We start from the raw sequence: 122,860 nt of genomic DNA, 5'->3' as shown, positions 1-122,860 counted from the left end.
CGCCTCCCAACAGTTTATTTTTGTACATCGATTTTAGATGGAACGTGGCCAGAGCGCTAAAGCATCATAAGTGTGCCGGTGTGTTGGTACCCCCTCAATGCTGCGCAATGTACCACCTGTGACGTTGACCTTCAATGGAGATGTCATTCCAGACTCAGGAGTAGTTAAAAACCTCGGTGTTCAACTTGACAGGTATCTAAATTTTGAGGCTCAGATTGACAATATGTCCCATAAGTGCGCCGGTATTCTGATAGCCCTAAGTCACGCACGTCACGTCATACCTAGACCTGTGTTAAAGAGCATCACAGAAGCTCTAGTGTTATCCATTGTGCGCTACTGCATGTCGGTGTATGGGTCTTGTACTAGCACACAGCTGCACCGTGTACAGAAGACAATCAACTTCTGCGCACGTGTCGTGACCGGGAAAAGGCGATGTGATCACATCTCGGGTGCCATATCGAGCCTCGGCTGGCTCACGGCCGAACAGTTGGTGGCTTACCATACCTTGTGTGCAGTCGAGCGGACGATGAAGTCAGGTCATCCGGACTTTCTTCTTAAGACCTTCGGACAGCGAGCCCACCAGCGGCATGATCATAACACCAGGCGAGCGGACTCGTTTACCCTTCCGGCCATTCGTGTGGAGGCCGGCAGGCGGCGACTCTGTTACCGCGGTGTGTCGCTGCTGAACGACAGCGGCATTGAGCCTGGCACTTTGTCTTTCCGGGCAGATGCCAGGCTGTTCGCTGGATCTCTCTGATTCACGATATCGGTTCTGGTGCGAGTGTATGCATGGTATGCGAATGTTTGTAGTCATTTCCGTGTGTCTGTTCCAACTTCCCATTGTATTACCATTCAGACGCGAGTAAGTGAAAAGCCATGTAATCGTGGATCTTATTCAAATAAATCTGTTCTGTTCATAATCATAGGCGGCGGCCGGCGGAACAGGCCGAGGGCACCGAGGCACCGTGCCCTCTTTGATTTTGGCATTTTAACATTAGCCCTATGGCCGTTGCATGGAAAGAATGAGACCAAAAGTCGGCAATGCCCCCTTAATTGAAGGTGTTCCGCCGCTACTGATGTTAATCTCAATTTCAATGTAACGAATCAATGACATGGAAAATGGCATTTTCTGCGACATTGACCTGAGGTCAAATTTATTAAGCTGACCTTGTTAGGCCAAGAAGACGAGAGAAACGCAGTGCCGGTAAAATCAACGTAATAAAAGGTTGGTATCAGCTTAAAATTTTTTTAAAGAAAAGACGACTTCCGAAGCAAGCCAATTGTTCAGTTTTTGCCCTTTGGAGGCTTAACCCTAGTTGACCTTAGCTCAAATCTGAGAACCTGAAAGATTTTCGAAAGAGCTATCGAATTCGCTTTTCCGCGGCGCTGTAGCTTCTTTGGTTCCCGAATTATGAACCAATTTGTGAAGTTGTCAAAATCGGGGGCCAAAATTCGTCATCATTTTACTTTTGGTGACCTCCAGTGACCTCAGCGATGACCTGATCAAAAATGACCTGTATGATTCTGAAGAAAAATAGCGGTCTATAGATTGATTTTACTGCGTCTTTCCAGCTTTGCTACATTCCAAGATAACCTGGTGTGGCCGAATACACCTCCCCCCCCCCCAAGTTGGCTGAGGGCCACCCGGGCGCGGGTTAATAACATGGCGCAACAGGTTTTGTTATCAACTTGTCCTTTTCACACATAGGCGACACTAGATATCACAGCCAACGCCTATCACCAAACTGGTGGTGGGCTTTGGCCAGCGATCGCCGATCGGGGCCAACACGGGCTCTTACTCGTCCACAATCAGCAAGAATGATGAACTACAGCTGCTCCAGACCGGCCACTTCAATCCAGCGTGTAATCTTCAGTCCACATCAGAACCACTAGTGAAACTCTACTGAGTGGGCCAACTGCACTGCATCTTTGACCTCCTTTGCAGCTCTGGCTTTTCAGAATTTGAACAGCCTTCTCTTTCCCACCCTTCTGTGCTGATGAATGATGATCCTTTGGAAACCTGGAAAAAGACAGTACAGACTCAGGGAGATGAAACTGTTTTGCTATGGGTCTGTTCCAGTCGCACTTCCTAACACATCTAAACTCCTCAAAGAGCAAGATAGAGGAGGTTGGAGCAGGGCCCTTCTTGGCTTTGTAGGGGCGAAAGCTGCCACTGGAACAGGGAAGCAATCTTGGAGGAGTTAAGAGGTGTTAGGAAGTGCGACTGGAACAGACCCTATGACAATGTCTGTGCATAGAGCAAGCAGATGGTAGAAGTGGTCAATTGGTGAGTGGAACAAATGCAAATGTCAGGAAAGCAGTCATATTTTGTGATAGACATGATGCAGATGTTGGCCAAGCTGACAAGGCAGATATAATTACCAGCTTGTTATACTAGTCTATAACTCATCATATTTTCATGTTTAACAGAGGGAATATAATGTAAAAAAAATTCTTAGCCAGATGAAAGTAGATAATATAAGTTCTATAGAAAAATGTTTATGTAAGTAATGTAGGATTTGTGGTCTTTAGAGGCTAGGTAAATGTGTTCCCTGTTCAACAATTCTTCAGCATTCAGACATTGATGTTAATGTACAATGTACCTACATGCATCAACATACCTGTTGTGAAGTGATTCTGGGCTGCTTTCCTGAGCAGTTGATGGCCACCACTGGAATCTTAAAAACACAGCTAATTTTTTTCCATTTTGTTAACTATGACTGAGGATCTTCTGTGCTGAAAGAGAGATAGACAATAGACATCAGCTGATAGACATTGTACAATGTACAACTCATTTGTGAAACAAGATCAATTCCATTTAGGGGTAGGTCGTAGGATAATGGTGACATGAATGAATTTCAGTTTTCACTTTTCACCAGTCCAGGTACCTGGTGACAAAATGAAATATTGTAGGAGGTATCAATGATAATGTTTCTGGTAGAAAATGCAGGCATTTTAGAATTCAGTTGAAGCTTTAGATGGAGGATTTTTGGAAAATATTTGCCACAAATAACATTGGAATCTCAGAAACAAAAATCAAATCTTACTTGATGTCAAAAACAAATCAAACTAGCAGCCCAAAACAAGTTATTGAAAATATAAACACAGGTAACGTTACAACAAAACTGAGTCAAAACACTCAAAACTAAGTGTTTCAATGAACGCAAGATTGATGTGTGTCACAGAAGCAGCTGTCCACTGTAAAGCAGAGTGGGCACAGCATGGTGAAAGCAGGAAGTGGTGCACAAAACTGAATTAAGAAGAGTGCCCGACTAACTGTATCTACATCCCTTTACATGTAGGTACTTACAAAATTTGAGCACAATCAGCCAAAACTTAACTGTGAAGGAGGCCATGCCCACTCGCACATGAGAGGTGTGCAAAAACATGCCTGTAATACCTTATGCCTAGATACGTAAAGATGAAAATGTGTTGTGTCTGTGTGCCTGGTTAGTGGCATGACGTGACATGACTATCATCATTACCTGACAGTACAATTATCATGATATTATCATTATTGCAATTGTAATAAATAATGATCAATTGAACTTTTCTTCTCACTTTATATAGCCAAAATACCTGAGATTTTTTAATATCAAGTTTGCGGGTACTCCAAAATCGTAACTTCTGCTTCCTCCAGTACTTTATAAGTTTGCGCAAGACTATTATCCATTAGATGTAGGGACGATCATGACCACTTGACTAAAACATGGTTCACTTGGTTCTTACAAGCCTGTTAACTCACTACACAAGGGGAGGGGGCACTGCAAAAGGGTGTGGAAATCGCCACATTTGTCTCATGATGTTTGATGCATAATAATCGGTATCAAAATATCGTCGTATTAGTATGCAAGGTCACCAAAGAATGAGCCAACGTTATTTATCAAATATCAAAGCAAATTGACAATATCTAGCACAACGAAACACATAATTCAACACCTAACGATGCCGGCCGAGTCCCCGATACCACCATAGCGACCGCTCAAGTCCAACTGGCCGGCAACTGGCCAATCAGGGAGCTTGTTTGTCATTTCTGGGTGGGATTAAAAAACATGCGAGGGGGCCATATGCAAGTTCGGGGTAACCTCCATCGGTTAGAGAGAATTCGAGATGATTTTGATGTTAGGTTCGAGTAGGCTCTAAAGTCCCCATAGGATCTTCAAAGATCAAATCTTAGGCTAGCGTTGAGTCTTCCGGCAAACAAGTTTAGTGGTAGATTCTTACTGGACCTATATCAATTAACTTTGCATAACTGGTTAAAATTTTAACGTCTCAGACTACCGCGAACTGGCACCCAGCACGTGCTTTTTTAGATAAGTTAATAAACTTCGCCATGCACTAAAACCATAAGTAATGGGTTTATTGAAGTCAGTGATCCTGCCAAATTTTTCTTATCAATTTTGAATCGAGCTACATTGAAAAACAAGTTTTTTGCATTTTTAACACATTTGGTTTTTTGTCCTTAATTTCATTATCATTATCAGTTATCTCTACCAAAGGCGCAAATAGTTTGCAGGGGCGTGCCATGCATGGGGGCAGAGGCATGCTCCGTGCACGGAGTCGTGCTGTGTCCTCAGACATCAACAATGGCATGCCCGGCACCGTCTAACGGGACGGCAGGACAGCGGGCCGGTTACCAAAAATGTCCATCTCGCTGTGATCGCTGCACAACTGCAAACGGGTTCCCGAGGGACCCTCTCAGGCGACGAAGGCCTCGAAGGAGGCACGTGATTTGTCCAAGACCTCTGAGGAAGGTAGCTTGGAGCGAATCAAGGTTATGGAAACCAGGTAGAACACTCCCGACGAGAAGTCGATACAGCGATGAAATTAGTAGCCGCGACTCCGGTGGCAAAACAACCTCAGGCTGCCATGGTAACGGGGCAAATGTTGCATGAGTGCTCATCTAATAACTCATTTTTCAGCAAATTACTTCAGGTAAAAAGGCAAAGACGCTTATTGGGCCAGTAGTAGAATGAATTGCAGTTTTCTTAAATGATCAAAGTTTTTATCAGACTGGCCCACATACCAAAACAAAGTACCATGAAAATAAAGTTTTAAACTGAACCCTCCGTGCTGCTATAAGTTACCTTTAACGCCCTGACCTCCAAAATCGTCACTGACATCAGCCTTTGAGCGTCGAGCATGGAGTTACGCTGATTGGTCCAATTACTGTGTTTATCGTTTAGGATGCTCACGGTGCTGGATAGCACTAGCGCGTGTCGCTATTTTTCGTAATGTTGAAAGGCCGAAACGCACCCCCTGGAGCGGATGGAGGTTCAATGTGAACTGGCAAGACGGCATCCACTTTGAGTGTGTTTTTATGATTTATTAAAATTTTAACCGGAATTCTCGAAAGTGTGGTCGCGGACCCTGGTGTCTGTGAAGCAGCAGCATATAGCAGCACCGAATAAATTGGGTAGTGAGTGGCATGATTTTAAACCAAAATGCATTGCTGGTACCTATAGCTAACGGTCCTGGCAATCCTGGGTCTAGCGTGGCCCTCCTGCCAGCTTCCAACCTACCTGAACAAAACCGTTTGTCGAATGGTCAACTGCTGAAAAATTCGTTGCCACTCAGTCACCAGTCGGATACCTTATTCAGTTACCCACGTTACGGGGCGACAAGGGGACATGGCCACGACTTTTTATGTTCCTTTCGTACTAAGCTAGCCGATCTCGCCTGAGACAACCACCAGTGGAGGTCCTGACACTTCTATGTGTGATTGCGTGGGATTTTTATCATGGCGACCGATACGACATATTTTTTTCAGTTTGGGGAATATCGCAATTCTTCTGATCAATAAAAGAAAAGGTAAAGGCCAGTAACAAGCCAAAACGGTAAAAAGCTTGGATCTTGGTTGCTGAAGCGCCAGATTCCGTCTAACGAATTATTTTTTTATAGTGCTGTCGCGTATTCTTTTGATATATCCACTATCCAGCTCACTGCTGTATTGTCCAGGAGCTATGGGATAGCCTGTCAGCTATTCATGCAAAAGCTGGGGTTCCCTTGCAAAGGATGACAACATACTGCAGCGTAAACACTTAGCAACATGCTGCAAGTAATAATAGACGACATATTTTCCTGAATGGCTATCGCTCAAATTCACTAACAACAGGCCCTTTCACAATTTCTATAACAAGGACAGACGAAGGTCCCTTCTGTTTCGACTACCACAAGCATGCGAGACTGAGTGCCTGTTGCACGAATAGAAAACTTCTATCAGTACCTGCTTTCGTTTTTTTTGCAGTTTTTTTACGTTTGGCGATAGGTCATACAGCCAATTACATTGAGGTAAGCCATCCGTAAGAGCATCGCCAGTTCAAGCAAACTCAAAACGAAGTACCTACTCTTACATGTTTGACAATGAGGGTGACGACTGAAGTCCTGCGCTTCAGAAGAAACACGTTCTTTCATGTGCAATATTCAGTTGATTATTTCTCTTTGCCCTTCCCCTCCTCTTTCTTCCCTCTCTCTCACTCTCTCTTTCTCTCTCTCTCTCACTCTTTCCCTCCCTCCATCCCTCCCTCCCCCCTCTCTCTCTATCTCCCTCCCTTCTCCCTATCCCTTCCCTCGAAAATATACATAGTACCTATACTGGTGCCGCACGGCACCACTACTTTTCTACAATATCACTTTTGTAATTTTGTTCTGCCTGTCGCATCTCAAGAGTTCAAGATTCCAAGTGGAGGAACAGCGTCAACAGCGAAGCCTACTGATCATCATGAAACGCATCGTGCCATTGACTTTCGTTGACGCTTCCCATAAATCAACAACTCACAATGATAAGAGGCTGTTTATGGTGGATCAAAGCTGCCGGTCGGCCCCTTCATTCCCACCAATGCGGCACTATTACCGCAGAATCCTGGTACCGTAAAGTGGGGCTATTTGAGACAGTGGGGCTATTTGAGACAGTATTTAAAATCGCTATAAAATGAAGATCGCTTGATTCTTTTGTGATGTTTTGCTTCAGTGAGGTGTGGAATCGAGCAGTAAATCGCCTAGCCAAAAATTGAGCATAAATTTCCAATGCTTTTTATTTTATAGCAATTTTAAATACTGTCTCAAATAGCCCCACTGTCTCAAATAGCCCCACTTTACGGTATATCTGTATCGCAGAATCCTGGTATATTTGTATTCCAGAATCCTGGTATATTTGTACTCCCATGGAATCCGGTGGCCGTGCCCAGTTCCGTCTCACGTTAGAATATCACAAACATCGTTCATCTTGTTCGGCGTGTGATTAACGAGCATGCGAACCAGCGGCGTTTATCAGGAAAAGGTCCGTCTTTGTCTGTCATCGGAAGCAGCATTCTGTCACTAATGGAGCTTCAAACGCTTCGATTCCCAACCGATCTGCTAGCTGAGTGAACAATGTGTTTCATCTAAATCACACCCATGTGCTTCAACATAAGATCTCATGAAGTAAATTTTACCTAAAGTGACTGCGAAGATGTTTAGCTGAGAATAATTGAAGATATGCTGCGCTTATATTTTACGATCTGTAAGTCAATTTCGATGGCTGACGCCACTTTCGCTTCTTATCAATTGCACATCTTCGACGCAATACAAACCACTAATTTATAACATTGTCACTGCACGGCATTGCACGCGCGAATAGCGGCATGATAACGTGTTACAAAATATGTCACCGCATACATGGGTGGAGCTTTTCCAGGAAAGTTGGTGGGGCAAAAAGTTGTCAAACCTACAATGTCCGATTGTTAAGTTAGATAAAATTCAACAATGAATCAATTCTTTTCATTACAGAGATAATATTTTGCATTACACAGACATTTCAAAGCTCCTCAATGCGAAAAACATAGGTTTGCTAAGCAGTAAAGTCCTGCAAATCGGCTTAAGTTGGTGGGGCAAAACGCTTATTGGTGGGGCAAAATGGCAAGTTGGTGGGGCAGGCGCCCCACCAAGTGAATAGGAAGCTCCACCCTTGACCGCATACTTCTCTTCAGTATACGTTACTGTCCAGTCTGCACAGTATGCCAGCTGCTCCACTCTGTCTGTAATGGGCTGAAGTGGCTACCCGATCAGAGTTTATCTCTTTATCTGCAGAGCGCTTGGCAATCTGGCCATCGCTTCATAGCAATGTGTGGCGGCCAACTGAAATTAAATGTGTAGGCGTCTCTAATTGGACGTGATCTGTTTCAATTTCACCAGCTGCATAGCGTGGCCTCAGGGCGCGAATTGATCATGAACAGATGTGCGCTGGGAAACGTTTCAATTCAGCACATCAGCGACATAACAACTAGTATGGCTGACGCCTGTTTTGCTGCTCATGCCATCTTACGGTCAGGAAAGAAACTATTTCATTGTTGTTGCTTTATACGGACAGATAACTTTCTCATTTTTGTTTCCCCAACACTGAGGTAGAATATTGTGGGACTGGAAACAGTTGTGCTGAGATGCTGCGCAAAAGGTCACCGCTCATCACTCAGAATCGCAGATTTTGGCATCCATTAGTCGCTGTAGCTGAGACACTAATCAGATGTAATCCCTACACCGTCTACTCATCCGGTACTTTTTTCCCAGTAGTAAGCCAAACAACATGATGTTGACTCTCCATCACACGTTTTCACCCGCTAAAATAAAAGTCACCATGATCTTCATCTTTCAGACCCTAGATCTTGAGTGTGTTTTGCTATCATCGTGTTACACTAAAGAGACGCATGGTTATAATGTAATGTAACCATCAACAATGGCTTGATAACTGTACCGACCCGTTATAGCGGCAAAGACCAGAATTCACGGCATTTAGCGGCGGCTTTTTCAAGGAACTTGTTTGTTACAAGCCTGAGCTTGGCAGATGGCCAACAAATCTATGAGGTGTGCCGGCCCGAAGCTAGTTGTTATATTTAGTTCTGGAGTAATTCTTATTATTAATATAGCATAGTAACAACACTAGTTAGTAGTTAATATGCGGTGCAAAAATGGTCACACTTTTTCAACACGATCCTTACCTGACATTTGACAATAGGGTTTCGTATACAGTAGCGGCGGAACACCTTCAATTAATGGGGGGGGGGGGGGCACTGCCGACTTTTGGTCCCATTCCTTCCATGGAACGCCCATAGGGCTTATGTTAAAATGCCAAAATCAAAGGGGGCATGGTGCCCCGGTGCCCTCCCCGTTCTGCCGCGGCCTATGGTTTCGTATGACAAACTTATATGAACATCAAAATTATTCGTTCACTGTCCTGACAATCCATGCATTTTTATTTGGATTTCGGTACTCATCCATTGATTCAGATCACTTGTACATAAATAAGAAAGCGGCTGAATATCATGAGAAACGGATTATTAAGCCCTCGGCGTTGAACGCTATCTCAAGTTGGGTCGTGAAATAAAAAAAAACATGCTAAATTTCGCATATGTTAACACAAGCAGGGGCGTTTTTTATTCTTCTAAAGACGCCAACTGCGAAAGAATTTGAGCCAAAAATAGCTCTTTACGTGTAAAGTAAAGCCGGATCTATAATAGCCGTTTTCACGACGGCCATCTGGTACACATCTGGTGCACATTTGGTGCAGATTATGTGCAGATTTGGTCAAATCAGGTTCAGTATGTCCCTTATCAGTAAGGGTTGCACTAATTGCTTATATGCCTGCTTTGTCATATTATCAGAGTGCAGAGAGTATCATCGATGAAACCACTGAAATAAATTCATAAGATAAAGATATTTGCTGTAAAAGAGATTAGGTGCAGATTTGGTCAAATTAGGTGCACTCGCCGGAGAGCCCGTCGTGAAAACGGCCAATATATAGTAACCTCCCCGGCTGCGAAGGATCTATAATAGCCATTCGTTGGTATATTGCTTGGTACTTGCTTTGTGGTATAGTGGCAGATGGTTGCATCTGAATTGCAATTAGTCAGTTCGAGCTGTGACCTGTGAAATGGTAGCCGTTGGGCTGGGGGATGGGGGGGTGGGGGGGGAGGGGAACCTACTATTCTACCTACCTACTATTCTTGCTTAAGTTGGCCCGTGGAATGTTTATGGTACTATGCCAGCTTTTGTGAAATTCTGTCGTGTCTCACTCTCATCGGGATCGTTTGCGGAACACGATCCTGCTGTTGAGCGACCAATCGATAGATCTTGCTCTGTTGGGCTTTTGGGGGATATTTGAGCTGACATGTCGTCAAAACCAATCAGTGTCTCTTCTATTCGATCCCACGGTCAGTAGTCGTTATCACTTTAAAGTTAGCTTTGATTTGCTTTAACCCGCGCCCTGCTGGGGGGGGTGTTTGAACACCCCCCTTGTGGTTTTTCGCGAATATCTCAAAAACGGCGGCGCGGAGCGCCGCCGTTTTTGGTACACCTTATCTCACATCAATTCTACACATGTTGTGAAAATTTCAGACCAAGGTCATTCAAGGTCAGGTCACCAGGTCACTTGAAGTGACCTCACCTCATAAAAAGTTTCGATGTCTGTCATAGCTACACCGAGTGACCGATCGCTTTGAAACTTTCAGCGATTGCTAAGAGCAATAGCATGTACAAAATGTATATCTCAAAATTTTGATATCGATGACCTAAGGTCAGGTCAATTTTGCGACCGCCCCATTATAAGTCAATGGGAGAAAATTGAAATGCGCCTCTTTTGGACAAAAGACATTATAAACACTCCCAAACACCGAATTACAAGTGGTTTAGACACACTGAACATGAAAATGGTGTCCGTGACCCTTGTTTATGCCCTGAGGTCATCTTAGGTCACGAATGGTATCTAACAGTTTTTCGCAAATAACTTTTGATAGAGGCATGCTAGAGCGATGAAAACGCCTTAGATGTGTTCAGCTCGACGATACGGATCGACTGATATGCAACATGACCATTTCCGGTCAGGTCATGACCTTGACCTGAGGTCAAATTTTCAAGTTGACCTTTCAAGGTCAATTTATAGTTCATTCGATGCGTCTTGACGAGAGGAACACAATGCCGGTAAAAGTAAGCTCGTACAAGGCTTGGGTCAAAAGTTATTGCAGAAAAACTGTTTCCGAAAAAATCGGCTATTTTTGCAATTTTTGCCCCCTGCAGGCAAAACCGTTGACGTTAGGTCAAATCTGAGAGAATTACTCAGAAAGGGCTTTAATAGGGCTATCGAATGCGCTTTTCCGCGGCGCTGTAGCTCTATTGGTTCTCGAGTTATGCGTTGGCTTCTTGGAAATTTTCGACATTCGACCTGGAAATCGGCGAAATTTTGCCTTCAATGACCTCTGGTGACCTGACCTTTGACCTGACCAAAAAATTGACCGAAGTGATTTCGTCATTATTTTTGACGCTCTTTCGAACGCCGCCTTCTGCGTATCGCTACGTGGCCCAGGAGCCGAGTTACAAGGGGGGGTGTTCAAACACCCCCCCCCCCCCAGCAGGGCGTGGAAATCCAGGACCCCCAGCCGGGCGCGGGTTAAGACTAAAATTTGCTTCTACATTTGCTTCAAGTGTTTTTCCACCTCAAAGAATTTCATTTAGAAAATTTGCAACCTTCAGTCTCAGTTCTTATGATCTTTACCATAATCTAGTGCAGAGGCGTACCGAGGCCTTTCAAAGGCCCTTAGAGGCCTTCGCTAGGCCCCAAGTCACATTCGTAAGACCGTCAGAGGTCGTCGTTCGTTCCCTCAGAGACCATCGTAGAGCGCTCAGAAGACTAGCATAGTCCTCTGGGGCCTGTCTGTGTTTGGGCCTTCAGAGACCGTTGTTGAGGCCCTGGCGGAGGCTAGCGTTGGCCCTTAGAGCCAACGTTGGGTCTTCGAGACTGTCGTGAGGCCCACAGCGGCCAGAGTCACCCACAACGGTCGTCCTGAGGGTCCCCAATGGCCATCGTCGGGTCCCAGAGGTAGTCGTTAGGGCCCTGTGAGACCACCGTGGGCCCCTAGAGGTCAACGTGGCCCTTTGGAGCCTTGGCGGTAGCCCTCAGAGGTTGAGGGCCCCTAGAGACCATCGTGGGGTCTAGAGATGTCAATCGGATACCAACTTTTTGGTATACCGATACCAAACCGATACCAACTTGGTATTTGGCATTTCAATCGTAATGTGTTTGGTATTTTGTTGGTATCATGAACCCTCACTAATGTAGGTATTAGAGGCTAAGAAATCGGTAAAAAGTTGGTATTGTCCTCATTTTCCCAAGTTGGTTTGGTTTCGGTATTTCCCCATGGTTTTGGTTGGTATTTGGTTTGGTATCGGTATTCCGATTTTCCGTAATTGACATCACTAGTGGGGTCCCTCAGAATCTAGCGTGGGCCCTTGAAGCCTGTGTTGAGTTCTAAAGGCCGTCGTGACTGTGAGGGCTCTCAAAGACCCTCGTGGAGTCCTCAGGGACCAAAATGGCATCTGGAGCCTGCGTGGGGGCCCTCAGCCATCGTCGTGAGGGTCCCATGTGATCCCATGTGACTGTGAGGACCCACAGACCTGAGTGGGGACTGGGGTACTCCTTACCGCATTTGACTTTCGATAGTCCTGCATTGACTTCCTTTTTCAGCTCACAAGTTTTCAAGAGGAAATGCCAGTATTCGATGATTCGATGGGTCCCTGTTTACGGATTTTAGGGGTGCAGAAAGATATGTTTGCACCCCCATGTGTTTGAATGAGGGTGCAGCTGCACTCCCTGCACCCCATCTTCCGCCGCCCTTGCAGTGTTGTAGTGACTGTGTCGATCTCGCGAGTATGACGAGGAAGACGCGCCAAACAGAACAGGTCACCGGTCGTTCTACGGTCGGCAGGATCAAAGATGCCGGCACCGGCGGCGGCTCGTTTGAAGTGCCAGGCCGATCCAGCCAGCCGAGAGAGGGGAGGGGACTGCGCGTGAGAGGGGGGGGGGGGCACGTGCTGTTGAGCTCGGTGTATAAGTCACGTGACGCTCGTTTGGACCGTGACGAGATGGGCGACCGAGGGCTGAGGGCGACATTCGGCTGGGTTAACGGGCTTTTCTCCATGGAGTGATTTTTATGTAACCACGAATGCATTTCGAGGGGCACCCGGGCCCAGGGGCTGGGAAAAAGGTTGGCATGGGTAAGACGGAAGAAATTGTTCTGAAACATCCGGTGAGTTTTATCTTTGCGGCTTATAAATTGACAAGTTTTTTTTTTCTAATGAACACCGGTCATGCTGATGCCTTTTCGATTGCCTTTCAGAATCGATTTCTTGAACCATTGCATACTGCCATCGGCTGTTAGCACTTAAGCAACAGGCCCAAAGCCCTGTTGCGTGCAAAAATCATTGATTAACTTGCCACTTACCGTGCCGCTGAATATAAGTTACATAAATATGTGGGATATGGTTGATGAAGTCCTGGTAGGGGCACCCTGTCTACCAGGTCAGCCGTGAGGGTTCGGCAAGATCCACTGTTTCCCTGATGAGTGTCACTGACGCCGCCTCTGGCAGTGTCTGGCCGACAGACAGTGTCGCGTCTCCTCGGGACGGGAGGGAGGGGCCCGAAATGAGCACTATCCAGTATCCACGTCATCGGCCGCCACGGCCGCCGTCTCTCAGTTGCACGTCTCAGTTCAGCCAACCGCCGGTGGCGGCAGCACCATCGCTTTTCAAATTGCGCCCTTGGATGGCAGCGGGCTGTCGACAGCGGCCCCCGTCACCCATGTAAACATGGTGGCCGTGGCTGCGGTGGCCGCTATGGGGCACCGTGTACCCCACCGCGGCTCATGGACCCTCCCGCGCCCCTCTCGTGCCCCCTCCTGAGCCCGCACTGCCATGTGTCCCCCTGTTGCAGGTCACGCTGTCTGGGGATCGACCGGGGCACCAGTGGACGCCGCCCCCGGCTGTCTGCATCTCCATGGCAACAGGCGGCCGCAGCAGGTGAGTGCGCTAGCGTGTCGACCGCCGCCGCCGCCGCCGCCGCCGCTCGCTCCGCGGGCCGCCGCCGCCGGCCGCGCCGCGACGTGCTGGGACGGTGTGTACGGCCCCATAAACCCGACAAGGACGGAGCTGAACTGGAATAGCTGGAGCGTGCGCGCCATGCGTAAGACAGATCTGTCATGTAAGATATAAATATTGACCTGACCCTGACATGACATGACCTGACCTATCTCGATCTGATCTAATCGTCAAAGCAATTTCCTTTACAGAACTCAATTATTAATATAATAAAATAATATAATAATAATAATGCCATATATTTCGCACCATCAGAGGTACATACATCACAGTCACAAGTACATCACATCCTACAACCACCATACACTCACCACCAGACAACCACATTCCGTAGTACCATAATTATTTACATTGTTCGGCTTCCGATCGTTCGCTGGTCATTCGCTAATCTTTAGGTCTCCGTCTCAATACAACACGCTTTAAATGAGCAGTGAATATGTTAACGATGCTCGCCTGGCTAGCAGAGGGCAAATCAAGTTCCATCAGCCCATATTCACGCCGAACCGCACGATGAACTCTGACCAGTGTTCCATTCTGACCGACGTCACTATCAAGCACAGTTTTGATAATCGTATTTTCACTCGATGTCAGTCGTCTATAGAATAAGAGTTGTCTACTTGCTACCAGCATTTGACGCGTCAACAACCTGTTAGCATGGCATAGTGGATAATTTCTGAATGATGTTGGCACTTGGCAACCTTAGTAACTTAGTAACTAATATGTATGAATTATTAATTAATATGTAAGCAGAAAACAATATATTTCGAACAAAAATATTGTTAGAAAACCCTAAAACAAGAAACACATCAGCTCTTCGTCGGTCGCAGACATTAGCGTCGCCACAGGGGGGCAAGCTTGCCCCCCCCCCCAACCTCGGACCGGGCACCCCCTGAGATCGATACAGATCCGATGAGATTTTGGAGTCGGGAAAAAAATGGGGGTACCTTTCTGAGAATGCCTGTGAGGTTAGACTCGGTTGCAGCAAGCAGTTCAAACCAGAGTCTGACTCGCAGTCGCCAAAGTCTTGAAGACTCCGATTCCAGACTCGGAAATGTCAATGCTGTGATTCATTCCATGTTCCTAGTTCGTTCTTTATTACATTTTACATAAGTTTTTTTTTCATAAGTTTTGGAGTGCTGATACAATTTTCGTTCAAAGCGTGAAACGAAATCTTCGGGGCCTTTCTCAACTCTCGTCAAATGTCTGCGACAGGCTCAAGTACAGTACAAGTGTTGCAGGGCTCATGAGCTTGCTTTAACCCTCAAGGGCTCCTAAGGAGCTCCACTGAGCCCTAAAGAAGCCTTCAGAGGGCCCAAACCGGCCTCTTAAAGTCCCACTGGTGTCCATGTTCTCTGAGGGCCCATACAGGGATATTTGAGCCTTCGAACATTTCTGAGAACCTGGCCTCTGATAGTTCAGCCAAACTTTTGAGGCGACAGACTTTGCTAACCCCAAGCCGGCATCTGAGGGGTCACAGCTCACGTGTCCCTCTGAGGTCCGCAACACATGTTAATTATGTCCCTACGTAGGGTCCTAAGGGATTCGACACAGACCCTCAGGGTTCACACTGCTATCCGAGGGCTCCAGGCTCACCCTGGGCCTAGTCTCTTAGCGCCCGCCGCCCACACTGGCTTCTGAGGGCCCCACCTTGGGCTCGGAAAGCCCTAAAGCACCACGTACACGTAAATATTTGAGGTGACCCACGCCGATCTCCGGAATCCTAAGCATGCTTCTGAGAGTCAGCACCGACCCTGAGTGGCCTAAAATGGTCTGGAAGTCCCAAACCTATCTCTAAGGGATCCCTTGCCGCTATGCCGTGCGTAGCTTTTGGTTCCGTTTAACAGTTTTTTGTTCGCGTTTGCAGCGCTTCCCTTCACACGAAAAACGAGAAACTTTTGTTCACACTCGAGTGAACAAAACACTTCCTCTCACTGGAGCAAAGATGAATTACTTCCGATTCATACTTCCGACATTCACTCTCCGCCGAATGCCCAACTTAGCTACGATCGGCGGCTGGGATAAGTCCTAAGCATTTCACGTAAAACCTCTGCATGCATGCGTGAATGGAGGTTTTAGCAGGGTGATCCGATTAAATGGAGCGTTTTTCACCTTTTTCTGGGCAATGATCATGAGCGTCGAGCGTCTGCACAGGGGCCCTCTGCAGTGCGTCGGCAATCGCAGCCACTATATACTATAATTCTACCAGTCGTTTTTGTCATGAAATTTCAAAACTTCGAATTTTTCTGTAAAAAAATTACATGTCATAGCTAGAAGGAAACCTTTGTCACCATCGGATCCTCTCACCATTGCGCGTCGAATGATATGTAAAACAAGTGAGTAAAGACTGGGGAAAGGCAAATTTTAACACAAAAGTTGATTTTGCCCCCCCCCCCCCCAACCGAAAATCTCTGGCGACGCCTATGGTCGCAGATTTAGGTATCACACACAGGGTGAACAAACAGCGACCTTATCTTATCTGAGATAAGAGACCTTATCCTACCTTTTTCTGCTACCTCATTGGCTACCTACGCTGAGCTAGTTTGACCTGACCTTGCAGTTTGACGAATATTTCGGCGATGCGTCACCATACCCTGGGAATTATTTGCATCCGCTTGTCTGTCGATTCCTTTCCTTCTATTTCTTTCTCTTTTTATTTCTCTTTTTCTCTTTCTTTTTTCCTGCATCGCTCCCTCTTTCCCTTCCTCTCTCTCCGGCTCTTTACTATCTATATACGTACTATGCATAATATGTTTATACGCATGGTTAACATGCATAGATCCCATTGTTTATGCTACTGATTTTGAAAATAGATTAAATGGGAGCAAACAGGTGGACGAATTAATCAAGCTTCAACGATAAACCTTATTAGATCTATGATAACAACAGGTCCTCACTGCTCATCTCATTTAGCTTACAAATAGACCTCATGCATGCTTTGGAGCACGTGATAGTTACTGTGCGCATTGTATACTGGTAAATACCAGTACAAACTAGATACCTTCCATCCATGCATTCATCAGCAGTTTTCTTTCCAAAGATGGCCTTGATTTAATGAGGTTTGTACAGTCGTGTACAGGTTGATGGTCCCCTACTCTTTATCCACCGGGTTCCTATGGCTCAGCATTGGCAGCAGCCGCCTGGTACCGGTAGGCTGTGCCGCATGACCCGAGAGTGAAGCGGCACAGCCTACCCACACTGTATGACACCGGCTCGGGTCGCCTGGTAGAGCGATTTGACCGGACGCTGCGTTACACCGGCTGGGGGGAGGGGGGGGGGGAAGGGTCAGGCCTGTCTATTTGGCTCGGCTCGGTGGATGAGGCGGGCTGGAGTGTGGTGTGGGGCGGGGGTGATGTGGGGAGGGAGTGAGCGGACCTGGGGCTGGGTGTGTGTGGTCACTTGTCGCATAGAACCGATCGTAATCCACCCTCCAAAAATTCGTTTTAGAGATATCCACAAAACCCAGGGGGGTTCGAACACCCATCTCCCAAGTGGGGTGCGGAAGGACAGATAAGGGTCCATACGGTCTCCTCATGCATTGCAGCAAAGAAAGAAAACAGACCTGTCACCAAATAATCTTTCTGAAAAGTGGACTAATTGCATAGCCTCGGACACAGAAATAAATACCCAGCACGCGAAGCGTCTCGAACCGGGCCTCCCACTACCGCCCCGGTCAGTTTGACAGTCTAGCACCCCTACGCTGAGCCACACCGGATGGTGGCCACGGCCGGGGCAAAGTCTGGCCGGGCGGGCGGCGGGGCCGGGAGGTCGGCAGCAAAGTCAATGAATGTTTTTGTGGTTTCGGGTGCCGGTCGCTCTAGCTTGGTGGAATGATGATGGATCATTGGCAAAACTTTCAACGTGGAGTCCCGGTTCGAGCCTCATCGGGGCTCCGGCTACTTTTCCGAGTTAGGATCTGGTTTGATTTTAGTGGTTGCGAGCCATTTTATATCTACATGTCGATTGTCGATTGATTGATTGATTGATTCATTCATTCGTTCATTTAATACATGTCGACATTTAGCATACGAATTGTCATCCAGGATCAATCCCATCAATCTACCATTTTCATAAGCGTATTGCCTAAATAACATGCATATGTGTGGCACAAGACCTATGGTTGCCTCGATACCATGCCAAATCACGTTTTGCACAATGCACAAGTAAATTAGGTATTCGCTGGGTCTTCCGTGCATTGTGCTTAGCAAAAACAGGAATGCAATGACGCAAGATGTGCAATGCAGCAAGTGACCACACACACCCGCCCAGCCCCCATGGTCCACCAACACGCCCCACACCACTCGCCAGCCCACGCCAACCACCGAGACGAGCCCCTCCCCCCGCGCTGGTCTGACGCGACAGCTGGTCTACAAAGCGCTCCACCCGGCGACCCGAGCCGATGTCAAACGGCGTGGGTAGACTGTGCCGCTTCACTCTCGGGTCATGCGACACAGCCTACCGGTACCAGGCGGCTGCTATCAATGCTGAGCCATAGGAACCCGGTGGATAAAGAGTGGGGGACCATCAACCTGTACACGACTGTACTAGTTTAAGAATAGCCCGTGGCAAATGATGATCCTGGCAGTAAGTAATAGAACAGACGATATGGCGATCGATGGTCTCGTAGCCTTTACACCTAACATATGCGAGCAATGAGGAATGAGGATGATGATCGTTTCTTTGCACGCTAATAGCGTTGCAAGATTATTCCCCTTTTTAGAAGCATCAGTGTTTTTAGGCTTGGTTATGCTGCATACGCAAAAAGGCTTGGTTTGGACTATGGCTTTGGTTATGCTGCATGCGCAAAATGATCCCCCAGTGCCGTTCCGCTAAGTTTGGATTTTTTAGGCTGTCCATTCTCCAGCTGCACCTTTCAGCTCTGGTAAAAATGTGCACTTCAGATGTAAAAATCACCCATGGTACCATGGGAGCTAATCGCAGTCCAATCACAAACGTCCTTGGTGACTTTGGGTTGCCTGAGGCTGGTTACCGAGCTGTTTTCCTGATAGGTACATTATTTTTCCTGATAGGTGATATTTGATGTATGAGATCAAATATCACCTATTCGAGTTCATCTTTGTTTCGCATGGTTAGAGAGCCCGGACCATCCGCACATATTTTTCAGTTTGCTCGTGCCCACTTGTTATAATTTCAAGAACAAATGTTGATTGATCGTGGTTTTCAAAGTGGTTTAGAAACTGTTCTCCAAAACAAGTCTCCGTCAGGCTTTTCGCTCCAATGAAGTTTTGATGGTGCATCTCATACCTAATCGGGCTGCACGTTCACTCCATCAGTCATTAGGAGATATTGCCTTTATCTGTGATGGATAATACATATATCACGTCACACGCCACTCTTCTCATGTCGTTATGGAAATGAATCAAGACAATCTGTCAAAGGGAGACAGTGCAAAAAGTAACGCTTAGTTATAGTTTAACCCGCGCACCGACGGGGGTCTGCGCCAACTTAGTACCGACGGGGGGGGGGGCGGATGACCGCCCCCCCCCTGAGATCTCGAGAACGAAGCAAGATAGCGACAAGCGGTAAACGGCATCGGATACGCACGGTCAAGATCTACAATTTTTACTAAGGTCATTTTCAGGTCAGGTCAAAGATGACGTCACAGGAGTAGAAAAAGTCAAAATGGCGGCGCTAAATATGGAGAGAGTTTTTCTCGAATAACTTTCGAATTAGTCAAGATAGGAACAAACTAAGGGCATCATCGTGATCCTCTCGTCAATCCGCATCGAATGATATATATGTTGACCTCGAAAGGTCAAGGTCAAAGGTTGACCTCAGGTCACGTGACCTCGAGGTCATCATGTATATCATTCGATGCGTCTTGACGAGCTGAACACAATGAGACCATCCACGCGGCTGTATCTTGTTCCTGTACGGAGTTATTGGCCAAAAACCTTTGGTGACCTTTGATGACGTCACATGACCTCACAGCTGCCCAACAGCAAAACAGACCTCAAGGTAGTGAAGGTTGATCGTATATGAAGTCATGTATGGTATATGGGGCCATTCCGACCCGTTTTAGTGGTAAAAACAGGGAGTTGATTTTTCCCCCATTGACTTATAATGGGGAGGTCGCGAAATTGACCTGACCTTAGGTCACCGATATCAAAATTCCGAGATATACAAATTGTAGCTACTAATGACCTAATAACATCCTGCGACTTTCAAAGGCCTCCGACATCTACTGTAGCTCTGGCACGGTGACAAAGTTGCAAAAAAGTGACTTGAGGTTGGGTCATTCAAAGTGACCTGGTGACCTGACCTTGAAAGGTAGGAGGTTCAAACTTGCACACCATGTGTAAAATTGATAAGGGAATAGTCATACCAAATTTCGCGGCGCTACGCGCCGCGGTTTTCCCGCTATTCGCGAAAAACCTCAGGGGGGCGGATATCCGCCCCCCCGTCGGTGCGCGGGTTAAATATATTAACTGTGCATTATCCAAACTTAGCCGTATGGAACGGACCTTTGATAAACGTTAATTCTATAGAATTAACGTTTTTCATAGGTCTGCTCCATATAAGTTCGGAAAGCTTGTTTCGGTCCACCCGGTAAAACCGGAAATTTTGCTTGAATATCAAACAGCTGTGGTCCTTTTCTTTCTTTCTTTCTTTCTTTCTTTCTTTCTTTCTTTCTTTCTTTCTTTGTTTTTTTTTTCTTTCTTTCCTTCTTTCTCTCTCTCTCTCTCTCCCTTTCTCTCTCTATCCCTCTATCTCTGTCCCTGTCTCTGTCTCTTTCTTTCCCGCTTTTTCTTTTTCTCTTTCTCTCCCCTCTCTCTCTCTCTCTCTCTCTCTCTCTCTCTCTCTCTCTCTCTCTCTCTCTCTCTCTCTCTCTTCTTTCTTTACCCCTCAACCGCCCGTGCCAAGCTATGTCTACCAGCAATGCATTCTTGGCTAATCCGCTAATCCACCGTCGAAAAAGTGGCGCCTCCCGTTCGGTTGTCGCCCGGGCGCGGCTCGCTAGTCGACCGTTGCAGTCGGTGCAGCTCTCAGCTGCTACTGCCATCTGTCGGGAAAGACGGCAAACTGCTTCTCAGGAAAGTGAGCGGGAGCGCCACGAAACAGAGCGAGTCGTACGGTCAGCCATCATAGAAAACACGTACCTTTCGGAAAACCTACCGTTTAACAGGCTGTAATTGTTTCAAGGTAATGAAAGCGAAGAAAGTGAGCACCTGCACGCGCTCGAATGGCCATGGGAATACGGAACGCTCAAATGCGGAAGTATTTTGGGATAATGAGAGGCATCATTTAGTTGGAAATATATAATGTAACTAGAATATGCCAGCAAACGCCGTAGTGTGCCTTTTCGAAGGCGTTCGATGGGCTCCTCCCCGCCTAATAGGCAAGAGGGACTATGAAGTGAGTAGCGAAAAAGAAGTTAGATCATTGACTACACTATTGTGAAGCGTTAGTTATTCAACGTCAATTTAATTTTGTATTCCTCTGATGGTTGGGGGTCGGTTTCTCTTGCCGGCCATTGTCTGAGTTTTCACTTATTGAGGGTGGTCGAGAGTCCCTTGGACGCCTCTCGGCTATTGCCCTCGACCGGAGCTTCCTTAAATTCTCAATCTCAACCGATATTAAATCGGTTGCATCAATACTGGATTTGAGAAACAAACTAGTTCATCGCTGAGGACTGCTGAAACTTGCTGGTGATACCTTAACCTGACTGAGTGCCCACCAGCTTCTAGCATAGTTTTATGCAATATACACACATACGCAAGGGAATGCAACGACCGAGCCAAACGCACCTGCAGTTAAGCAGCGATAAACAGTTTGCGTTAAGCGGGATCAGTTGCACACATGCTAGCGGTCCAGACAACGTCATTTATGCCAAACAAATTTTTGTCCAGTGTGCCTTATGATGTTAGACGGTCAAAATGAAGGCGGGTGCTTTTTATTCAGCGTAGTAGGTGCTTCTAAAAACCTCCGTAAAATTCTTATATATTATACATTATACTGTGCGTATATATATATATATATATATATAGAAATGCGACCGCAATATAGAAATGCGGTCATTTTTAATGAGACATGTATAGAACAAGGATTGCTTCCTAAGTATACTAATATATATATATATATATATATATATATATATATATATATATATATATATATATATATATATATATATATATATATATATATATATATATATATATATATATATATATATATATATATATATATATGTTGTTTACGGATAGGCTAAGATTTGATCGGTGGGCGCTTCGGGTACTTTTTATTGAGGGTATTTATAGTACGTTAAAAAGAACTCAGCATTATTCTGATAAAATCTGCCTCTTTCTGTTTTTCAGCAGCCCTTTTCAAGTGTAACGAACCATCCACCTTCATTCCTTTTTTGGACCATTAATTCTTCATTCACTTCACACAGGTGTGAAGGTCTTCACACCTTCATTCTTATTTTCATTTCCATGCTTCGGCTTGGTGCTCAAATTGATCCCACAACACAACGGCAGTCAGAATTCTCCAATTCATCAGCATGTTGTAGTAGCATATTCCTGTGGGATGATTGTTTGAGCGGCTGTGTGGCCTGTCCCACGGGGCCGTGGCTATCCTATGGGGACGTGCCTATCCCACAGGACAGCCTCAGCCCTCGGTCGGTGGGCGCTTCATCCCAATGATCGCGTTTTATGGCACTTGTGATCAGAATAACCTATTTGTATCATATAACTAGGTCAGCTTTCTAATTGTTTTGCTTATTCTTTGTTTTGTTTGGTCAAGGCTTTTTGGTCTAACGAGACCATTGCAGAGTCGGATGGATGATAGGAATTAGGGGGAGACATTGGTTTGGGCGACCACCCTAGTGAGTCGCCGGGACTGAGCCCGTCCAGAGGACAAGCCACCCAGCCCCCCCCCCCCGCCCAAGCACTTACTGCACCCGGCTACCGGGCCTGCTCCTAGCCCGCGCCCTGGTGGGGTCTGTTTATAACGCGACCTGGTGGGGGGGGGGGGGGGCTATTTTTTGCCCCCCCCTCGTATCTCCGAAACTACTGGACGGATCCGCAAAATTCACACGGCGTTCGAAAGGCCTGTCAAATTTGTCGAAGGAAACTAAATTTCATTGACCTCGGAGTCACCGATGACGTCACAGGTCAGGTCAAAGATGAAATGTTTCACCGTTCACGGGTCATCTAGGGAATGCGCTTTAACACCGAAGAAAACGCATTTCGTCGAGAATCAGCGATAGGGCGTCAGTTGCCTAGTACATATGTTGCTATAAGAGGTCACTGACATTACCAGGTCAGGTCACAGGTCAGGTCACCAAGGGTCACAGGTCAGGTCACATGAACCTAAGTTTAGGTACTAAGGTTGTGCGATGCATGTTTTATGGCCAATTTTTCATTTCCAACTCAATTGTGTTGGTTATAAGACTATCAGGTACGACTTAGGTCACTTTCTGGTGAAGGTCAGGTCAAGGTCAGGTCAAAAAAGGTCAAATTTCAAAGTTGATAGTTTTACATAAAATTGGTATTGATTCGATGCAGCTCGTCACGGGGAGTCTAATGGTGGTCTTTGTTTTGCGCTAAGGGGTCTAGAATTGCTAAAAATTGAGTTTGAAAATTTGACGTCATCAATTTTGAACAGTTTTTTCGCTATAACTTCGCCAAAAAAAGAGTTATCAATCTCAAATTTGGTATGTGGATAGAAGGTGGTAAGGATTATCACATATGTTCCGGTTTTTGCGAAATTCAAAAAACGTTTGGGATTTTTCGGCTATTATATTCAAAAAATATATTTTTTAATTTTTGGGCATCAAAATCCAAAAATTTCAAAAATCCGAGATAATAGTTTTGTAGCCCTGTTCATTCTACAGCTTTTATGTCTTTATCGTTTTTCTGTATTTGCAAAGCTATAGGCCTGACAGCTCTTCCCGCGAAACCCTTTTTTGGGTCGAAAACGGAAGAACATGACGTCACTCTGACGTCATTTCCGGCTAACCTATCATAGCCTTTGGAAAAATTGTTGGTCACAATGTGTAAAATTGATGTCCGGGAGGGTACTGAAAGTTTCGTGACGATCGGCGCAACGGTTCTGGAGATATACCGAAAAGTCTGGAGGGGGGGGGGGGCAAAAAATAGCCCCCCCCACCAGGGCGCGGGCTAGGGGAGCTTCCCGCATGAGATAGAGTTGCTCGTCCAGCCCAGAACAGGGGGCTGAGGTGTGAAGGAGAGGGATTTGGCTATCCTGAAGATGCCAACGACGGAACGGACTTCTGCTTGTTTCATGCATGCTCATATAGAAGCTCAACGTAATGTACCTAAATGGTTAGTCCAAGTCAGACAAACATTTGACAAAAGCTGTACCTATGCTGTATGTCAATATCTTGAAACCATGCATCAACTAGCCAATTCGCAGCGATTCGGCTCTCGCAGGCTGGGAACGATTGCTGCATTTTCGCGCTATCATTTGTTTGTTTTGTTGGGTTAGGCCCTTTCGGTCGACAAGACCATTGCAGAGCCGGAAGGATGATAGGAATTAGGGGGAGACATTGGTCTGGGCAGGCACCCTAGTGAGTCGCCGGGGCTGAGGCCGTCCAGAGGACAGGCCACCCAGCCCCAAGGCACTCACTGCACCCGGCTACGGGGTGCGCTCCCTCGGGAGCAGCGGTGCCGCTCCAAGGGAGCAGCCCGCATGAGATAAAGTTGCCTGTCCAGCCCGGAGGGGGGTTTTGGCGTGGAGGAGAAGGACTTCAGTATCCTGAGGATAGAAGCACGGATAGGTGTGCGCGCTATCATTGAGGGCTAACGCAACCTCATGACCGCTCGCGGAGTTGGCTTTGCGGAACAGCATACCTTCAGGCGCTTACTACTGGCGCCATCTATGAAAGGCAGTATAAGCTCACGCGGGTGTCGCCTTATGACATTTTCGAACTTCTTTTCTAAGTATAACTGCGTTAATGAAAGGAATGTGTGCGTTATTCTTGACCCTTTTACTGGTGGACTTACTCCATGGACAGTGGAGTACTCCAGGTCTATTACTGGTGGGGATGGGGCAGGGATTTTAGGCTCCCCACCATTTTTTCAGCTCTGTACGGAAAGACGGCTTGAGCCAGCGGCGCACATTTTTGTTATTTTTCTTAACATTTTTTATGCGATACTGTCCTAAACTTTTGAAATTGTATCACGCACAGAGGCGTTTCCAGAGTCAGCTTGGCGGAAGGATATTTTCGCCAAACTTCGGCCCTCAGTAATATTCGTCTCTGAAAGTCAATTTATTTTCTTACATCGATGGGGAGTTGTACCCCAGGTCACATTTATACTGTCATTAGTGCGCCACCTCACTTTCAACTGACTAAATTCGCAAAGGTGGATCCCATGTAAGGACAAGTAAGGAAAGGGCTGGGGAAGAAGTATTATTTTTGGATGTAGTGAATATAACTAACTACAGCAGAGGTTGCATTTTTTGCTGTTACGAAGACAAAACGGCACCTGTCATGCATGTATGATACTTTAATATCATGAAAACTGTGCGTAGATATGTGAATAATATAGGCGTTTTTTTATTATCTGAAACTGCCTTTGATTTGGGAAAACGGCAAAAACCGGACACATGGTGCTTACAAAAGTGACTCTTCTTTAAATATTCACTGTTTCCAAGCGTGGCCTATATCGTTCAACTTTTCTAAAATTTATGTCAATGATATCTTATTCTGTTTGTCAGAAGAGCCAGAATAAAAAAGGTTTTCACACGAGAATAAAAAAAGACGATTTTGGTGCTTATGCAAAATGGTATTTAACAGACTGCCACTCATTTTGTTAGGACTTCGAACTCCTTTTGCCTGCTGCACCCGGCAACATGCTTATCAAGAGACTTGTGCAGTACGAGAACAAGAACACTGTACATGAAAGATGGAGCACAGCAACAAGCTGAAACACAGTCACAAAGAAACTCGACGATCAGCAACGCTTGGTTTTCAGGCGACTCGATTTCCATACCTCGACGGCAACATCCTCTGCTCGGTTTTGTTCTCATCCACCTGAAGTGACGGCAGTGAAATGGGTGAACGGTTATGAAGTCACTATCCTCACTCATATGGTGCAAAATGCTCTCTGCACTGCTTGCCTTCTGGGTGTGCGTAATATGAGAGTGAATCACATTTTTTTTTTTGTACACAGTGGCAGCGTTTTTTTCGCTTTTGTTGGAAGACTCTCGCATGGCAATGGACTCGCGCATGGCAGCGATGTTGTCCTTATACAGGTGACTACCGTTGCTATTGTCTGTTTTGCATTGTGTTGTTGTTATTTAACCCGGCCGGGCCCGGGGGGTAATCCCAACCACCGCAGCCCGGGGGGGGGGCGTTTTTCGCCCCCCCTGTCTAACTCCGTAAATAAGGGATATACGGAAACAAAAGCGATACCAAACGAAAGGTCCTTACGAGACGATTCTAAAGCACCTAAAATTTTTTACCTCAGGTCAATTTTCAAGGTCAGAGGTCAAGGTCAAAGGCAAAAACCGGCACATGTGTAGTGATCTCAAAGTAAGCCTTCTGAGGACGGCAGGCGGCATCAAACCGGCAAAATTGGGTGTCAAACGAAAGAAGAGAATCTGAGGATTCCGAAAATGTGCTCAAAATTAAAGGTCAAGGTCAAGGTCACGCTCAAAATTGACCTCAAACTTGGCACTTTTTCGCACATCTTGCATGCTAACTTTCAAGATGTTTTAAAATGTTTTGAGGCTTATCAGTTCCCTATTTGTGGTTCCTCTTACGATACAAGGCTGCTCAAAGGTCAAGGTCACTGAAGAGTATCCCTGCTAGAGGCTATTTCACTAATTCAAGTTAGTAATAATAAATAAGACAATTTTGCCATCCGGAAGCTCTAAATGAAGGCTTAGAGGAAAATAGATGCCAGATTCGTGATCAGCGGGTACAAATCCATCATAAACGACCTTTCATGTGTCAAGGTCAACCAGAGGTCATTCGAGGTCACATGAGGTCAACATAAAACTTGACTTTTTCCGAACAAAATATATATCATTCGACGCGGCTTGACAAGGCGAATGCGATGGTACCACTGCCGTAGCTCTAGGAGCATTTTTGTCGAAGTTATTTGCGAAAAACCAAAACCACATTTCGGGGTCGTTGACCTGACCTCTGACCTCAGGTCACCAAAACTATTTTTCTATTTTTCTCTAGGTCAAACGCTACACAACCGTGCTCGTAATTTGTCTTTATCTCTAAAGCTCTATTTTTAGCAGCTATTTGAAGTTTGCGTCTGTGACGCCGAAGTTTGCCGTGCAGGGGTCTAGAAAAATGGACCTTGTGACGTCATCAAGGGGGCTAGGTCCAAATTTTTTACTTCAGAAGATGTCAAATTGATGGGAGAAAAGGTACTGAAAGTTTCGCTTTCCTATCCCTAAGCGTTCGGGAGCTATCGCAAATATTCGCCAGGGGGGGGGGGGCGAAAAACGCCCCCCCCCGGGCCCGCGAGGGTTAAAGGCTCCACAAAGCTCTTGATGAGCATGTTGCTGGGAAAAGCAAGTAAAAGGGTTCGAACAACAGCACCGGTGGAAAACTGACGCATCATTTTGCTTAGAAGCAAAAGCTTAGTTGAAGCTCATTTCAAAGCTCACCGATAATTCTTACTTTGACCTGACCTGTGACGACATCGGTGACCTCGAGGTCAGTGAATATAGTTTTGGCTCGACAGTTTTTCCGGGGCTATCAGACAGACGCCGTTTGAATTTTGACGATCGGCCCAGTAGTTTCGGAGTCAGGAGGGGGGCTTTGAATAGCCCCCCCCCCCCCCCAGTCGGACACGTTATTGTCAGACCCCAGTGGGGCGCGGGTTAAAATAAAGCAATACAATACACATGCATACGATAAGTTGTGATTTGGCCTGAAAAACCTGATAACTGACCAAATGTTGCAAGTAATTGCTAGCCTGCTTCCATTGTACCGTAACTGTGAGTTCAGTCACTGCATTGCTCTGAACGACATCTCTGTTAAAAAAATCAAAGCTGCTTATCAAATCACAGCCGACATAACATATATTGGAAGTATCTTGGGAAAGCCAGTGGTTCATCTTTAAATTCTTATGGCTGTTTGACGAAAGAAATGTTCTGTTCGAACAAACAGTGACAGATTTTGTTAGGCATGATAATAAAGAAAGATGTGTGATTTAAGAGGCAAAGGAGAGCTTTTGAGGGCCTTGCTGATGTTTGGGCATATCGGTGTGTTCATTATCATGTGTTTGAAGAAATATGAACGGTTTTACATAAGATTCGTTTGTATGAGTGAATCCAGCACGTTTATTGTATTACAATAAATATTAGTATTAATATTGCAGGCGCCACCACAGGAAGCAGCCTTTATCTATGTTTTCCAGTTTGTTACCAGATTAGAGATCAGCCCCCCTTTGTTATCATATTTTTGTCTGCTTTTCTTTCTCTTGTGTTTGCTACCAATGTTTCCGTAAGTATGCAATGAAATGTCAAGTATAACTCTACTCTTCATGTCAATCGCTTGATGCGCCCGGGAACATTTTTAATCGGGTAAGTACCGGGTTCGGACGGACGGCCTCGGCATTGTTTGGCTGTCCAGATTACCTTTGCTAGGTTGTCCACTGTGCCTATACCTACCGCCTCAGTTGCAGAGTGAAACAATACCACTGCGGGGCCGTGGACTGCAGTCGCACGTGTTAAATTGTCAACGATGTTATGTGTACTTGCATACCATGTTTGAAACCCAAACGAAAAAAAAAAACTATCTTTGTCATTCTTCAATGAATTTGTTATGTTAATATGCACTCGCAAAACCCAATAATAATTTCCTAAATTTTCGCCATCAATAACCAAACTATTTTAGAATTACGTCTGCGGAAAGAAACGATAGGGCGATAATTTGGCCGATCGCTGGCTCCCGGCCCTTCCTCGCTCCCTATAGTTCTGACTCGAACAAAGCACGGCGAGTGCTGAGCACTGCTTACCCCGGTCCAGTCGTTGCCGACACCCGACCGCCAGCTGAGCACAAGGAAAACGGATACGACTGACAACCGACTCAACAAAGGCTCAATGGTAAGGGCCAGGTGCGTTCGGTCATTTACAACGACAATAACACGAGTTAGTGATTGGGGCTGCTCTGCAAGCACTATCTAGGTACGGATGGTGTAACACAAAATGTGTGTACAATAAGTCCACGTCTAATGTAAAAAGAATGCAGCCCTGTCTCTGTTCAAGGCCCTATATCTGTTGTTAAACCAAACCTAGGTGTGGATCAAGGGCCGACGAGATGCGTGAGAGTCACTAAGAAGCCATCTCAACCCTCACACCTATAGGGGTGGACTCCCCATCCTTGGTTTTTCGTGAATAAGGAAACGTAAAAAGCGGCAAATCGCGGTGAAACGTTCAGTGCTCTCGGGTTCAGTGGCACAGCTGCAGGTTGTTACGAGAATCTACTGACCCCCGAAATGTGTCGAGGGCCTGCTGTGGTGAAAAAAAATAGGGTAAGCAATAAACATGTATTGGAAGAGGTGGCTAGTCGGATGGACCCGCTTCGAGAAAAGCCTAGAGGCTTAGGGGCACTGGGTGGGCGAGGCCCGTCTTTCAGGCCTTGGATCTAGGCACAGGACCCAGTCGGACGGGGCCCGGTTCTCTGAACTACAGAGGGCCCCGTCTGAAAGGGCTAGAGGGCTAGTTCAAAAAAAAAAAAAATAGTGAGAAACAGGGGCCCAAATCTGAAAAATCTATGGACGTGAAGTGGAGCGTTACTTAGTTCTTAGAAATGCTTTGACGAAGACTTCAAAAAGGGTCGTTTCTAAAAATATCATATTTTGGATTAATCAATCACAGGGACCGGGCTAACAGTTGGGTGGGATCTGATAATAAAAATTGGCGAGCTTCAGGGAGCAGGTCCCAGACCGATTAGGACGGCGCATGATTTTAGCAAATCTCCACGCCTAGACCTTCCACAAAAAGGTTATTCACACCATCTTGGTTCCCACTTATCATAAACTATGAAGAGTGATGGCCTGGGGCCGATTAAATAGTCCATTTTATAACAAATGTGTGTAACAGGAGCACCAGGTCTGGTTCCAACGCTGCACGATATTAACCCGCGCCCCAGTGGCGGTGTCAGACAACTTCGTCCTAGTGGGGGGGGAGGGGGGGGGGGGGGCAAATGTTACCAGTACCACCCACTTCTAACTCAAAAACTAAGAGGGCTAGAGAGACGCGGTAAAAAGAAGTCGATAGCTCTTGATGCGTACATTTGAATGTATTTCGTCATTTTTCATCTTAGAGCAATATTGGGGTCACCAGAAGTCATCAAAGGTCAAAATTTGCGAATTTTCATATTTTTTCAGAAAACATGCCATTATCTCAAGAACTATGAAAGCTAGAAAAACGCATAGAAAAGCAATCGATAGCTTTTGAACTCTTCTTTTGATTAGGTCATCATAAAAATGGCCTCAGGTCAACGGTTTAGCCTCCAGAGGGCAAAAACTCCAAAAATAGCTGTTTTTACGAAGTGTTTTTCGACAACTTTTGACTAAAAAAAGGCACGACATTTCTATTGCCAGAATCGTGTTCCTCTCGCCGAAACGCGTCGAATGAACTATAATTTGACCTTGAAAGGTCAACTTGAAAATTTGACCTTAGGTCAAGGTCATGACCTGACCGAAAAAGGTCATGTCGCATATCAGTCGATGCGTCTCGGCAAGACAAACACAATGAGGCCATCCCCAGCGTTCTATCTCTTTCCAATCGAGAGTTATTGGCAAAAATCTGTTTGTAGCCTCAAATGACCTCAGATGACCTTTCTTGAGGCTATCAGCAAAAAAAAAAAACACCTTAGTCGTCATGAGTGGTCCAAATCATTGTGATTCTAAAACATTTGGACTGTTCCTATGCATACACAGGGATCTAGAGGCATTTTCGTTTTCCTCCATTGACTTATAATGGAAAGGTCACGCCACTGGGTTGACCTTAGGTCACGTATATAACAAATCCGAAATATACAAATTATAGGCGCCCATCATGCAATCTACCAAGTTTAAAACCTCTCTGACAAACACTGCACGCTGGACATGATTGCAAACTTTTTTAGGTTTGGTCAGTTAACTTGACCTGGTGACCTGGCCTGACATGACCTGGGGTAAAAAATTTCACATGTTGTCCAAAATTGACATACAAAAAGCTATCCCAAGCGGCGCGGCGCTACGCGCCGCGGTTTTATTCACACGTAAAAAACGCGACAGGGTGGTAACATATGCCCCCCCCCCACACTGGGGCGAAGGAAAGAACGCCATTTATTTGCACCCTAGAAAAAAAATATGGCACTTAATAGCCGCTTCAGCCTAAAATGGCTGGATATTATGCCTATGCTAGAACTGTCCTTTTGTTCATACTTTCAGAAAATTAATTAAAAGGATCAAAAATATATTTCTGAACCTGAGCCCGATCTTTCCAATGCCGTAAATAGGATTTGGCAGCCCTGCAGGGCTGCCAAATCCTATTTACGTCAAATCCAAATCCTATTATAATCCAAATCGTAAACTCCGCCCATGGACTGATATCAAAGATATCCTTTTTATTTAGATCCAGCTAATCTTGTCTAATGATTTTGATGGTGCATGATTGTAAATGTTGCCTGAACGAATGAATAAGTGAACGTGGAATAATTCTCTCTCAATGTTACCAAATGCCGTGAATGCGCATTCGCGGCATTTGGTAAGATTGGGCCCAGGATCTTCTTCGGTGGAATAAAAAAAAAAACTAGGCAAAACTAAAATGGTTTGCAGCACTTATTTGGTGATAACTGATTACCAGCTCCAAGGGGAAAATGACCGATTTGGCTGTTTGTGGCACCAATCCTGAGGATTCGTCAGCTCTGAATCTAGACTCTGGCACTTAATAATGCGCAACAGCCTCTCAAATCTAGTAGAAAAGGAGATGGTAGCTATGTCGAATCAATTTTTAGTATAATATTCCATGAAATCTAGTCTCCATAGTTGCCAGTGCAGGTATGTTCCAAGACATCCCCGAATAAAAAGGTGAAAGGTCCCTAATGAAGCGCCTTGTGATGCCACTTTTGTAGTCCATGGCATATTTCGCTGACACTTCTTAGTCGCTCAATTATCGACCGCGCATTTCTTCGTACGCATTCCTTCGCCAACCTAACCCAAGGTAACCCAGCCCAGCCTACATAGGCGGCGGAACGGGGGGGCACCGGGGCACCGTGCCCCCCTTGAATTCTGCAAGGGGGGCACCAATAGCAAGGTGCCCCCCCTTAAATTTGATGTATTAGTACCAGGGGCGGATTCGGGAAAACTCCAAAGGGAGGGTCATGAATCGAAGTGGTGCCCCTACCTATACCCAAAATTAAAACCTCAACGGATTTCGGCCACTTAATTTTGGTGGTGCCCTATTTTCAGTTTTTTTTTTATTTTCTTTATTTTTGGTTAGTCATGTGATGACTGGTGCCCCTGCTAGGCCGCTGGTGCCCCTGGAAAGACTATGGTACAGTCCACAGCAGAAGTAATGTGGGGTTTCAGTCATGGGTATGTTCTGCTTCTGAAGCTTAGGAACGATTAACCAGACTACAATGAAACTTTGAATGTAGCTTATATGTATCTTCACCTTTGCAGCTGCAACTTTAGCTATTGACATCTTCTTTTCGATCACTCCGCATTAAACAATCGCCAGTCAAAGCCAACCGTTGAGATTGGTAAAACCCTACATTACTTTAGCGGTGGGCTGTACCTACCTACCCTGCCCCCTGACAAGCCTACGGTGGGCCCTGACATGACTTAGGTGCCCATGGGCCCTGACAGGCCCGTGGTGCCCCTGACAGGCCTGTGGTGTCCTTGCTAGGCCTGTGATGTCCCTGGGCCTTGGCAGGTCTGTGGTGCCCCTGGCGAGCCCGTGGTGCCCCTGTTAGAACGCAGGTGCCCTTGACAGGTTTGTGGTGCCCCTGACAATCCTAAAGTGCCAGCGACAGGCTTGTGGTGCCCTTGACAGGCCCATGGTGCCCTTGCGAGGCCGGTGGTTCCCCTGCGAAGCCGATAGTGCCCCTGGCAGGCCTCTGGTGCCACTGGCAGGCCTCTGGTGCCACTGGCAGGCCTCTGGTGCCACTGGCAGGTCTGTGGTGCCCCTGGAAGACCTGTAGTGCTTTTGCTAGGCCGATGGTGCTCCTGACAGGCCTGTGGTGCCACTGACAGGCCCGTGACCTGTGGTACCCCTGGCGGGCCTGTGGTGCCCCTGTCGGCTGTCAGGCCTGTGGTGCTCCTGGCAGGCATGTGGTGACCCCAGGCCCTAAGTCATGACCCATGTGACCTCCCCCCTGGGATTCGCCACTGATTAGTACTGCGATGGCTTCTTGGGAATTTGATACATGTAGGATAAATGGAATTTATCAAACGACAATAAGGAAGAACACATAGGTACTTGAGGAGGATCAGCTTAAAGTTAACCACACATACGGGCAGGGGTGTAATTTTCCTAAAATGATTGTGGGTGCCCAGCTGTAGGGGCGTCCTGCGCCAGGCCGTTTTGGGGCGCGATGATTATTCTTTATGTGGGAGCCTAAATTAACACCGAATTTGATAACATTGCTAGCCGAAGGGCGCTTCAAGTGACGTGTCTGACTAAGCAAATGCACGCTTAAAAGTGGAAACTGACCGGAAGGACGTAAAAAAGATGTAGAGAGGCGCCATCCAGTAGGAGGGGCACCAAATGTGGAGGCGCCAGACGTTTACGAGGGCGCCGTGAGACGATGAAAAGGGCGCCATTCTCTTAGGAGGGCGCCGAGTGATTGAAAACGCTATGAGGTCCAGGGGCGCTAAGAGGCCAGAAGGGCGCCGCGCAGTCAGTAGTGCTACGTTGGTGGGGACGTGGGGGCGCGAGATGGTTACGAGGGCGCCATGAGATCATGAAAAGGGCGCCATTCTCGTAAAAGGGCGCCGAATGATTGAAAACGCTATGTGGTTCAGGGGCGCTGAGAGGCCAGAAGGGCGCCGAACAGTCGAGGGATGCACGGTGAACAGAGACCTAAGGACGCGAGACGGTCAGGAGGGCGCCCTTAGACCATGAGAATGGCGCGGTGCTGTCAAAAGTGCGCCATTCTCCCAGAAGGGCGCCGAGTGATTAAAAACGCTATATTATCCATTAACGCGAGACGGTCAGGAGGACGCCATTAGAGCATGCGAAGGGCACCGTGCTCTCGAAAGGACGCTTGCAAGTTGTAAGAGACTTGTGGGTGCATTTTCATCATTGTGGGGGCATAATTCAGGATTGTGGGTGCATATGCCCCCACAAAGAGATATAAAATTACACCCTTGCATACGGGGGTGAACTGCCATTTTCGTTTAGTAAAAAAAAAGGATAAAATCATCGTGTCAGGGCTGTGACGAAAAAGAAGTGGCCTAAATCCGATGAGAAAACAGGATTTGGGGGTACCCTAGGTTTGGCTCCTTGAGACATGGTGCCCCCCCTTGTCTCAAATCGTTCCGCCGCCTATGCCAGCCTAACCTAACCTAACCCTACGAAACCTACATACCCAAACCTGAAGGTGAAATGCAATACCAATACTAGTAAGGGGACAATATTTACAAAAATAAAAGATATCAGAGCAAGGTATTTCTGGATATATTTTTTGTTTTAAAGAAATTGCGCAGTACCTAATAAGGGATGTTATTTATGTCTATCCTTTAGACAAAAACGTACCATTAATTGAATGTAAGGTTTCTGTCTGATATACGGTATAACGAATCCGAGAGACGGGCCGCAAATAGGCTAGGTATGTGCAAAAGGAAGTAGTTGTTGATTTTCGTAACTCTGTGCGGAATTCAGCAATCGCTGAATATTCCGACTAGACAATCTGGAACCATAAGGGTTCATGTCAGCATTTTTATACCAGATTTAGCTATAGCTTATAAGGTTCCATTATCATTTTCGGTCCTGTACAGCAATAAATTTGGTTCTATTTTGGGATTCGAAACAAAAAGTTGTGCACCTTCTGAAAAGTGTCATTGACATCCTCTTCGGCTAACCGATAGCGTTTTACAGCCTCGATGTGGACGGTTTTTCACGAATCATGTGTTCTCTTGACGTCACGAAGCATGAACTCTTGTTGAATGTGCCAGAACATAAGGAAACTTAAATCTTAGAGCAAAGACCCTATTTAGGAGGATTCTCGTGTGACCGTGCCAGGCCCACCAGTAGAGCCTTGTCCGAGTCCTTCCAAGGCCGTATATAGGCCTTGGAAGTAGAGTAGAGTAGAGTCCAGTAGAGTCCTTCCGGCTTCCAGTCGGCGAACCACTGCTATCACCGTCCCGTCCGAAGGCAGCGATCCTGATGAGCCGACACCACGCCGGGTGACCTCCGATGCCGTATTCGCCCGCCCGGGCGCGGCGGTGCGGTGCATTCAAGGCATCAGTTGAGCAGCCGTGACGGCGATGCTCAGATTGGAAAGATCAGATCATATGCGGGAAATTCTTCTTAAAATAGGACAGTATTTCAGACGTTCCAGTTCAGGAGGCTGGTGTGTGGAGACGGTTTCAGCGATCGTGGATGGAAAGAATGGAGTGGCTCGCTTACAGTTGATCGGAAGGCGGTGTTTTGTGCAACTCTTGCACTTTTTTTCATGGCCATGGCATGCGGGGCGTTGGGAAGGGCGACCATTTGAAACCTAACATGTTTGTGATTAATGCGCTCTGCAAAAAAGCAGAAGTAATCCGTTCAGACGACTCTCTTTATCATGAGATCAACGAAGTGAAGGCACTCCAATTCATCCTCTGATTCGAGGTAAGAACGCATCAGTAGTGGAACACCTTAGAAACTGTGGACAAACTCGTGACGCGTACATTCCTATGATCGAAACAGTCAAACTGTGTGGGAGGCAGAGCTCATGGCACGAAATTTCGGGCTGATCGATGAAGAGCAAGAAAATAATGAAGGCAACTTCAGGACCCCACTCTGATTCTGCATGGGTAGTGGAGAAAGCACCCTGAAAGGGCGCTTAAAAACATGTCCAAGGAACGCCTCCCGACAAGCTGCGATGTTCAGAATAAAATAATCGCGCCAATCGGCCTTCTCATGAGGTAAAAAGTCTTGCAGGACGAGTGATGGTGTGTTTGTAGCATCATCTTGAACGGAACCACTGACATTTCAGATGCTAAGCAGCTTTCCTCTGTGCAAGAAATTTGGATAAGACGAACTGCATACAGGAAAGGGTCCAAGGCTACCAAGCCAAGAGTATCGGACTAAAACGATCGTCGATCCTCCCGAACAGATCAGTGCTTTGCGAAGGCTACGATGGGTGTGTTTCATGAAAGACGTCAATTAAGTGCATGCACACGTCAAAGCGAAGCACACATAGGCCCATTTTTCTGCATTTTGCTCATTGTGCTACCAAAGCCTTTGCTCTGGTGGTGAGGTGCAGGGCTAAAATTCAGGAGGCATCGAAATGCCTCGAAACAATCAGGAAAACGATGAACTTCATGGCGCCCAAGGCCCTATATACCGGCGCGTAGTTAAAAAGATCAGACTGCTTTGAAGAAGCACAATCTGACAGTGAAGTAAAAATTGAAAGCTAAACTTTAAAAAAGTGAACCAGGCGGGTACTGGGTCGAATGGCATGGTTTGCTGAAGTTCATCGAGTAGGTACTTCACCCCAATGGTAGCGTGTCTTGAGACCATCTCGAACTGATCTGACGCCAGTGCATCCTCCAGGGTGAAAGCGTTCCTGATGTCAATCGCAAAGGGCAGCTTTGTCGTAGCATTTAGGGCTTTGGTCGTAGCCCTCTACATCGTCGCTAGATTTGCTAATCGACTTCTTCCGATCTCAAAGGCATATGCAGAGTTCAGCCTTGGAAGTAGTGGTGTGTATTGAAGAGGTCATGGAACTGCAAACCATCCTAGGAGACTGCGAGAGACATCCGAAGAGGACTTCAAGACTGCTCAGCCGTGCCGAAGAGCTTCTGGGGGAACCTCCCGCAATGCTTCGGATCGGAGACCGCCAACGAAACAGGTGTAACGAATCAAACGTATCAGATCCATAAGTCTGCTATCGCATTGGCGTTTACGTGTCGTATCACGATGGACTTATCACTCAAGACAACCAACATATTTCAGGATGAGGACGACGTCAAAGATGCTGCAGAGCTGCAATCTGCTGCCCTGCCAAGGCCCTATATACCCTGCAAAGTCCCAGCTGAAACGCCGGAGAACATCTCCGAAGCTGTGACCATGTATATATTTAGATGATCTGCTAGGAACGTCTCAGCAGACGAAGAGAGTGGTGAGGTGGAAAGATGGGTCCAAAGATGGGTGTCAAATGTTTCAAAGCGGCGCTCCAAACCATGCGCCATAGCACCAGCTTTCAATGATCTGTGGCTTGTATCCGATAAATGCTGTTTGCTACGAGTACGCATGCTTGCGAAGAGCCCAGTCAGCATAGCTACGGCTGAAAGGACATGCAACTGTCTGCGCCGACTGAAAATATTCTTGCGGCCAACGATGGGCGAAGCAGGGTATATAGAACAACGGGTACACCAACGGGCAACGCCGCGGAAAGCGCCCATTTTACCTGGGTGAGTTCCATGGAAGAAGATATATTTTTTGAATATGGACAAAATAGATTATTCTATTCTAACGAGTAAAGCGAAGTTCATAAAGCAGTTATTTTTAAATTATATGTAGGTACCAGAAATAACATACTAACCATAGTTCAAAACTTTGTCTTAAGCTAGTTGAAAATCCTATAGTTGATACTAAGATGGAAGGAATCAATAGAAGGCAGAAATGGCGCAGCTGTTTCATTCTTAAAATGTGTTCGCAAGCAGGATTTACGTGATGCTAGCAATATCTATTAATGTAATCGGGGACGCTGATTGGCCGATCGAGTCCGTGAGCAGTATCACTAGTTTACGCCAGTACCTACAGGGTTGAGGCAATGTGCGCATGCGCAGGAACTTTGCTCTCATGGGATGGGCTTTTGGTACCTCGGGCAGCGCCCAATGCTTTTTCGGACCTGTTTTGGCCTCCTCATCGAAAAACGCTAGATAATAGGTTGTAGAATGTAGAGGAAGCTTGAGGCTACCTTTCCCCACAATAATATTGACACTTTATCTTTTAGCTTACGTGTGAGGCTCGCTTGAAAAAGGTCGATTTAACATGGACACCCTATGGGGTAGTAGTTTTTCAGCGCCCATTTGGCCTTTGCTACCGAAGCTCGACTATCAGGGCTGAAACATATGACGTCGCAAATAAATGGCATGCTCAGCATCAACGATGTTCTGGATGGTGGATGAGCTAGCAAAGAAAGAAACCCCACAGACAGGGACATCTTGCGTAGGTGAGTGACGAGTTAACAGTTCAGCTACAATCGTGGTGTAGCTCACTGCTCACTTCATGCCACAATGCTCCAAATATGTTAAAAGCGAATCTGTCGAGTCACTCGCTTGTGGCCCGAGTAAGGGTCTGTTCCTGTCACTCCTCCTATAAATCTCAGATGAGGTTGGATGAGCTTGGAGGAAAGCCGTTTCAGAGGAGCCACGGGAACATGTTTGTGAGGAAATCAGCTGTTTGCTGGCACAATTGCGCGAGGTTTTCTCAGTTAAACAGCTAGCGCATTATGTTACTAGAGTATGCGAAAAAGGCATTCTGGCGCTTCCCGTTTGTCTAGGAATGAGATCGTTTTGGAAAGCAAAATAGTGCTTCGGATGTCAGCTTCAGTCTTCGTGAAGGAGTATCATGAATGATGCCGAGGCAAACTGCCTGCTTTCGGGTAGAAGCAGATATAGCCGGATAACTCGTCGTTAGGCGGTACGGGTGGACATCGATAGCAGCGCCTCTAGCGGTCACTAGGGAAAGCTGGGCTGTAGGCGACGAAATACCGGCTGAGTTGTCACACACGTTGAATAGGTTTTTATAGACATCCGTTTTGTGAAAAAGTTGAACTTTTGCCTTCAATATTTCTACGGGCAATTTTAGAAGTGATTTTCACATCTTACAAAACCGTTTAGATTATTGTAATCACTTCAAGCCTTCCTATTGTTCTTGACGATGATGCTGGAGCTATTTATAATCAGTGTTTCTAGCTTAGTAATAGAGCATATTGTCCAAACGATGAAAAAAAAAAACAAAAGGAAAATTTTTAATGCAAGTTTCTCTAATAATTGATGGCAGATTCTCTAAACATCAAGGAAAATTTGCATGCTAACTGATAATTCAAAGTTCTTGGGGCCAGATGTTTTCTTCTATTCTTACGTCGCCCCAATGGCCGCGAATACACTTGTGATAACGCCTATCGTCCAACCTAGAGTTGAGCGGTACCTGAACTTATTTTCTTCAGCAAGTGCTCGATATATTAAAGACAATGTCAGGGTTTTGCCCAAGATATTGGAGCTATTCGGTGTAACGTGCAGAAGAAGTTGGCTAAGGCCCCAATCCGAGGTCATTCATCCAAAATTGCCTAATTTTCAAATGGCGACCCTCCAAAACTGTCCAGTCTGCCATTCACAAACTTCTTTCTGGCGACGAGATTTAGGTGCTTTGATAATTTCTCTAAGGCCATGTAGGCTTTACACTAGCTAGACAATTTTTTGAAACATTGACTAAGCGGCAAATGACCCTTGAACATTACGTAGCGGAAGGTAAAAAATGTGAATATTTTTTTCTTTAAAAGTTGGTAGCACGAGGCACCGACGGCTTGTCCGACGGCTGTACGCGACTTGTGTGCGTCGGTTATTCGCGTTTTAAAGTCTCGGAAAATCGTTGGTTTAGTGTAGGTAGTATTGCCTGCTTCGAGAGTAGGTATATGGGTAAATAGCGTGGCGCCAATCCGTAAATAAAAAATCATGAGTGTGCACTGTACAGTTACTGAATGTGGAGAAATAACTGCCAACCGACTTGGGCGCCGCTTCTTCGTTGTTGAACTGCCAGCTAAGCACCCAGTGACCCTTTAACATTGCGTAGCGAAAAAAAAAGACTTCACTCTATTTTCAAAAGTTGGCAACACCTGGCAATAACCGCTAGTGGTCAGCTGTCTGCTGTGCAATGCATGAGTGTATGGCGGTTATTCAATATTTGAATTCCCGAATTGATAATCGTTGGTTCAGTGAATTATTGCTTGGTTCTTGGATATATAGGTGAATATCTTGACACCAGTCCGTAGAGAGCAAAATCGTCAGTGTACTGCGCTCGGATGTGGAGGCCGGCCGCCGGGGACACGTGCGTGCTCTAATACAGCTACGCATTCATCCTCTATTTTACCAGATGTGCAAAATTGAATTGCGCATCCGGCCTTGAAAGCAATAAGTAAATTGGTCTACAACTTTTTTAGTTACCGGGATGTCAAGAAAAATGCCGCTGGAGCGGCGGAGCGGCGGCGCGGCGGCCGGTTTTTGCTGCCGGCGGCGAACGGTTCCGTCTGAACATTACGCTGCTTACCTCTGATCGATTCGCGTGAAGATCTCTGTGAAGACTTAGAAATGTACAGACAATCTTATCGTGAAAGAAATACGAAATCAAACGGCAACAATTTGAGTTAAGAGTGTGTAAACACAAAATTGTTGTGACTTAAATCTTTTCCCGCATCGGCTGTCCCCCGCCTCAACTGGAAAACGTCTTATTGTAAGCAGAGCTCTATTTGCCATTTTTATGATTCGATTAACTAGATATTCTCAATGTACAGTCAAAAATGTATGTGCCGTCGGATAGTGAAAGAAATAATAAAATTGGGCGGTAGGTTTTTGAGATATGGGCGTGTAAACACAAAGTAGACCCGCATGTGGCATATTTCACCCCGTTTGACCTCATTTTACTTGGAATACATATATTGACCTAGTATAATGGAATAAACACAATATAGTTCCCCACCACGATCTCGTCTTTGTGGCTTTCATAGGAGCTGAGATATTGGGGCTTAACATTCGCCCCCACTTTTCCACTGGGCGTTGCTAAAATTCTCGGAACCCGTCCACTGCGCGTATTAAGTGGATCTGTTTTAATTTCGCTAGGAAGTTAAATTTCGGTCTAATACTGGTCTAGTACTGGCACTGGTCTAATACTGGTAATACGGGTCTAATACTGGTCCCACCCGCTCAGTCAACACGTCAGATGGGACCCTGGGTGAATGTATTTCGAATACCGGATTTACGAGTATATGCCCGAAATCATGCTCAGTGTGCGAAATTTAGTCTACGAGGGTCAAAGCGCTATATCCGCGATAATCGGTCTGCTAATGACTTGCCGTTCATCTTGTTTTCTTTTTCTGTCCATCAACGAGAGCTATAGCAGCCTGGGGAAATAAGATATTCACTTTGTGCGCTTTGCTACTGCAATTTTAACAAATTTGTATTATTGGCATGTTAATCATATATTTTTATTTGTGAATATCGTTTTAGAGGCCGTTTTATAGCGGCGAGTTGTATTTGGAAACGGGCAAATCACATTTGGGCCACCATCTCTCGGCCTGAGTTTGACTCAGCCACCCCTCTCTCTCTCTTCCCTCTTGGATACGTCAGCGCTCCTGTGTTAACTTATAACTCCATTGTTCGGTGATCGAAGAAGAATTACTTTAGTGTTGACCCGTCTTTACACCCATTTTGAGACTTTGGCCCTCATTCATGACACAGTTAGCCTGTGTGACAGAAACAGCGGTCACGTTCTGCAGGACGACCAAATCTTACCTAGATGGTGCGCTCCGGCCCTCAACATTACGAAAAGTGGCGAGGCACTTGTGCTGGCACTGTCAGGGACTGTGAGTACCTATTCTAAACGAAAAACATAGTTTATTAATATTTCGCCGACCAATTAGCGTAAAGTCATGTTGGACGCTCAGGGTACCTATGCCTTGTTAATCGATTTACCGAAGGGGCTACTGCACATGTGTAACACAAGAATGCCATTTCCGTATAGTATCAGACCAATGTTTTCACAAAAGTTGATGTTCAATTAACAATGATGCGTATTCAAGGCCCTATATTTTATGATATGTTTGTGTGTATAATAACACGGAACAAAAATGATACCTATAGGCGAACGCGTTTCGGCTAAATCGCCGTAATCAGGCAATTTAGCCGAAACGCGTTCGTCTATCCTTTTTGTTCCGTGTTATTATAGTTGTCTCAACTGAAATACAAGTATGTACATATGTATGTATGTATTGACATCAAAAGCCTTCCACATATGCCGTGGCGATTGAGGCTTTAGTAGTCGGACTCTCGTCCCCGTCTTGAGTTGGGATGTTAGCCTCACATCGTCTCTGCCTTTATACTTCTCCGGCCGTCGTGATGTGTACCTATACCCGCTGAGTGCTGACCACAGGAGCTTTCCAAAGAATAATGACGTGTATGGCGCGACGCCAAAAACATCCGGGCCCAAGAACATCTGACCACGGGCGGAGAAGTAATTGGCCGAAACGTTGTACAGCCTACAACCCAACTCAAAACCGCGACGAAAATCCGACTTCTACAATTGTAACACCTTGTCTCAAACATTGCGAAAAATTGCAATGTTGTGGAAATTAAAAATGGGGATTGAACATCATATGCCAAGCTTTTGCCCGTCCGACCCCGCTGCTGGTTTCTGGTCACCTCATACCAGGCGCGAGACAACTTTCACAACGGTTCAGAAACGAATGATGATGTGGTCCATCATTCGTTTCATCATTCGTGGTCCAGGTAAAAAAAAGAAAATGCATGTCAAGGGGCGGGTAAGAACTCAAGGGGCGGGTCAGGGTTGTATTGGAAAATCTTTCCTCAAAAGGTAGTTTGTCAAGATCAGCTGAACGAAATAACGTGCCAACTGCCAGGTAAATGGCATACAGGTATTCTCCTCTTTTGAGCTACGCATGCATCGTAGCTCTTGCACATGCCATTTTGTGTTTAGTATTATTTTCCATTAACAAAACATTTGCTATTACAATAGGAAAACGTAAAAAATTGTTCCCTGGTACGTTTGGTTGGTATTTTCAAAATGAAGTGGCCCAAATGCGAACTAATAAAAATGGGGTAGTTTGGTTTTTGGGACCGAAGTTGCCCTCCCCTCCACGGCTGGATAAAATGGAATGAAGGCAAAAATGGGTGAGCCACTGTGGGTGGGCCGACGAAATTTACTTAGCGTAAAAATTCATATTTGGTAGCTCTGAAGTCTGATATGGTGGCATTCCTCTCATTTCCATTAAAGTGACCATCCCACCTAACATTAGTTTTGAGTTGAGAACAGTAGCGGCGGAACACCTTAAATTGAGGGAGAGCACTGCCGACTTTTGGTCCCATTCTTTCCATGCAACGCCCATAGGGCTAATGTTAAAATGTCAAAACCAAGGGGGGCACGGTGCCCCGGTGCCCTCCCCGTTCCGCCGCCTATGGTTGAGAAGCCAAATTGGGGTCCCTAGCCTGCAATTACCGATTTGGGGACTCACAACGAGAACTGTTTTAATTCGGAAATATTAAATTTCAAAGTCTGCAGTTTTCGAATTTGAAAGGGCTAATGCATTTGAATTTGAAAGGGCTAATGCTCTTCGACGGCGTAGAGGTGAAGTCCGCAGTAATTTTAGTATTTCTAACGTTTTTTCAAATTGATGATTACGTTATTCGACATTTTGCGAAATGAAGTGGCTTAAATCCAAAGAGAAACTTTAATTTGGGGTACATACCTACCTTGGTTTTGTCCCCGGAATCGGTCTCCGCCACAGCCATGACCCTTGCCCCAAACTTCAAACTAGTTCGCGCGTCCCTGGACGTGAACTATTTTTTGTTGATATGGAATACCTACTTCAGTGAATTTCGATTTTCGTCTGTTATAAATGATTGTGTGTTGCCTTTTGGCACAAAAATTCCTTCTGATTTACTTACCTACCTTTCATTGAGTGATATGCTTGCTTGTACCTACAAAATGTTTTCCAAGTGTATATGAGTTGCGTGGTCATTTTCCTTAAAAAAAACTCACACATCTATTACGGAGAAATACTTGGTCTTCAAATTTTCGAAACTGAAGAAGGTATTTAGTTATTTTTAAACCTCTCCACCTGATTCAAATTGGATTCGGAGTTTTCCTTCACTCTGAAGCGCCGTCTGCCGTTGGCAGGTGCCGGCGCCGTTTCGTCGAGCGGCGGACCGGACCTGGGGGAGGCCTGGACCTCCGGTCGGCCATCATCACAGGGTCCAGAGCACGCCGGGTCCGCTGGTCCGCCATTTCGCCGGTTTGGCCGCGTTCCATGCCGGCTGCGTGGCCGGATCGGCAGGGCGCACTGCCTTCTGCGCATGCGTGGCCGCTCACCGGCCGCCGTGCTCGGCGTCGGCGGGCGCCTTTTTCTCGCCGGTTGTCCTGGCGGCGCTCAAACGGCGATGGCCGCCGTTACCGGCCTCGGCTCTGGGCCAATGGGCGTCCGGCTGCGGTGGGGAGACTGCCAGAGGCGGTGCCCGTCCGACCCCGTCTGGTCTGGCCGGCCCGTACCCCGGTCTCTATCGCCGTTGCTCGGCACCCGAACCGACCGCCGAGCTGGGCCGCGGCGGCGGCGGCGTCTGCCCAAATCGCCCGCCCGACCAGCACCTGGCCACAGGCGTCTTCAGGAAGGTGAGACTGCCTTCTCTCAATTTGACCTTGACTGGATGTTTTGTAATTGTCTTTATATCCGTTGTATATGTTTCTTTTTTGTGATCTTGTTCTGTCTTGCTATTTTCTGTTCAGGGTGTGCTTTATACCAGACTTTCGTCGGATTCTTGCAGGTTTGCCTTGATCTAGTGTAAATGTGTGGATACAGTACCAAAGTGATTAGCTGTTGGTTCTAGTAAGAACTGCATGGATATAAACTGTGTAAATGCTTGACCAAGTCGTTCTGATGCGTTTTTATATGAAACTTCCTGGTACCGGCAAGCTTTCAGGTTATTTTGGATAGTCATGTATCCTGTTTTACGCATGTAAAAGTAAAAGGTACGTGAAAGAAAGTAATGTGAAAGTTAGTCAATCTACAGTGACTGTGTGTTTCCCAGTTCTAGCATGGACAGTGAAACGTTTCCCATTAAAAGAAAGCTCATCTCACAAACACGCTGATTAGCATTCAGTCGTTGCATGCCGCCCAGTCCAATCAGTGGGACTGGGAGTGGCTTTGGAAGCTGATCCGTACTTTCATGAGCTAAGATGATTGGGCCCTACAGTCTCCTTTCTACAGATTCCTGCTTCATTCGGGAAACACTTGTTCAACTGACCAGCTGATCCATATAAACCAAATTGGGCAAATTTTATCCATGCAATGTAAGCCCTAACTTGGAATTAGAAACGTTTTCATTTTAAGTGGAGTTTAATAGACGATGCCCATTAAACGTTACCATATGGAGAACGTTTTTTTTTTTTGGGTGGGGGGTGGGGGTGGGAAGGAACCGCTGTATTCTAAATTGTGGTCGAAATCGTAAGTTGCTTTTTACGTCGGCCATTTTGAAGTGAAAGATGAATCCCCAGAAAACGACGCCCTTAAATGTCAAAAACGAATGAAGACGTTAAGCGTGTGTAAGCGTCTCCGGTGCTAAACGGTAAAGACAAGTATTGGAAGTGACAGAAGAGGAGCTAGACATGATGATGAAAAAAGTTCGCACCATCTTCATGCAGCAATTGGGGGTACAGAAAGTTGCAATGTTTCATGTTTTACAAAGTTGCAATGTTTCAATATTTTACAGAAAGTTGGGAGCTGCATGGGTTGGAAAGGGCCGTCCTCCATCATGACAGCGAGCCCTCACACAAAACACTTGTGTAAAAGCAAAGTGTTGCAAGAAGAGGACCGCAGTGCTCAAATATCCACCGTATTCAACAGATATCGCACCCTGCGACTTCCGGTTGTTCCTTTTACTGAAAAGTCAATGCAACTCATTCTCTGTCCCTGTCTTGGGTTAAGGGTATCATATCAGTGGTTAAAAATGGAGATATTCAGTGAAGTGTATAAAAGGAGGCTGATGGCCCAATCTGAAGTCATTCATCCCAAAATTGCTTTATTTTCAAATGGTTGCCATTCAAAGTCGATCTGTCTGCCATCCAAGAACTTCTGTATAGTGGCGAGATTTGGGTGCTTGGATAATTTCTCTTTAGAGGGTCCGTCATTGCAACAAAGCGTAAATACCGCTCAGTTGTTGGCGCTAAGAAAACCGTATCATCTCGCTCTATCTCTGAATTCATTCATAGCTTCGTCGCAACCGGCAAAAGGAGAGAAAAGGTATAATATGCAGACATGGGCACGGATCCAAGACGACATAGGCGGTGGAACGGGGAGAGCACCGAGGGACCGTGCCCTGCTTTGATTTTGGCATTTTAACATTAGTCCTATGGGCGTTGCATGGAAAGAATGGGACCAAAAGTCGGCAGTGCCCCTCCCCCTTAATTGAACGTGTTCCGCCACTACTGCAAGACGACCAAACAAGAAAATCAAGATATCCACTAGATAAGTGGTCTTTAACCCTATTCCTGGCGGGGGGGGGGGGGGCTCAGGAGCCCCCCCTGAGGTTTTTTGGTTATTTCTCCCAAACGCGTTGAGCTAGGAAGATCAAATTTTCTGACTTTTCCTAAAAGGCTTCTACGCAACATGTCTGAAAATTTTGAGTTGATCTGACCTCAGGTCAGGTCACCAGAGGCGGTTTGGTGACCCTACCTCAGAAAAGTTTGCAATCACGCCAGAGCTAGAGTTTTTGACCGATCAATTTCTTCTCTTCAGGCTATAGTTAGGGTACCAGTATGTGCAATTTGTATATCTCGGAATTTTGATATCGGTGACCTAAGGTCAGGTCAGTTTCGCGACCTCCCCATTATAAGTCAATGGGGAAAAAAATCAACTCCCTGTTTTTGCCACTAAAACGGGTCGGAATGGCCCCATATACCATACATGACTTCATATACGATCAACCTTCACTACCTTGAGGTCTGTTTTGCTGTTGGGCAGCTGTGAGGTCATGTGACGTCATCAAAGGTCACCAAAGGTTTTTGGCCAATAACTCCGTACAGGAACAAGATACAGACGCGTGGATGGTCTCATTGTGTTCAGCTCGTCAAGACGCATCGAATGATATACATGATGACCTCGAGGTCACGTGACCTGAGGTCAACCTTTGACCTTGACCTTTCGAGGTTAACATATATATCATTCGATGCGGATTGACGAGAGGATCACGATGATGCCCTTAGTTTGTTCCTATCTTGACTAATTCGAAAGTTATTCGAGAAAAACTCTCTCCATATCTAGCGCCGCCATTTTGACTTTTTCGACCCCTGTGACGTCATCTTTGACCTGACCTGAAAATGACCTTAGTAAAAATTGTAGATCTTGACCGTGCGTATCCGATGCCGTTTACCGTTTGTCGCTGCGATGTGTAGTTTTTGAGATCTGAAGGGGGGCCGATTCGGCCCCCCCCCCCCCCCGCCAGTTTCTTGTCCCGGCGGAGCCCGCCAGGAATAGGGTTAAGAGTGGAATTGTGGTGGAAAACATGGCTTATAGATGTCTCTCAACGAACCAACTACTTTGCATGCCCTCAGAGTTTGCAGTTTTGGGAAAATCCCTCAAGATTCATCTCGGATCCATGATCACGAGTCGTGGATCCGAGTTGGATCTTGAGGGATTTACTCAGAACTGTTTACTCTGAAGGAATGCAAAATAGTTGGTTCATTGAGAGGCAACTCTGAAGGAATGCAAGATAGTTGGTTCATTGAGGGGCTTCTTTTAGCCATGTTTTCCACCATAATTTCATGCTTGAAGACCGTCAATCTAATGGCCATCTCGATTTCCGTGATTGGTTGTCTGGGATCCGTGCCCATGTCTGATAATATGCGCACAGGGCATGTATATGCTTCACCCCCTGTCCTTCGAGGTCCTGAGGACGACAGCGCGGAAATTCGGTGGTGATAAACCGAAAGAGGTAGCCAAGGGTTCTCCGGTGGTTCTTCCGCTCGCCGCAGCGTAGCTGTACCGACACCATCATCCAGCAGTGGTTTTAGCAGGATGGATGCTTGCACGGTCCTGAACACCATGCATTGTCTCCGAGGGTGGATGTGAAATCGGGTAATTTTTCAGAGGGCACCGACATCGTATGGCCTCCGCGATCACCTGACTTAAACTGGGGGGGGGGGGGAGGAGGAGGGAGCTAACTATTCATAGCCTCCTCCCGTTTTCTGCAATAGGGGAAGTTGGGGGAACGCCGAATACTTTTTACTGACGCCCGTAGCACGCAAGGTAGACAACATAAGCTATTCTTGTTGGCGCCATTCGAGAGGCCAGTCTTTTGCCTTTCAAACATACCAGGCGCATTTGATGAATTCGCATACCGTTTAAGCGCACAAACTAAAAATATCAAAGAAGTGACTTTTTCGGCGTTGCCCCGGACTGCGGGGAAAGCCGAAAATGGGAGAAATGATCTACGGGAATGCCGAAATTGATGTTTTGCTATTTTATTTATTTATTTATTTATTTAGGCTCGTTACAACATCCACGTAGTGGCTTTTACGTTGTAGTGTCAGTATACATGAAAATCATCTCACATTTTTATGTGAAAATTTATCTCAAATTTTATCCAGAATTCGTCAAAGCTGACACGCGTTTTAAGAGCTTGAGGACGCTTGGTGCACACTGGAAGTTATAATTGTGTGATATAATAAGAAAAGGCCAGGTAAATCATTCCTTATGGTAACAGGCCGTTGTGTCGGTTAAAAGTGTAATTTGTGTGACTAAAAATACGCGTTGCTATTCTACAGCGGTAAAGTTCACGTAGCATGCTTTAACGCGCGTAATTGCACGTTTTCGGCATTACCCCAGCCAGCCATACTTTCATTTGCAGGCCCATAACTTTTCAACGTGCTGTATAAATTTCAAATAGGCAGCACAAGCTTATGCAAAGACGTACTGAAGATTACTTGACCGAATTGGCCAGACAAACGGTAGCATAATGAGTAGGAAATGCAGCTTCGAAGACGCATGTAGTACAAAGGAAACGTACCTTGAAAACGCTATTGGCGTCCTCACAGCCGAAGTATTCCGAATGACGACTGGTAACAAACATGCGATAATTGGTAGTCACTTAAGCTTCAGAGCATCACTGACAGGTGGCATCCATGTCGTATGGTTTTCGAAATATCTCGAATTTCGGCTTTGCCCCAACCCCGGCATTGCCCCAACTTCATCTAACTTCCAAACTAGTGGTGTCAATCGGTTACCAAAATTTCGGTATACCAATACCGAACCGATACCGATTCGGTATTCGGTATTTTATACCAAAAGCATTTGGTATTTTGTCGGTATTATGAAAGTCAACTACTGTCATAAAAATTAAAACATTTTTGATAAACCTTCTGAACTCAAATTTGATATTGCTAAATGACATTGGATGAAGAAAAAGGACAATCATGACACATTTCTCCCAAATGCATGATGTCATAACAAATGGGCAAACACATTAACTGCAACATCAAACACATCAGTCTACCAATGTTGAATGGCAACTTATCAGTGCCAGCAAATTCCAATACCTACCATGAGGATAATTATCTTACAAAAAAGCTAATGTGCAAGACATGTACATTTAACATTACATATATTACATTAAACATGTGTATCAATGTTTAACTCACTGTATACTGGAAAACATACTCTAACTACCTTATTAAAAATTTCCAAAGCATTCATTGGTAACAAATTTGACTTTGTTTTGAGGAGTCTGTGATTGATCTTGACCTTGTCTTGCTCTCCATTTCACTGCAGTGCAGTTACATTATCCAAAAGTCAAAACCCTGTTTTTATAGCACTAGCTTCACCAATATCATCTAATATTGAAGGCAGCATTTATCACTTCATCATCACCCCACAAATTCTCAACTTCGTTCAACTTCAAAAAGATCCTGTGGATTATTTATTTTCTTTACTTAGTGTTCTCTTTCCTGCTCTCCTCAACAGATAAAAATCGCTAGCAATATAATCAAAAGCATTCCTAAAATATAACTGGGTCTTGGCTTGCATCGCAAATAGCAGTTCAAAAACTGAACACATCTAAGAACTTTTAAATGTCGCAGCTGCGCTAAAATCCGATGTAGCTCAAAATTAATTGAAAATAATTGAGCAACATTGTTTTTCTGGTTCTTCTTTTTTTAGCGATAGCGGCGTGCAATCTTTCTTGAATTAATTAAAAGATACCAAAATATGAACATCATATTTTTAAATTAAGTGTACATAAGTGTACATAAAAAGAAAAAAAACTTTATTTTATGCAGTTCCGTGCGTTTCGTGCCTAAATGCAAATGGCCGCCGCCTGCACGGCCAGTGCACGGCTGCCATTGTGGAAGTGATGCCACGTGACACTTGTCAATGATTCCGTAAAATTATGGACATTTTACTTAGCTTTCATCGCGATATCATTACAGTGGTGTCTCCTATCTATCAGTGTGCCTCGTAAGTAATTATTTATCAAGATTTGTTGTGTTAAACATTTATTTATGATAAAAAATTGGCTGCGTCACTATCGTCACCATCGCTACTTGAGTTGAACTGTAGGTATCATGGATTTTGTTTACATTAATGGTATAGCCCAGCCCATCATTGTCATTTGGTTACCATTTTTGGATCATGGTAACACACGTAACCCTGTCTTGACTGGACTCGAATTGAATGACTTGGGTTCAGGCATGGATGAGGTTCAGGGTTCAAGTTCTTGTCCTATCACCTCATGCAGATGACTTGAATCCACATCCCAGTTAAGTAACTGACCTGAATATTTGTTAATAGTTACACAATACAGCTATATATTTTTTTTTTGCAGTGCAAATAACTTAGAGATTTCCTGACTTGTTTTTGTTGCCTTATTTTAAAGTATTACCTTTTAATGCTTAGGGGAGATCCGTGTAAGACGCCCAGGGTCGGTAAGAGGCCCCATCGCTTTTTTTACCAAACCAATAATGTTATTTATTTTTTAATGTTCTTGTAAAGCAGAAGCCCTCTTGAAACAACAACTCACGAAACCTGAGGTATCAGGTGCGTCGCAGCGACTTTTGGTAAGCCTGTTTCTGTTTTTGCCCCTTTACTTGCTAGATATATACATCTTTATCACCCTTATATATCTGAAAAAACAATGACTATCAAATGCAATCTTATCTCATCGAAATTGTCACATGTTAGCTTCAGAATAGACCATGTTCTGGTGCGCTGCAAATGTCTCATAAACCATAAATATTGTGACGTTAAAACACTGCATTTTTTTTTAAGAGGCCCTCCCTTCGAGGATTATAAAACGCCCCCCCCCCCCGATAAAAAACGCCCCCGATGCTAAAACGCCTGCACCTGCGGCAGGCGTGGCATTCTTTTTTCAAGGAGTTTGTTTTTGTTTCTTTTTTTTTCTGTTTCTTTTTCTAGAGGTAATAGGTACAATTTTCGTTGGTCATCAGCGTTTGGTTGTGCTAGTTTTCGCATTGTTCGAGCGCTTTGGAAGTGTTATTGGTTTCGATAACACCGTATTTGCTTAGCTTTTCGAAATAAAAGGCCTTGCAGCTGTGTTCGCAAAACGTCTTTTACAAGTCGACTTGCCTTGTTAAACGCCCGAGGGGGGGGGGCGTCTTACCATACCCATGGTGTAAGAGGCCCTTTTGCAACTTTTTCCAAAATGTTAAAGTTTACGGTTTGTGTACCCCCTAGATTCATTTTGAATGCAAATATGTATGGGAAAATGATGCATGCTCACAGCGCATGCACACGTTAGCTCTAAAATATTATCAGTTGTCTAAAAATAGCAACTGAGCTTAAGGGGGGGGGGCCTCCTGCACCACTCTCCCCTATCATTTGTTTTGAGAAAGTTTGAAGCATTTGTTTGATGATTCCCTGAATTCGGTACCTAGTCGGTATTTCAACCTATTTCTGAAAATCGGTTCGGTTTTGGTATACTCTCAGTGGTTTTGGTCGGTATCGGTTTGGTATTGGTTTCCAAAATTTCTGAAATTGACATCACTATTCCAAACCGCTCGACATATCAACGCCAAACGCACAGTACCTTCGGCTGCATCAACTTGACACCTTGTGTCAAAATATGAACTTAGTAGCTACCATAAGTCGGTCGGAAATGACGTCAGAGTGACGGCATGTTCGGCCGATTTCGACGCAAAACATTGAACCACGGCAATCGCTCTCCAGAGCTCAGTTTTTTTAAGCTAGATCCAATTTCTTTGCATGAGAGGACTTATAATCGACTGCGCTATCAAAATACCATCTCGGACTTTCAAAATTTTGTAAATTTTGAAAATTATATATAAAAATACAAAATTTATATTTCTATCTTTTTTCAGGCAGTCTTTGATTTTTCGAAAAAATCGGAATATATGTGATAGAACACATGCTTATGGCTTACTCTAGCAAGTTTTAGCCAGATATTTTTAAAAATGACCAAGTTATACGCATTATAGCAAAAACAAATCACAATTATAAATTTTTCAAATCAATTTTTCAGTACGGATTTGACAATGTACACTAATATGAATGCATCTGTTATATTCTTTTTTGATTATTATACAATTATTTTGACAATACTGCCAAAATGCATATCGCGTCACTGTGTTCCGCCAGCAAACTAACACAAGAAAGAAGACGTCCTGTGGATAAGGTAAGCTGATGGGTATTCAATGATCAAGGCATCATCATTGGCAAATATTCACCGTCTCATAGCAGTGTGCATTGCAATGACAGTAGATAAAGAATGTTCATACAAAGTTTTGTTTACTTAAATGTTGTACATAACAGAAAGTCAGCCTTTAATGTTTTACGCATAACCTTTAAACTACTTTTCTCACTCTTCAAATCTTATTCTTATTTTTGTTTCTTATTCTGTTTCAACTAGCCTTAATTGCTCATTGTCTTGCTGATCGGTAAAATATGGGATTATTTTACCGATCAGCGACATTGTGCGAACCTTACAAATGCTGATGGTATCTTTCAGCTGAGTTAATGGCGCAGTGGTGGGTGCTGGCGCTTGTCACAGAATGGCTGTAAAACCGGTTACACGCAACACTTTCCGTCAGCCGTGGACGACAAAATGGCGGCGTGGCGCATTAATTGCAGATCTAATAGCTCGATAAAATCGGAAATGCCACGGCACACGCTATCCGCACATACCTGAGCCCGTCAGATTGATTAAAGGTATCCTTGGAACCGGATTTTTCACTTAGAACGTAGGATTTAGGTATGGGTGCGATCAAGGCCCAGCTCACGCTTGGGGTGGCGATGGGGGTTTGCTTACGACTCCCTTTAAAAAATTTTGCGCCACACAACTTCATATACTTGTCCCTCCAATGATTATCCCCTGCCTGCCTAAACACCTGGGAAATGAGTGAAAAAGTGTTTGTTAGGCTGACATTTGTAACTCCAAGTCGTCTGTTTGATGCAAATCAACAATTAGCAAGCCAATGCTGAGTTTAACCTTCCAGGCGGTGGGGGGGGGGCAATTTTTTGCCCCCCCCTTTAGTTTTTTTCGATATATCTCGAGAACCGCTGCGCCGATCGTCACCAAACTTTCAGTACCCTCCCGGGAGCAGCTAGCGCACATAGTGACCAAAAATTTTTCCAAAGGCTACGATAGGTTGGCCGCTAATGACGTCAGAGTGACGTCATTAGCCATTTTCGACCCAAAAAAAGGTTTCGCGGGAAGAGCTGTCAGGCCTACAGCTTTAGAGATACAGAAAAAATGTTTTTAACACAAAAGGTGTGGAATTAAGAGAGCTACAAAACTGCTATTTCGGTTTTTCGAATTTTTTGGATTTTGACCCCCAAAAATCAAAAAATAGATTTTTTGAATATAATAGCCAAAAAATCCAAAAAGTTTTTTGAATTTCGAAAAAAACCGGAATATATGTGATAGCCCCTACCGCCTTCTATCTACATACCAAATTTGAGATCGATACCTCTTTTTTTGGCCAAGTTATAGCGAAAAAGCTGTTCAAAATTGATGACGTCAAATTTTCAAACTCAATTTTTAGCAATTCTAGACCTCGTAGCGCAAAACAAAGACCACCATTAGACTCCCCGTGACGAGCTGCATCGAATCGATACCCATTTTATGCAAAAATATCAACTTTGAAATTTGACCTTTTTTGACCTGACCTTGACCTGACCTCCACCAGAAAGTGACCTAAACCGTACCTGATGGTCTTATAACCAACACCATTGAGTTGGAAATGAAAAACTGGCCATAAAACATGCATCGCATAACCTTAGTAAAGTTGGGCTCATGTGGTGACCCTTGGTGACCTTTGGTGACCTGACCTGTAACCTGACCTGGTATGACCAGTGACGTCTAATAGCAACATATGTACTAGACAACTGGCGCCTTATCGCTGATTTTCGACAAAATGCGTTTTACTCGGTGTTATAGCGCTTTCCCTAGAAGCCCCGTGAACGGTGAAACATTTTATCTTTGACCTGACCTGTGACGTCATCGGTGACCCCGAGGTCAATGAAATTTGGTTTCCTTCGACAAATTTGACAGGGCTATCGAACGCCGTTTGAATTTTCCGGATCCATCCAGTAGTTTCGGAGATACGGGGGGGGCAAAAAAGTGCCCCCCCCCACCGCGCGGAAGGTGGCTGGTAGGCCCACCGCCTGCCGGGTTAAACGATCAATAATGCCATGTAGCAAGAAGCAGCGCAATACCATATGCCAACTATCTCAGTTGATGGTTTCCATCATTGGCATTATTCACGATTGATATCACCCCGATTTGAGGGCGCCTTTCAACGACCAACCGTCTCAAACGATGGGCTATCGTTTGTCCTCAACCATAATGGCGGACCACGAGTTGGGGGGAAGGGGAGGGGGCGATATCACCCTCCTGTGGGTCCGCTGGACCGCTGCGAGCCAGACATACGTGGGGGAGGGGGGAGGTCTAGACGACACTGTACCCACTGACCACCCTCCCACCGAGCCCCCCCCCTCCGGATACCACCTGGACGCCAAATCGGGCGACCCCACGTCGGAGCTGTCTGCTCCCAGTCTGGATCACCGGAAGTGTGGCTTTTCCGGGGGTATTCTGCAGAACACCCCCTTGTCATAGTACTCAGATAGTGTCATAGTACTCAATACTCAATACTCATGCCTGGTGCTGTCACTTGTAAGCATTCTTCAGCTGCAATGATGGCTTCCAAATACCTACTCACAATGGGGATTGAATGGACAAATAGTTTGACGTTTTGTTCTCATAATTGTTTTATAATATAAATCATATTATGATGGCAAGTTGTATGTTTTTTTATGTAAAAAAGTTAAAAATAAACTTCATAAATGCATACTTTTTCCTTTATATCAAAAAAATAAGAGAATAACAGACAGATACTAAGCTAGTGGTGCCAAAAAGTAACGACCAGGAACCTTTCTCTCCCTCCACTCTCATCCATCTCTCTCTCTCTCTCTCTCTCTCTCTCTCTCTCTCTCTCTCTCCTCTCTCTCTCTCTCTCTCTCTCTCTTTCTCTCCCGAGTCCCACTTTTCCTTCCTCTTTCTCTCCACTTTCCCTTCCCTGTTTTTTTTCGTTTTCTCTTTTTCCCACTCTGTAGTTATGCTATTTATCGCACAGCATCCGAAATCAACTTACGTCTGTGGGTGCAAATCACTTTCATGCTGGAATTTCACAGTTATACACACACCTTTCTTTCATCATAAGTTATCTTACCACTATAGCTTACAGCGTGAATATGGATAAGCAAGCATCAGTGGTCCAAACTGTGAAAGACATGGATTGCACGTTGGCTAAGCTTCTTATGATGTCACTGATATGTTGTGAACTTCATTTACCATTCCCAGTCACTAAAAAACGATGTGTGCTGAAACATGCGGAAAGGAAATAAACATCCATCCATACCACTACATTAGCACACTAAACATCATGCTGCCGAGATGATAATAATTTAAATCGGCGACATAAGCAACACACAATTCATAAGTGGTTGCGGAGGCGCTCTGGCTTGCTTCAATTCGAAGTTTAATTTGCGATCAATAACTGGCAAGGAGCTGGCGGGTATGCTCCCGCATTTTTCTATTCTTCTTATGCAGATTGCATCATGTATGGAAGTAATTTTGGCTGTTTTGGTTAGCTTGATTTACTTTACATAAATGTTTTGACGTGACATCTGTTTTTGGCCCAATAATTTTTTCCTCTCTAAAAAAGGCATGCCCAATGTAGTAAGGTGCAGTTGTATTAACCCGCGCGGGGCTGGGGTCTCCAGCCGAACGCGCGGGGCTGGGGGGGGGGGGTAAATTTTACCCCCCCCCCCCCTGTTATCTCCCGAACTAACGGTCCGATTAGGAAAATTCAAACGCCAATCGAAAGCTCTCATCACGAACTACTAAAAACATGTACTTAATTTAAAGTTTGAGGTCAAGGTCAAGGTCAGGTCAAGGGTACAAATTGCAAGTTTCTACAGTATCGGCCTTGCACCGTAGTTGCCGAAGAATATGGAGTCATGGACTGAGACTGATCGCCTAAAACGTGTTCTTAGGCTACCAAGACAATATTCGTTGCATACAATATCATTCAGAGGTCAAGGTCAAGGTCAGGTCAGGTCAGGTCAGGTCACCAAAAAACAAAATATAGAAAAGGGCATGTGCGACACATGTTTTATGGGTCATTTTACTCATAGAATTCAATAGGCACACTCAATAAGTGATATGGACCACCTCTGGATGAATTTCAGGTCGAGGTCAGGTCAAGGTCAGGTCAAGTGAGGTCAAATTTTGAAGTTGGTTGTTAAGGCCTAAAAAGGTGTCTATCTGATGCAGTTTTTCACGGCAAATCGAATGGTGCTATTTTTGGTTCCGTACGAGTTCTAGAACTTCCAAAAAAGTCATTTTTCAAAAATTTTGTGTGTCGTGACGTCATAAAATTTTGAATAACTCCCACATTTTTGAACCGATTCTTCTAAAATTTGGTATGTAGGTGCACATAGACCACTTCTATGACATATATTCCGGTTTTTTCGATAGACTCAAAATTTTGGATTGTATAATGATTTTCCCAAAAAAGTCAGTTTTTTGAAAAAAGTAGGCCAAAATCCAAAATTTTCAAAAAAACGAGATAGCCATTTGATAGACAAAGTAAAATTACGTATAACCTTTTTTGTTACGTCTTGATTCCTTTAAAAATGAAGATGTTAGCGGCGTTTGAACTTTTGCCGTTTTTGAGGCGAAAATGACGAACATGACGTCACTAAAACGTCAATTTCTCAAAAAATTTCCGACGGATTTCGCTCAAATTTTCAGGGAACGTGTCAAATTGATGTGAGAAAAGGTACTGAAAGTTTGGCGGCGCTGCGCGCCGCCGTTTTTGAGATATCGCAAAAATTCGCGAGGGGGGGTAAAATTTACCCCCCCCCCAGCCTCGCGCGGGTTAATCGGTGACATTTAGTGTAAAGCTCATTGGAGATATATTGGATGTAGTACGTAATATGAAAAAATATTTATCAACATGATATCAATGGTTATAAGTAAATGATAGCGCAGCTTTGAGCCTCATGGTGAGATAAATTTACGGTGTGAAGGTTCTTTGTCTGATTATTTGAAGAAGAAAAAACTGGTGCATAAACAACTGTGCAACCCAAGCTGATAATTGTTTAGAAGCACATGAACCTAAGTTGACCAAATCAGCACCAGATCAGCACAAAATCTGCACCACATCGGCACCAAAAGTGGGATAAATGTGTACCAAATAGCCGTCGTGCAAACGGCTATTCAAAGACCTCTCCAATTTACATCAAGAAAAGAGTTTTTAACTTTTTTAGGCGGCGGGATGTGATGATCATGGCTGGTTCGAGCTCTGGCTGTCTCTCGCCGTGACTGAGCCCGCCCCGCTGGCAAATCCCGGTGAGACAGGTTACTTAACAGCCCTAACAGTTTTCTAGTATTGGTGTTTAGGATCGAGCGAAAACCGGGAGCCGAAGTTTTTCGTAGGTAAACGGAAAATTCGGAGCATGAGCGTCCGGCCGTGGCCGCGATTCTTTGAGTCTTATATATCAGCAACCAATGCAAATTGACCAATGCAGTTGCGCTGTTTTTGTGATTAGATTCACCGCTTCTTCTAACCATTGAACTACTTTGCTACATCTGATGGCATGTGGGTGACCCCGATTGCAAGTGCCACGTGCAAAATGATTCCATGTCAGTTTCCTTTTCATTGCAAGAACTGCAATGGAAAGTTCATTTATCTATGGACAATTGCTGGGACGGTTGCGCTGAAACTTGGCATATAGCTAGGCAACCATCGGGCAACGCATGGTTCCATGTATCACGGTTGGAGTGTGACAGCACGTGCGCTCGTGCTTTGTGCAAGGCTGACCTCCACATAACGACAACGGCTGGGCCGATTATGCTCAAATTTGGTGCACTGTTAGGGGCCAGCGAGTCAGCAAAAGTCAGCAAAGTGTCATGCAAAAGTCAGCTGGGACCCAGTTTGCACGTACGCACGCACGTGCAGGGTGCCGCTTCCACATCTCGAGAAAGTCTGGGCCAAATGCGTTCAAATATGTAAAAGCATTAGGGGCCGGTTAGTTTGATGATGTGCACAAGTCAGTTGGAAGTACCCTCTCGCACTACCGTACTTGCAGGTCTGACCTTCATACTTTATGTCTTGAACGTTTTTCTGTATCTTTAAAGCTATAGGCCTGACAGCTCTTCCCGCGAAACCTTTTTTTGGCCGAAAACGGCAGAACATGACGTCACTCTGACGTCATCTGCGGACAACCTATCATAGCCTTTATAACTTTTTTGGTCACAATGTGTAAAATTGATGCCCGGGAAGGTACTGAAAGTTTGGTGACGATCGGCACAGCGGTTCTGGAGATATATCGAAAAGTCTGGAGGGGGGCAAAAAACATGGCCTGCCTCACCAGGGCGCGGGTTAACGATTGACAGTGGGCATCGTGTCTCCTATAGATATCACGATGATCGGCTGGCCCCACGACTGTCTGCTCTTCACTGCATCGATTTGGAGAGTGGGATCACAGTGCTTGCACACTGTACATTAAGCCTAGTGAGACAGAAGCCTAACCACCATCCGTCTCGTCAACGAACTGTCAACAGCGGATCAACAGTCATTATTTTTGTCACGGTATTCCCACTGACGCGTCAACCCGCAGTCTGATCACAGTAGCTGGAAGGTTGCCAACTTTGTTCGGCCATTGCAAAATAGACGTCAAATAGTCTGACGCGGTCTAACCTTGTCTGACCTTGTCTAACAGACAGTCCAGTCGTGTCTAAACAAGGGCTTTACCGGGCAGCCCATGGCGATGCACAAGGCTTGTCAACGACAACTTCAAGCAGGGTATACATATAGAACAACACTTCAAGTATCTCTTGAGTCACCGACCTGCCTTCCGAATACATCATTGTGCTCGAAAACGATTTTTAGCGGGGTTCCCTGCGCTTACTTGCCATTCAGCTGTCTGCTCCAAGGCTATAGAACTCCGTCTGCTCTTTGAACTTGTAACTCTTCTGATGTTAGATAGCTCGTGGTGATCATGATGCAATAATTGCATACGGGCGAATCTGGAGAGCAACGGGAGACAGGCGTCTGGTGTTTCAAAAAGGAGAGGATGGAGAGGCTCACAGGAGTGCTATACGAGTTCGGATAGAGACTTTGGTAGACGGATAGATAAACGAATATCTCAGTCCAGAGCTCAGACCAGCTGACCGGTGGCTGGTTGGCTAACTGGTTACATGATCGGTTAGTTGGCTGTCTTCCTGGTTAAATGGCTGGCCACGTTAGGCTGGATCGTGGCTTATTTGGTTAGGACTCTGCTGAACTTGGCTGAGTTGATTGAGACCAAACTCCTTTATGTAGGTTTTATATTTCTCCTCTAGAATTATCATTAATTAGCCGTGAAACTTGCAAATTTCGTCAGATTTCGTCGTCAGATTTCGAATTTTTGCCATTCGCTACTGCGTAAAACATATATGGTTACCTTCAGTCTCTTGGGAACACGATGTCTGTACCTCAAATCCAAAAACACTCCGAAAGGCGCAGAAAGAAGGGGAAATTATCTACAAGATAGCATCTCTCCTTTCCCTGCATCTGTCCACCATTTGTCATAAATCAATCTCGGATATGGTCCATTTAACATTAAAGTCTAAAGAGCACGCAGAATTTTCATATTCGACTAGATTTGAGCTGCCAGATCTGTCGACCGAGGCCGAGATTTCATTGCTGAGCTACCCCATATCGGCCGACGATATCTTTCCGCCAAAGGCTTTAGAAGCTACCAGACTTCCACTGTCTTCTGTCAAGCTACATAGAAAACGCTTTGGACCTCCTGTTCACTAAGTATTCAATTTGTTCAGTGACTGCAGAGTGGAGGTGGGGGCGGGGGTTAAGTGGGCATTTAAAAGTTTCGTTTATAGTTCGTTTTTCCCTCACTGTAAACGTCTTTTTGAAAACAGCACGAGAATTGCTAGGTGAATTACTGAGAAAACTGGTTGGCGCACATTGCATTATAGATATGAATAATATTTTCAAAATAAGCTTTGAACACCGACGATTTAACGTTATGTTTAGCGCCGTGCAATTTATTTATTAGTTCAGACATAATTCCTGATAAGTCGTCTATACCTGTGGGGCTGTAGGTATTGGCAAATACGAGCTACGAGTGTGTGAAATGGCAAATAAATTTGATCAAATTGATCGTCTGTCAAATCTGGTCAAATCAATGTGTGCCAACCAGTTTTCTAAGTAATTCAGCTAGCAATTCTCGTGCTGTGTTCAAAAAGACGTTTACAGTGAGGGGCAAACTTAAGAAAAACGAACTATAGTGACTTTATGCTTTCTTATTGAAAATTTCAGGCTCAATTGTGTCTAACTGATAAAGCGCCTCAACACGCGCTTCCGTGCATCTGCTCTGTAATATCTTCAAAATGTTTTACGCTACCCGCCAGTGATATCAGTTACGGAAAATCTTGATACCGATACCAAACCAAATACCAACAATAACCATGGAAGAATACCGAAACCGAACCAACTTTGTAAACTCAGGAAAATACCAACTTTTTAACAAATTCACAGCCATTAGGAACGATTCACAGTACAAATAAAATACCAAATGCATCAGCCTTGAAATACCAAATCCCTAGTTGGTATCGGTCGGTATACCAAAAAGTTGGTATCTGATTGACATCTCTACTGACACATAACACATATAACCTTTGACACATATATACACATATGAGATTGACACATAACCTTGTGCTACCTTAATCTACATTCTTTTGAAGTGATCCCAAAAAATTGCAAAATCAATCTGTACATAATTTTTTAGACAATGATGTTTCAGTCATGTTACTGTAGTCATTTTCACTTCTAAGACTTCGAAGCTTCAAAAACTTCTAATATTTTTTTTTTGGGCGGGGGGGGGGGGGGACAAAATGTAGCAAAAACATGAAAACAGTTCTGATTTTCCGCGTGGCTATCTCAGATTTTCATTTTTGTTTCATCTTAAACGAGACCTTTGAAAAGCCTGACTATTGAGCAAATAGAAAAAAAAAACTGTAAAAAAACACGTATTGCATGTCAGGGAAGTGCGTTCCAAGCACTTACAGTGCAATCTAATGGTCAGACAAATTGATTTACAAATGCGGGTGTACCTAAATTAGGTATTACAACGCTATGGTACGCTCAATTTTCTAAATTAAAACGGTTGAAGAAATATAGGAAACAAAAGCCTGTGCAAAAATTAAAATAGCAAATTCGATTCACCGTAAAAAATGTGTAAGAAACAGCAACATTTTATCCTAAAACCAGCTTCAAAATTAACCCCTCTTGCCCTGACATTGACCTGATCCCGACCTGAACTTCATCCCACTTTATGTAGCTATAAACCCACTTTGTTCCCATCCCATTTTGTTCCACATCACTAAATAAACATTCTCAATGAATTCTGTGAGTAGAATGGTCAATAAGACATGTGTCGGGCCTATGCCTTTCAATGGCTCTCTTATTCTCTTTACTCGCTTATTTTCTTTTAAATTCTCTTAACTGACCTGACCTGACCTGACATGACCATGACCTTGAACTTTGTATGACATCCCATGCACTGCATATTGTCTTTCTAGCTCAAAGACGCTTTCTGGGTGATCAACCACAATTAATTTTTCGCCGACTGGGCTCCGAAGCCAATGCTTTGATTAAAAGCTTTTATCTTTGAACGTTTACCTGACTTTGATCTTACTTTCAGCAGGTTATTGCCAATTCCTCCAATTACATTTAAGTTATGGACAAACCCAAGTTTACGTTAAATACAATTGTTTTTGTGTGGCTCCCTCTCAAATACCTACGTTATTTCCTCTCATTAGGAAATTGCCATGGAGATACTCCTCAAAAGGCTGATGTCCAGTCGCGCTGGCTCTACCCAAGCCCTACCAGTCACCGACCGGTGGTACTGGCCAGTAGGGAGCTCTGAACCCGTTCAAATCGCCGACTGGTGCCGTTCGAAAGTCTGCCGGTCCAGGGTCGTCGTCGGCGGCGGCTCGCGCTCAGCGGCCGCGCCAGACGCTTGGCCGCGGTGCACGGGGTTCGGGCGGTGCCGCGGGCGCCCGCCGCCGCCGCCGCCGCCGCCGCGCCGCCTCCGCCCATTGGCGGCGGCCGGTGACGCGGGCCGTGCCGAGGATTGGCGCGACCCGCCGCCGCCGCCGCCGCCGCCGCCGCCGCCGCGCTGACACTTCGGTCGCCGAGGTGGTCGGCCGGCCCGGCGCGGGGCCCCTCTGTGCGCCGGCTGCAGACGCGCAAAATGTCGGCTGCGGGTGCGTGCCGGGGGGCGCCGGGCGGGGCGGCGGCCGCGCCGGTCGCCGGTCGTGGCGGGGGAGCGCTGGTGACGGTCGGCGCGGCGCCGACGCGACTGCAGACTGCAGAGTGCTCCGCGGGGGTCGGCCGGCGCCGTGCCGCAGACGGACGCGGCTGGGCTGAGGGCCGACGTCGGCTCCGGGCTCCGGAGAAAGGACGCGGCCGCCGACCGCGGCGGACATTTTGTGTTCGTTTGTGGCGCGCTGCGGTCCGGTTTGCTGCTAATCCGGCGCCGTCAGTCGGCATAAACCGGCTCCGCATTGCAGAAAACGCGGCATTGGCCGTCGAACGCCAAACACTTGAGGTGAGAACGATTTTCTAACAATTTACTTAAAATATTTTAAATTTGCTGAGAAAACCACATCATATTTTGGACATCCTTTTCAATCAGTTCTGTGGTTAATTGCACCTTGACATGGCATCGTTAATATTTCCATGCCTACGGTGTGAATGTCTTATGTCTGTGCTCTGAATGTGAAACGACTGAAAACGACTACCTGTTCATCCATGCTTTCTCAAGGAACAGCTGCTTATCATAAAACATTTTGGTATGAACTCGAATCCAACATCTTCATAGCACGGTACAAGATGCGTCAGTTTCGTCTACGCCAACGCCCAAAATCTGAGATCGTGGGTTTGTAGGTCGCAGGCACACCACTGGTCGCACAAGTGCACCAAGATGATTTTTTTTTTCGGATGGTGAAGTAGATTTTGTGGTTTGGGAATGGGTTTCATGTACAATAAAATATTTCTAAATTGCTTTAGGCCTTGTATGTTATGGAAAACCTTGGCAGTCCGGAATGAGATGTTGTAACTGTGCAATGAAAAAGTAGCCCACCGAAGCTGATGACGCCTGTAGAATACTTGAAATGCGTAGTTGTGTAAGCATTTGAAAATGAGGATCAAGTAATGTTAGTCACATCATTTTTTAACGTGATCAATTTGACTTAAAGTTGGAATGGCGGAATATCAACAAACAGAGTAAGACAGATTCTATGTTAATATACATCAGCATCTCTCATCTTGAACATTAGAAACATAAATTTTTATTTGATGAATAGGGTAGGTTGTGGTAATTTGAACATATTTTTACGTCTCTTCGAACGTCGTACCAAATTCCGGCTCGACCCTGGATGAAGACAAACATTCAGTAGCGCAAATGTCACTTGCTTTCACCATGCAAGTCTCATTTTTGTATGACCAGAGCATACCTTGAATAGCATAGCCTTATTTGTCCACTAAGTCACAGTGTGTTCATATTGCCCCATCAACACAACAACAAAAATATCAGTTGCAGATTATCAATAACCGCACGCTGTACACCGGTCAGTGGACAGAACTCGCCTCTCTTGAATTAACAAAACGTCTATCATTTCCGGTGGATGCAAATTCTCCCAACCTTACTTCATCTGCTATAGTGGTGCCAATCGGAACCTGGACATTCGGAGTTCCGATTTTGTCCAATGTCCAATTCGGCATTGGTTGCACAAAAGTAGCAGACTGGACAACATTGGACGATGGGCTGCTACACTTACGCATTTTTATAAAGTAATCGTGCGCAGCATTGATTGGCGAATGGAAAGCTTAGCTAAGCTCTCAATATAAATATAATGAACATTTTTCGGCTGGTAAAATTACACTATTAGCAGTTTAGAAGACAGTTTAAGTGTTGATTACTGCGTAATTTTCGGACATATTTGGACAAATGGCTGACCTGATTTTTTACGGAATATCAATGAAAATGCCGGACATTGGACGGATATAAGACATAAATTTTCTAAAACTGCATTCACGTATCCGTTGCTGCTTTGGGTCGAAGATATTTGTTTAAAAAAAAACTAGGAATGTTGTTTTTCAGACTTATCCATGTCTTCATGGAAATTCTCACACTAAGTTCAAATTACCCCACGCTAGAAGTAATTTTGCCATATTTAAAAACTAGCTTCAAAAGCAAATTTCTTGGATTTCATGCTGTGAACTGGGGACGTGGACGTACTAAAGTACTGTGGACGATTTCATGCTGAACTTGGCACGATGCATTTTTAAGTGGTTCCACCACAGTTAAACTTAACCTAACCCAGTTCATTGGGTGGCTTTGAGAGTCCTTAGAAAATGAAAACAATTAAAGCGTACTCGGAGGCTCCGAGGTCAACTAGTTATCCTATTGATCTCGTTAGATTTTTCGGACTATCTAACGCTGTTCCAGTTTTGAAAACCGGACAAGTTGTTTCAAAGATAAGAGAGTCCGCTAGAGTCTCCCTTCTCAGTCAGCAGCGTAATGGAACATACCTATCCCAGTCTAGGTGCTTGTTGTGTCTCACTGCATAGTAACACGATCTGTGGACTCGACCGTATGATGATTGATATTTGATGCAACCTTCTGCATTCAATAAAACGTAGCGCAAAATGGCGGCGTCTTTTGCAGCCAACTTTGTTTGATCTATGAAGCATCTTTAGACACATTTCCTGAAAATACCCTGCCCCTGGCGTGCATCGGTGTGCTGATAAGTCTGATGCTTCTACAGGGTGATTTTTTATACAGGGCAAAAAGTAAAGAGCAATGGCGGTACCAGAAAACAGATGAACTGACAGCAAATGTATATCTGTGTAAAAAGCACATTCTGACATTTCATTTCCACACACAAACTTTGAGTTTGAGCTCCGTTTAGGCTTACAGAACGTGCTCGAAGTGAGCACAGTTTTAATGCACGCAAGCCTGTAGTAATTGGCGATTTGGGGAAAACATTTTGATGTGCGCCATTTTCACGGAACTTCACAACAGAATGAGTCCCAAGAAGTCTTTAAAAGGTCCTGAAAACAAAACGACAAACAATTTCCTTTCACATGGATATACTTTTTTGGCGTTTGTCATATGTTTTGGTATCTCTAGGCTTAAAAACTGTTTGCCCTGTAAAAAAATCACCCGGTAGTTTGCTTTATCTTTACATGAACAGACGAATAAGGGAACTTAAGTTAATTAAAGAGAAATGTACACCAGTGATTTTCTTTGGAATGGAATTCAAACCCCTCTACATTATTTATTTTGTCACACAATTTCAACAATATTTTTTATATTACAATATTTTTTTATTTTTACAATATTTTTCATAATATTTTTCTCGGTTTCTGAGCCAACAATCCATAATTGCTGATCTCTCCCCAAAGACTTCCTCAAAGGTCACATCCATTGTCCAATGTCCAATGTAGAGATCAGATCAGGTATGCATATGTGGACCAGGTCCTTGTCTAGATTCCTTTTTGAGTCCACCGTGGGATCTTCTGATATCGTGTCAGAACCAATCATGTGCATGATGGTTCCTCTCAATGCGTGGCACGGGTCATCTATGGCAATCCAGTGCCTAACAGGTTCACGGGGTTGTATACAATCTACTATCAAGAACCAACCATTCAGTTTTTCTGCTGCTCCTACTTCTGATGCTGCTCCTGCTTCTGGTGCTGGTGCTGGTGCTGGTGCTGCTGCTGGTGCTGGTGCTGGTGCTGGTGCTGCCTGCTGGTGCTGCTGGTGATGCTGGTGATGATGGTGATGGTGGTGATGCTGGTGGCGGTGGCGGAGGTAGTGGTGATGGTGTTGGTGCTGGTGCTGCTGCTGTTGGTGGTTCTGCCGGTGTCCTTTTTCAGTACGTTTTTGACGTCGCACAGCAATATAAATGGCACCATCGTGTTCCTGAGCTCAAACTGCATCTGATAGGCACCTTTTTTGTTGAAAAAAAAAATCATTTTCAAAATTTGACCTTTTCTGACCTGAAGTTTTTCTCACAGACAATGACAATACAAAAAAAGTAATGTAAAAACAATGTAAAAACAATGTTAAAATGTCCGAGTCTTCTAATCTGACCTGAAGGCTGAAAGTGACCTGACCTCGGGTAAGTTCAGCTGACAATGACCTCAAATGACACAGACGACACTATTTTCGAAATCTACGAGTAAAATGGACACGTGACGTGACGCACGTGACGCATAAAACATGCGTCACGTGACCGATACATGATATACAATTTTCGTGACCTAGGATGTCCTGACCTTGACCTTAAAAATTCGAAGTAAAAGTTCGTTACCCTCAGGGTATCTAGGGCATCTATCAAGGAGTGCGTAAACCAAAAATAAGCCTGATCGGACTTGTTAGCCGGCGGTCAGAGCCCAAATTGTGAACTAGCAAAAATGTCGATAATTTTTACTTTGACCTGACCTGTGACGTCATCGGTGACCTCGAGGTCAATGAAAATAGGTTTCGCTCGACAGTTTTTCCAGGGCTATCAGACGCCGTTTGAATTTTGACGATCGGCCCAGTAGTTCGGAGATAGGAGGGGGGCTCTGGAGGCCAGAGTTGGCCTACGTTACGTTATTTTGAAGTTTTCGGTAACCCGTAGCTGTCAGTACCGTTTCGTAGCGTAATTGGGATGTTTCGGTAGCGTAGTACGGAAAAATAATAGAATAACGTAGGAACTACGAAATGGATTCCGTAGCAATTACAGGTCAGCTGTATTTGTATGTATAAGGTACATAATTTTTTCAGTTTACTCATATCGTCACCAGACCTCCGGCCGTTTACACGGATGTGAGACGCCTGCTATATGAATACCACTGAGTCTTTCTTCCGGCCGGACCGACACCGGGGATTTCCCACTGGGGAGTCCAAGGGAATTCCCTGTCGGAAGTCCAGCGCATCTAGCGAGTAGCGCGTAGGCACCGCCGCACCGACGATGCTGCAAAGCCGGCGATCATTGTGCGCAGTATTTGGCTTACTAGAGACTAACCGTTTCCACTGGGTAGTGGATGATGACATGTTGCATAACGTAGTGCGATAAAATAATTTGCTGCGTTAATTAACAAATACCGTAATTCAGTAACGTAGCAATATATAACGTATCGTAATTCGGTATCGTAGTTTTGGCCAAAAAAGCAAACGTAGCGTAACGTAGTGCGTAACGTAGCGTAGCGCAGGCCAACTCTGCTGGAGACCCCCCCAGTCACTCGCGTTATGGAAAATACCCCAGTCATGCGCGGGTAAAGAGAAATGCGAAATTTTAGAAAACTGCTTAAGAACATAAAGCAGCCCATAATCGCAATTTCTTCAAGTAAGCACATGTATTTCTTAATGTACGAATAGCTTGAGTTCTATGCTGCGCTTAATTCAATATAACCACCGTTAAACACTGCCCTCTTCCATCGTTAACCGCCAGCAGAATGAGTCCCAACACCTGATAACGTCACTGCCTCGGCGGCACGTGCATCCACAACGGCAGCCTTAGGGTCAACTGAGCTGTGGGCGGCGTTTTAGGATTGGCCCGTCTACCACGCAAAAAGCGTGCTATTTGAAAGGCCGCACTGATGTCTTCTATGAGCAGCCGTGAAAGTCGCCGTCGCGCCGATGATCCCACTGTAGGTTCCAAACCGTGTCGGAAGGGTGAACCCTCGCTGCCAGTATTTAGGCTTTATAGAAAACATTGACCTCATGGACTCTCCTAACCGGTACTGGCTGTTTATGATTAAATCAATTAGGCGATTCCTGATTGAATGTTTACATTTATTGCCATTCCGATGCTCTTCACCCTTTCTGAAAAGGATGATAAGTGAAAAACTATCAAAGTGAAGGAACGCCAGCAACGTCTTAAAAAAAACACACACACACACTAGCAGATAAAGCCCAAATATCGTTACTGCATGTTCATGTGCGTGCCTGATTTTGCACACAAACACACGAGACCTATTGTATTATTTGCATTGTTGTTTGCATTATAATCATTTTCATTGTTTCTCGCGTTCAGCCTAATGGCTTCCTCTTGTATCTTTCCAGCACTCCTTCCGGCGATTGCAAAGTTTAGAGTGCGAATAAAACAATCAGCTTGGTCGGTGTATATTTACTTCCTCGTATGACTGTTGACTAGCCCAGAACTTATCCAACATCAACTAGGTAGAACACTCTGCTTCGAAATCTTGGGACGGCGCTAACCATTCTGGTGGTTAGGGCTGCATCAGATTGCTACAGAAACGTTGCAAAATGGGCTGAGGATTCATTGAACAAATCGGATATCTGTCTGATTGCTGTAGGCAAACAATAATGACAGTAATTGGGCTGTTTCGCAGCAAAATGAATGGCAGTTTTCATAAATGATATATAATCGAGTTAGACAAAAACGTACATTATCCCCAGGGCAGCAAAATGAATTGCAGCTTTCGTAAATGATATGAAAACCGGTCAGACAAAAACATACAGTCCTCCAAAAAGTTCTCAATTTCGCGCTGCGCGTTGTGTCCGACCGAAGAAAATTTGATTACATATCGGACGTGCTAGAGCAACTGGGCTGACCAAACGCCCGTCAGTTGTACGAACTCCACTCCTTCAATTCGCTTCACAAAATCCACTGCACTAGAGAGCCGGAGACTATATCCTCTCAAATCCTGGCCAACTTTCCCCTGCGCTAACGCTCGACCCGGCGGGACACTGATCTGGCTCAGCGTGAGGACCGAAGCAGGGAGGCGGCGCCTACTCTACAGCATCGCCCAATTGACAATTGTATAACCACCTGCCCCATGATTCTAGGAGCCTGTCTCTGGGAAGTTTTAAGTGTTCTATTTCCGAGTTGCATCTGCGTTTTTAGGAATGAATGAATGATTTGGTTACTGTGTGTTGTGATTTGAGTTTATTTTAACTCGTTTTCCTTTTTACTCGGACGCGACACTGAGAATAGTTATTTTACTGTGGAGTGTTCTAATTGTCAATACAATACAATACAATACATTTATCAGACTGGCCTAAAATGCGGTCCTGAAATGAACCACCTGGGATGCTGAAACATAACCGGTACGCCCCTTAAATCCTATCTCACTAATAAATCAATGAGCGTCGAGCATGTCTTACATGCTGATTGGCCAGGAAAGCGTCGCGAGAGCTACTCCTTGCGCTTACAGTGCTCATTGTCGCTGGCTGCTAGCGCGAAGGTCGCGACACTTTCCGTAATGAAAAGATCAGGGCTAATCCCCGCTCAGAACAAAGTTATTCATTTTGATAAATGTGTATGTCGTCTTTATTACCACTGAGGTGCGTGTGGCGGGTCCTGACCAGTGTTCTGGGAGTGGATCGGGTACTGTCGTCGGTTTGTATTTTCCTGATCAATCCGTCTCGGCATAGCAAAATGGCCGCTGCTGTTGAAGTGTAGGAGAGCCTAGAGGCCTAACAAATGAATGTTTCTCCACACGTTTTCCTCTTTTCCAAACAGAACTGCATTGGTTTTGGTCAGTGGCGCGGAAACTATTTTCTGGCTGGGAGGGGGTGGGGAGGGGGCTCACCTGACATTCACCGGTGTCTTATCATAATGTAGATCAATTTGGGGTGCCCCCAAATCTACTTTTTTTGCTGGTTTTAGGCCACTTATTTTTCACCCATTTCACGGGTAAGGGAAAAAGGAAATATTTGCACAAAAGTATCAACTCATTCCGTCTCAGATGAGACAAGAAATCACATTTTCGATAACCTGGAACAAAGGAAATATCATATAGGTTACACATCCCACCATCCTCGGAAGTTTGCCTGGTCCGACCGATTCTGAATCTTGCTAACGCTTCTCAGGGAACAATGCAATACAACACCGATGCCTGATGGTCTCACGCTGATTTTCGATAACGCTCGAGTCTGTCTCAGACGCTTGTGACTGTGTCTCCGAGGGTGCAACACCATTGCCTCCGGAAGCCTTTTGCAGGTCCCTAAAAATCTACACCCAACAATGAAGGTATTACCTTACCTTACCTTACCTTATGCTGTTGGCGGAACTTTGGGAGGCCAGAAGCCTTTTGCACCCGTTCACATCGAGTTCATGGATCTCGGTTATTACTCCAGCTTAAGCATTGCGCAAGATTCAGAGGAGAGGACCCATACCAGCCTCCTAAGGCCTACGCTAGCTGGCTTCTGACAGTCCCATGCCGAGCTCTAAAGCCTAAAGGTCTAAGCTGGCTCCCGAAGCACCCATGTCGATTTCTGAAAGCTCCTCGCTGGTCTCCGAGGGCCCTAAGACATGAATCGAGGGCGCCACGTCTGTGTCTGAAAGTCTTACAATTCCCGGAGGGCCATTTGCAGGCCACCTAGGGCCCAAGATGTTTACTGAGAGCCCCACGCTGGCTCTAGGTACTCCAAAAACCTATGATGAGCCCCAAGCCAACCTCAGGGAACTTTTAGCGAGCCCATGAGCACCCTCACCTGATCCCAACCACGCACACGCACCTGATGACATGCCACCAGCTTGTGAGAGCTCCAAAGCAGAGCCCGAGCATCCACGCCAGTCCTGACTCCTGGCTGCCGGCTGCCCAATGCCGCTCCCTTTATTAACCCCCCCCCCTCAATGAAGTGAAAAATAAGAACAGTGAGACACGGAAACTTGAAACAGTATGTAGTGTGAGAGTTGGGTTTTGGAGGCTGTCGCCTCGGCGCCGCGGGGAGCGTCGGCCGGCCGCCGTCTGCCCCGTCCCCTCCGGTGTGGACGGAGGGCACATTTGGTGTCGGAGCGGTCCCGGCGGCCGTTCGTCCCAGTTTCGGGGCCATGCCGGCGCGCCGGATAGGGAAGAGGGAGAGTCGTGTCCGAGCCATGGGACCGCACGGTGGTGTGTGAGGGTGAGCGAGAAATACAAAGCAATTTGGCAAAGACTACCTTTTACAAGCTATTTCGGCAACATGCCTGAAGAGAGCGATGGTGCAGTGACGCGGCAGTGATCGGCACCGCTTGCAACGACTTGCAACGGAGCTGTCAAGGCAGTGAGAAGCAAGGGTCGCCCAGGAGCCGTGGCGTCTGCCGTGGACCCCGCCCGTCACCTCGTCTGTCCCGGTGGCTGCTGCTGGACTGGCCCATATATGTACAGCCGGCCGGGAGGATCGGCAGATACGGCGAGGTGGACTGCGACCGGCAGAAGAACCTAGTGCCGCTGGACTAACTGGACACTGAGCGGCTGGGCCGCGCTCTGTGCAATGCTCTGGCGAGTGATGCTCGCAGTGAGGGTGCTGGCGAGTGATGCTCGCAGTGAGTGCGCTGGCGAGTGATGCTCGCAGTGAGGGTGATGGCGAGTGGTGCTCGCAGTGAACGTGTTGGCGAGTGATGCTCGCAGTTAGTGCGCTGGCGAGTGATGCTCGCAGCGGTGAAGGTGACAGCCGGTGGGGCTGCATGGGATTGGCAGCCGGTGGAGCTGTGGAAGTGACAGCCGGTGGGGCTGTGGAAGTGGTGGCAGCCGGTGGGCTGTGGAGGTGGTGGCAGTTGCCGGGACTGCACTGAAAATTCCACAGGAGGGCCGTGTGGTGGCAGTCGCCGGCACTGCACTGGAAATTCTACAGGAGGGCCGTGTGGTGGCAGTCGCCGGCACTGCACTGGAAATTCCACAGCAGCCGTGTGGTGGCAGTCGCCGGCACTGCACTGAAAATTCCACAGGAGGGCCGTGTGGTGGCAATCGCCGGCACTGCACTGGAAATTCCACAGGAGGGCCGTGTGGTGGCAGTCGCCGGCACTGCACTGGAAATTCCACAGCAGCCGTGTGGTGGCAGTCGCCGGCACTGCACTAGAAATTCCACAGGAGGGCCGTGTGGTGGCAGTGACCGGGACTTTTGAGAATAAGTGTCTGATTGTTTGTGAGCTCGTGGTTTTTGTGTGCATTCGATTTAAGGTGACCAATTGATTTTGTGTGCGCCGTTGATGGACAGGAGAGGGCAAGTGGTTGAATGAGAGAGCTGGTAGTTTCGTGGCATCTGTGGTCCGTGTGTGCATTTAATTTAAGGTGACCAATTGATTTTGTGTGTGCCGTTGATGGACAGGAGAGGGCAAGTGGTTGAATGAGAGAGCTGGTAGTTTCGTGGCATCTGTGGTCCGTGACAAAATTGGTGAGCCTGGCCAAGCGCATTTCTTCATGCCGGGCGCTGCACGTAAAGAAAAAAATTCTTAAATGATTGGGGAAGGCACGTGGACATTACGCGTGCTGATTAGGAGCGTTTCAGAGAGTGGCTTAGGATTGCTTGGCTGGTTGTGTGCGTGTTTGTGTTAAAATGTCAGTGGTTGATTCTTGAGAATCAGGGGAAGGTGTAGTGTGAGAGTTGGGTTTTGGAGGCTGTCGCCTCGGCGCCGCGGGGAGCGTCGGCCGGCCGCCGTCTGCCCCGTCCCCTCCGGTGTGGACGGAGGGCACATCTGGTGTCGGAGCGGTCCCGGCGGCCGTTCGCCCCAGTTTCGGGGCCATGCCGGCGCGCCGGATAGGGAAGAGGGAGAGTCGTGTCCGAGCCATGGGACCGCACGGTGGTGTGTGAGGGTGAGCGAGAAATACAAAGCAATTTGGCAAAGACTACCTTTTATACCTTTTACACAGTACAAGTAATACACCTAGAAAAAAATGTTAAGCCGAAGCAAAGACGACACCTGCCGTAATTCATTATTTCAGTTGCATTAACTACTTCATACGTGTCCATTCATGTGCTATAGAATTTTTCTGCACCTTCTGCATCTAAGCACGTTCATGCTTTAGATACTATGGGTCTGTTCCCGTGGCTCCCCCAACCTCATCTAAGCTCCTCTGATCTCCTCTCGCTTCTAAAAAATCGTTCCCGTCGTTCCTCCAAGCTCCTCTAAGCTCATCCCGATTCCATTTCTCATCGTAGCGGTGAGAGTTGGTATTTTCCTCCTCCTTCATCCCAAACAAGAGTTGGATTTTGGATTTTATAGATTGTTTTTAGTGATATTTGAGTGGCGCAGAGACGTTAGTGGGGATTGAGGAGGCTAAGGTATTTTTGAATTGTAATTTCCGATTTATTCCATTGGTTTTTTATGCAAAATAATGTTGATCTCAAAATCAATATTGGTGCGCCAAAAAATATCTGTTACAGTCCGGAAACATTTTATTTTCCCTCATAAATGCTACCGTGGCAAGTGGCAGCTCGAAAAAAGCACTCCTTTAAGCTCATTCAAGTTTCTCGTAAGGTTTTTTTTTTTTGGAGAAGCGACTGGAACAGACCCAATGACTTACTTCGCACTTAGGGTCCTATCAAACTGAAAGTGCATCAATTCACAGTTCACTGTCCAGTGCTTGTTCCCATTTCTCGAGAAAAAAAGCGTCGTTGAGTCGAACTTTCCAACGGTCATGGTGAACATTCGCTTGAGCTTGAGTAGCACGGCACATCTGACGTTGCATTTTTCTTTTGCATCAGGTAAGTTGGGGAGCTCTGGTAGTCCGCGTCGTCATGATGCGTTCCTCGCCTCTGCACAGCTCGTTCGTCCAACACCCCCTGCCTCCACTGGCGAGCCCATCGACACCGACAGCGACGACCCAGCGCGCGCGTCGGTCGGCCGGCCCGACGGCCGACACTCCCCGGCGGCGGCGGCGGCCGCTCCGACCGCGCGACTCCCGGCCCGCGCGGAGCGGCGGCCGCCGCCGGCCGGCCGGCCGGCACGCCGCACCTCTGGCCCCGCCCCCACGCTGATTGCAGCCGCCAGGCCCCGCCCCCGGTCCGGCCGGCCCGCCCCTCCAGACGCCAGACGCTAGACGCCAGACACTCGTTACCCTGCACCCGCCCCCTCCCCGCCGCCCCCTCCCCGGGCCGGCCGGCGACCCCCGGCCGCGCGCGGCGGACGCCGGCCGGCCGGCGCCTGTTGCTAGCCGGCGGTGCAGCGTTGCAGGCCCGCCGCCGCCGCCGCTGCTGCCGCCCGCCGCCGCTGCGCTGTCGAGTCGGCGGCGGGCGGCCGTAGTGTGCGCGGCGGCGGCGGCGGCGGGCGGGCCGGCCGACCGCGTGCGGTTGTGGTGTTACGACTGGTGCTGGTGCTGAGCTGGTGCTGGTGGTGCTGGTGTCGGTGGTGTCGGTGCTGGTGTGGCCCATGGGCAGCTGTGAGGTGGTGTGGTGTGAGTGGTGGTCAGAGGCGGTTCCAGCGGCGGGTCGGTGGTCGGTCGGTCGGCGCGGCGGCGGCCGGTCATGGGCGGCCGGCGTCGGGCAGCGCTGACCGCTAGCTGACTCTGGCGGCACGGATAAAGCCACAAAGACTAGAACCAGCGACAGGAAAATCACAGGTCTGGAATCCTCCTGCCTCTACCTGCCCCTGCAAACCCTCCCCTCCCCTCCCTGCCCCAGCTGGCTATCCCTCCCCTCCCCTGCTACCCTCCTGCTCCCCTCCCCTCTCCTTCTCTTCCCTCTCCTCGCATCCCCTCCTCATGCCTGGACTTCATGGAATCCTACCTTGCAAACTGTCTGAGCTTTGACAGATGTGAGGTACTGTTGCTGATCAGAGAGTGTTTAGTTATTTCGTAGAAATATATGATAAGGTGATGCACCAATGATTTAAGATATACCCATAGATAAGCTCATTTGAATTGGTACTGCTTTTACTGATTTCGTCATGTGCAATATGCATTATATTTGCATATTTTACTGTTGACAAGTGATTGAGCCACATGAAACATTATGGTCTCTCAGTTATATTATGTTGGTTGCAACTATGACGTTTGAATGAGTTCGATGGAGCGTGTTTTCATTTGAGTCTTTATTTGATCATTTTTTTCTTGTCTTCCAAAGTTTTCGGCCTAACCAGTAAAGGTTATCTTGGATAATTATTGGCTGGATGGGGATGCTTCTGTTCTGAAAAAGGATGTTACATGATCTTACTGCATTAGTATAATGCAAATTATTGAACCTGAAATTGTTTTGCTTTCCTTTTCAAACAGCTATCACTCAGACATTCCCATCAGCCCTGTACAATGTCAGTGTATGCTGAGCATCCCTTTGCACGATATGCACATTGCAAAAGTGTTTAAATGTTTTTTTTTTTCATTTTAGTCCAATGATTGTCTTGTGGCATTGATTGTTGCCAGGGCTACTCACAGGGTTGAGGGTTTCAAGAGCGCACACATGGTATTTGAATGGGTTGGGCACGAACTATACACCTTTTTAGGCGCAATTTCAAAAAGTTAAAGACCAAATTCAAAAAGTTTACATTCAAAATGCACGTGAACGTTTTGAATTTGGTCTTTAACTTTTTGAAATTGCGCCTAAACTGCTGTAGACTGGCTTCTCATGCTGATGGTCCCCCACCCCACACCCATGCCGACGAGCCCCCAGCCGAAAATGGCTCCCAATGGGCCGTTATACTTCTTTATTTTGCTTTCGCTTTGTTGTCAAATAATGCTGATGGAAATGGACATATCACACTGGTACTGAGTTTAAGTTATGCTCAAGACTTATTGACATACTTTTAATGTTTTTCAATACTTTTCTTTTTTACAATTTATTTAGAAAAGAAATCCATCCGTCCATGTCACCACCTTTTAGTTCTGCAGGTTTTAAAAAATGCCTGTTTAGAGAATGGTTTAGAGTCAGTGCTACTCAGCTTAGGTATTTTTACTTTTTTGAGTTACTACAGTCTCTAGCCCACCCATTTTGTCATTGGCATAGTAAATTATGTAAGACATTGATAAGACCTTAATTTCTCAAGAAATCGTTTTGTGGATTAAAGTAAAAATCTCCTTGTGGAGTTAATTCGACCGAGCGAGAGAGAGAGAGAGAGAGAGAGAGAGAGAGAGAGAGAGAGAGAGAGAGAGAGAGAGAGAGAGAGAGAGAGAGAGAGAGAGAGAGAGAGAGAGAGAGAGAGAGAGAGAGAGAGAGAGAGAGAGAGAGAGAGAGAGAGAGAGAGAGAGAGAGAGAGAGAGAGAGAGAGAGAGAGAGAGAGAGAGAGAGAGAGAGAGAGAGAGAGAGGAGAGAGAGAGAGAGAGAGAGAGGAGAGAGAGAGAGAGAGAGAGAGAGAGAGAGAGAGAGAGAGAGAGAGAGAGAGAGAGAGAGAGAGAGAGAGAGAGAGAGAGAGAGAGAGAGAGAGAGAGAGAGAGAGAGAGAGAGAGAGAGAGAGAGAGAGAGAGAGAGAGAGAGAGAGAGAGAGAGAGAGAGAGAGAGAGAGAGAGAGAGAGAGAGAGAGAGAGAGAGAGAGAGAGAGAGAGAGAGAGGAGAGAGAGAGAGAGAGAGAGAGAGAGAGAGAGAGAGAGAGAGAGAGAGAGAGAGAGAGAGAGAGAGAGAGAGAGAGAGAGAGAGAGGAGAGAGAGAGAGAGAGAGAGAGAGAGAGGAGAGAGAGAGAGAGAGAGAGAGAGAGAGAGAGAGAGAGAGAGAGAGAGAGAGAGGAGAGAGAGAGAGAGAGAGAGAGAGAGAGAGAGAGAGAGAGAGAGAGAGAGAGAGAGAGAGAGAGGAGAGAGAGAGAGAGAGAGAGAGAGAGAGAGAGAGAGAGAGAGAGAGAGAGAGAGAGAGAGAGAGAGAGAGAGAGAGAGAGAGAGAGAGAGAGAGAGAGAGAGAGAGAGAGACCTGACTTCTCATTCAAGCTAGATCTTTTGACAGCAACCGTATTTGCAGGTCAGATCAGGTCACTGACTAGAGGCTTCTTGCGCCAAAATTGTATTGCAGCAATGCTTGGATTTTGTTGCACCGTTCACTCACTCCAAGACTCTACCGTGACAATTTACCTACACATTTTGCCAAGCGCCTGTAGGCTTACGTTATGGGCCAGTACAATATAATTTGCCACCGTTGGGCTAGCTCACTCTGAAATCGGTTTTTCGATCCTACCTATACTAGCTAGGTAGCTTGGTGCAAGAGGCGTCTGATGTCATAAATGAACCTCTGCGAGGTCCTAAAATGTCGCAAATTCGCAATGACTTCAGAGCTAGAGGATAGTTTACAGGGAGGTGAACTTCCATGATCTAGTATGTATACTCCAGAGGTTTTACAGCTTATTTATCTAAGATTTTTCCTAAGGGTCAAATGGGATCAGGTCGGTCAGTATAAGTCTCATTATACCTCATTACGTCACCATTATAAGTCAATGGGGGAAATCTGGAAACTGTTATTTTGGCGCATGTAATAATCTGTAACTACCTTGGGCCTATAGAAAACCAAAAGGTCCGCTGAGTGCTATTGCATGTTGGCTGTGATTAAGTCTCCAGCCCAACAACATCGATTGAGGGCGTTTAACGCCCCGAGATTATCTCCACAGCTAAGCATCGTTGTAAGACGCGCGAGGCGGCGTGGGTAATGCTTCACTTCACCAAGACTCATCTGAAGCAATTCTGAATTTGAATTTTGTCGTCATGTGACCGATCAATGCGATTTCAGTGGTCAAGATTTATCACAAAGTAAATACATACATTATGACTCTAACCAGTGCAGTGTTGAAGGTATTGAACACAATTTTCGCTTGGATACTGCAAAATGGCTAATGAAGCGATTCCATAAGTGCTAAACTTATGTACGACATTTGGCAAGGTCAACCTGAAGGCAAAAAAGTCATTGATTTCAAAAACTGCATAAATGGCATATGACCTACGTTTTATTAACCTGAGCATGACTGGGGTATTTTCCATAGCACAGTAGTTGACTGAATGGGGGGGGGGGGGGGCTCTACAGCGCTCTCTCATTTCCGAAAATAATTTGCCGATTGTCAAAATTTAAACGCCGTTGATAGCCTTGGAAGAATTGTCGAGCGAAACCTACTTATGTTTACCTCGAGGTCACCAATGACGTCACAGGTCTGGTCAAAGTTAACATTGTCAACATTTCTGCTTTTTCACAATTTGGGCTCTGGCCGCCGCGCCGGTTAAAAAGTCACATTGACTCATTTTTGGTTTATACACTCGTGAATACATTCCTTAGATGTCCTGAAGCTCCCGAACTTGTACTTCGATTTTTGTTTTCAAATCAAGGCTATGTCAGCCTACAGGGTGCCTCAAAAGCTCCTTCTCACATTATATTTGCATGTAAAACGGAGTACACTGTGTTTTGATATCTTTATAACCACTCAATGTGCTCCTCGTTTAATGGGCAAACACATCGATACAAGCTGCGGAATGCCAGACGCCATGTTTTGCAGCGTAGAATGCTTGAAGTTAGCCCACACTGACCTGCCATGCGCCGTGAGGTCTAGGAGGCTGGAACAGTGCCTCCCTTCGACGAGCCCCAATGCCGGAATTCCCAACAAATTTTTATGAAATTTTGATCCGATGAGTTGCTTGGCATGTGATCTTGCGACAGACGCCTGTCACAGTCCCCTAGCACCATTTATGAGCTTTTCTAGTTTAACCTGTGCGCCGATGGTCTTGCTTGAAGACGGGCCTACGACCTCCTGGATGCTATTTTCTCCTCCAAAATTAAGTCCATACTTGCGCTTTGATTTAAACTAGAAAGCAGAGACTTCTCCTAGATCTTCGTGGTGAAGCAGCCTGCGTCCAAAAACTGTTTCTGTGTTGCCAGTTGCAACTTGGTCAACGTCAGGACGCCTATAACCCCACAACACCGTGACCCTGGCCCTTTGCATATGAACATAACGGGACGAAACGGAGGCCTCCTCCTTCACCCTTATGGGGCCGTTTGGAAGTTTGGACGAGTGTTTCATCTCGAACGTGGACTAGTTAATCTACATGACCTGATTGATGTCCTCAGCCCTATGATTTTTTTTTTCTTAGCATGAGGCGTAACAAAACTCATGTTTGGTCATTTTAGGACATTTTCGACTGTTATGAGCCCTCCGGTAAGTTTTAAGCTTAAGTCACCTCGAGTTATGTACCCCGAAAGAAATGTTCTTACACAACTGGTAATCCATCTTGTAGAGCCTGGTTATCAGCTTCCTAAAGCTTTGATCTTTTTGACGGCTGCTTTGGCGCCACACGGGTTTGGCCACTTGGCTCACTCCTGAGGGTCGACTGGAAAGAGGATGAACTTGCAGTGACTGACTCCCGACAAATAATCGGCGTCACTTTCTGACTGAGCGCTCAGCTAGCGACAGACATTGGCTACAGACTGGTTGGCCACAGGTACAGACATCTTCAATCGTCCCGAATGGCCTACATGCTGACTAAATACCAAGACATACTACCCATCTCGGAGACATACATGTTACGGCGTCCGACATCTTTACATGAACAGGGCTCTATAGCAAAAAAAAAAAAGTTTGGCCTCGATAAAACTATCATTGTGGAGCATATTCCCAGTTGCCATGACAACGACATAGGCTGATTTACGAATTAAGTTCATTGTGTCTTGAAACCAAAGAAAGCCTAAAAGTAGAATTCAGGTTAGAACGAACTTGTGGGACACCTTGTGGATCACGAAAATTTGATATAATGCAGGAGGTACACTCGGGGGCAGATTGATGTTCTACAACTCTTTATCCACCGGGTTCCTATGGCTCAGCATTGGCAGCAGCCGCCTGGTACCGGTAGACTGTGCCGCTTCACTTACTTGTCAAGCGGCACAGCCTACCCACACCGTATGACACCGGTCTGGGTCGGTGGCTGGAAGGCGATGTGGGCCGCCTGTGACGTCAGCGCAGCGGTGAGGGCCGAGCCCGGAGGCATGGCTCGGGTCGGCGCGGCGCGGCGGCTGGCGAGGGATGGGGAGTGAGGTGGGGTGGGAGCACGGACCATCGCGCGGCTGAGCGAGTGTAGTTAACTTTCGCGTCTCAAGGCGCCAATTATTCTACCTAACAATTGTGATAAAGCAGTTGTTAAAATGTCCTATCCCCAAGACAGCGCCTATCATCATACTTGCCATGCACATTATGACACACTTAAACGTGGCATTGGGACAGCCGATAGAATTTATATCACACGTGCATCGAGTTGCGGAGCTACATTGTTTTTAACAGGTAAGTATTAAGGCCTTGATTGAGCTCATTGGTGTCTATTATTTCGCACAGCAATCGTCTAGAGACGTGGGAACTGGGGTTTTTGGATAGCGCGGCGTGCGAACTTTAAGCAACTCTTACTGTTCCTCTAATGTAAGGTCGCAGCCACCAATAGCAAACCGTTCCATCACTAGGAACAAATAAGTTGCGCACCTGGGACGGTTCGAACCGGGTTTCTCCAACCGGTCATCCTACGACGCTAGCGTGTATCCGCTGAGCTGCCGAAACCAGCGATCACCTGCCGCGGTCAAACGCGATGAAATGTCACAATACTGTCATTTGCGGTCAGCGGGTGAAAGTCATTTTGTTTTGTGCAGACGAGGACCATTCTCGGTAGCTCAGTGGATGAACGCTCGTGTCGTGAATTGGCCGGTGGGAGAAGCCCGGTTCGAACCCCCCTGAGTGGCCGACTTTTTGGCTCCTAGTTGGAACGGTTTGCTATTGGGGGCTGCGACCACATATTAGAGCAACAGTAATAATCGCTTTAAATTGGGGCGTTGGCTGCGGCACTACTCATAACCCCCAGTTCCCACGTCTCTGGACGATTGCCGTGCGAAACAATAGACACCAATCTGCTCAATCAAGGCCTTAATACTAATATGTTATACAAAATATAGCTCCGCACCTCGATGCACGAGTGACATAAGTTCTATCGGCTGTCCCATTGCCACGCTTAAGTGTATCGTAATGTGCATGGCAAGTATGATGATAGGTGCTGTCTTGGGGATAGGACATTTTAACAACTTGCGCATTTTAACAACTGCTTTAGCACAATTGTTAGGTAGAATAATTGGCGCCTTGAGACGCGAAAGTTAACTACACTCGCTCAGCCGCGCGATGTCCATGCTCCCACCCCACCTCACTCCCCAGCCCTCGCAAGCCGCCGCGCCGCGCCGACCCGAGCCATGCCTCCGGGCTCGGCCCTCACCGCTGCGCTGACGTCACAGGCGGCCCATATCACCTTCCAGCCACCGACCCAGACGGTGTCATACGGGTGGGTAGGCTGTACCGCTTGACAAGTAAGTGAAGCGGCACAGTCTACCGGTACCAGGCGGCTGCTGCCAATGCTGAGCCATAGGAACCCGGTGGATAAAGAGTTGTAGAACATCAATCTGCCCCCGAGTGTACAGTAGGTCTATTAAAAAAGTCCCCCGCACCATGGGTCCGATGCACGATTTAGCACGCCAAAAATGATTTAGGTGACTTTCTCAAAATGGCTTGAAATGTGACGCAAATAACGTAAAAATGTCCATATTTTGCGAACACAGCAGTAACTTTTGCCAAAAATGTCACATGTACCCAATATTTCATCGCAAACTGACACATACCGTGGAACGCCATTGGCTTGTCCACGTCCGAGAGAAAAGGGATGTTGGAATTATCCGAGTATAGGCGGTTCTAAATAATAGTTAAACGGAAATATTTGGTCAAAACTAATAATTTGAAGCTTGGACAATGTGATGAATGCAAAAAAGTGAGCTGTGTCATTGCTTTTTTATTGTCACAGCTAATTTAAATATCCATGTCACAGATGTGTGTGCAATGCTTCAAGAGACTTACAAATACAGAGCAATACTAAATGCCCCCCAATGCCCCCCGGTATTTTTGGTATTACCTTGCTCCCCAATACTTGCCTGACCAGAAACAAGGTCATTTAGCTGCGTCCACCTGCGACGAAGCAAGTTATGAAGCTTTTTCCAATGATGTCACTGCGCTTAGCTGCGGCTGTGACATACCGGCGAGCGCTGCGGCAGGGTCACAAAGGCAAAAAGACCAGGGTATTGGTGGATACGACTAATGTATGACAGAAACTCATAACTGATGGCTTTGCAAAAAAATGGCAGTTCTTTCGGGTTAGCGGTCCGAATTCCGGACATTCCGGCACTAGTCTGGCGACCTGGCCCTCAGGCGGTTTGACCGCGTGCCCGGCCCACTGTACCCACGTGGCCGGGGTAGTTTGAGCTTGATTGTAGCGAGCGCACGTATATTCTTGTCGTTCCATCACTAGCAAAACAGGTAGACAAGCAATGTGTATTGCTTACAAAGCCATTCTTGACACTGTCTTGACCAGTCCAGATGGTGTAGGGCCGGTTCAAGTAGAGGATTTTTCAGCTAGCATTGCTCGTATTTTGAATGTTCAATTGACGACTGATGACATTCGAGCACTGGGAAAGCTGCTTAACAAGTTAAAGGAAAAATGGATAGCCGCTCATCGCAATGAAGATCGCTTTCTGTCAAGAAACCAAAATTGGACTCAGCTGACATTTTGTCTGTCAGAGGCCAGAGCCTGCAACCTGAAAACGGTTGACATAAAAACGTCCAGCACTACTATATAGGTACACACGTCACATATCACATGTCACACGGTTCCTACATGTTTAGAAATCCCGCAAAATCCATTTCGGATGTTCTGGCTTTCATCTCTGGTGTAAAAGCAGCCATTAAATGGCAGTTATCATTTTTGGCGTGCTAATTCCTGCATCGGACCCATAGTGCAGTGGGCGCTGCATTCGCTGAGCCGAACCCCCGTCTGCCCGTCCCATATCGCGCCAGGCTCAGGTCAGGTAGGGTCAGCGGGACCGCTCGGTCCGGCCCGCGGGCGGTGGACGGGCGGCCGGTAACGCTTTCCGCCAGCCAGCCGTAGAATCCAACAAACGGGACGGCCACCACTCAGCGCAGCGAAACCGGTGTTAAAGATTGGCAGTGGATGTTCATGGCCACAATGGTTATGAGATAGTCATTGTTAGCCCGTGCCCCACAGGAATGCCTAGACTCGCACGCCCTGTTGGAGGGGAAATGGGGATTGAGCATCATTCTTATAACTCAGCTTTGGGCATTTAAGTGGTATTCGAAGTAGCGTCAAAAGTAGCAAAAAGCAGAAAAAAATACTTCAGCCAGTTTTAGATCGGGTCAGAGCAAAAGATCATGTCACCAGGGGTCATCGATGGTAAAATTTTGCTTGGACAGGGTGCGTTGCGCGCACCGGTGCATTGGGTTTCCAATTTCCATGGAAACATCAACAGACTCGGAAGCTCGTAACGCTAGCGTGGAGCCGAATTCATATCAACCGCCGCAACAATGCATGGCAGCGCAGCGCAGTGTGCTGCAGCGCGGGGCCGTGAAACATCGCCCAGGGCTATCCATGTGTTAGGGCAATCCAACCCACGCTATGGGCTCGGCCCCAGCGGAGCATGAGGCCCAGAACTCCCGCCCAGGCCCCCTGTCTCCCCAATTCCTGTCATCCTTCCCACTCTGATATCGACCGAAAGAGCCTAACCTAACACAACAAGCAGCTCGTTTACCGCTATGTCTGAATAATATTGTCAGATTTAATTAAGGTCAACGGCTTAGCACGTAAATAACAGCAACTGCCGTCTGCCACCATCGGTATTATGAGAAAACCAATCGCTTTTCCACAAACACTAAAAGTTTTAAGCTAAACTTGCATGAAATTTATTTTACCAGCCTCGTGTTTCTCTTATCAAAACGCTTCGAATGAATCAAAAGTTGATCTTTAAAGGTCATTTGAAGAATTTGGCCTATGTTCAAAGACATGACCTGACCAGAAATGGTCATGATGCATAGCAGGATCTTAGATCCGTATCGTGGAACTTTACAAACACTTTAAATGATTTCATAACTTAAGCATGTCTATCAAAATATTTATTACATGGCTCATCTGTAAGCTGGGTGTGTGATCATGCTTACGAGTATGTTGAACGCAACTGATAATGTTCAGTTGGCCACAATTTCTATATTTAATTTATCCTCCCGGATTTCATATTTCTATTTATGACACCTTGACGATGTCGACAAAAAAACGCTTAGGAGATTTAACAGCCTGAGATACATCCAGTATAAGGGAGGGTCAAGTCTAGGGTTACTTTTACAGGAAAAGTCGAGAGGGGGAATTAAGTTCGGGGCAAGGGCGGATCCAGGGGCATCTGAAAGGGGGGCCCAATGTCATTAGGTTTTTGTTAGGATGGCACCTGCAGAACCTTACCTACCCCCAAATCCTACTCTCTCCCCGGATTCTGGCCACTTTATATTGTTAGGTTGCCAAAAAAAAATTAATTAGCTTAAAAATATACGTAGGTAACCTTGGCGGTAAGGGGCGGGGGAGGTCCCAACTTGACTGCGCCTTTGCAAATGTCAATCAGTAGTATCAACCTATTACTCTGGCCAAACATCAATTAGCGCCTTTCTAAATAGAGAGAGGTTAACACGTGACTATTTTTGCTAGGCCAAGACCGATTGAAGGACCCTGGTTCGAAGGAAGACCCCTGGTTCGCAGCGTGTTATGCGTGTTAATGTTAGAGGTCTTGACCCCCGTCCCCCGCCAGTTTCTACGCCGACGCCTGTAGCGATATGTCAGTGATTGCGAAGAGACGGAAGAGACAAGACAAGAGACGGTCCCACCGACCATCCGATCGGTATCGGGTCAAATCTGTAGTTCCCGCTGCACTGAACGTAAAATGGTTGGATGGAACCTCAAATGGAAAATTATCTAATATAAGCGCCAGCAACGTTGATTGATGACTAGAGTCTGATCAACGATGATTATAGAATCTGAGTAGCGAATTGATTGAAAATGGGCTCAAAAATAAATTTGAAAGGGGGAAATTCCCCCTTCCCTCCCTAGCTGTTCACGCACAATTTGAAAGGGGGAGCGGAATTTTCGAAGGGGGGAATTCCCCTTTTCCCCCCCTTTAAAAGTTACCCGGGGTCAAGGGTGCTAGATTCCTTCCGTCCTCGCTATCCTCAGGAAAAACCAATCCGCATCGCCCCTAGTCTTCATGCTTCCCTCTCTGGACTGGAGGTCACCCCACCAGCCAACCTGTAGTTGATGTCGGTTCCATTCCAGGACACATAATCCTCTTCGGGTGACCGTTGGGGAGACGGCTGGACCGCCCCGACAGGGCAATCGTCCCACGGGAACAGTCACGCTTCCGCAGATCACTGTCGCTGGCTCGCACAACCAAATTACTACACCAGTCACCAGAGCATAGTTATGTCATAGAGCTCTGCAAGGGCCTTCTCAGACCGAAAAAGATGGCTCCCAACAAAACAAACAATTTTATCATTCAGTATTGCATCTCATCAGGCACCACATGTTTTCAGAGTGTTTATTATGCGTTCCGTCCAAAAAAAAGCGCAGTTCAACTTTCTCCCATTGACTTCAGCGATCTCAAAATTGACCCGACCTTTCTGTCAGCAATGTCAAACTTGCAAAAAAAAAAACGTTTCAAATACATATACTGTTGCCCATTGAAATCGCTGAAGGTTCTAAAGCGATCGGTTAGTCGATGTATTTAGATATGATGAGCGCAGGAACTTTCCTTGAGGTAAGGTCATTTAACGTGACCTGGTGCTATGACCTTGAATGACTTGACTTGGGCGGGAAAAAATGGGTCATTTGAAATCTTAAAATGTAAGATTTTAACAATAATTGCAAACACTATCCAGGCCAAATAGTGAGTGAGAAGGGAGCGATTCCCCAACCCCATGTTTAGCTCCTATAATTGAGCTAACTGCTAGAGCCTCGCGGAAAAAACGAGCGCTTGCGTCGTTACGTGACGCAGCGACTGTTACCCCATTTTAAAATATCAGTGACCTCTTAGGGCAGGTCAAGGGCCCCAAGGCATTGGATCGGTTTTTGGTGAATAACTTTGCCAAAAAATGGTCGCATTATCGTCATTCCGATACAATCGTGTTTTCTGTTCTCAGACGCGTCGATTTATATGCTTTTTTGCTTAGGTGAAGCAATTTAGGATGTTTAGGTCAATGTCATGTTAGGGCAACACAGGTCACGAAGCTGTTAAAAGGAGGACATGTTGCATAAGATTTGATTCGGCAAGTCTTGCAGAGTCCATTGATGGCTGTCCCGACTGGCTAGCTCATTTTGATCGGGAGTTATTGACGAAGCACTCCTATTGACGAGCACTCCGTCACGCAAGGTGAACAATGCAAATGCAAAAGTGAAGCATTAAACCTTGCCAAGAATGTATGAAGTCACGATTTCATGTGCTTGAGGTATAGTTTTTAGGTCATTTCCGACGCCAAATTAACAGTTTCCATATTTTTCCATTATGCTTATAAGACACTAAGTGCGTTACGGATTTGCATCATTTTATAACCGACAACCGTGCAGTCTGCAAAGGTTTACTTAAGTCGTCATAGTTAAGTGACCTGACATGAAAATGTGGTTGATTTCAAATGATCCGGCTTGAATCAAATGTAAGGCATATGCAATGTCAGCCTTCTATCATCAGTGTGCTTTGAGCTACCGCAAAAAAAAAAAAAATACATGGTGGCAGCATCCATCCCCTCTTCTCGGCCGGCGAGGGTTAAACCTCGCTTCGAATTATTGCAGATAATGATGCGACCGAAAACAAAGCATTTATCTGTGTCTAGAACGGCCGCTGACTTGTTGGACAAGATCCCCAATCTTAACTTGCTAGATGGGAATAAAATACTCGGCATATGATACATATATACCCCAAGATTTGCCCTCCCGCTAAGTCAATTCTAATCATCACTGTCGCTTTTTTATCCGAGATGATGTCACCGCTAAACGGGTTGTTTTGTTTGCTTGCTTGCGTTGAATGGTCATTACGGATTATTGAAGGATTATGATATAATAGGAATGGGGCAAGGGAGGATATGCACTGCAGTGCAGGCGTTTAATTTAGATCACAAAGGCATCATTTCCGGCATCGTGCAGAGTCACTATCTTCCCCTCCTCTGCACTGCGGCATCTCTGCGCCCCACACACGGCGTCCTCACTCCACGGCCGGCCGCCGCCAACTGACCCACTCGCCGGGCGCCGCGACCTGACCCGTGTCACTGCCGCGGCCTGCGCAATAGAGTCGGGGCTGGAATCCGGGGGTTCGGCCGGCCGGCCGCCTCTGGAGCGGGGGACTTTTTTAGTAGACCTACTGTACGTGACACACGTTTTATAGTCCATTTCGTCCATATATTTCTAATTCAATGTCGTCTGTGTCATCTGAGGTCATTTAAGCTGAATATTGCTGAGGTCAGGTCACTTATAGGTAAAACGTTCAAGGCTCGAAGTTGACATTTATTCAGCATAAAGGGTGTCTAATGCAGTTTGATCTCAGGAACACGATGGTGTTATTGGTTTGGTGTAAGATGTCGAAAAAATACTGATAAACGAGTTTGAATTATTGATAATGGAAGAATATTCAATCAGTAATTTGTGATTTACTGTGTGTTATATTGTTAATTTAAGAACTGAAGAAGTAACGTTTCCGAAATATATTCATTCATTTTCGGCCAAGTTTAGACTTCTAAAGATAGTGAGCATACGGTTATTTCTCAATACTTTTCTGGGATATTTTTGAACTTTCGCAAAATTTTCAAAAAAGAAGAAGAAGAAAAGAATATATGTCAGAGTAAACTTTACTGGCATTACTCATCTAAAACATCAACCATATATCGCGATATTATGACGTCACATTGCAAAAACTACAGCTAACAAGCAATTACAAAGCTCTTTATGTGGTCGTGTAGAGAAAAGACGGCGCTACAAAACTGTCATCTCGGATTTTCAAAATTTTTGTGATTTTGACCCCCCCCCCCTCAAAATAAATGTTTTTTTATGAAATAACAAAAAATCCCAAAAGTCAAAAGTATTTTCGAATAAAAAAAACGGAATATATATGATAGTCCCTGTGCTCGTCTATCTACGTGCCATTGTTAGATTGTTACCTCTTTATTTGGGTAAGTTCCAGCGAAACAACTGTTCAAATTTGATGAAGTCAACTTTTCAAACTCAATTTTTAGCAATTCTAGACCGTGTAGCGCAAAACAAAGACCACCATTAGGCTCCCCGAGACGAGCTGCATCGAATCGTTCGTTACCCCATTTTATGCCAAAATAGCAAGTTTGAAATTTGACCTAGTTTGACCTGACCTTGACCTGACCTTCACCAGAACATAACCTTATTTGGCCTCAAAGGCTGCCTGACCCACTTAATCACATTTGTCATGTAAAATGGACCATAAAACATGCATCATATGATATTTTCATATTGTGACCCTCAGTGACCTGAGCTCTGTGACCGGACCTGATATCAGTGACCTCAAATGACAAAATCTGTGTTTGAAGAACAATTCCCGATCGATGATTTTTAGCCCGCGCCCTGCTGGGGGTCCTGGATTTCCACGCCCTGCTGGGGGGGGGGGGGGGGTTTGAACACCCCCCCCCCCTTGTAACTCAGCTCCTGGGCCACGTAGCGATACGCAGAAGGCGGCGTTCGAAAGAGCGTAAAAAATAATGACGAAATCACTTCGGTCAATTTTTTGGTCAGGTCAAAGGTCAGGTCACCAGAGGTCATTGAAGGCACTCATCAGTCTACTGCGGCAGTGTTTGTGCATGTGTGCGTGTACGTGTGTGTGTGTGTGGGGGGACGGGCTAGGTGTACCATGTCTTTTGTGTGTGTGATCGAATCAAATACTAAACCATGCAATGGAATGATTCGAAATACATTGAACTGAAATACTGAAATACAAAATTTCGCCGATTTCCAGGTCGAATGTCGATAATTTCCAAGAAGCCAACGCATAACTCGGGAACCAATAGAGCTACAGCGCCGCGTAAAAGCGCATTCGATAGCTCTATAAACGCCCTTTCTGAGTAATTCTCTCAGATTTGACCTAACGTCAACGGTTTTGCCTGCAGGGGGCAAAAACTGCAAAAATAGCCGATTTTTTCGAAAACAGTTTTTCTGCAATAACTTTTGACCCAAGCCTTGTACGAGCTTACTTTTACCGGCATCGTGTTCCTCTCGTCAAGACGCATCGAATGAACTATAACTTGACCTTGAAAGGTCAACTTGAAAATTTGACCTCAGGTCAAGGTCATGACCTGACCGGGAAGGGTCATGTTGCATGTCAGTCGATCCGTATCGTCGAGCTGAACACATCTAAGGCGTTTTCATCGCTCTAGCATGCCTCTATCAAAAGTTATTTGCGAAAAACTGTTAGATACCATTCGTGACCTAAGATGACCTCAGGGCATAAACAAGGGTCACGGACACCATTTTCAAGTTCAGTGTGTCTAAACCACTTGTAATTCGGTGTTTGGGAGTGTTTATAATGTCTTTCATCCAAAAGAGGCGCATTTCAATTTTCTCCCATTGACTTATAATGGGGAGGTCGCAAAATTGACCTGACCTTAGGTCATCGATATCAAAATTCTGAGATATACATTTTGTACATGCTATTGCTCTTAGCAATCGCTGAAAGTTTCAAAGCGATCGGTCACTCAATGTAGCTATGACAGACATTGAAAGTTTTTATGAGGTGAGGTCACTTCAAGTGACCTGGTGACCTGACCTTGAATGACCTTGGTCTGAAATTTTCACAACATGTGTAGAATTGATGTATGATAAGTTGTACCAAAAACGGCGGCGCGGGGCGCCGCCGTTTTTGAGATATTCGCGAAAAACCACAAGGGGGGGGGTGTTCAAACACCCCCCCCCCAGCAGGGCGCGGGTTAATGACATGCATTTTACTCGATTTTACAACACATATTTGAAATGCCTGTAAACGTTGAAAATTCTACTTTTGACCTGACCTGTGCCATCATCGGTTTGACAAAGGTCAATGAAATTTGGTCACAAGGTAGTTCCCCGTTAGGGCTATCTAAAGGCTGAAACAGACCCTTTCCGCGTTCAGGAAATCGCACGCAAGAGCCTATTCAAATACATTGTAATTCTTATCGCATCAATCGCTTGCGGGAGGTGCGTGCGATTGATGCGAGCGTGCTTCCATGTATTCGAATAGGCTCTCGCATGCGATTTCCTGACTGCGGAAAGAGTCTGTTTCAGGCTTAACATTGTTTGCTGCTTGCCGCTACGTTGCGTGGTTCTCGAGATCTTAGGGGGGGGGGGGCATTTTGCCAATTTGGGCCCAACCATTTGGGCGCGTTGCTCGGCAGGACCCAACGGGGCGCGGGTTAATTTTGGTGACCTCCAGTGACCTTGGCGATGACCGGATCGAAAAACGACCTGTCTTATTCTGAAAGATCTTGTAGCGAGCTATCTATTGCTTTCTACCGGGCCATTCTAGTTTTCCTATGCTTCCCGAGATAATCTGGTGTGGTCAAAGACGCTTCCCCTCCCAACATGTCGAAGATGGCTGAGACGCCCACTTGGGCGCGGTTGAAGCGAGTAGCATATAAAGGCATCGTTTACTTTTTCGGCTTTTTAATGGGTTAGAGCGTAACGATAATAGTACGTTATATTGTGATGTTTTACGTCAGTTAGCTCGCTCTTAACAAACCAAAGCAACTGATGCATTTTGCTCTAGAGAGGTGCTCACTAGTTCACGTGGCAGAACACTGGGCATGGGGGGGGGGGAGAATTTTCAGTAAGTAGGCCCGGGCAGCGCTTATCGAACAGCTCTGCGGATCCGAAGGTTGGGACTTTAATTGTGAAAAACCGCCCGCCCGCCGCCAAACGCAAACACCGCAAAACGCACGCCCAAAACGCAAACGCAAACTTCGCAAAAAAAAAACAATCGCCCGCCCGCCGAAAACCGCAGAAAAAAACGCAAAAAACGCCGCAAAAAAAAACGCCCGCCCGCCGCAAACCGCAACAACGCAAATAACGCCCGGCTGCCGTCAACCGCAAACGCCGCAAAAAAACAGCCGCCCGCCGCAAACCACAAAAAACGCCGCAAAAAACGGCCGCCCGCTGCAAACCGCCGCTAAAACGGCCGCCCGCCGCAAACCGCTAAACGCCGCAAAAAACGACCGCCCGCCGCCCGCCGCTAACCGCAAATAACGGCCGCCCGCCGCAAACCACAAAACGCCGCAAAAAACGGCCGCCCGCCGCAAACCGCAAAACGCCGCAAAAAAAACGGCCGCCCGCCGCAAACCGCCGCCAAAACGGCCGCACGCCGCCAAACGCAAACAGAAAAAACACCCGCATCGCCCGCCCGCCCGCCGCCAAACACAAAAACCGCAAAAAAAACCGTAAACACCGCCGCAAAAAACGCCCGCAACGTACGCACGCCCGCCGCCAACCGCAAACCGCTGCAAAAAACGGCCGCCCGCCGCCAAACGCAAACACCGCCAAAAACGCAAAAACGGCCGCCCGCCGTCAAACGCAAACACCGAAAAAAAACGCAAACACCGCCGCAAAAAACGCCCGCCGTAGGCAAAACGCAAACACTGACGCATTAAGACAAATATGGCGCCCTGCGGCAAATGTGGTGCATTCATATCTGCCGTTTAAGCAGCCATCTCTTAATTACAGCGCATCCTAATCGTCCAATGTTCGACAAAGTTACGCACATTCTGCGCTTTGCGGCAAAAATGGTGCTTTGAGACAAACGTGGCGCACTGCAACAAACATGGCGCATTCGTTCATGTCGCTTAACAATTCATCCACCCACCAAATTTGAACACAATCGGACCATATTTGAGAAAGTTATGGACGTTTGAATATTTCACGATAAAATATCTCCGCAAAGGAGGAGCCCAGCTGAACACGTGTGCCACGTGACCACTGGTGATGAAAGCAGGACCTGTCCCCTCACCGACTGACCCAATTTAGTGTTCTTGGCTGGTTCTGTGTCCACGCTATACGGCCACCAGTTGGACAAAACACCATTATGTGGGAGGTACTCGGCTCAAACACGTGGCCACGTGGCACGTGCCAGACCTTTGACAGCTTAACGGCTCACGCCACGTCATGACCCATCGACGTGGCCATCAGCAAGTAAAAGATGACCCCGGCCGGTGTCACCGTCCCTGAACAGTGGACGGCTAAACTCGAAAAACGGGAAAATTTAGGGAAATTTCACCTTTCGAATATATAATTTCCCCAGAATTTTAAATTTTTCATTTTACAAAAAATCCGAGATAGCAGTTTTTTAGCCCCCTTCATTCTGTGTTTATACCCGGTTTCAGATCGACCCTATCATAAAAACTGATGGCCTGACGGCTATTTCCCCCATTCCTTGCATTTCACAATGTTGGTGTATTTAAGAACAAAAATTGACCCCGTGCCACGGCACGTGCAATAGCACGTGCGCCACGTTACCACTAGTGCGACAAGCTGGACTCATCTGCTCACCGGCTGCGTTGATTTGGTGTCGCTAGGTGGGGTGGTTTCCACGCCATAGGACCCCCAGTTGGCCAATGTCGGATTTTCCCGGAGGTTACCCCATCAAACACGTTTGCACGTGGCACGTGCTTTTCAATCGCCCCATATCTGACCCATACCACGTGGTAGCCGACACCCTGGTGCACAACATATTGGAACTTTTTCAAAATCTAACGTGGAATTTTTTTGCAAAATCGATTTGAAAATAATTTTTCGAAATCGCCATAGGCTCAACATGGGGTAACTGTCCGTCACGATTACCCGAAACTGTACCCTATGATTTTTAAATAATTACCCCAGAAGGTGAGGTGCCAGCCCTAGATCCGATCCTAAAAATATCAGCAAATATAATTGACGAAATTTTTCGCAAATCGAATTTCCAATTTTTCCCCATGTTAACCCTATGGGAAAATGCACGTGCCGATTACCCCAAAACGGGTTAATTATATTTCAAGCGACCGATGCCAGCCGGTAGCTCCCCGATACGGGACCAAACGCTGAAAATGGCAAGAAATTCTACCGTGCCGTTTCGGCGGCGATCAAAATGACCAAAATCGCGGCCGAAACGCTAAACACCCCCCTAGAGAGGTAGCTCAGGTTGGGATTTTCAATAGAAAATCACAATTCTAAAGAATAGTGATTGTTCTTAATTGAAAAGTCCCAACCTTCGGATACGAGGTGGCACTTCATTCGTAGCAACTGGATCCGTTTTTTCTTTAATGTTGAATACAGCGTTTGTAGTTTGATGACGTCATATTTTTGTTCCTTAGATTATGTATATCATTTTGAGTTCCAATAATGTCACCAAACAGATCTTCAAATAAGCTTCAATATTGCGTTGTTTGTATAATTCATTGAGAACTCAAGCCAAATTGTTTCTGCTTTAGGACTCGGGTTGTAAAAACACCTTATATGGCTAAGGTGTCTAAAAAATATAACCTCGCTAATGTTTTAGCAATCCACTCATTTACTCGTTTATTTGTATTGGCACTCGCACAGACGAAACGTTATTATAGTATGGCTATCCATCGAATGACGCCATTACCATCATAATGGATGAATATATGATATATGGCCTCAAAAGTGAGTAGAGCTGCCTCCGTAATCAAACTAATGCAATTTCTTCGGCACATGCCGAGCAGGGCTGCTCTCTACAGCCACTGAGGTCTCGCCGGTGATTTGTTTGATTGGCGTCCAAAGGTCAGGTGATTCATGTGAGTGAATCATACCTGCCACCTAAAACTCCCAATGGAACAATGAAAAGACTACCAGCTACCATGTTTCAAGAGCCACCTCTGTGCCTGCTTTCAGAATCTGACAGCTGGACCGACACAATCTCTTCTACTTTTTCCATCGAGTCTGTACTCTCGAAGAGGTTAGGTATACAAAATTGTATCACCATGTCTTCTCGAGTGTCGGTATTCAGGTTGGTTGTCCGAAAGCTCCTTGCGGGAAAGGAAGAGGTGATTGTTCTGAGGTGAGGTGACATTCTGACTGGAAGAGGTGATGTGGTGCTCCTGTGATTTTCGTTCGGTATGGTTTTCGTTCGTAGTTTTGGGGAATGTCACGGCTTTTAGAGATTAGAGGATAAATGACCATTTTTTAGTAGGCAGATGCTTCCAGTTTCTTACCAATTACTTTTTTCGTCATTCAATGTAGACTGTAGAGGATTTATGACCACGTTTTACTAAGCAAGTAATTCCAGTTTCTTACCAATTACTTTCTGCATCATTCATTGCCCACATACGGTTCCAAGCTGAAGTTTTGGGGCATATTCCCTTCTGCATCGTCCAAAATTGACAACTTTTTTACATGCAAAGGAATGATTTCTTTCCTGCTTTTCTTGGTGTTTCTTTTTGAATAAAGTTTGGATAGATTGACTTGAGTTGAAGGCTGTTGATACTAAGTATAGGAAGAGCCAGCATGTTATTCCACCTGTAAAGTTGTGTATGGCGATGTAGCAAACTGTTTAAGTTAACAGAAATTGGATGCAAGGGACAACAATTGAAAATTGAGCGCTGCGCATTTGAAAGCTAAAAGAGAGCTTTCAAATGCGCACTACGCTTGTTCACTGCGTAAACAAGCGCAGTGAACACTGCTAAAAGCTGTAGAATAGGGTCTAGGAAAGTTGATGAAAGAGTTTATAGGCATTATTGTTTGGACTTGAATGAAGTTCAAAATTCGAGAAAAAATATTAAACTTACTCTTTCAATATCGCATATTAATAGTGACTTATCGTGACACTGAACAGTTAAACGCAAAGCTGGGATTGCTGTAGGCACTCTGTTTAATATCCCTCCTCAGTGCGCGCTCAAATGTAGCCTGTGACTCTGGCCATTCTGGGTCGAGCCGACAGACAAAACATTTCGGGGGCGTACCCATGAGACGGTCGACCCGTCCCTCAGCTGTAGTGTTCCCCAACTGGGTCCCGCTGATGGCTGCGGTTGTTGTCTGAGAGCTGACAATGGCCCGTGCAGCTTACTGTATGGTACAGTCCGACCAGCCGGCTGACCTACTGATGTCCAGTCGTCTGTTGTGTCTGCAAGCCCGGCCCGGGTACATGGCATGTATGTTCTGAGAGCTAAATTGTGCATGTCAGGCTACAGGATTGTCAGTCGTACTTTCTGGGTCATCTGACAGACGTATGCCCCCTCTTTCTCTGTTTCTGTGTGTCTGTGTGTCTGTCTGTCTGTCTGTCTGTCTGTCTGTCTGTCTGTCTGTCTGTCTGTCTGTCTGTCTGTCTGTCTGTCTGTCTGTCTGTCTGTGTGTCTGTCTGTCTGTCTGTCTGTCTGTCTGTCTGTCTGTCTGTCTGTCTGTCTGTCTGTCTGTCTGTCTGTCTGTCTGTCTCTTTCTCTCTCTCTCTCTCTCTCTCTCTCTCTCTCTCTCTCTCTCTCTCTCTCTCTCTCTCTCTCTCTCTCTCTCTCTCTCTCTCTCTCTCTCTCTCTCTCTTTTGTTCTCTGTCTCTGTTTTCTTTTCAGTTCCTTTCCTCTCTGCCCTTACTTCTTTCTTTGTCATTCAGTTGTGTCTTAGTCCTTAATTTCTGGCTTTCTTTCTCTTTTCTCATTCCATCTATTTCTTACTGCATTGGTATTGCTCTTGCTTTCCGTCTATCCGTCTCTATTTTTCTTCTCTCCCAGTTTATCTCCCCTTTTTATTTGCTCATTCTCTCTGCTTTTCGTTGTCTTTTATTTTTCAGCTATCTGCATATGGGTGAATTACTGCATGGGCTCTTACATTGCCTAAGAGGCATTTCATCCTGAATGTGGTTTTAGAGAAATGCAAAAGTTTATGCGCCAGCATTACAATTAAATGTACATTTATTGACCGTTTTGTTGTGCAATTTCTTCCTTTCTTTGTTTGTCTGCATCAATAGCGCACACTGCAAAGCATATCTGCACACATCGTTTAGGAGATAACAAAAACAATATACTCCCTCAGTAACGCAATGCATTCAGCCCACTTCATCCCGAATACATAATTCCTTCATTTCTGTCTGTACTGTGGCGTAGTAAGGCACCTGCCTCGCTGGCGAAAATGTGTGTCATTTTTATAATATAACAATGAATCTCTGCACCCAATAGTGCAATACCCAGTGCACAGCAGCATGCTCTCTCTCGATACTAGATATGACCCTTCGTCATCAATGCGTTAATCTCATTCTTCGAATGTTACACTTTTGAATTGCATTTTACACGTTAAGCTCTAGCTAATTAATCATTCTCATTCTCAGCCATTCTTCCTTATGCTCATATGATGACAAGGTTTTCCACAAAACATGTTTGAAATGGGCCTCTAATGCCATTATTGGCCAGGCTTCAAAATGAATCGTTCACAGAGCTCACCTCAATTACCAAGCTCCTCTCAACCTTGACATGGCCTGTGTGTGCCCTAGATCCAGTTGCCCTAGAGACATGACCGGGCTGTAACCTGTAGCTGTTTGTTACATTCACTGCCTGCTGTTTTTACTTTGGCTCTGTCTGCTCTCTGGTATATGTAGCTGCCTCTGGTCAGACATGTGCGTGGATCCGAGAAAATGGATCTGGGATCTGAACCCACGTATCTTGATCTCGGATCCGTCGGGATCATAGATCCAGTTCTTGAATTTATCGAGAGATCCGTAGGGATCATAGATCCGAGTTTCATATTTTGCTTGAGATTCATGGAGATCATAGATCCTCTTTTTTGTCAGCACAGAAATCCCCCAAAAATCACTCGTTGCAGCTCAAGAGCGTTCTTGTTTATGTTGATTTATGTGATAGCACATCATAAGCCATAGTTTTATGGCACTTATTTTATGTCATAGGTGGATCCAGAAAGACAGTCTCGGATGCTGCGACAGGTATACTCCTTAACAGTTTCTGCAAATTAAAAAAAAACTCGAATTTAGATACCTTACGCACTGCTGTATTGTTTAAAGCAATTTTTCCGAAAAAACTGCAGTTTTCATTATATTCTAGAAAAAACACAAACTTTCATCGATTTCGGGTGCTGCGAAGGGGCATTTGCCTTGCAAGTGCCCCTTGGAGCCTCCAGTGTTGTCTGAAATTGGGTTCTGCTTCTGTCTACTCGTACTGACTGTAATTGAGCTCTAGTTCTATCTAAAGACTGCACTTGGGCTATATGGTCTGTTTGTTGTCTGAAGTTGGTGGTAGTCTATGGTTCTGCGTGTCTGTATTTGGTCTATGGTCCTGTTCGTTGTCTGAGGTCAATAGTTATGTTCCAATCCTCACTGTTATCTGTAGTTGGGTTTTGGTGCTGTCGTTCCGTATTTACGGTCAGCCCAATCTTGTATCCCTTATATGGCTTCCAGATCCTCCTTTCTCTCTCTCTTTCTCTCTTTGTCCTCCCATCTGTCTTTCTTTCTTTCATTCATTCTCTCTTAGTTTCCGTCTCCCTCTCTCTCCCTCTCTCTCTCTCGCTCTCTCTCTCTGTCCTCTCTCTCTCTCTCTCTCTCTCTCTCTCTCTCTCTCTCTCTCTCTCTCTCTCTCTCTCTCTCTCTCTCTCTCTCTCTCTCTCTCTCTCATATCTGGTTCGCCGCTGTCGTATGCCATCCCTTTTTATGACTTTTTGCGCGCATACCATGTTACCACTGAGGCTTAACAGTTCACGGCTTTTATTTTTAGCTGAGGCCTTTGGATAAACCATTTGAGTCTTGAAGGACTTAATTTAGGTCTTTCTCAGCTTTATTTAAGTATAAAATGTATGTAGAATCTTGAAGATTCGAATAGAATATTCAATATCTCTATATCTACCTATATTTCAGTTTCAATTATTCTTTGGTGATAGAGTGTAGGTAGGTACCCGTTCCCTGGCGGCTGGCAACGGTCTCTGATTTCAGCCCGAATACCAAATTTATCAGAATCAGAAGCATACCTTGACCGTGCTGGTTCCGTCAATATCTGCCTAACGGACAAAGCCACTAAATTGGCGGCATATTTGCAGCCTGTAATAGAACTCAGATTATACGTTAGCAGAATGCCAACCGGCCGTTAATTCGTCGAATGTTCTGTTGTCTGACCGTGCCGATCTGGTTGCCTCGCCTAGCATGAGCGCATTGGCGCCTGGTGACGTCATATAGCTCTGGACGCCATGTTTGACAGCTCGGGCCAGCCGTCTGGGCCGCGCCGGCGTCGGGCGGTTCGGGCGGCGGCGGCGGCGGCGGCGGCGGGCGTGCCGCTCTCGGCTGGCGGGTCCGCCGCCGCCGCGCCGCCCGAGCGCAGATCCCGGAACCGCGCCGCGTATGCCGCAGCGCGGCGAATCGCGGCGCGGCTCCACTCCCGGATCCGCCGGCGCCGGCGCTGACCCGGAAGCGGCAGGCCCCGCCCCTACCCTGCGCGCTCCGCCCAATGAGAGCCGGCCGCCGGCGGCGCGCGGCTCGGTTTGAATTTTCCCGCCCCTTGCAGGGTGCGCTGCAACTGTCTGCCGCCGACGGCCGCCGCCGCTGGTGCGCCACCTCTGTCGAAGAGCCGACCGGCCGACCGGAGCAGCGGCGAACGGCGACCTGGAGACCGAGTGCTCGCGACGAATGTGAGTTCACGCTCAGTGTTCAACAGTGCAGTGTTAAAGTGGTTCGGGTATTTGTGATGACTGCAAACAGAAGTGGAGCTTGACCAGGTAGGTCCCCTCGGGTGATTGCCGACACCCGGGGCGGTATTTTCTATCTGAGGACAGTCTGTCGAGGCCTTGGAATCGTTACGCGGGTTTGCCCACTTGAAGTTTGTTTTCTGATTCGACACCGGCGGTGCCGTGGTGTGGTTGGCTGGCCAGACGTCTGCGCTGCTATCACCCTGTGATGTCACAGTTTGCCGATGAGTAACGGACGCCTCTCTACAATATGGCGGCCGGCGCTCGCAGACGGCCATCTTGTATCGACAGATTTTTGGCGGACAAGCGAAGTAAAGGATATCAGTGTAAAGTGACACATCGGTTGCTCTTATGGCATATTGGTTGTTATGAAAGGAGCTGGAAACACAGAAATTCCAATCCTAGTGGAAGCATTATTTTCTTCAGAAGCGACGTTGTGACTATTTTCAGAAGCAATCATCTCAAGTCATATATCAATCTGAATTGAGATTAGGGTAACTGTGGGGAAAACGCACCCCTGGGTTAAACGCCTCCCCTAAAAAAATCGTATTTCTTATCGACGGATAGGTGTTTTATCCTATCTTTCAGAACAGTCAGCTGCTTGTTTACGTAGGTCTCTATTTCCGGTTCTGCGTCTTAAGGAGCAGCGTGGGTAGGTGCTGATGTTGGTTTTGGGTGTTGTTTTTGTTGTTTTTACAGAAGATTCCTAAGATTTTGATGCCCTCTTTATATCACAAAATTTGCTATTGTGCACGTCACTAAAAACTGCGTTTTATTGCCATTCTGTTGAATTTATTATGCTACGGCGTTAGTGACGCGTTTTTTGTCAATATTGTGTTGACCGGAAAGGGAGTGGATGGGGAAAGACGCCTACTCGATGCATGGGGCAAGACGCCCCCAGTTTTCTGAAAGGGGGGCGTTTTGCACGGTGGTGAGAGTGCAGGGTAGCGCCCTGTAGGTGGGTGCCGAAAAGGCCTCTCCCCGTCATTTTTTGCTGATATATCCTAAACGACTGCAGATATCGTCACCAAACTTTCAGGACTACTCCGGGCATCCATTTTACACATTGCAACAAAATTTTATTCCAAAGGCTATGATAGGTTGATCACAAATGACTTCAGAATGACGTCAAGTTCTGCCATGTTCATCATTTTCTATTGCTGGATGGGGTGGGGGCGCTTTGCACATGGGTGTGGGCGTATTACCCAGGGTGTGGGGCAAAACGCCCTTTTGTAAGGGTATGCGAAAACCTTTTTGGGGGGGTTAAATACCACACGCAGGTGTCTTTTCTTGGTCTCAAAGCGTAGTAAAAAGAATGAGCTACATGATGGTGCCCAAAGGTTTGAGTAATCTGTGTTGGGTTGAGTGTCAGAAGGTTTCGCGCTTAATGGGGGCGTTTTTGACCTATTCACCCTAATGATTTAAGAGTATTGCTACGCAAGGTTTAGGTACTCAGGTGCACGTAAACCTGGCTAAAAACGTTTTTGACCCTCCTTTTGCTCTACGATTATTGGGTGATGTCTAACCGGACAAGAACAGCCAGAGTTTGTTTCGTACCTACTACAGCTGACTTATGTATTCGTCTGATTAAATTAATCGGAGATCTGCTCCTTGCAGATCTGGATCTCAGATTCAATGAGATCATAGATGCTTCATCGGTCGAGAGATCATAAGTTGATCCCCGTTTGTGTAAGAGTTACAGAGCAATATGCTAGGGTAGCCTGGGGCAAGACGCCCCAGATAATTTGTTTTGCTACATAAATTTTGTCCCACATCACCTGGAAGGCCAAATTTGTGCTCAATGCGTTCTTTGGACATTTTACTTTAAATTGCACCCCTCAAATTCATTCACTTATGATCGGACTCCAAGCTAGGAAGTGATTTGTGAAGCAACTGCAAATGGGGTATTTTGCCCCAACCCCAGGGCAAAACGCCCCACGGCCTGGGGCAAGTAGCCCCATACTTTAGATTAAAGATTTAACATGGTAGTTGGCTAAATCTTATGCGAGAGGTCCGTTAGACCTCTGGAGGCACGGCACTGAAGTTACCACATTCCATCCTGTCCGGTGTTAAGCTATGACACTATTGTATGAGCAGGTTTTTCACCTACCTCATAAGACCAAATAATAAATTATTGCAATGCGAATGTTAACAAAATACTTCCTTTGCCATCCAGTTGCTGAGAAAAATACACATAAAGGCATAGAAACTTACTGTTCTCCAGCTACCGAACATTAGAAAGTGGGTAGCCCGAACAATACATGAGGTAAAACGCCCCAGGGGCTTTTTGCCCCGCGACCTACTGGGGCGTTTACCCCATCACGTAGTTCGGTCAGAGAACAACGCCTTGCACTCCAGCAAGACATAATTTAACCCTCGCCGGACCTATTGGTTTTCTACATACGCGCCGGCCGAGGGGGGGGGGGGGCGGGGCGGGTACGACCCCCCCCCTCGCCGTTTCGCCCCTGGTGGAGCTAGCGCGTCGCGGAAAAAACGAGCGTGTGCGCCGTTACGAGACGCAGAGATTGGTACCCGATTTTAAGGTCCTAGGTCAACCGGTGACCTCTGAGGTCAGGTCAAGTGCCCCAGGGTACGGTTCAGTTTTTGGTGAATAACTTCGCAAAAAACGGCCGCAGAGCCGCGATTTTGGCAGCATCGTGTTCGCCTCGCTCAGGCGCGTCGAATGATATACTTTTTGTCCGGGTCAGGTCAACTTGGGGTGTTGACCTCAGGTCAAGGTCAGGTCAGCACCCCCAGGTCACGAAGTTGGTCGAAAGAGGTCATGTCGCATATCATTCGATTCGGCAGGCCTTCCTGAGTCAATTGGTGCCTTTCCCGACTCGCTAGCTCAATTTGATCAAGAGTTATTGACGAAAAACTAATTTGACCTTGATGACGTCATAAATGACGTCACGCAAGGTCAACATTGCAAAAATGACGCATCTAACCTTGCAAGGAGTGCATCAAATCACGATTCTGTGTGCTTGAGATAGTTGGAGATCGTTCCCGGCGCCAGAATAGCAGTTTGAATTTTTCCCCATTGGCTTATAATGGTGAGGCCACGAAAATGACCTGACCTCATATGACCTTTAGGAAAAATCCGAGATATACAAGTTGTGGGACTCATAATGGATACTAGATCCTGCAAGTTTCATTTCCCTGTGACATCTCCTCTGGCAGTGAGGGCGTTGCGAAGTTGCGACATCTGAAGACCGTGCAGAGGTTCACTTATGACGTCATAAGTCAGTGACCTGACCTGACCCAAAAATGCGGTTGGTGTCAAAAGATCCGGCTTGGATCAAAGGTCAGGTATGCCAAGTTTCAGCTCTCTATCGCCAGCGTGTTCGGAGCTATCGCGAAAAAACCCTATGGGGGGGCGGCACCCGCCCCCCCTCGGCCGGCGAGGGTTAACACGAACCAACCCGGCATGATAAGCGTTAGACAATAGTTGTTCAAAATACATAAATGTCGTTAACCTGATGTGGACCATAAAAGAACGCCATGATACATAATCTGACAACAAAACATAAAAATCACTCCAAAAACACATTTTTGGCTATATCTCCCGAAAGAGTCATCACAATTTCTTTCCAGTCTGCTCATATAATGATCATATAGTGCACGTTTTATAGAAGAGATGATGTTTCCCCAGAACTCTGCCAGCTCCGAGAAACATCGGTGAGGCGTTTTACCTCGGCGGGGCGACTTGCCCCGGTCTACCCTATATTTTTGTATTCCAGAGCCATACGTCTCGGCTCTCGCAATTTGCAATTGTTCTTTTTCAGGGATCCAAGGTAACTGCGGTTAACAATACGCGGTTTTGTGACACTATTCAACCTGAAATTGCTCGGGATCATGATCATGATCACACAGGTTGCGTCTTGTGGGATCGCACAGCGATTATATCATTTCCTTTGTCGCCAGATCATATGTGATCATGGGTGCATTAGGTACATATTTTTCATATTTGATTCAATAGTAGTACGGAGTGGAGTCTTACTGAACGTCTGCTTTGGGACTTACTAAGATCACTGATCCAACATTTGGATCCATTCATAGTATGCCTGTCTCCTAACAGTGACGCAATGGACCATTCCCATATACTTGCTTTCCGACGTCAATTGCTAAAATACGTGCATGCTCGTGTTAACCATTAGTAAAACGCAAACAATCTCTTAATATTGCTTCATCGTACATTCTTCAATAGCGAGTGAATCTGATCCACTTTGATAAGCATACCTATTACTTACATTTGCATGGACTCTAATATGGCATATTTGCATTTATGGCTGAATATTGTAATGTTACATGCTTGTGTGCATTTGCCATTATATAGTGTACGGGAAAGCTCATCTATATTCCACTTAAATAAAATATTGCTATTATTTTGAATAAAAAAAAAATGTTTTGTCTGGCTCAAGCTTCATTACTACGTCCTGAACTACACGCTTTTATTATGTTGAATGATTTGACTATAAAAGCACGAAGCATGGAGAAAAGCATGAAACATGTCTGCATTCTTGCTGGGCTTTATTTTCATTTGTTAATTACAGTTCAAGTGCTCAGACTCTGTCTCGCTGCTGAATGCGTGACACTTATTCTATTTCTTTTTGTTTTGACAATAACTCAAAGAGTACCTACATGTTGACGGTCACCTGGTCCACCCGAAGACGCGTGAGGCACCACACCCAAAGTCTTGCACATCTTCTTCAACATTTTCCATTTTGTTTTGCGGTAATGGAATAGACGTTTGTGTTCGTCCAAAAAGTAACCTTATGATGTTTGAGTGATGTACCTATAGACAATTAGATATATATATATATATATATATATATTGAATAGAGAAAACATACAGCACATGGGTGGACGCGTTTCGTCAGACTTTTTCAACACCCGAATATCGACAAAATGTTCATATTGCTTTGTCGATATTCGGGTGTTGAAAAAGTCTCTGACGAAACGCGTCCACCCATGTGCTGTATGTTTTTTCCACTCAACTTATGATATTTGTTGCCACACTGGGTGGATAATTTGTTTAAAGGAAACAGTTCACTTTCCTGAAATTAGTATTTTGCTATGGATTTACGATTTTTTATGCTCAAAATGATCAGAAAATAAAATAAAACCTTTTTGTAAAAACAATTATTTTCTATACCTATTTTAATATAGGACGAACTATATTCTATGTAAAATAATGTTTGACGCGGAAGCTTATTACGCGTTGACCAATCATATTGCGTAGTTCAAACCTACGCATGCTGCATTAGCTGTAAGCAGCATGCTGATTGGCTGACGATGACGTGGCTGCATTCCTGTGCAAGGCACACATTCCTCTGCAAGGCACTCTTTTCGGAACGAGAAATGGAATATCTTCGTCTAGGGTGATCGTTGAGCCGTAAAAGCTCCTGATTTGTGCTAGTCTCAGCTCAAGCTACGAAACTGCTATTCCAGTTCAAAATCCCATGTTAAAAGTGAACTATTTCCTTTAAGTGTAGATCCAATCGTACCTAAGTGTGGAGCATGACGCGTCTCTGTGTCATGCTTTCCCATCGACGCACATCAAGGCTTTCGGCTTGGATCTATTCTCAGTTTGTCGAAAAAATAATACCTATCGCGCAGGGAGACTAGAGCTGCGTCGTGCCCCTTGAGACGGGTCAATTTTAGGAAAGTTTGGCGCGGGGAGAGCAGTTACATTGTTAAAAGTGTCAGAGAATCTTGGACCCGAGCGGGATCAGAAATGCTAGCAAACTCCCGCCAGTCGCCACAACACTTCCCGTCGCTACTTACGTGTCTCCTCTCGTCGCGTCCCATTGCAACTACCAATTTATAACTTGCACTGTCTCGCCTCGACTGCAAGGCGTCACAACATGTCGTAGAAAACTCTTTTCGCTTCTCTACCTCACGGGCCGATTTAGATGAATGGCGCCAACCATTATTTTCATAGGACTTTGCATTGATTTGTTCTGGTTTGCGTTGGTCTTGAAAAGTAAGACTTTTGTGCTTCGATGAAGGTGTTTGGATGTCGTATTGGTCGTCAGTTCCTAAAACTTGGCACTATACAAAACTGCTCAATCTTTTCAATGGAATGTTGGGACCATCTGCCATGGAAGTCGTTCTTAGATAACGTTGATAAATGATATCCTGAGCTTTTGTTTAAATGTATTGCAGAAAAGCAAAGTTAGCCGTCCAAGGGGTCTCGTGAATTATTCACTGGCTGGGATATTGCAGAGCTCCACTTGTCCCTATATGTGTGGCATCTGTTTCAGTTGTTTCTGTGTGCTCGAAACTCTGATGCCAGAACATGATTTCCAGCACCAGAATCGAAGCAGCATTCGCCATACGCCATATTTTATGTGACTTTTTTTACTTCTCGGGCTCTAGTAACTCGGCTGCCAGGGAACAGCTACCAATAAGTAAATGCACAGATGCGTATGCTCAAAGATGCCTAACAAGGGCATCCACAAATCATTTTTCAGCGCTATTCATTTACATACTTCTTCAGGTAGTCACCAATAAGTAACCAATACAAAATCATCATGTCTGCGCTAACTGCATTAGTGCATCGTTCACTGATTAGTGATAAGTGTTTGCGCATGTCTACATGTGTCTATATGTGTCGCACGTGACGCATCAAATTTAATTCAAAACATGTTTTCTTTTTTTCAATGCCTAAACCCAATAAACTGCGCCACTGAATGTCTCTGAAGGTTGTTTGATTGTCCGTCAATTCAGTCTGCGTATTGGCAGCAATACCCGTCCATAGATGGCGCTAGTTGTAAACGCCTGCAGGTAGGCTGTGCCGCATAGCCCGCTCACAGAGACGCGGCACTTAGTGGTGGGTGGCACTAAATGAGTGAGTTCAAATGTGGATAGCTTTACGTAAAATAGTGTGCTGTGGCCCAAAAACACCCCTGTGAAAGAATCTGAGCAGATAAGGGGCTTCCCGTAGCTCGGTTGATAGAGTTGAATTTCCGATGGCGAAAGTCCTGGTTCGAGTCGCTCCGGCGCTCAGTATTATGGGACTCCTATAGATAAGATAATGGTAAGCGGTTGGTTGCAGCAGTTGCCGCAAGCGAAGGTGAGTTGAATGGGAGAGGCCGTGTCTGGCTGTGATGGCTATGCTAAACTTTGACATAGAAATGTCCCGAACTATCTGGCATTGCTTGATCAGGCAGTAGGGGTCGAGGCCTGCGGAATGAGCTCCATGTAACTTGGATTCCGGCTCTATCAAAGCTTCCATTCAAATATTCGATCCAATTTGCATGTGAATTTGCTGCGCAAAAGTGAGCCACTTGCCTTCCAACTCTAATCAACGTCAACACTCTTTTATGGGAGGTTATGAAGAAGTAGATACAAAATATCTTGGAATTCATTCGGTAATTTGGGTAAATCCTACATGGACTTTTAGTCATGAAAGGACCAGTTAAAGACATGTTTTACGACGGTAGAGAAGACACGTTTTCCAGTATCTTGCTTACAAAGCGGCGGCTTTGAAATTCACTAAAACTATGGGATAAGGCGGAATTTCAATAAGAATGCATATTGCTTAGTTACATGGATTCATCATTAAACCTTCGCAGAACCTATCGGTTTTCTATATACCTCCGGCAGAGATCGGATCAAATCCCCTCACTATTTCTTCCCTGATGGGGGTGATGCCCGCAAAAAAAAAAAACGAGCGTGTGTACTGTTAGGAGACACAACGACCATGATCCATATCTGATTTTAATGTTTCAGTTCTACCGATGAGCCCTGAGGTCAGTTAAAGTGCCCCAAGGTAGAGGCTCGGTTTTGGCGTTGCCGAAATGGTCGCAAAGCAATTTCGCCACCATTTTGATTGTCATGCTCAATCGCTTCGAATGAAATACTTGTATTTGGGCGAGGACAACATAAGGTTTGATCTCAGGTCAAAGGCAAGTCAAAACTACTCAGGCCATGAAGCTGGTCAACATATGTCATATCGCATGTCATTCGTTTTGGCAGGTCTTCATGAGTCCATTGGTGTTTTTTTTTTTAAGTCTCTAGCTGAAGTCTATCTGGAGTTATTGACGAAAAACTCCTATGACTTAAGTGACCAAGTCAACATTGCATTAAGCATTGGATCTTACAAAAAGTCTATGAAATCACGATCCCATGTACCTGAGGTAGTCTGAGATCATTTCCATCGTCTAAATGAGAGTTTCCACATTCCCCTTGACTGATTTTTTTTTTTGCTCTTATATTTCTTATTTATTTGTTGCACATCCTTCCATGCAGGCATAGTTATTCAGGATTGGTTTTAAAAGCCATTTAAACCAAATCAATAACATTAAATTCTAGTTTCTGAAACTAGCACAACTATTGTTTTGTGTGACCTCATATATGACATCACGCACAGCGTCACAATGTCATGCTAATGTGTGAGATTATTGTATATATGAGGTCATCAGGTCCACCTTAGCCCTGCCAGGAGTGAACGAAATCATGATTCCATATGCTTGCAATAGTGATGAACTGCAGCGCCAAAACAACTTCATATTTCCACATTGCAAATTTCATTGCCCTGCGAAAGATTTTCTGCCACTGAGGGTGCTGCGAACTTTCTTTAATATTAATTATTTTTTATAGATTTAGTCCGAACCTTTTGATAGGAAGGATTCACAAGGACAGAGCCACCGCGAAGCGAAGCTTGTTGCGGTCACCCTGCCCTCTACCCTCCGTGCACGCAATTCCAGATCTATGGCAGAATTTAGAGTCCAAAGTTCAACGTGCGCACATAGCCGCGCACGGCCGGTCCCCTCACTGACTTTGCCTGGGTACGGCCTGCTAGTCAACCGCATGTCCTGTCAGGACCTGTCGGGACTCAGGAGGCCCATAAATGTCAAGCGCCCGTCGCGGTTCGAACCCGGACCGGGAACGCGTGCTCTCACCACGCGGAGTCCAACGCTCTACCAACCAGGGTTGTATACGACTCAATCAATAACAATCAATTCAATCACGACAAATTTGGGAAACCAATCAAATCAATCAAGTCAGAGCAGTTTTCGGGAATTGATTCAATCGACTCAAACGCGACAATGAAAGGAATCAATCAACTCAATCAAACGACTCAAACCAAGACATACATTAGGTTTTTTGCCGCACCAACTTGGAAAAGTGTCCATAGCAGTCTGGTGTACCTACCTACCTACCTACCTACCTACCTACCTACAGAAGAAACATAAAAATATTGTCATTTAAAATTATAAATTGCCATGCCATTCAAACTTTCTATGTAATAAGGAAGGATGTCTAGTGATGGACAGGTGGATCATGATATTGAGGTTCAATGGGTAGAATTGGAGCAGAAGTGTCATTTATTGGGTGCAAAATGACCCAGTAGTTGACTCGCCCCTTAACCCAAATCACCACCTTTCACCTAAAAGTTGTCAATTTAATTTTGGCCATATTCCAACTCCATTTACACTAAATATCAGATATTGCAGTTGAAAGTTGGCTGCTCGGATTTTGGCAGTGTTCGTGATTTGGCCATTTACCCTACACCATGTCTATTTTAATGGATAATATGCATCAATAACATATTAACCATTAGGGAAATAGAAATAAATATCTTACCTGCATCATGCATGTGACGGTTTCGGTTAGACAGAGACTGACAGGCAGCCTGAAAAATCATTCACACAATGTGCATTTGAGACATGGGATGTTGTCAGATTGGGAAGGAAGAGATTTGAAGTATTTAGCGGTCCACGATTCTGGACGTGGCATGTCAATGTTAGGTACCTATGTGAAGAATTCAAAACATTTTATTGCAATACAATTTGAGACTGTTAGGACTGGGGGATAGGGATGAGGATTAATTTAAAAGGAAATGGAGAGGACAGGGGGCCTGTTCCAGCGCCTCCAGAAACCTCCAGAAAGCTCCAGAAAGCTCTAGAATCCTCCAGAGAGCGTTCCAGCGCCTCCAGAAAGCTCCAGAAAGCTCTCGCCAAAGCTCCAGAAACCTCCAGTAGCATCCGGAGAGTTGGGAGGTCCAAATTTCTCTGGAGGCTCTGGTCTACAATTATGGCGCACATGTGACAGTCACGAATGTAAACAAAGGACATTGGACTGATAATTTTACAACTTGAATGTGAAGAAAATCACATTGCTATAATTTTGTTAATCTTTCTTACTAAAATTGAAAACAAATCTTGTGTTTCAAGAGAGAACAATCGTCATTCTTTTGGCATCTGTGACGCCAATCTCCAGAAATCTCCAGATTGCGTTCCAGCGCCTCCAGTGAAACCTCTGGTAGAGCCTCCAGTCAATAATTTCTACTGGAGGCGCTGGAACAGGCCCAGGGACTCTGGGAAAACGCGGCATGGCGCGACTGCAAAACAACGAAAACGTTTGGTTTTGCCAATAAGTGTGCTAAGCTTATATAAATCCTTATTCTACTTCTTTTGACTTTGCGGTAAGACGACGTCATTGATTATCATGTAGTATGGTAGATCGTCATAAAATAAATCGGTTGTACAGCACCAATTTCGTTTTAATTATTATTTCATTTGAAATAAAAACACTTAATAATATTCGGTAAAATATTTTAAGGAAAATGAAATATATTAAATATGTTATGCTTAGGCTCTCAGGAGAAAAGATCAACAAACGTTCTGCTGCAAATTAAACAATGCAGCAAAGTAGCTATCAATTGTACGGAAACGTAATCAGCGAGACGAAAACGGCGCTTTTGTTTCAATTATTTTTGTAGGGGTTTCAGATATTTATAGAGTTCAGTGGGTTGTTTCTGAGGAGATGTGGAGATGTGAATTATTAATTAATCACACTTTATTGGTATATAGGGCCTTGCACTTTATCATCTGGATTTAAAAAAACGTTTCCTGCTGAATGCAGAAAGGAAGGTAGGTGCATCGCCAGGATTGGAGCAGTTATTGCAGTCGAAAGTCAACGTTGGCTGTTCATGTTGTTTAGGCCCTGTTCTTTATTTGGCCATCTACCCCATATTGCAGTTGTGATGACAAGCAGTTTTCAGTGTAGTTTTGTGATCTTTGGTGTCAGCAATTGGTGTCATTTTTCGTCAGCTAAAACTTATTTGAACTTTCCATTCAATCGACTCAATCATACGAGTCACTCTAATTTTCAGGAATCAAATCAGTCAACCAGTCGCTAAAGTCAAACGATTCAGTCAACCAGTCATCTCGAAAAGTCAATCGACTCAATCCAATCAACTCAAAATACGCGTTGAAACAAATCAATCAATTCAATCGACTTGATTGGTATACAACTCTGCTACCAACATACTAAGTTGTCACATTTCTGGACGGTGTTAAGGTTCACTTTGCTGACGTAATACGAGCACTCGCCAGGAAACCGTCTGGGTGGCTGCACCGCGTCCTGTTCGACCGAGGAGGGTCAACAAATGAATCTTTACGCCAAAAAGCAATTGGCTCGATAGTCCTATTGGATGTCCACCTAAGCTCAAGTCACTAGCTTACATACTTCAGCTGTTTTCGTACATAGCTCAAAAAGTGGCAAGGGGCTGAATCATCCCCGTAATAGGGCTAAATTATGATGCTATTCATTTGCAGAAAATACTTGTTAACCCGCGCATGACTGATATGGGGGGAGGCTCTACAGAGCCCCCTCCCGTTTTTCGGCAATATCTTCTAAACCGTTTCACGGATCAACACGAAACGTGCTGTACCCTCAGCGGCATCAATTTGACACCTTGTCTTAAAATTTCAACTTTCTAGCTACCAATGTTTGGCCGGAAATGACGTCAGAGTGACGTCATGTCAGCCGATTTTGATGCAAAATATTAAATTACGGCAAACGCTCTCAAGAGCTTAGTTTTAAAGCTAGATCCAATTTCTTCGAATCAGTGGACTACAAATACACGTAGCTATCAAACTGCTGTCTCGAATTTTCGAAATTTTGAAAATTAAAAAATATATATTTTTACAATTACAAAAATATTTTCTGATTTTTTCAAAAAGTATTTGATTTTTCGCAAAAACTGGACTTAATGTGATAGAACACACACTGATGAACTATTCTGGCAAGTTTTAGCCCAATATCTTAAAAAATAGCCAAGTTATTCGCATTATTGTCAAACTTTTACAATTATATGTTTTTCAAAACCATTCTTCAGTACGTTTTTGACATCGTACAGCAATATAAATGGCACCATCGTGTTCCTGAGCTGCATCGGATAGACACCTTTTTGTTAAATAAAATCCATTCTCAACATTTGACCTTTTCTGACCTGAAGTTGACCTGACCTCCGGTAAATTCAGCTGAAAATGACCTCAAATGACACAGACGACATTATTTTCGAAATCTACGTGTAAATTGGACCATAAAACATGCGTCACGTGACCGATACATGATATACCATTTTCGTGACCTAGGATGACCTACCTGGCCTTGACCTTAAAAATTCGAAGTAAAATTTTGGTACCCTCAGGTTATCTGAGGCATATATCAAGGTGTGCGTAAACCAAAAATGAGTCTGATCAGACTTGTCAGCCGGCGCGGCGGCCAGAGCCCAAATTGTAAACAAGCAAAAATGCCAATAATTTTTACTTTGACCTGATCTGTGGCGTCATCGGTGACATCGAGGTCCATGAAACTAGGTTTCGCTCGACAGTTTTTCCAGGGCTATCAGACGCTGTTTGAATTTTGACGATCGGCCCGGTAGGGGGGCTCTGTAGAGTCCCCCCTCAGTCACTCGCGTTATGGAAAATACCCCAGTCATGGTTCTTTACCATTTGCTTTAACTGAGAGCTTGGTTTAAAAATGAAATAATACCAACTCTCTGAATGAGTAAGTTGATCAAGTCAAGTAAAGACCAGTGCGCTGTCCACGAACCGTGGCCCTTTGAATCTGACTGAGAAATGCCGCGCTATGCGTTGTCACGATAGTGTTTTTAATCCACAGGAATAATGTTTGTACACTTATCAATAGTGGTCTTGTTTTTCCGCTTTTTTCATGGTTGAGTTGATGGCATGTCTCGCCTCTTGCCTCCGCTGTAACAACCAGCTGATGAAAACCGACATATTGCAACAATTACAAAACTGACACCTCTTCGTTTTGCACGTGGCACGTGCATAAGGGGTCACCCACATGCATCGGGAATAGTCCAATACTTGGAAGAAGGAATGAAGCTACCCTACAAAAATTACCGCGTGTAAATCGGTCAAGTGGTTGCTGAGATATAAGCCTCGCAAAAGCGTCCGCACGGCCGGCCGGCCGGCCGCTCATGCTCAGAAATTTCCGTTAATCTAAGGAAAGACTCCGCTCGCTTCGCTCGCTCCGTAACTATCCTACCCAGACACGAGCATAACGACATAAACGACACACCACACCTGTAACTAGATGATCGCCCCCTCTAATTGCTTCAACCAACACGCTGGTTTGGCACGATCCGTTAGTACCCGTACACTGCGTGACACCTTGATAAGCCTCCAGCCACGGCTGGTCTCCGCTCCTTGTAGGACAGTTACATTTCAGTGAAACTCAGCGGACGCTATTTCACGCTCAGCACTGCGTGCAGACGCCAGGGGCAGTCTTATCGTTGCTGAGCTGCAGTGCCGTTACAAACGGGTGATCGGCGCCGAGCAGGCCGGAGCGTTTGCCTCGGCTGTTCTCAGAATGGTCCGGCGGCCCGGTCCTCGGCGCGTTTTTCCTACCGGCGGACCTGTGCGATGCTGGTGCGGGCCTGTGGAACACCGCGGTGACCCTGGGTGGATGTGGAGTGGATGTGTGTGGATCTGGGTCTGGATCTGGGATGTGTGGCCCGCTGGAACTGAGGTGGATTTACTGTGAAAACTGGATGCACGTAAAATGTAGGTGGAGAGGTCACCATGGACAGTGGACACAATTGGGATGGACAGGGGGTGTATAAGTGGGCTGGACGAGGGTTGGGTATGGATTTGCTATGAAAGAGGTTTTGACGTGCGTTGGACGTAGGACTGGAAGCGGATCCTCACACCGCCGTGGACTCTTCGGGTGTCGTCTCTAGAGGGAACAGCCGGGTGCTAGGCCCCAACTCAGCAACCAGCTCACCGGCTATTGTTTGCAACAGAGAGCCTGCACCGCTGTGGCCGGGTGGTCGTTAGCTTGGCGTGATCAGGTGGCATTGAACGGGCTGGTCTACTTAGTTAGCGATAGCCGGAACAAGGGCTCTAGCAAACTTTCTTCTCATGACAAAATGAATTAACCAATCAATTGGGGTGTCTATCGAGCAGAAGATGTCTGAGTGAGAAATTGGCTCTTGGACAGGCGATATATGAAGTGACCAGGAGCGCTCCTCACAGTTTGAGATAAGGAGCCGGTTGGTGTCAGTTGTGCCTGATGGAGTGCCTTGCATGTGTGGTTGATATTATAAATGTCAATCGGACACTTAAGTTGTTGTGTACTATTACCAAACCGACACCGGTTGGATTTGGTATTTAACCCTCGCCGGCCGAGGGGGGGAGGGGGGCGCCCCCCCCATAGGGTTTTTTTCGCGATAGCTCCGAACACGCTGGCGATAGAGAGCTGAAACTTGGCATACCTGACCTTTGATCCAAGCCGCATCTTTTGACACCAACCGCATTTTTGGGTCAGGTCAGGTCACTGACCTATGACGTCATAAGTGAACCTCTGCACGGTCTTCAGATGTCGCAACTTCGCAACGCCCTCACTGCCAGAGGAGATGGCACAGGGAAATGAAACTTGCAGGATCTAGTATCCATTATGAGTCCCACAACTTGTATTTCTCGGATTTTTCCTAAAGGTCATATGAGGTCAGGTCATTTTGATGACCTCACTATTATAAGTCAATGGGGAAAAATGAAAACTGCTATTCTGGCGCCGGGAACGATCTCCAACTATCTCAAGCACACAGAATCGTGATTTGATGCACTCCTTGCAAGGTTAGATGCGTCACTTTTGCAATGTTGACCTTGCGTGACGTCATTTATGACGTCATCAAGGTCATATTAGTTTTTCGTCAATAACTCTTGATCAAATTGAGCTAGCGAGTCGGGAAAGCCACCAATGGACTCAGGAAGGCCTGCCGAATCGAATGATATGCGACTTGACCTCTTTCGACCAACTTCGTGACCTGGGGGTGCTGACCTGACCTTGACCTGAGGTCAACACCCCAAGTTGACCTGACCCGGACAAAAAGTATATCATTCGACGCGCCTGGGCGAGGCGAACACGATGCTGCCAAAATCGGCGCTCTGTGGCCGTTTTTTGCGAAGTTATTCACCAAAAACTGAACCGTACCTTGGGGCACTTGACCTGACCTCAGAGGTCACCGGTTGACCTAGGACCTTAAAATCGGGTACCAATCTCTGCGTCTCGTAACGGCGCACACGCTCGTTTTTTCCGCGACGCGCTAGCTCCACCAGGGGCGAAACGGCGAGGGGGGTCGTACCATCCCCCCCCCTCGGCCGGCGCGTATGTAGAAAACCAATAGGTCCGGCGAGGGTTAAAGCCCAATATTTTTTGGCACTTTGTAAGCTTGCTGAAGTATCGCAAATGTATTAGATAATCTTACTTTGGTGAAATATTAGTATTGCTACCGGGCGTCAGCTCGTCTTTTACTATTTTTCCAAGGACTTGGGTGTGTACCGATTTGGTTTCGGATTTATAATTCTCTTCCCGCATCAATATGTCGATTTTAGGTAGGCTCTATATAACATACTTGTACATATGCATGTGCATATGAGACGGTGCTGAATCCTATTGTTCTGAGGACTGGGCCAACGGAGTAAGACTGAAAAAAAATTATCGAAGGTGGTCTAGCATTGCATACTAAATAACTCCGTTTGTATAGTTCCATTAAGTATGCCGTTCCATGTTAACACCGATCCTTGCGCCGTTCTCGGCGCTCTCGCGTGCCGTTCCCTGCGCCGTTCCGCCCCTGCACTGTAAGTTCCGTGCGCCGTTCCTCTTTTGCACTGTAAGTTCCGTGCGCCGTTCCGTCCCTGCACTGTAAGTTCCGTGCGCCGTTCCGCCCTGCACTGTGAGTTCCGTGCGCCGTTCCGTCCCTGCACTGTAAGTTCCGTGCGCCGTTCCGCCCTGCACTGTGAGTTCCGTGCGCCGTTCCGCCCTGCACTGTGAGTTCCGTGCGCCGTTCCGCCCTGCACTGTGAGTTCCGTGCGCCGTTCCGTCCCTGCACTGTGAGTTCCGTGCGCCGTTCCGTCCCTGCACTGTGAGTTCCGTGCGCCGTTCCTCTTTTGCACTGTGAGTTCCGTGCGCCGTTCCGTCCCTGCACTGTGAGTTCCGTGCGCCGTTCCGTCCCTGCACTGTGAGTTCCGTTCCGGTGCCATCAGCTAGGGCTGACGTACCGCCACCTCTGACGTGACGCCACTTTTGACGTGCCGGGCCCGCCCGGTGGCGCCATACGGACCATACGACCCCGCAATCAATAAACCGGCTACAGGCCGCGTGACAAAGACGGGCGAAGACTTACGAAGACGGACAGAGACAGAAATAGACGGAAGATGACGGATGGAAAGGAATGAAAGCGGTCAGACAAAAATGGACGGGAATAGACGGACAGGGAGGGATGAGGGCAGACGGGAAAGGCGGATGCAGGTCGGAACACAAAAGCGAATGAACGATAAAGATACGGACAAAGATAGATGAAGACGGATACATGTGGATATGGACGAGGACATCGACAATGACATTAACAAGGATGCAAAAAAAAAAGAATGGGTGGACTGACTTACTGGACATGTGCATAGGTCGCAAAATGACGAAATATAATGTGCACACGGACAAAGAACAGAGGACAGGAATATCGGCGGCTCATGCCTTTTGTAGTTTACCGGCTTGATTGTTTCAGATTCATGTGTTCTTTTTAGCCTCCATACAGTCCACAACAGTAAGTTGCAAAATCCGCCATAATGATCAGACATAGACCGAATCGTTTATCACCGCTGTCAGTTATCACCGAAGTCCACAATTGGACGAGGGTCTGTTATTGCATTGCACACGGACTTCCATTTTTTTGGGTAATTATCTGCCTCTGCACCGAGTTCTTTTGTTTTATCGTGATTTGTGGCGTGGCATATGAAATAGTTGAGTAAATGACAATGCTGAGAAGGAAGTATGGAACTTAAGCAGGGGGAAACTTTTCTCCGAAGCGTTCAATGAGCCAACAGTCATCCGACATGACTTCTAGCAATGTGATCAAGGCAATGTGATGTCGATAGATGCCTCTGAATTTGATAAAATATTAATCAAATAAAATATAAACAAATAAAATGATAAAATATTAGCGTTTTCAAGCACTTCAATGATGAAAACAAGTATAAATAATTACCATTAACAGCATAAGATACAACAAGAGATTTCATATACTATAAATAAACTTATGCTATGATTAAACTAATATTGAAAAATGATTAACGCTATCGAAGCCTTATTATTGGGCAAATATTCAATTGAAATGACACTCCAATATTTGGTATTGGCTTAACTCTGTCAATTTGTTACTCTTCTCTTATTCACCATCTCTGTCTGTAAATTGGTAACCATGTAATATTTACGACTACAAAAAGCACGCGCTACAGAGGAGATTTCTTTTGAATGATAATGGCAAAGTTACCTCTAGCAGCTTCACAGAATTTACTTCGAACTATTTGACGCTAAATGTGTAAAAGCTCATCATGCCATTTCATTTGCTTTCGTTGTTACTTCATGGTTAGCTCACCCAGACGCATTCAGACGCTAACCCCCTTCAGTGCTAACTCTCTGACATCATATTGCATCACTCGACCACCGCCAACTCATGTCTCGCGTCCCTCTCGTTTGAAGAGACACATTCAGTCCACCTCTCTGACATCAGCCACCTGTAGCCCCATGTCGAGCTCAGGTGTTACGGCTCACATGGAATGTGAATGTGCCCGTCACCTCACGGACTTCCCCAATCAACCTTCACATTCTGGGAACGAGCAGCGGTTCGCCCATCTGATAGGCTGCGGTGGAGAACGGTGCCCGAGATGGTGTCACTTCTCGTGAACTGGCGTGCCGGGTCGGTGCATGGAATGGGTGTTGTGCCTACCTTTGAGGAATGTTGTGCCATGCGAGTGAAGCTGAAAAGGTAACTATATAGAGTGATCTTGTTGGTGCATCGCTTGGATGCCCTGTCATTATGGAGTTATGGACGCGTCAGCTGGGGTTGTGCTGTAGCAATCTTGATCTGGGGATGTGCGATTTGCACTTTGCATATAAGAGAAGGTAATAGTTTTCCAGCAAAACGCAAGTTACGATTTTTTTTTTTTATTATTTCTTCATCTTAAGACTTAGATGTTTGTTTTTCGACCAACTCTGTTCCTCCCTTCCTCCCTTTTCCCTCCATCTCCATCTCTCTCTCTCTCTCTCTCTCTCTCTCTCTCTCTCTCTCTCTCTCTCTCTCTCTCTCTCTCTCTCTCTCTCTCTCTCTCTCTCTCTCTCTCTCTCTCTCTCTCTCTCTCGCTGAATTCTCAGCTCGTTGTTCTATGACCTCTTGGATCTTATGAAGCTCTGAATTCCTTTTCAGCGAAACTTTATAGTGTTGCTGTGTGATATATGATCCCTAGATGCTATGATACTATTATAACCTCCTGACTGTTGTGTAATCTCCATAGATTACCCCCTCCGATACTAAGCGCTTGTTGGGTGGAGATCTGCTCGCATTTTTCACTAATTGCTATCCGATGCTACATAAGTACCCGGTATGCGACTTGCGAGGCCGCGATCCCAGGTCCGGGAAATGGCTCACAGCTCACCGCACAAAAGTCCGACCTAGAAACGCATTGTGGCGAACGAAAACGGATTAACACTTGTTCATTTTCTGGTCCACTTCGTGTTTTCCCGTCGCTGGATTCCATGAACTGCATGCAAATAATTATTTGGCACTGCCGGCTTTGCATTGAAGTGACGCTAGGCGGGTCTCTAGGCGGAGGACAATGCCGTCGGTGGAATGCAACGACTGTTTATCGTTCCCGATTGTGTTGTGACAGGACTCGCAGTCGCATGCATTCCATGACGTGGACTGAAGCATAGTGGTCACGGCATTGATGCACCGCGAGGAGCGGTCCGCGCATTCCGTTTCTGTTTCTAACTGCACTTTTTCTTTTTCTTCTTCTTTCTCTTCTTATCTTTGAAATTTGCCCGTCATTATCTTTTACAAGTATTGGTTATATTTGTGCCACTGTTTTAGTCGCTGTCACGCTGCCTCTGTAAAAAGTCAGGCCCATTCTCAAGCCTGTATCGATCGCGGGTCATGCCTGGGCCAGTCAGTGGCGTAGCTCTCTCCCTGGATTGTGTTATGAAGCGTAGCTCTCCCGTCCGACTGACTTTCTGAGAACTGGGTCCTGGAGCTGAATGAAGGCGTACTTGGTGACCCCTGCCCAGGGTTGGCATTTTTGCCGGCAAAAACTAGTTTATGCCATTTGCCGGTTTAAACCGGTTTTAACCGGCAAAAAGTGGCAAAAACTGGCAAAAACTAAGAAATATCACAATGCTATGCTTGGACATGAATTTGAACATGAAGCATTTGAAGGAGAATTCGGTGAAAGCTTTATGCTTTCAAACAGAAGTGACATTGACCATTGAAATGCTTCATAACTCAAACATTTTCATGGGCTTTCCATAAGGAGCTAGTAAGATGCCTTTTGGGGTGACAAATGAGCCAGTGCAAGGGTGACTGGGTGAGTCCTGCACAATCAGAAGTGCGAAGGGGCATCTGCCACTGATATGCGCACGGCACCGCATGGCACCTTACTTACCGTGGCTGTCTTGCCCCACTCTCCCTATATGGAAATACGTTCCGTTGTGGATGTCTACCGACATGCATAGACATTTTAAGCAGGGATAAGTAGTGAGGCAGCTTTAGAATGTTTAGTGCATCTATATAACTACCAGAAATGCATTTGTACATTTCAAATCCATTCCTAACTAGAAAAGTTGTAGGTTTGGCCATCTGAGTTTTAGCCAGTTTTTGCCAGTTCTTGCCACCAGGGTTTCTGCCAGCCTGTTTAAACCGGTTAAAACCACTGGCAAAAACCAGTTTTTGCCACCCCCTGCCAACCCTGCCCCTGCCCCCCCCCCCCCCCTGCTGAAGCTGACACTGGCTGAATGACCTGTCAGGGGTCCAACGATTCAATCGATACTGGCAGGGTGGGCTTCTCAGAAAATGATGTGCAGCAGAACTATTGCTGATATAAATTGGTTTGTTTCTTATGCGCATTAACAGCGGATAGCTTATTTACTGCCGTGGAAGGATCTCAATATTTCGAGCTAATTATGAAAAGACTTCTTTTCTGACTAGCCGCGACTCTGGTCGCAGAGTGCTCTTTGCAGAATGTTTCCTGAGACGACACATCAGTACTTATGTATTCTGTCCCCTCTCTAGTGTGTTAGGTCTCAGCGCTTCCCAGCCAAGAGCCCCTCCCCCGGTGCAGCAGCGTCCTAGTTCCCCAGCCCCAGGTCATGGGGTCACGAGACCACTGATCAATGAGACGCGGCCAGCGGCAGTCATGGGTAGCCTATAGCCTGACCCTATGACACCACTTTCCAACACTGGCTCTTTCCGTGGAACCTTGAACCACCTCCCCAATGCGCAATGTGACATTAGCTCACCCAGCATTGATTCAGCTGCAGCCCGGACCATGCGCCGGGCCCAGCTGTACCGCGGCGTATGTATGTCTGTCTGCATATCCGGCCGGCCGGCCAGACAGAGCGTCCGTGACGTCACCAGACCGAGCGGATGACAGGGTCGCTGCCCTCGGGCGCCAAGGTCAGCCCCCAAGGTCAGCTGACTGCCGCCGCCGGCGATGGCACCTGCCGACACCTGGGACATAGTTTCTGGGGGGAGGGGGCTCCTCACGCCACTGTGCGGTCCGTGGTTTGACTGTCGTGCTGGGAAGGGGGAGGGGAGAGGAGTGACCTCGACCCTGAGACGGCCGTTCGACGTGGGTGGTCCTCCGTTCAGCTCAGCTCGTGACCGTTTAATGGGCAGTCTGTGCGCCATATTTTCAGCTCATTGCTTCTCCGCACAGGATGTCGCCCAGCCAGCTCGAGCAAACGCCCAAAGTGGTCACGACTACTAAATCCGAGTCAATTATTTTCGGCTTTGTGTCGGTGGCGGGGCTGTTTCCGCCTCCGCTGTGCCAGGTGTTGTTCGTTGTCTGCGCCGAAAATGGCTGGCTGCGGCGTTTAGCCGGTGCAGTGCGGTATTTCCTGGGCCGCCGGCGGCTGTCGTCACCCATAAGCTGCTTCCCGCCGCCGCCTGGCAACAGGCACCCGCTCGCCAGGTGACGTCATTCGTGGCAATGCCGTCAGGTGTGACGTCATGTGGTCAGAGGTCCATGCCAAATTGTCATGCCACCGAAAATTGAAAACGACATTGGCTCTGTTATAAAACTACGTGTGCATGAACCAAAGGCTGTGACCTATGACCTGAAGGTCACATCAGATTGGAATTGGGGTCAGGGGGTACAGAAAGGCGCTCGAAATAGCAGCTCCGAGGGCCAACGTCGACGTCTGAGTGACTCATGTCTGCCTCGGCGGGCGGCGTCGTCTGTCGGGTGGGCCCATGTCGCATGTGACCTTACACCGGCAGCTGCCTCGGCCACCGCACTGCCGGATAGTGGTGTCAATCGGTTACCGAAAAAATCGGTTACCGAAAAGATATGCTGACCGATTCGGTAATCGGTCGGTCAGGCCCCCCAAAAATCGGACACTTTCGGTCACCCTGTCAGTGAAACCATTTTCAAAAAGAGAAAGTATTATTTTTGCCTAGTTAAAATGAAAGTTCTTGGGATGTTAATGATAAAGTTGCAAAATTTCCCCCAAATACTACAAGGGATGCCATGTTTTGGCAACTTCAGTAGCCATCCCACTCAGCAGGCAGCAGCCACCAATTGTCCAACCACAACCACAAGCAGGCTGATTTTGACTCAGTTGGCCCCACAAATACACACCATTGTGAAACTCAATTCCAGTCTTTAACTGTAAGTAACTTCTACCACAAAATGTATTTTGCAGTGGCTAAGAATTGACTGAACTTGGACTGAAATGCCATTTCCCATTAGTTTCCATCAGAATTTACCAAATAATTCAATTTTGGGGTAGAGTAATAGCAAATAGAATTTCGGTCAAATTTCGGTCAAATTTTGGCTTGGGATGTTATCGGTCGGTATTCGGTCGGAAATTTTTCCCAAATTTCGGTTTCGGTCGGTATCGGTCAGACATTTTTTGGAAAATGACACCACTACTGCCGGACCTGACGTCAGCTCACCACGTCAGTCACTGATAGTGACCCACGTCAGTAACTGATGATACCACGCCGTCTGGACGCAGAGCTCGCCGCGACTATCGAGTGTGTCTGTGATTCTTTCCGCTGCTGCCATGTGCACTGTGCAGGCTCTGAAGTGAGCACGCTCCGACGCGACGCTCCGACGTTCGCACTGACGCGGGCCCGGCGCTGCCTTTGTTCGGGCCCGCCGTGGCGTGGCCGCTGCTGTTGTTAGCGTGCTGCAGGCGGCATTGCGGCTCTGTTGTGCCACGCGGGCTCTCACGGTGCTTTGTATTCCGGCAGCCGCGGTGCCCATAAGTCCTAATAACCCGGCAACAGGGATCACGAATGTGGTCGGCCGCAGCTGCTTCCTCATAGTGCTTCGCACATGAAATATTTGTTGAAACATGTTTTGTTTTTTGGTCAGCCGAGTGGGTTGGTAAATAGTGTTTTTTACTGCCGAGAATTGCGTCAATCGAATCACGTAGGCTGGAATTAATCTGTTTTATTTCTTGAAGCAGTCATGATTTCATTTGTTTCTTAATACCTATTTCTGGGCGATGTGGTCAGTTGATGTTGGGTCTACCCTATGCCCTCACCGTCTAGCCCTCGATCCCTTTTGCCAGCTCTGTTGAACCATAATGACCAGTCCACCCGCTTTCCCATGCGACCTCGAGCATCCCTGAGACCAGCCCCATACAGCCCCGAGCGATCTGGGCGGCGGGTGGTGCCGTGCAGGCCGATCGTCAATGATCTCATGGCCGGCCATGTTGTGCGCCGGCGGCCTATATGCCGCCACCACTACCACTACCGCTGCCACCGTCACAGTGGCGGCGGAAGGTATTCTAGGATAGGGGTGCAAACGATATTGAAGCGCCCCTTCCCGCTGGGCGCCCCTTACCATACACACGGTTGTAGTAACACAAACAGTGAAGAGACGTTTGACAATGTGTTGTACCTGTTAACACGTTCAGAATTACAGTTTTTATGTAACGAGAAATAGTTAGGTACATTCCATAGCGTAAATTTAACCTTCATAATGTTCGTTTAGAAACAACCTCATCACCATATCATAAGATTCTCCGAATAAGGCATATCGAAAAGAGTTCCACGGTTCGAATACCTTCGTGTGGACTAGTGAATAAGGCGCCGAATCCATAACACTAACTCGGTGACAGAGAATTGCAGGCCGGTAAGCAGCATGCCGCCTGGGCTGCACTGCACTATTGCATTCAGTGGTGTCATCAGTATTCAGTATCACGTCAGCCCTTCGGAACCCGAGACTCTATGCCGAGACTAAGAGACTTCTAGTTACTGCTAACGTGAAGTGAATAGGCTGAGGTTTATGGTGGGGGTAGCAGGTTTGTGACGCCCCAGTGAAACAAATGCCGCCTTTCAACACCGATAGGAGCCCGAAATGAATGAATACAGGCAATCAACGCTGGTAGGTGCCCCAGCGAAATGAATGCATCTATTACCACCCAGAGGTGCCCCCATTTCAAACTAATACGACGGCGACGCCTTCACACCGATGGGGCCCATCCCAGGGGAACGGAATAAATGCCGCCCCCTCATTGCCGGGCCCCCCAGGAGAATGAATGTTACACATCAACACCAATATGCCTCCCAGTGAAATGAATTATGAATGTCGCCTTTCGACGCCGGTAGGCGCCCCAGACACCAGTGGATTTACTGCCGCCTTAAAACACCGATAGGCACCTCAGTGAAGCGAATGCCGGCCTATACCACCGATAAGCGCCCCGGATGAATAAATACCACCCGTCAACGCCGATAGGCGCCTCAGTGAAATTAATGCCGCCCCAATCTCCAATAGGCGCCCCAGGTGATACATGTCGCCCATCAACACCAACGGGCGCCCCATTGAAATGAATACCGCCCTTCAACACTGGCAGACCCCCAGTGGAATGAATGCCGCCCCACAATGCCGATGGCCGTCCCTGCACTGGAAAATCATTTTCGCCCCTATACAGGCGCCCA

At 46.1% G+C, this 122,860-nt stretch overlaps 1 protein-coding gene and 1 long non-coding RNA gene across 5 annotated transcripts; one reads left to right on the top strand and one right to left on the bottom strand.

Annotated features, from left to right (window-relative positions):
* Positions 1-1,355: 1,355 nt before the first annotated feature.
* On the bottom strand, positions 1,356-3,973 carry LOC122368494. 4 transcript variants are annotated; one of them, XR_006254253.1, is made up of 3 exons: positions 3,940-3,973; positions 2,622-2,736; positions 1,356-2,020 (listed from the first exon to the last, which is right to left on the bottom strand). It is a non-coding gene; the product is annotated as an uncharacterized LOC122368494 (long non-coding RNA). The 4 variants fall into 4 exon arrangements; XR_006254254.1 differs by having other exon boundaries at positions 3,945-3,970; XR_006254255.1 differs by lacking the exon at positions 3,940-3,973 and adding an exon at positions 3,746-3,904.
* A 9,043-nt stretch (positions 3,974-13,016) lies between these two features.
* On the top strand, positions 13,017-100,400 carry LOC122368496. The gene is made up of 5 exons (XM_043342472.1): positions 13,017-13,052; positions 13,393-13,528; positions 13,736-13,821; positions 43,972-44,460; positions 98,415-100,400. Exons 1-5 carry the CDS (start codon positions 13,017-13,019, stop codon positions 98,619-98,621), a joined length of 954 nt encoding a protein of 317 aa, XP_043198407.1. The 3' UTR covers positions 98,622-100,400.
* Positions 100,401-122,860: the final 22,460 nt, after the last annotated feature.

This window comes from Amphibalanus amphitrite, unplaced genomic scaffold, assembly GCF_019059575.1.
Source record: "Amphibalanus amphitrite isolate SeventyFive unplaced genomic scaffold, NRLGWU_Aamphi_draft 000952F_arrow, whole genome shotgun sequence".
Lineage (NCBI taxonomy): Eukaryota > Metazoa > Arthropoda > Thecostraca > Balanomorpha > Balanidae > Amphibalanus > Amphibalanus amphitrite.
Note: the sequence above shows the minus strand (reverse complement) of the source record. Positions and strands in the feature narration are given on the sequence as shown.

What these genes read in the sequence shown, in the direction of transcription:
- LOC122368496 (XM_043342472.1), top strand. Translation starts at nt 13,017, where the DNA reads ATGGGTAAGACGGAAGAAATTGTTCTGAAACATCCG. An exon ending in AAATTGTTCTGAAACATCCG is followed by an intron (nt 13,053 to 13,392) that starts GTGAGTTTTATC and finishes CGCCTCTGGCAG; the next exon opens with TGTCTGGCCGACAGACAGTG. An exon ending in CTCAGTTCAGCCAACCGCCG is followed by an intron (nt 13,529 to 13,735) that starts GTGGCGGCAGCA and finishes CCCCTGTTGCAG; the next exon opens with GTCACGCTGTCTGGGGATCG.